Consider the following 130,086-nt stretch of genomic DNA (forward strand, 5'->3'; position numbering starts at 1 on the left):
CAAGGCACGTTCTCTGTCAGACTCTCTCTTCTCCTGTCATCCCAAAAGGAACTGAGAGCAAAGAAGGAACAGTGAAAATATTACTGCTGAAAGAATCTTTCTCAAGGGAAATAAGGAGCACAGAGGGTGGGAACTTGTTTTGTCAAGACCCACACATATTGTTCACCATTTGGGTTCCTTTCAAGCTCTGTTATCAGTCTACCAATTACTAACTTACTCACTCTGTATTAAAACTCTTTCCTGAGACTACATGGAGAGAGTAATCGTGACTTCCTTATGGACGCAGCGTTGGCTGCAGCAGGGCTGTGTGCGCCCAGTCCTTTTGTTTCCATATAGGTAAAGTATAACTAGATTTATCAATGCTCCCCACAGCAGGGTGACGCCTCCTCTGAATCCCACCTTTTGCTTCAAGAGGAAACAGTCAGGGGGAGGGAATCAGCTCCCTTGCGTGAAGCTATTTGGGAAAGAAACAGCCCACATCATCAGCAACTGACCAATAAGAGGAATTGCTGTGCTGGCAGAAGGCTTAAGGCTGATGAATTCCACGGGTCTCAGATAACACATTCTGGAGACAACTCCCATTGTCACAGGCATAAAAGAGGTGGGGTGGGGGAACAGAGCACACACTCCTGCCTCAGGATCACAGACTGTGCGTGCTGCAGCTTGGGTTAGGTCCTTGGTATTTCTTATCATGGCTACTTACAGCTTCAGGCAAGTTACCTCTTCAGTGGCAGGGGGACCTAGTGGCTCCTCCCTCCGTTTCGGTGGAGGTTACTATAGGGCTCCGAGCATCCACGGGGGATCTGGTGGCAGGGGTGTGTCAGTCTCTTCTGCTAGATTTGTCTCTTCTAGCCCAGGAAGTGGCCTGGGTGGTGGATATGGAAGTAGTTTTAGCAGCAGCTTTAGTGGTGGTTATGGTGGTGGTTTGGGTAGCGGTGATGGCCTCCTCTCAGGAAATGAAAAGGCAACTATGCAAAGCCTGAATGAACGCCTCGCATCTTACCTGGAGAAAGTGCGTGCACTGGAAGAGGCAAACTCTGATCTGGAAACTAAAATCCGAGACTGGTACCAAAAACAAGGACCAGGCCCAGCTCGGGACTACAGTTCTTATTACAAAACTATAGAAGACCTTCGAGACCAGGTACGTGTTCATACTTATTTAAAAACGTCTTATATATTTCCACTTAGGAAGGAAGCAGAAAAACCCAAAGAGAAAAACTTCACTAGGAAAACACCCAGAAAGCATTGCAGTTTATGGAACTGAGGATGAAAGGAATATGCAATGATTGGGTGGGGTAGATAAAGAAAGTTATCAGTATGGAATTTTCTATGTTTTTAAATGTTAGCTAAGAGAATGTACAAAACAGTCAGTCTGAGATGCCTCAGTACTTAATTCTCTGATAGCGTTTGCTTTCAATAAAGCATAGATACACACACACACATATACTGGTCATATACACATATATGACCAGTTAATATATGTATGACCATATATATACTGATAAATATAAAGAAAGCCAAACAATGACAGCAACCTGCCTGTTACCTGCCATATAGCTTGACAAACTTCAGAGGCACATACACACAGGTTTAACAGTAAAAATAAAAATTGGTTAAATACAGTTTTGCAAATGTGAAGATAGCAGCTCACGATTTCATCAACATACATTTATTTTTCTTTCACATTTCACTTACTTAAGCTTGGAATTGAAATAAGAGTGCTGAAACATTTGGCTTATGGAAAAAGGAAGTAGCATACATGAAGTAATCAATCCCATACATACATGCAGGATTTGCCCCAATAGCCCATGGGTGCCTGATAACAGATTACTTTGAGATGATACACACCCCGGAAAACATAGGCAGTAGCTGATTAAACTATGTAAACAAATGAAAGAAAACTTGAGGTTTAGTTTTCACAGTTCAGCTTAGAGTTCATGACCGCTCCCACGCAGCTTACTTTCTCCTTGCTTCAACCCGTTCACATTCTCTACTGATTTCAAAAACTGAGCTCAGGTAAAGGCAGAACTGGCAGTTAGATTTTATCATTTTATTATTCTTTTCCCTCCTGTCTTTTACTGCCTTTAGTTAGGGGAGAGAAAATGTTCCAGCTGGTTTTGTGGATGACCTTATGAGTTTTAAAAGTGGTAGGCAAAAAAGACATGCTTTCTAGGTAAGAATTAATAGGGCTTATTTCTAAATAAACAAAATTTCTTTTAGAGGCTTTCATGATGTATTAGAAGAATCAATAAACACTATCCTGGATATTCTAGGAAACAGAAATACGTTCAAGGACTACAAGTGCAATATGAACCCACATTGTTTATGAAACACAAACACATCATTTATTTTAAAACCATACAGACATTCTAATCACTTCCCACTGTTAAGAAAATGTCTAATGAGAACCAATCCTGCCAGGAGGGGTCTGCAGACTTGGCTTCCTCTGCATCTCTCCAGGAAACAGGTTTCCTGCCTCAGTCCTACAGCATCACCTAAACCCTGGCTCACCAAAGCCCTCTAAGACAACATAGTTTTGTCTCCCTGTGCAACTTCTAGCTAAGAGCCATTTCACGTCAGACATGACTAAGAGCACCTATCCATAACTGACAATCACGGCAAAGGTACTGTGATAAACCTGTGCTACTTTTCACTACAGATCATTGATACTTTCCTACTGAGACCAAATAAAATACACTTTTATTTTGTGTAGCTACAGATTAACTAGATTCTTAACTCTTCTATCTTCAGATCAAGAAAGAAGATAACATAGTTGTTGCAGCCTCAGTAACGAACTCTCATTGTTTGTAGATCCTTGATGCCACTATTGACAACTCAAAGATTGTCTTGCAGATTGACAATGCCAGGCTGGCTGCTGACGACTTCAAAACCAAGTGAGTAATTTCTGAAAGGAAAAAGATCTCTTGAGCAGGCAAAAATCTTTGTTGAGCCAAAGGGCAGCGGCTGTGAAATAAGAAAGGAATGCCTATAAAATCTCTGTATAAACACTAGTTTGATCCTGTCGTTGCAGTTCAGCCCTGTACGCAATTTGCTGAAAGCACCATCTGCACCACAGAATATTTTATATCATGTACAATATGTGGAGAAAAGTTTAATGCTGGACAACATTTGCTACATCATAAATCCTACAAACCCAGATACATTTATACTAAATAATGTGTTTCATGGTGGGCTGGCTTAATCAGCTAACCTGAATAGTTTGGTTTGCTTTTTTAAGGTTTGAAACAGAGCAGGCTCTTCGCATGAGCGTGGAGGCTGACATCAATGGCCTGCGCAGGGTCCTGGATGAGCTGACCCTGGCTAGAACAGACCTGGAGCTGCAGATTGAAAACTTAAAGGAGGAGCTGGCCTACCTGAAGAAAAACCATGAGGAGGTAATAAACCCCAAGAAACAGGTTGAAAAGTGAAATTAGAAAAACAGCATGTGGAAATGTGGAGCCCCTCAGGATTGCCCTGGGCTCTCCAACAGTGAAAAGATTTCTGTGTAGACTGGGAAACTAAAGACATCGCTGCAAGTATTTGAGGGGAGTCAGTCAGACCTTAGACCCTGAAGAAAGAACAGAAGGTTCCTAATGTTTTCAGTTTATGATTGTGCTCTCTTTTGTCTTCTGCCATGCCCACATAGGAAATGAGTGTCCTAGCAGGGCAAGTAACTGGCCAAGTCAATGTTGAACTGGACTCTGCTCCAGGTATTGACCTGTCCAAGATCCTGGCTGATATGAGAGACCAGTATGAACACATGGCTGAGAAGAACAGGAAGGATGCTGAGGCCTGGTTCCACAACAAGGTAGAAAAAACTCCATACTATACAATTACTAACCAAAGAAATCCATAAAAGTAACAAAATAACTATAAAAACACACAGAAAACTGCTGTGAAAGCCTTATAACCTCTGCTTAGAAGCCTCATATTTCTCATGTAATCTTTTCCCCGTTTGAGACTGAAGAGCTGAACCGGGAAGTAGCTGTCAATACTGAACAACTGCAGAGCAGCAAGTCCGAAGTCACTGACCTGAGACGCAGCCTCCAAGGGCTGGAAATAGAACTTCAGTCCCAGCTCAGCATGGTATGTTAAAATTTACACTGCATGACCCCCTCACACACACTGAAATGGGTACATGTTCCCCTATATACAAGGAGTTCTGCATGTGGCAGCAACCTTTTTGTGGTTTCCCGTCCAATCTCTCTGCCCTCAGAAAGCCGCGCTGGAAAGCACCTTGGCAGACACGGAGGGGCGTTACAGTGCCCAGCTGGTGCAGATCCAGGGCCTGATTGGCAGCATTGAGGCGCAGCTGGCTGAGCTCCGAGCTGATATGGAGCGGCAGAACAGCGAATACAAGATCCTCATGGATATCAAGACACGACTAGAACAAGAGATCGCTACGTACCGACAACTCCTGGAAGGCCAGGAGTCCCAGTAAGTAACTCTGCTCACTGCAGAAATCCTTTTTCCTTAGCCTCATAACATTTGGCTATGCCATGGTGCTCATTTGCCACGGCACCACAGTAAACACAACTCCAGATGCTCCTGGGGTTCTAAAATTCTTAACTAATTTTTCTGGACCATGGTGGAGCTAGAAAGGTTACACTTCCCATTTACATTAGGTGAATACCTCAAAGTTTCTAAACAAAAAGACAAACTGACAAGCAGTACCGCAGATTAAACGCAACTGACAATTAAAGTGTACCTAATCGTTAGCTGCTTCACATTCAGCAAACATAGTGAAAGTAGTAACGTTTTACAGAATATAAGGATTAACACCAAATTTCCATAAATTGCCTTTTACCAGTTAAATAGCTCTTGAGTCATAGGAATTAGTGTAGCAAAAAATATTCTGGGGAGAAGGCAGACACACTAGCTATTTTCAGACAGCCTTGAGTGGATCTCCCACATGAGAGCACAGCTATCTGTCATTTCACATAGAACCTCAAGGAGGAAAATATCGCATAGCCTGGAACACAAAAAATGAGGTAGGAGTTGAAAAGTTTTGATTTCCTGTGTTCCTTCTTTTCCATAATTGTCTTTTCCCACTGCAGTTGTTTAAAAATATATTACCTACAATTCCCTCTCCTGAGCTGAGAGGGAGAGCAAGGAGATGACCATCTCTTATCTGACTATATACAAAATGTACCTGATTGACTGATTTGCTTTCACACATCCTCATCTCATGCGGCATTTGATGTGTTACCTCCCTTTTCAACTGTTCTCTCTTTGTTTACAGGATGTTTGGCTCCCTTTCTGGAACTGCTGGTAAGAATTCTTTCCCTTTCAGGAACCCTTTAGAAGTTTTATTTTCTAAAAAGACATACACATACATGGTAGTTGTGTCCATTCCAGAGACTGGGCTGCTGCACTGATTTGTGTCACAGAAAAAAAATCTAGTAGGTAACAAATGACGACTCTGGCTAGAATTTAACACAATTCAGTCATTACAAGATGCTAGACATCAGAAAAAAATCGCAGAGTATGCTACAATAAAGGCTAAGTAAAGCACAAAATGCTTAATCATTCCCCCAGATGAAAGGACACAAGACATTTAAGCTTGGCCAGCTCACTGGAATTGTATGAACATGCAAGTAAAACTTGCCTAGAGCTTTTAAAGGTCAGCTGCATTGTAAAAGTGATGTATGATTCAAATCAATGCTAGGAAGGAAACTTCTGAGAAGGGAATGAGCAACGAGACATAAACTAAGCCCAGCACCCATTGCAGAGTGGTCTCATGTGTGTTATGCTAAAGTAATTGCTGTTCTTTCTCTCCACATTATTGTAGACAAAAGAGACAAGCTGGCAGATGGAAAATAGTACTGAAAGTTCTCCAAATGTCATCTTCAAAATGAGAAAAAACAGACAACACAGGAATTGAAACAGAGAGGAGTCATTCTAAACTGCTGGAAATTACTATCTTAAAGCACAGAAAAATCTTGGTCACGCAAAGTTTAGGTAGATTCATCCATTTAGATGATTAATTTGCGAATTGGGTTAGCTTTGCAATTATTTCTAATTCTTTCACAGACTGATTTGCTGTATCTACTCTAATAAAGATCTTCTTGCAATCTAACCTCTTTTGAGTTATTGTGATATTGTTACCGAAGTTTGGCTTTAACCAGGCAGGAAAAAGCTAGCCAGCCTCCCTGACAGGTTAATGCTTAGCGTCTGTGCACGGCTTGAGCTCCATCTCTGATTTCTTCTAGCTCTTCTTGCTGGCATGAGCTCTGAATATGGAGGCAACAGCATCCTCAGCCTCTCAGAGTGGGGAATACAAGTGACTTATGTTTCTTACTACAACAGCTGTGCACTCTGAAGAGCAACAGCAGTGAGATGTTAAGGGATTTTGGTAAGCAAGAGCTGGAAGACATTTTGTTAGGGTAAAATATAAAGCTGTTAAAATGGCTTGAAGATAACTCCTACAGAAACAAATAAGAGTGAGAAAAAGCTGTGAGATCTCTTCATTTACTTTCCCAGTTCATACAGAGGTAACAAACCTTTAGCACCAATTTTAGCTACCTTCAGTCTCATGCTATTGAAAGGATACTATACTAGCTGAAATTCCAAATGTAATCACTTTTAGTTCAGGCCCACAGAAATCAGTAATTTCATTTCCAACCATTCCTCTGCCAGCTTACAGCCAAGGAAACTTTTCAGGGTTTGTGCTAAAAGAAAACCACGGCCTTAGCCTACCACATTCCCACCTCCCACTGTTACAAAAGGCACATAGCATATCAACTAAGGGTGATAGTGAAACAAAAGTACACCCAGACTAAAAGTACCACAATTCTGCACTCTCCCAGAGTGGATCATCTTGCAGCCTGTGTTTCAGGGAGATATCATCAAATCCTTCAGCACTTCTCTCCTTGGACTGGAGAGGGAATAATTATTTCATCCTTTTTCATAACTTTTCATAACAGATTAATGGAGCGTTTGCATAGCAAGGAGCATCCCAAAGCTATGGACCTCCTCTACAAAGGTTGGGCAATCCCCTTCAATAAAGAAGTGCTGGTGCTTGGTTGTGGTTCAGCAGTGACTCAGGGGACCTGTCAACATCAGTTGTCAAGTACTGACACAGAAAATCCCAGCTTAGCCCAGGGAAATTTAGCATGATAGAATCAGGCAGTGGCTTCACTGTCACAGGGAAAAACTGTGACAGGGAAGAAAAACAGCCACAAAAAGTAAGAATCAGCAAAGAGATACAGAGGGGAGGACAAGACGGGAAGAACAGGGGGACTAAGGGGCTACGGTGGAAACAAGCATGGAATCAAAAGGGAGCAGTGGCATGAAAAGCACTGGCATATGAGATGCAAGCGGTTCTTCAGAAGCTCACCCACATCTGCTTTTGGAAGAACAAGGGGAAGAAAGCTCTTGTGCATTAAATGCTTCAGTAGAGCTCTCCTGAGAGCTGACACACTTTCTAATTTCCAAATTTATTGCCTACAATAGTTAGACCTGGAATCCCTCTCAGATAAAAGAACATATAGCTCCAGGTCTGTTTTTTAATCTTAACAAAACCCATTCCCTGACAGGAATTTCTTGTGATGAAACCAGTCACAAGTCTCAGAGTATGAGATTACTGGTGTGGGTTTCTTGTGTTGTATACCTGCAAATGTGAATGTCTGACAAGAAATTCTCAGGCTCCAAGAATGCAAACTATGTTATAAGGACACTTTGCAAATGTATGTTTTGACAAAAACAAGGTTTATTTTCAAAGACTGAATTAAATGCATATTTAGAAAAAAAAGATGTTTACAAGGTTAACAGTTTAGAAGTGTTTAAGAGTTAAAAGTGACAAGAATTGAATGAATTCATAAACCCTGCTAAAGAAAATGGGGGCTTCAGAGACTTAAAAGGATCTTGAAAAAGCTTGAATTCTTTTTTTTTATAGCCTAATTTTAATATCAGTTCATAATTTTATTGGTTTTGTCCCGTATTTGTAGGGTAATGAAGGAATTGTGGTGAAATGTTTAATATAAAATCACTCAGAGACTATAATTTTAGAGTTTGGTTCAGAAAAGATGTGTGTCATGTCTGAGTGGTGGTTTTATCAGAAAAGACTGAGACGATAAACAAGCTGCTTCTTGAATGGAACTCTGTCCTCCTGAAAGGAGAGGCTGAAGTGTGTCAACTTTGTTATATCCTGTAACAGAAGTAATAACAGGGCTTGCACAGCATAGACATGTTAGGGAATGTCCTCCAGGAAAGGTCTGTGGAAGCGTGACAAACCAAGGAGCTTCTGCACCACAGTACAACGCAGAGTACTGTGCAGAGCATAGAACTGTGTCAAGACACTGGATAAGAAATCTTAGAGTGAAGATAGTGAGAACAGAATAAAGGCATAAGCCTGAAATACTTTTTTTTTTTTTTTTTTTTTTTTTTTTACTTCAGTAGGTTATTGGCTTCAATTTCCTTGTATAGACTATAAGGAGAAAAATTTGTAAACTGAAGTTTACGTTCCAGTTGCAGAAAAGAACTAAATAAAGAATGAACAGAGAAACACAGATCTCTACCAGTACAGAGGTAGCACCAATTTGAGATGTTCCTTTAAAGTCCTAAGAGGTTATGAATCTGGAACCTCATGAATTTAGAGAAATGTAACTGACATTTTTTGAAATGGTAGATAGAACATAGTAAAAATGCAGAAATAGTAATTTAAAAGAGAAATATGACTGTATTTTGGAATTCTACCTAGATCTAGAGCTGAGTTAAAGCCAGGTATTTTCACATACTTGATCAAATTCAGATATGAAATTAGATTCATCAAAACGCTTTTGATTTCTAAACTCTTACTTATGCAAATACCAAACTGTACCTAATTTTTCACCAAAGCAAGCTTTGCCTTACATAGACTATCATAAAATTCTATAATGCATGTATGTTTTGATACAGAAGTCTTCAAAACGGAGGCAGTAATAAAACAACAAATTCTATATAAATAAATGCCATGAGGGAGTGAATTCTGAATACGCACACGCATTTGCCAGCAGTCTGCTCTCAGTGTAGGGGTACAGACACATTTACTACTTCTCTTTCACCAGAAGAGCCAATGTTCATAAGTAAGCTCTCAAAAGGGAAGTTTTTTTCTCTTCAGGAGAATACCTGTGAAGCACAGCAACTGAAGCTGCAAATAAATGATCACCTCCGAACTTCACAGTGCTTCATTGACACACCTTTCCTTGGGTTGCCCTTTGGTTGGAAAATACTACTGACAATTTCTAGTAAAATAGTGGGAACTATTTAGGAAGTAGTTGTTTAATATGAAAGAACAAATAGCAAAGATGATGAAGGCAGGGATAAGCCTCAGGTCTGCAAGTGCTGCACTCTGCATCTACAGGCTTTTGGTCATGGGGGACACACCCTAAGGATCTGAGTTCTACGGTTTACAGAAAATTGAAAAAGCCACAGAATCCCCACCACTGTGGTTTACTGAATTGTTACAAGACATAATCTGTATTGCCTGCTTGATTTATTTTTATTTTTCCCAATGGTAAATATTCTACATGAAAGAAAAAGCTTTATATCTGCTACCTGGTTTTGTAAGTGTTCATCTGATAATGATCTAGAACAACCCACAGGGCACTTTAAAAAGCAGCAAAGTGTATTTCACCATCAAGGTTCCAAAGAAGTTATAAGGACTGAAAGAAGACTGAATGAAAAATCCCCAAAGTTTCCTGTTAAAGTTTACAGTGTTTTCTAGAAGTGATTTTGCTAGATTTTTTTTTTAATGGAATTTGATCTTGCTTATTGTGGGATCGCTCAGAGTTCAACAGACCCTAGCAGCGTGCACAGCACAAGATATTTACATAATAGGGGTCTTAAAGAAACTTTTTTATCTTTAGGAGAGTTTGTCTTAACTTGTTTCCTGAGATACTAACTCTTGGAGACACACAGATTTGGCAAGGTACACAGAACCATTAATCTGCCCGACAGCGAAACTGAACTGCTGTGGCAAAGGTCCAGGTTCAGTTTGAAACATGTTTCCACAACTGTGAAACACCCTGTCTTTTCTAATCAGCGGAGGAATGAGGGGACGTTCTCAGCACCAGGCTGCTAAGCTGGGTATCACAGCTAGGTTTCTGGTGTTTCTTTCCTCCCAAGCACACATCTTCTACTAAAAAGGCTGCACATTTCCCTGAGGCTACATTGAAGTCTCAACTGTAAATTTCACAAAACGCCTCAGTTTATTCCAACAACTGGTTTGAGCCTCAGTTCATCTGACATCGCCCATCCTGCATTCTAAGCTCATTTTCTGTTGATATGTACTGTCAAAAACTGTGCTAAAACCAACACCCTCCTTATTATGTTGTTAGCAAACATATAATTTTTTCTTTTATTTCAAAGTTTTATTTTAAAATAATTTTGGTGGTTCCAAACTAAAGACCAGAGAAAGTTCCTCCTGTCTTCACTCTGTCTCTGCTTTTCTCCTTCCTCTCAAGCCCCCGTTTCCTTAAACCATTATGTGCCTCAGTACCAATTTATTATCTTACCATACCCCTAGTTCTTCAGCTGTGACTTGTGGCTTTCTTCTGAGGAGTGTCACTTGTTGTGCAAAGAGAATGGGGCTCTTTTTTTAAACTCCACACTATTGCCACACTCTCCACATGCATTATCCCCAGTGACACACCCCAGCAGGGCAAACAAGCAGTTAATACTTTCTTTAAAATCTCCCAAATCTGTTTTCCCATAACTATGCAGTATTGAACAGAGCTGTATTACTGAATTACTGCATTTTGAATTTCATCAGCAAATTATTAGATCTGAAACATACAGGTGTTTCAGACTCCCACTTCATATGAAGGATTAAGATGACTCTTCTAAGTGCTTCTGAAATCTTATTTTCAAGAATTACTTCATTTCATAATGCATATTGGTATTAAACCCATTTATTGCTATCTGAACAGTTTCATCTTAAACCCAATTCGTTTACGTTTTCCAAAAGTAACAGGAACTTAATCCTCCCACTTTTCTTCTTTTAATCAAATTATTTCGATCACTTATTACCCTTCTTGACTATTTCACAAGCATTAGTAAATTAACTATGCCCACTCTTCCTTGTACATTGATGGATGCTAATTGTTTCTCACACAATGCTACTATTATACACTTTTTTGCACTAAAAATTCAGACTCCAAAATCTAAACATTTGTTCCAAGCAAAGAACAGGAATCAGAACCTATCAAATTCAATTCCAGATTTTTAATGGGAAAAAATAAAGACAGAAAAGAAGAAGTAATGGTGAGATGAACTAGTGATTGCACATCTTTAAAGGAAAGGAGAACTTTAAACTTCATTTTTAGAAAAAGCTGATTTTCTCAAAATAGCCATGGTGGTTGCTGTAAATGGGTAAGTGGGTGTGGTTGAACTAATTTTTTCATTCTTAAATGTCAGAGAAGTAAACTCCAAGTTTCAGAACTATAGCCTGAAGAAAAAACACTCATCTGAATCATCCCTTTTGTTTAATTAAAAAAGAAAACCCAAGCCCTAGCCCCTGAGATGTACAGCCAGCACTGTTTGTGAGGAATGTCATCATAATTGGCCTCACCTCTAGGGAGGAGAAATTTTGGAGGGAGGGCTGCAGGCTGAGTTTGCCTCCCAACACCCTATCTTGAGGGTATAAAAGAAGCACGGGGGCAGTGAAGGCACATACTTTCCTCTTCTGCACCAAGCTGAATAACTGACCTTAGTGTCTTCTTGTGCTGCAGCTATGGCTACTTCCTTCATCCAGAGCTCTTCTTCTACCTATGGTGGTGGCTTTGGGGGTGGTGGAAGCAGGAGCTCTCGCCTTTCTTCAGTCCGAGCAGGAGGAACCTGCCGAGCTCCAAGCATACATGGAGGATCTGGTGGCAGGGGTGTCTCCATCTCCTCAGCTAGGTATGTCTCCTCTGTAGGAGGTGGATATGGTGGTGGCTTGTGTGCTGGTTTTGGTAGTGGTTATGGAGGAAGCTACAGTGGCTTCGGTGGTGGTGCAGCCTGTGGCTTTGGTGGAGGGGCTGGCTTTGGTGGAGGTTTTGACATTGGTGGTGGCTTTGGTGGTGGCGATGGCCTTCTCTCTGGAAATGAAAAGATAACTATGCAGAATCTGAATGACCGTCTGGCCTCGTACCTGGACAAGGTACGAGCACTGGAAGAGGCAAATTCAGATTTAGAAGTTAAAATACGAGACTGGTACCAGAAGCAAGCTCCCACCAGCCCAGCCCGGGACTACAGCAATTATTACAAGATAATTGAAGATCTCCGAGACAAGGTATGACATTAGTATGTAAAGGAGTTATAAGAATGCATTAGAATTGTGGAACTGCATATTCCACTTCTTTAAAATAACCTAAAATAATTACAAAATAAATATTGGATTCCCAAACCCCCAATGTATTGCAGTTATGAGCATTCTAGTGGAAAAGAGACATTTTTTTCTCAATTTAAAAACCAAATATGTTATCCTGAAAATGTGACGTAGGTTGAAATTAAAGCACTTGCTGTAAAAGTTAGCAAAACATGGCAAAATGTGTTTAACATTACCAATGTATTTATTCAGTAATGAAATAGTAAAGAATGTGACAGGTAGGCCTCAAAAGTTGAAAAAATAATCCTCGTAGCTACAGATAAGATCAGCTGTTGTACAAATGTACTTTCTAATTGCGTTTCTAATTTGTGTTACACAAGGTAGCTTAGCTCTCTGATTCATATGGAAAAGAGCTTAGCATTTTTAGGTTTTCCCTATGAAAGCTGTAAGACTTACAGTGTGACCACAGAGTAACATAATAAATTGAAATGGCTACTGCAATCCAAAAAGCATGTCTGACCAGTGACATCACAAGAGAGGTCCATATTTATTAGTTCTTTGATGGCCTACAGCCTCAATAACTACCTACTATGTACTCAGGACTGTGATATTTCATGAGTGTTCACAGGAACCTTTTTCTGTGTTTCTCAATTGCCAGATCCTTGCAGCTACTATTGACAATTCCAGAGTCATTTTGGAGATTGACAATGCCAGGCTGGCTGCAGATGACTTCAGACTGAAGTAAGTTTACCTGAAGCACATTTTCTTTCTCTGTCTTTGTCTCTCCCTCTCAAAACAGTTTTCTGAAGTTTAGTATTACTTTTTATCTAGAAAATAAAAAGTTCTTCAGTCACTGAAGGACACATTTCAAAAGGATGGATAGGTATTTTTCCTTGATAACTTCTGCTGAAAAAAACCCTGGCAAACAGAATCAATGTGATGAAGGATCAAATTGGAATATAAACCTGGTAGGACACAGTATCCAGACTACTGACCTGTTTACATAATAAATTATAGTTTGTGTCTTTTTTTTTTTTTTTTTGTGTGATGCTCTTAACTATTTTTACTAGCCTAAAACACAGAGGGAAAACCCAACAGGAATAGACTAAGATTTTCATTTAAAAGGAACAGATTGGTGTGAAGAGATCACTGTTCGGTTGCAGAACTTCTCTCTCAGAGTCTGAAATTTAGAAAAAAAAAGACAAAGAGTACTTTGGGGCTTGTCCAGCTCACAGACTCAGCAGTACATCAGACACTGCTGAAAGGATAAAGATACTTGCGCAACTGATCTATCTTGCAGTGATGCACCTGCAGGTTTATATTATCTCCTCTAGTGCCCTAGGCAGAACTGGGCAATCTGTGCCTTCCTTCACACCAAATTTGAGAGGACACTGCAAATGGACTGTCCTGTGTGACAGCTGCTCTATTGATGCTGATAACCATGATTAGGTTCTGCAAAGTGAAATTCATGTACCTCTCAAGAATAAAATCAGATGCCAATGCGTGTACTTTCAGATGTCACAGTTGGATGTTGGAAAAAAACATTTTTACTCCCTCTCCCTTTACACTTCCTTTCAATATATATTTTTTCATTTATAACCCACTGTTCCTCCTATATTCAATATAAAATTTCAGACTTGTATAGCTTTATTGAATACAAACTCGTACATATTCCAGTGCTTGTTTCTTTTTTGAACTGCAGATATGAGAATGAGTTGTTCCTGCGCCAAAGCGTAGAGTCCGACATCAACGGCCTGCGCAGAGTCCTGGATGAGCTGACTCTGTCCAGAGCTGACCTGGAGATGCAGATTGAAACACTGAAGGAGGAGCTGGCCTACCTCAAGAAGAACCATGAGGAGGTGAGAGTCCTTAACAGTGCAGAGAGAAAATTACTTCCCTTTGGAATTTATGTCTCTCAGGTGGGGAGGCAGAAATGCAAACACACACAAAAAAAACCTAACCCAGAATGACAACATTACAGCTTAATAAGAAGAGAACTGTAATATTAGAAGAATCCAAAGGGTGTCCTGGGAAGTATTTCTCCAATTCCAAACTGTTCAGACCTATTAGTTTCAGTTTGACATCCGTAAGCACAACAGGTCACTGAGGTAGTTAAGCTGAGTAAAAGAAACATATACATAAGTTACATGTAAATATGTGTGCTGTGTGTAAGTATACAGAGAGTAGAAAAGCATGTGCAATGAAAGATAAAATTTGACAAATGTTTTTATGTGTGTTCCACCTATAATACTTGGTAATAAAAGTCTTGCATACCACTGCATGGATTGCTGATGGCCGGAAATATATCAAGAGGAGAAAGCCTAATCTTTTTTGTGTCCTCTGCACCCTACCCATGCAGGAAATGAAAGAGTATTCCAATCAGCTAAGTGGAACAGTCAATGTGGAAATGGATGCAGCTCCCGGCATTGACCTAACCAGAATTCTTTCTGAGATGAGGGAACAGTATGAAGCTCTGGCTGAGAAGAACCGTAAGGATGCTGAGGCCTGGTTCTTCACTCAGGTATAGTTAGACCAATAAACAGCAAACTGATGCATTGCCTCATTACTACTGCCCCAGCAGATGGGAAGGGCCCTCCCTTTCTCCAAATAATTGAATTTTTTTTATATAATATGTATGTGATTTTACAGGTGCTTTTTTCTTTCAGACTGATGAGCTGAACCGTGAAGTAGCCACCCATACACAACAGATACAGACCAGCAAATCGGAGATCACAGAACTGAGACGCACCGTCCAGGGCCTGGAGATTGAGCTCCAGTCACAGCTCAGCATGGTATGGAGCTGTCCCAAGCACATCACAAGTCACTACTGTTACACTCTCCCCTTCCTCTCTCTCTGTCTTGCCTCTCCTTAGACACTCTGTGGGACAAATCTGCATGCTAACCTATTCTGACGTTACTCTGCTTTAGAAAGCTGGACTGGAAGCCAACTTGCGTGACACAGAAGGGCGATACTGCGCACAACTGGCACAGATTCAAGCCCTCATCACCAGCGTTGAGGAGCAATTGAGTGAACTTCGATGCGACATGGAGCGTCAGAACCAGGAGTACAGAATGCTCATGGACATCAAAAGCCGCCTGGAGCAGGAAATTGCCACATACCGCCAGTTGCTGGAGGGCCAGGACTCTCAGTACGTGACTATATATAAATTCTATGATGATTGGATAATGTTAATAACATGACACATTGTGAAGCAGTAGTTTCTAGTTGCTGAACTGTCTCCAGATAACTAAAATACATTCACTGCATATGTAGCCTTTTCAGTAATGGCAAAACAGATGCTTGGCAAAATATCAAGCATTACTATAACTCAGGCGAAATCTCCAGATCAATTGTGCTGATGATTTGAAAACAAATGCAACATTTTGACTATGACAAATTATAGAAAGCACCAGGCACCATATGTATGCATGTCTTATATAGTCCTCTTGTTGCACTGGAATAATAGCCTTCAGCATGAAATAACCTATAAAAACCTGTTCTTGTTACGTCTTTAGCTCTTGGTTTTCCACACTTGTGCACAGAGGTGAAAATATCATCATCATCATACACCAGTACTCCCAAACAGAAAAGAATTTGGTACAGATCATAGCTTATTTTAGTAAAAATCTACATTTCTGTGCCCATTTCTCATATCTGATCCACACATGGAATTACTTCTGATATCTGACGAGGAATCAGATCCTTACATTGTTTCTAGATCATGGTATTTTGAGAAGTATATAGGGACATATCAGGACCAAGAACTGGTCTGGCTGCTGTTCTGTTTCCTATCTAGTACATAGGAGTGGCCTTCAAAGCAGAAAGCACCTTAACAATAACACCAGTAACAACACACCTGAGAACCAACCCATTGAAAAAAGCAGTGTGAAACCATGGCTATTCACATGTAGTGGTTCCTAAACAGATCAATGGTTTCAGTGGACAGGGTCAGTAATGGCTGTTAATCAAATATTTCTTCTTTTCTACAGGATGTCAGGAGTGAATCCTAAGGATGGTAAGAAAAATTTTGAAGTTTTTTTTAGGGGCTGAAATGAATTGACAAAAGTGGATTAAATAAACCTGTATTTTTGCTTAGGATTTCTTCTTTCTAACAGAAACTACATTCTCTCTGTAATGACTACGTTATCATTTAGAGACAAAAGTATAATACTTTATCCTATATTATGTGCACTTTTGAAACCAGCAGCTTTCCAAAATAATTGCATGAACTCCTCATGGGATTCTAAAATATCAAAATCTCCCAAAGATTCCTAAGTTCCTATTGAGCTGATTCACACAAAATACAAGATATTTTCAAATCTGACATGTGATGTGCACTCCTAAGGTTTACTGGATGAGGACCAGTAGGGAGAGAAGGTAAGGTGTAAAGGCAGTTCTCCCTTTGGTAGGTGAAAAAGATCTTGTGAGGACACAAACAAAAATAACCCCATCACACAGCTCTTCAGGGTATAAGCTGCTAGTTGAATTTCCTTGCTGAGTTGTTTTTTTTCTCCTACATCAGCATTTCTGAGCAGTGGAAGACTTCGCACAAGCGTGGAAGATGATGGAAAACCTGTTTCTACTCGTGAAAGGAGATTCTAATAAAGAAATACTGAATCCTCTCTTGCATACAACACCATAGAAGACCAGTGCAGCCTACAAACTGGCTAATGCCAAGAGAAATATCCTTTCACTTTCGCCAAATCAGAAGAATGTAATCCAAGAATGTGCAACAGCTTGATGTCCTTCCTTAAATTTGCTCTCCCTTTTTGCATAATCATTTGGCTCTCTAAGTCCAAGATTACATGCTTGCTTTCTATCAGTAGCTATATAGTTTCCTTACAAACGAACCTACATAATAAAGTTTCTATTCTGCTTGTGCAAATACATCCAGTCTAATGGTTTCTTTTTGAAGTGAGTATGGCATCGCCATACACGTGATGATACAGCCTCCCTAACACGGTGTTCCCTGTAACCCAAACCAAGAGAAGTTCAGTGGATAACAACAATAACAATAATAACTTTAATAATAATAATAAAGATGATGACAAACGGACAGATATAAAGTGCCATTAAATTCTCCCAGGAATCTGCTAATATCAGTAAAAATCCAAGATCATAACGGAAAAAAATCCCTAAGCTCTCTTTTCTGAATTCAGAGCACAAAACATGACTACAGTCAATGCATGAATAAAACGCACCTCTGGAAAAAATTAATATTTTCCCATATATATATATATATATATATATAGTGTGTGTGTGTGTGTTCCTGTACTTCTTAAGCAAAAAGGCAAATTCCCTCAGCTCTTGAGGAAGCACTAGGCAAGGTCCAGGCAAAACGAGTTCCTCAGGCCGTTTGCTGTGACTACTTTGGTTTTCATACACGAGGAAGAAACCCACCTGCCTGTGTCTTCACTGTAGCTGTTGTATTAGTGACGCTGCCATTTCTTAGCAGGAAGTTAGCCTGCAAGTCTACACCAGTGCAATTGAAATGAGATGATTACAAAGATTTAAGAGGCTAGTAAATCCCAACTTCAGAAGCATAAAAAACATTTACATAAATCCTGTATTTTGCACACATAATCTATTTAGAAGATGGTTGTTAACTTCATTGCAGGGTATTTCAATCAACATAATAGTATCTATAAAAATTGTATAATTCTAGAATTACATGTTTTATTTTCCTTCCAATCTTCTTAGAGCCACTATTTTTATGTCTTCTCTTTTCTGACACTTAAAAAAAAGTATCTACATTGCTAGCATCAGCCCCACAGTTTGGCCATGAGCAACGCTGCAGGATCATTGGTATACCACTGTTAGGAAACACATATACTGCTGATTCCCACTGGAAAGATGCAAACTTCAGCCAAGAAACCTCACGATCTACCAGAAAGGAAAAACTAAACAATGCAAATTATATTTTTTCCTGATCCAGAAATCACGTGACTATCATATGTATCAGAGAGCAAGAGACAGAAATTCTACAGCCAAAGGCAACTATCCATTTGTATTTCAGGTGGAGGAGTTGAATCAACAAGTGACGGTTGCAGGGTATTTACCTGTACAATGTAGGTGTCAAAATGTTCTCCCTATCATGAAATGGCAGCCTATAAATTCAGTTCCGTTTGCTTTTCATCTTTCAATTCAGGAAAACAATTATGATTCCCAAATAAAGCAACTTGGGACTATGCATTCCTCGGCCCCTGCTAGGTGGGGCCTGCCGAGCAGCTCCCCAGCTTGCAGCAGGGGAAGAGAAGTCCCTATCTAATGGTGCCATCTGCTGACCATGTTCTACCTTTGTACCGAGACCTTTGCTTTCATTCTGTGCTCGGTAGACTAAATAGCTGACTAAAACCAAGTCCCACAATGCCAGCCTGACAAAGGAGAGCTGTAGTTTTGAAATAAGTTTTTTTGTCTTTTCCATAGATCCTCAACAGATGTTGATGAAAACTGTGTGGTGCCTTTTCCAGTTTGAGAAGGCTGAGCTTTAGAGGAAACACTTCCTATCTGCCAGATCACCTTCGTTTTGTATTACTTGCTAGAAAAAATAGAATTCTGTTTTTCATGATGGCATGATATCCCATGAAACTCTCAGGGAGTAAGACAGAGGCTATTCTGTCTCACAAACTATCAGTTTTGCTGCCAGGCACGTTATAAAGTTCGCTGAGCAATTTCACATGAAACAAAGGATTCCCTTCATTTTATGTAATGTTATGTACTTATGTATGCATGTATATTTTAATATCTTATAGAAAATTAGCTTGCTGAACTGCCAGGCTAAAAAATTCGGTCTGAAATTAATCTCTGGTGAGATGAACGGAACAGCAGGATACCACTGGTTCTATTGTAACTGGGGTTTTTTTTCAAGTTAGACCTTCACTTTTTGTCTGGTGCTTCAAGCTTTTCTCACTCTCAAGCAGCAGGGCAGACACTAAACTGTAGCTATTAATAGTAGATGTTATCAGAATATTTTGTGATAGGCATAGCTGGTACTTACTGGAAACCCACCTCTTCAATGATTAATTTCTCCAAACAATTCAAAATGTTAGTATTTCTATACAATGAAGTGCATGAGGAATAAGAAGGAATACGCACTCAATGGAAACATAACTGGTAAAAAGAAAATCAAGAGGTAGGGAGTAGAGTCAACACAGACCACAGGGAGGAGCTCAAAACCTGCCCTGACCAGGCAGTGAGACCCAGGAAGCATCCCAGGAAAGGATGACGTGCAGCAATTCTTTATTACTGAAAAATTTTAAACTAAGCAGAGAAAAAGAGATTCCCTCAGGTTCCTTCCAGGATAGTGTAATCCAGTTTTGTACAGTCTCTTTGACCCCACCATTCAGAACGAATAACAGTGCTAAGTAAGATCTTCTTGAATAGTTGAGCCTTCAAAGGCTATAAGGAAAAGCCGTTGCACCATTTCCAAGACAGCCCATGCCCACTCAGCTTTCCAGCTCTTCCCAAATCTTCTTCCCCTACCCCATCCCTCAGCTGCCATCCAGAACTACTCTGAAAGACAAGGCAAATCCAATAACCTCAGCTGTTGCCATAGGAATGTTTCACAATTTACCTCCTACTCATCAGCACGAGGAATAAGAGAATCTCTGCAGAAGCCAGACTTGCCTGTTCTATATTCGATGGATGGAGTTTGACAGAACATTACTGAAACTTTTGAGAAAGACTATGTTCACATGATTGCCAGGTCAATTTTTAGGGCTGGTAGCTTTAAATAATTACTTGAATTTTTCGAGTGTTGTTAGACTCATATTCTAAATATTTTCTCTAGTACACATGTAAATGCCTTAATAGTATTAATACTAGTAACTGCAATAACTGCGATAAATTGCTGCATTAGTATCTGTTTCAACAAGACTATTGAAATATGACTATACCTCAAATTGTGAAAAAAATCAGCAGAAAAGATTGTTAAGTACTTAATTCTCATGTATTTTGCCTGGAAATGCGCAGCTGAAGGCAGTAACTGGGCCTTACTTGGGACTGGAATTTTAGTCAAATGACAGAGGCTGGATAACTTCATTAAAGCCTCATGTCTCATACAGGCTGAAGCTGTTTGGTACGTTAATGACAGCCTGATAGGACATGCTGCGTTTCAGGACTCACAGACTGCTGTAATTCTAAAGCCTGAGAATTACAACAGAAAAAAAGTATCCTGAAAGACCCATCCCTGCTCCAGCTCCCACTTCTTCTATAAAGGACAATACTCTTCCCCTCATAAGCAGGAAAATATGATATTAACTGCAGGGTTAGAAAAATGTCTGAGGCAGAGCTGATCCTGTTCCACACCTACTGATTTTAGCCACACCTCACTATTACAATATGAAAAGAAAAGAGAAAAAAAAAAACCAAAACAACCAAAAGGAAAGCAATCTGGTATGTGGCTGTGCTTCCAAATAACAACAGTGTGTGCAGGCTCATAAATGCTTCAGAATTGACCAAGAGGAAGCACGTTTCATGATGACACAATCTTGTTGCTGTAGTCATTCATCGAAGGGAAACTCCCACAGGAAAAGGCATAAAGCTGCTTGGAGAAGGCTAAGGAGCTGCTCAGTGCTAGTCAGTCAAACATTGGGTTAGATTCACAACAGAGCTAAGTATGAGCACCAGCCAAGGCCCTTTTCAATTTTTTTCTGGGACCCTCGGGGGTAGTTCAGGGTGTGGTTTGGCCCAGCAAGGAACTTCTTACAGACCTTCAAGTGCAGATGGTTGTGCCAGCAGCACACATGCCTCTTTCTCCTCTGCCAGACCCCTCTGGCTGGCTACTGGAGGAGGGGCTCCTTGGGGAGGCTTCGGCGAGCACCATGGGGAAAGCATCTTCCTGGGTGGGAATGAGAAACAGACTATGCAAAACCTGAATGACCGTTTGGCTGCCTATCTGGACAAAGTCCGTTCCTTAGAAGCAGCTAACACTCAGCTGGAAAGCTGCATCCTAGAGTGGCACAGGACAAAGTCTCACGGAAAGAGGCATGACTTCAACCAATACGAGCAAAACGTCACTGACATGCAAAGACAGGTAAGTCAGAGCTATAAGTGACTATGTCATTCTATGCTCTTTTAAGGAATCTGGGTACTCATTTATGTTGATGGCTTTCCTTTAAAGAAAGTTGAATAAACACTTCTAAATGGTAGAAATACTAATGAAAGTGGTTACAGGACCTGGACATAAGCATTCTTCATGTTCAGAAGGAGCAGAATGGGGTACAAGAAAGATAGGCTGTTAGGAGACAAGGGGGATTCTGCAAAGACTGGTGTAATAAAGGGATTTATATGCTGCCAAGTGTTTGTTTCTGTGCATGAAACTGTGGTTTGAGTAACTATGTCTGGCAGAATCTGCTCTTTTTGACTGCACATGTATTCAAGCAAATTACAAAGCAGGCAAACTGAGAAGACTGCCTTCCTTCACACATGCTGTCCTTAGACATACTGTTGCACTTCATTTCTTTGATTCCTGTGGTAGCAGACAATGAAACTACAGGAGTTTTGGGTCCAATGAGCTTATGTAATCAGATGGAAAAATACTTCATTGTAATTAAGAAAATAGCAGTGACAAATTCCTTGTGGATGTTTTCACTATAATTAAAAGAAGAATTTCTGGTTCCTGCCAGTAGTTAATATTAACGTTCAACAGTAACTCTTTCAATCTCCTGAACTCACGTGTCTTTAAATTTAAGCATAATATTAATCTGTATTCATAATGAACATATTAGCACTGTAACCATCTGTGTGACTAATCAGTGTAATTGACTTTATATAGCCATATGGGGCAAAACCCAAAGGTATTCCAAATGCGATGCTGTAGTTTTCCCTCCACTTTTTATAATCTGGTTACCTGGCATTCTCCAGACCCTGTGCATTTTTTTTCAAAAGGGACTGGAAATAGTATTACCCTGCATTTTCGCTGACTGCGGCCAGGGACTTAATCAAACTCCCTGCTCGCTGTTAAATGTGTTGCCTCCAGGCAGAAGATGAGGCACTCCGACCACAGACAATGTGTAAGGAGAACCAGAATTGTCATCACCTATTTCTCTTTTAAGGATAACGAAAGGTCATCCATCTCCAGACCTACCACTTCAGCACTTTTTTTAACTGATCCAGAGATAAAAACTTGTTCATCAAGAATATAAATGTGCTTGCACTGATCTGGAATTAATAAATCAGAACTATTTTGGAAGACAATAAGATAAAAACATAATGCTGATTGGGGTGAAGCTCTCACTTTTGAAGAGGTTGTAACCAAAACACTTTTTTTTGACAGTCCTCACTTAAATAGCTATCCCTGGCTACAGGCACCTCTTAGGCTAATGGTGGTCTCAGCCAGTGCTGAATGCACACTCATAGTGGGGAGGAAAGGCTAGTAAAGGATTATTTACAGGTGACAATTTAGTGATTTAATGCAGAATTTTCACTTTCTCTATAAATTACTGCAATTAGCACCATGACTGTCAGTAAAACAAGTGAAAATATAGCATCTATTTATTAAATATAATTACATTAACTAACCATGAATTGAAAAGGTGAAAATAATTCAGCACCTAAAATGAAATTTAGATATAATTTAGGATCCTAGATCAAATAACACAGAAAGTCTATGATATCCTGGCTGTCTAAACTTGGAGGCTTATAATCATTTGGGTTCTACATTTTGGACCTGAATTCTGGATGAACATGCCAGATGGAGCAACGTTGCTTTGCTCCATCCTGAATCCTTTCTAACACAGCTACAAAGTAAAATAGCACCAGTTCTTCCAGTAAATGTCTCATTCAAACACCTTCTACCGCTAAATAAGCAAACTAGTTTACAGAGAATTCAAGGAGACAGGATCAATGCTGTTAGACAAAGGACACAAGACATGCTGAGGAAGAAGTTAATGCAGGAAGCCTTCTTGAAAAAAATCTAGTTTGAGAAGGAATTTCAGTGTGTTTCATATATAATAATGTGTGAGTTCTTAAGTCTGTAAATTTGCAGATTGGTATTACTGATATACCCATATTCATGATGGATGTAGTGAAGGACTCTGTAACATTGTAAACAGATAAATGTCCACATTTGAAATGCACTGCCAACTGGCACAGCAATCAACATCCTACAGCAGCTGGCAAAACACTGACAATTGTTCAGATTGCACAGAAGGAGTCGTAAAGCATTTACATAAATGTGTTGCTGTGTTGCACGATTATGAAATGGCACTAAGTTGAAGAACTCACACGTTGCTTTCTCATTGCCTTGTTACCTTCCATAGTAGAAGTTACTACTCTCTTAAGTATGTATTCAACAATTGTCTCTTCTCTGACAACAAATTCCAGGCAGCAACACATTCAGGGTACTGTTATACTTCTTCCGCTGGCCTTGATCATGTCCCAGGGCAGTATCCAAGGTGTGCTGCTAATTGCTCAAGGATGTACAGTCTCCTAACAGATTAGTTAAAACATTCCATAGGCACCTTCGTTTTTACCATGAGCAGTAAACTTTTGACACTTCAGGACAATTTTGCCATTTCCTTGTTTCTTTGTGATTCATTTAGGTGTGGGAAGTTTTACTTCAAGGTGCTGAGAGCTCTGTAACTAGCTAATGATTTCTGTACAGCCATAATGCACCTTGTTTTGCTCTGTAAGTGTTGAGTGAAGACAGCTGTTGGAACTGCAACCATGCTTCTCTTTCCTTTTTGTTAAAAAAGGACACAACGTCCCACAGTTATTAGCTCCTGCTAATTATGTATGAGTTCCTGCTAGAATTCTTTCAAAGATTTTGAATGGAATACTGAGCTTTTCATATTCAGACCTATAGTTCAAAGCTACTTCATGTTAACAGGGACTTACAACTCTTTTCAGTGCATGCTGAATACACTGAAGGAAAGATGCAGTGCACTTTCGGGGCAATTTTCAACATCCCAAAGCAAAATCAGAAACAAGAATTAATCACTCCATGCTGCTGGATGATTCAATACAGTTATAGGTTAATAACTGAATGGACAGTGACAGCTAGATGCTAGTGTTACTCTCAAAATGATAATCCATGCAGCTCCAGACTGAAGCACACGGTGGATTTGAGGGGCCCTGCTCACAAGTTGCTGCTACCATCATGGTTACATCTCTGCACCACAACACTGATTCAGCAAGGTGTTTATACACGTGCTTACTTTTTAGCATATGATTAATTTCAGGTTTTTGATTGTACTCAGACACAGCTTAATGGTTCTTACTGAAATTTGCCCTAGAGATGATCAAGGCTGCTTTTCAAGCAATGCTAAACAGAATTAAAATCAGTTTACAAAAAAAAGAAGGAAGACAGTGATTGTTATGCTGTAATACATCATGAAGTTTGTGTAATACTATTCATATCCTCTACCTGGCCATAAATAAGATGAGTCCTCCTGCTTCATATCCAGAAAAGTAAGATAAAGCGAAAAGTAAGATTATGGACAAAAATTGCAGAAGCATGTAAGTGAATCGGGAAACTAAGCTCTTTTTATTCATGTTCTCTCCTTAACATGGGAATTCTACAATTTAGATACTTCCTACAAGCAGCAGGGAGTCTAAAACATCACAGGTTATTCACCACCACCATATGGCAACACTGAGTCTCCTGTTTTCCAGATTGAGGAAGGCAAGATCACCAATGCCAGTATCCTTTTACAAATTGATAACGCTAACATGGCATCTGAAGACTTCAGGCTCAAGTAAGCTCTTCTATGGTTTCCTGATTAAGTTTGAAAGAGAGTTAAGCAAAATACTGCTTTTTCTTGATAATCCAATATGAAACTGATTTTACTGAGGTTTTCTGGTGATACTGGATAAATAAAACCAATGTAGAACAGAAAAAGGAAAAAAAAAAAGATAAAACCCAGAAAGGATAAAAAGGATGTAAAAACCACAAATGATTGCTGAACTATCTTGAGTCACCCTGTTTATGATACTTGGTTCAGGTCCTGAAGAGCAGGTTTTACAGCAGACACTTGATATGTGTGACAAAAGGCATTTAAAACTGCCATCTGGGAATACAAATTAACGCTTCTCTGCCCTATGCTTTCCCAGTCCAGCCCAAATCTATTTCCTGTACTTACCATCTTTTCTGTCCAGCTCCGCAGGAAATACCCATCTTTTGGTATCTTCTGCTTTGGAGCCTCATGAATTTTGCCACAGTGAATTTTTGTTCCAAGGTGACACAGGGACCAGTCCTCCCTCAGCTACCAGTACGGTTTGGTTTTTCAGTACACTGTTGAAAGACAGTTCTCAGATCAACTAGAAAGCCAAAATGTTCGGACAGAAAACTTCCAGGCAGATCTTTGCAAAGGAAATGAATTTACATTTCTGTAAGTTAGACTTCTCAGGAATTAGGAAGATCTGTCTTATTTTCAACAGATGATGATCAGCTATTAAAAAAATATCTCAGCTTTTGGTAAGATCGTAAAAAACTCAAAGACCTTGAACACTGTAGGCCTTATCTAGCCATGCCTTTCTTTCTTTATCATTCAATACTGTCATAAAGAGGAAACAGTAGAACTACTTTGAGAGACTGGAATCGTAGAATGAGTCTAATACATTGAATTTAGAAACATCAATAGAGCCCATAAAAAATTAAGTAAAGGGCAAGATTCTGAGGAGCAAAAGTGCTTCATGTGCCCCAGAGAAGATACAAAAGTGTCCTTCTGTCTTTGGCTCCCTACAAATGGCAAACTGCAAAAGGTTAGAGAGAGATGCTAATAACTGGTTTCCATGACATTTTTCCTATTTCACAAATGACTGAAAAGTTATCATTTTGGAGCATTGCTTGTTGATACTATTTTTACATATTTATTGGCAGTTTTTTGAGAATTATATTGTCAAAGCTTTCACAACCTGGTGAATATATTATTAAAATGCAAAAAAGTAAAATGAAAGCGAATAATGGTTTCATACCACATAGAAGTTTTAAGGAAGAAAGAAAAACAATAATTAAACCCATCTTATTTTTAAGACTGTTCAAGAATATTCAAAGAACAAATGCTAGAAACAGAATTTGTTTTCTTGGTTTTTTGTTCTCTCTAGTTCCCTACATAGAGGACTTAAGCAAGTCTACTTCTCTTTGATCTTATACAAGAGGCTAGAAGCAGTCTGTTCTTAACAAGCATGCTTTATCTTCTTCTTCCTGATAAAGGTATGAAGCAGAGAAGTCTCGCAGGCAGGGAGTGCAGCTCGATGTTGAAAACCTGCGTAAGGAGCTCGATGGCCTGACCATTATTACAACAGATCTGGAAATGGAAATTGAAGGTTTGAGAGAAGAGCACATCCTGAGGAGGAAAGACCATGAGGAGGTAGAAAGAGTTCCACTTGGTAAAATCCTATCACACAAATCTTCGCTACCATGTAATTAACTTTGAGTAAGATCCACAATCTATAAATGGGATTGATGATTCAGAATCTAATCATGTTTCTAAAGAAGCCAAAGAGTCAGATGAGGCACAAAGTTTGTGTACTACTTTACCAATTAAATTGGGATTTCAGAAAGGATAACAAACCGCTGTATTTTCACCCACTCTTTTGTAGCCACCTATCCATCCGTCATACATAGCTAATAATAACTTATGTATTTGACAGAAATATTCTCAGAAATACTTAGATATAAATAGACAGAGATTTCAAGAAAATAGGAAACGTTATTGGTTGCTGTTGAATTTTACCCATCACTCTCTTTTCCCTCAACTCTGGATATCTCATTTCACAGAACCACAGCAGCACAGAGTAGCTGAGGTTGGAAGGGACCTCTTGAGGTCACCTTGTCCACCCCCCTTGCTCAAGCAGGGTAACCTAGAGCACGATGACCTGAACTAAACAGACCTTGAATTCTTGAAGGTCCAACATTAGAAACAATAGTTGGTGAAGTCAAGTAAAATTACTTATTCTTGCAAAATCCTAAGCACGATAGTTAGATAATTGTCAAAAATCATGCTGCTCTGACTTCTTCCAGAGCTATACCACAGTGGTCTCTGCTATTCCCACATAAATATAATACCACTGCCTGACAGCACACTGTTTTCATTTCGCCCCATCTGATGATATTTTCTGTTATTACCTAATGCAGAACTAAACACCCTACTCTGTATCTATGGATTATTAAAATGGAAAATAGAAACACAAGGGTTACACAGCAGTAGATGAAGAGGTCTTTGGCTGAACCCTTATTGCCAAGGATACTACTGAACAGCTATAATAAAACAGTTCTTGGAAGCAGGGCAACCAACAGAGACATCAGTATGTCCAGTTGATCTGCATTTTGGAGGCCATGATGTCATACCCTGAAATGCTGCTTTGCCTAGGTGCTTTTGAAAATGGTACCTAGCACATAAGATTGTGCTACACCAAAAGGAATGTTACCATACCTGCTTGACTTGTCCTGTAATTATGTTGTTTACACGGTAATTATATGCTTTAATCCAATTATTCCTTTAACAATTACATAGAACTTTTACATTTCTCTCCTGTAAACTTAGTTATAGTTCCATAAATATTAACATACAGGGTAAGAAAGACGAAATTACTGTTAGATTTTCATCAGAGCTTTTGGGTTCTGAATAGATAAATAAATAAAAAATGTCAGTGCTTCTTCATTAAGTATATAACTCCCAGAACATTATACAAAAAGATCTTCTCACATGTTTTTTACGGAGTTCTCTAGCACAGTTCTGCCACAGAAGCAGATATGAATCATTGGTTTAAGTCACATCATAGTATTATCAATATATAAATTTGCAAATAGTGTTAACTGAATATAGATAACAATTAACCTACCATAATGAAAAAAATATTTTGGGTATTGTGAAAGGAGGGAACTGAAGAAGCCAAGACAGGAGTGAAAACTTTCCACTTTAATTAACAAGTTTGCTTGTTTCCTCTGCTAATATATGAATAGGATATGGAAGCAAATCGCTCATCACAAGACTTCAAAGTCAATGTAAAAGTAAATGCAGCACCTCCTGAAGACTTAGCCAAGATTCTAGCAGAAATAAGAGAAGATTATGAAGCCATAATTGAAAAGAATCGTCAAAGCCTGGACACTTGGTACAAAGAACAGGTAACAGGTATTTTCTGCTCATTTCAAAGATCTCTGTTCTATACACGACTAACCAGAATCAGAAGGTTTTCTCTTGCTTTTGCTTTATAGAGCACAGCTATGTCTCTGGCAGCAGCCCCTAATCCAGAACAGATACAGCACAATGAGAATGAGATCAAGGATCTAACCCGTACTTTACAGTCCCTGGACATCGAGCTGCAGGCACAGATGAGTAAGGTATCTATTGTAGACATCTCTGGCTGGGCACTGTTACTTCACATATTCTCAGAAACTGTCATGGACCAATTCTTCATTTAAATCCATAGCCTAGCATAACTATTGTAGTTATTAAAGTACCAGTGAAACTGGAATTCGGACTATGCTAACTTTGCCAGAATATGCAAAATAGATTCAGCAACCACCACCAAGAAGTGAAAAATCTCTGTCTGTCCTTGGAACAAAATATGGGGTGTGAAGAAGAGATGGGATAGCTGCCTCCATGATCTAGAAAGAAAAAATGTCCAAGTAGATGGATAGTAATACAAAATTCATATTTACAACCCCTGTTATAATGCATGAAATATATGAACTGAAAAATGTTGGCGGGGAATCTTCAAAAATATTACTCAGCTCTTGCACAGGTTAAAGCTCATATGCCCATGACTTGGAGACTTTGGAGCAATTCTGGACAGTAAATGCAGAACTGACAATAGAGTTAACTGTTACAGGAGCACAGCTTTTGAGCAGAAAGAATATGGCAGGGATAAATTACTCAGGTTTTGCCTCTCATTATGCACACATGACACAGCTTCATGATTCTGCTGTCTTTACATGAACAGTCATGCAAATGCGTAAGTGTTTAAATTACCACAGTCTTAATTTTGCAATCTTCTACCTAGAGACCAAATTTTCTGGCATTTCTGCATTATATTTACCACATAAATAATAAACATAATATTGGTATTATCTGCTGTCTTAGAAACGCATGCTGGAAGACACTTTGGCTGACACTCGGAATTACTATGCTGTTGCACTTCAAAACATGCAGCAGATAATCTCCAAATGTGAGGAAGAGCTAACCCAGGTTCGTTGTGACATTAAGCAGCAAAATAACCAATACAAGGTTCTTCTTGGGATCAAAACCCGCCTGGAGAAGGAAATTTCCACTTACCGCCTGCTGCTGGAAGGGAATGTTGACGGGTAAGGCAAAGCCGCCCTGACTGGAATAGATGACAAGAGAGTTCTCATATTCGTGTTATTTATTTGTTTGTTCGTTTATGCTTAATCAAAGCTTGTGAGTTCCATACTACATCAAGGGTTGGTATTTTAATGTGATGGATCATAATAAAAAGCTGAAGCCACTTAGGATACAGAGAAATGTGTATCCATGTAATTTGGATTACCTAAATTAACATAACTTCTTATTAAAAAAAAATAATAATCTGTATACCCACAGTATACCTGTCTCAGCATGGGAAAAAATGCCAATTTCAGTTAACTTCACAGTTATTTCCTATCTGCAAAACAAGTTCTAGATCAAAAAGAAGCCTGGAGACAAGTTTAGATCTTTTTCTGTCAGCCATCTGCAGTTACAAATACCAGCACACAAAATCTGTACTGTGTGCCCCTCTGCTGATGGGTTGTTTGGTTTCCCTTGTCTGAAATGTCTGTGTTCAGACACCTTTGGGCCTCTATTCTTTATTCTCTCACCTCAGATACAGAGTAAGTCTTACTTAAACAAAATGAGAAAAAGGAAGTTTAGCAGCCTTTATAACTGAAAATCTCGGGGAGGCAGGACAGTATGGCACCAAGTACGGAGTTATCTGTCAGAAGTCAAAACAAGATTGACTTAGGCAACTCAGAATATATGAGAAACAATGCAGCTGTCCACAGTAGAGCAATAATGAATGTACACAGGAACAGTTTCAGCTGAGAGTGTCTGTACCTAAGACTACCGAAGAGGAAAAGTTTTCATGGTATAAAAACAGAATTCTTTTTTCTTTTTTCTTTTTTTTTAATCTCTTTTTATAGTGGTATCAGGTCTCCTTAGAATCAGTGAGAAGAAGAGGATGAATAACTTCTTGAAATTAGCATAATAATTATTTTTTCTGTTTTATTATCTTCACAGGGTAGCAAGAAAATCTGAATCAAAAGCTAAAGGTAAAAGTCCCATATTTTGTTCTCTATAGTGACTCTTAACCGTTGTCATTTCCCATCAATTTTTACTCAGAATAATTTTAAGCTTACTTGAATGAGCTATGAAAGGTTTGCACGGCAATTAATTCTCATGGAGGCCATATTTGAGAATAATTTCAGTGATTCATTGGTCTTGTGAAGAGCTGGACTTCAGAGCACATTCTGCTATGCCTGCCCCCTGGCAGACTGCTTCAGACTGACCTCTGTTAGTCAACTACGTTGTCCAAAGCTCAGACTCGAGACTAAAGCTTTCATGGTATATGAGGAGGCATCGAGACTCCATTTGGTGACTAAAACAGTGTTAGGGCTTGTGAGCAAACAGAAAATCTGCATGTCTGGAAACTCATATTCTGGCATGAGCATGACCTACAGACATTTAGGATAATCTGCTCTGAAGTTAGATTTGCATTGGCTGGGATGTAGCTGTATTATTCATTTGCCCTGACCTGGACAAGACTCAGGGTGACTTTCTGGCAGTACATTTCAAAAAGAGCAATAGTAACTATTGACTTAAAGGGAAACATGTAAAGATAAATCAGCTGAGGAGGTAGCTGGTAAATTACTGTAAATTAAGCTTTCCCTGCATCATCTTGTCTCAGCATTGCTTCTTGTCTAACTTGTCTAATTAAGCTTTCTTTTTCTTTAAGAACACACGGGGCAGACCCATCGGAAGATCAAAGCAATTGTCCATGACAGTGTGAATGGGCAGGTGGTATCCTCCACCATCAACGAGATCCACCAGCAAGCCTGAAGTAAAGAGTTCTGCTAACTACTGGCTTTCCTAGCAGGCTAAGCTCTGACAACCCTTCTGTGCAACTACGTGCTGTATGTTCGTCTCCCTGTGTGTAAAAGAGGGATACTATAGCAAACGTTCTCCTAAAATGATTTGCAGCTTAATAATGAAAAGTGCCATACAGAGCTAGGTATAGCTGATATTACTAGTTTAAAGAGCTTTTAGTCATCAGAACACTGAAGAAAAGCTATTCCATGAAAGTGACTGGCTGAGCTGGTAATACATGTATTATGCACATCTCACTGGGGCATGAATCTCCATCTGTGATTCATTTATTGCTCTACAAATTAACTATAATTTAAAGTGAATAATCTCTCAGCTTTTCTCCTGATTTTATGTCTCTCATCATATACCAATAAATTCTTTTCCATTACTTTTTCTGGTGGTTGTAATTTCTGATTTTGTTTTTTCTTACATATGCACCAGCCCAAAGTGGCAGTGTTACTGACATGGGTACAGACTGCAAAAGCCTTATTGTTTTAGGAGGTGTAAAACCGGAAGGACACAAAAAAGGAAAAAAGAGGTGACACAAGCTACAAGTGACATTTACATAAGCAAAACTACTAGATTTCCCTACATGCAACTTTTCAGTGTCACTGTTTAAAACCGCATTATCAGTAGGAATGTTGTGAAGTACACTTTACTAAAATAGTCACCCTAGAAACATCTCTTTATTCTTCAGCTTTAGAGATATTTTAACTGTCTTTACACACTTTCCTTCAAGGATTCTAAGTACTTTCCCAGATCCTCTCATTCTTTCTCAGTGACCCATTTAATTCAAAAAAACGTTTCAGTTATTTGCTTTCATATAATGTTTATTGGTTTTGCTGACATGTTCTGTAGTCAGGATAGACTGGTGTGTGCAATGCATACTAACATAAGAGGCCCAAGTTCTTTAGGCAAATCCAAGCTCCCCATCTCACTCCAGCCCAATCACCCACTCAGCAGGAGACCCTAACAGCAATAGCAAAATTTCCATTGATACACAAAGCTAAAAGCTGAGCAAGAAAACCTGAAATATTATTAGGACTGTTTAGGCGAGGAAGGCTGTAAAGCAGAATGAAGAGAGACAAAATGGAGCATAATGAGTGCCTGTATGGATTTGCATTCCAAAGTCAATGTCTGCATATAAAACAGTGTGTTCAGGGCAGTCTCATATTCATGAGTGGATTGTCATTGTGCTCTTTCATACCTACTCATAAGGGACTTTCATAAAGGATTCCTGTTACCTGCTTTGCTTTGAAACAAGGCTCACCAAAGAAAGTAAAAATTTCAAAGAAAATGCAGATTTAAAATAAATAAAGTCCATCTCTATGATGCAGTGTTTTTTTACTGGCATGTTAGGACCAGTTCAAGATTCCCCTTCCCCCGCCCCCCCCCTCCACCCTTGTTGCACAAAGAGATCCCAAAAGCATTGAATGGATTACCTAATGGTTTCTTTAAATTGGGTAAAACTTGCAATACAGGATTAGTAACTCTTGGCTAATAAACAATGTCCTTCCTTATGGCTTACCAGACCCAACAAGCCAGACTCAGTGTTTGTAGCATCTGGACAAAATGTGCCTAGGTTTTCTTGAACAATTTTCTGTGTTATTTAGATACTCATTTATCAGATGTACAGAGCATAAGTGCATTGCTGTGATATAAATAATTATAAAACCCCCTAAGTAGCCCCTTATTTCTAAAACAAAGGGAAGTATCTATGCTTTGCGCTAGGTTTTGATTGTGCTAAACTACAAGGAAAGGAGGAAAAATGAATAATTTAAGTGCTTTCTAGAACACACCTGTCCTCGTTTCACATTCTTGAGCAATGCATTGGTTTTACTCGTGTCCTAGTGTCCTCTCACGCAGCAGTGAGAGATGCACACCCCGCATTCCTGTGTTACGCTCAGCTGTGGTCCCAATGGTACTGGCTAAGCCGCAGCAGTTACTGTTGCACTCCACGGCTCTGATGATTCCAACCTTCTCCTACAACTGTGTCATTGCATTCTGTAATGGTCAGACCAGTACAGCTCACAGCACTGACCTCAGAGGTCACTCAGTTTACTCACATCATCACACATCCATGGCTCTAACACATCCATTCAAGTTGCTATCTTTTGTCCTCACACGTATAAATATTAACTACAGTACATGACATTTTCTAAGTGAAAGCAAGTATTCTATGGCAAAAAACTGCTTATTTCTGGAAAATTTTTCATGGCTTTAGAATGCAACAAATAATTGCAGATTTCCTTTCTGTTGAACAGCTTAATGATACTGCGCCACAGGCCATATGTTGCCCTATATCTAGTGGCTATTCATTATTTCTGAATTTGTGTTCTGGTAAAAAGCTATGCATTTCTAAATGTATTTAGGGTAGGTCTGCACCCTAGAAAATAAATAATGATACTAATATTTACTACTTGCATGCACTGTAAACATTATATTCTAACAACATGCTGAGAGATGAAGTTAGGGAGATAATGAATGGGGGTAGTATTATCATTCCCATTTTATTGCTTGAGAAATTGGAAAAAAGAGATGACACAACTTGCTCAAGGCTGCAAAGGAAGTCACTGATAGTGACTAAATTAGAATTCATCACTTCACAGCTTCTACTTACCCCAGCTATTAGATAATACAACTTCTGCGAAGAGCTGTTCTCTAGTTACAGCAATCCTTTCTGTATCTGATCACACTGAAGAGATAATTCAATTGATTCATTTCAAGTGTGTACTGCCGGTCAAGACCCCGCACATACTTTGATGGTGTTCTTCAATTTACATATGCCTATAGCCCTACTAAAATTAGTCCTGTACAGAACACTATGGCTGGGTGTCTTTGGCGATTTTGTAGTATTTGGTAAACTTTGAAAAAAATGATGACACGTGCCTTTTTTGCTCAGAGCAGGAAAGGAAAACTTCAGGAGTGTGAAACTATTGCTTGAAAAATTATTTCATTCATTCATTGTATTAAAACTGATTGAACTCTGCTAGCTGGTATCTATTCTACTTCGGTATTAAATACACACAGAAGTGCTGTTTCATCATCAAGGAAGGCCCAAAGAAACTGCAATGCTAAAAATATGAAGTATCATAAAAAATAACACACTCAAAGTGACTACATTCTATTTCCCATAAATGGAATAGGACAGTAAAAAAATATCAGTAGGACAGAATACCATTTCTAAGTCTAAGTGAATGATGTAACAATACTTTTGCAAACTAACAAGACACAGGAACTCAGTCTATAAAAGGAGGCTGAAACCATCAGCATTCACAAATCACTTCTTGTAGTTTCACCTGCCATTTAAGGAAGTCCCGCACTAAATAATCCTCCAGCGTGATTTGTAACAGACTTGAGCACACTCCAGAATGTCTATGAGTCATAGCTCATTTCACTTGTAGAAATGTTAAAACTTATTAAGGTATATTACAATACGCAGCTTTGGTAAGTGAATTGTTGATCCTCTGGAAGAAGTTTGCAATGAGGTAATGCAGTAATGGTTTGAGCTATTAATCACACATTCTTTCTGGTGCTGCGGCCACACATTGGCAGGTTTCTTGCTTATTTATGAACAAGACATTTCTGTAGAATGCAAAATGTTTGCTTTCTCCCTGCCTTGTTAATACAGGTGCAAAATTAATGAAGCCATTTCAGAAAGAGAAAAGAAAATTTAGCATTTATAACACTGCTAAAAACAGTTTGCATGCTATTATTGAAGTAGAGAGAATAGGTAGTAATGAAGCCATTTCAGAAAGAGAAGAAAAGAAAATCTAGCATTTATATCACTGCTAAAAACAGTTTGCAGGCTATTATTGAAGTAGAGAGAATAGGTAGAAGAGCCGGTAAAACATTTCACAATGTCCACACCCTGACCTATAAAGGTTTCTAAAGTTTTGCTGGGAGATGCCTGTTCCTGTGCATGAATCATTTAGAAAAAGGGAAGGATCTATAAACAGGAAAGCCAGCAAAGAATAATGCTTGAGAGGCTTGCGCCCCCCGTCCTCCCCACGTCCTGAATTATACAGCAAAAGCATCTTAATTATTGACTCTGCTTGCACGTTTGGCTTTGTGAAATCACAAGTAATTTTTTACTATGTATTGCTTTCTCATAATTCCTTCCTCAGTAAAATTTTTCATTTTTTTAGGTTGGATTTTTATTATATTTTTAATTGTATTACTATACCAAAATGATCTACTTAAGTCACACATCTAGAGGTTGGCATGAAAGAATTGTTTGCCAAAATATCACATTAAACAGAAACGTGAACATATTACAGTTTGGACTGCCCTTATGAAAGAAGTGCATAGCACCAGATATGACCTAATGGTGAAACAGGTGCATGGTGCATGGCTGCTTCTTCTGGACATACTCATTTGCCTTTTGAAAGTCTGAATATGCATCAGAAGCTTAAAGGCATAAAATCATAACATCAGCTGTGGCAGAGCCACTTTCAATAATTATCTAGACTTCAGGGGTAAATTCTTTTGCTTTCTAACATCCTAAGGACCAGCCAAAAGGAGTTAATTTGATAGGCTGCTGTTAGGCTCTATAGAAAGCAACAAAAATGAGGAATATAATTTGAGAAAGTATTTCAATTTAGAGCAATAATTATTTGGAGCAGGCAGGGAAAAGAAGGAGAAACAAACAAGCTGAAGTAGTTGACAAACTATATAGTACTTCTTTAGAACAGAAGTTTATAGTCTGCTATTTTTAGCAAGAAAGTACCAGCTTTGGCTTAGATCTACACCCTTGAATCATGCACAGAAGAAATTAAAGCATAAAACACATAAAAAAATACACTGGAAGCAACTCTTGCCTGAGCAGTTTCAAAGAAGGAAATAGATAATGTTGCTGCAAGTAGACAGAAACTGCAATTTTAAAGTTACCAGTGCAGGAAAAAAAACACTTTTTCATTCCTTATCAGCGAGACAAATCAATTTTTGGAAGCCATTTCAGTGCCCAGGCTCTCTTTCTTAGTTAATCTCACCACAGAACAGTCTCAAGCCAGTTACCAAGACATTTTGTGAATGAACGTGTTCCACTGGAAATAACATTGCTACTATGCCTGCTCTCACCCCTACACCCCACCTCAAAAAAACCCACCACATAAAAAACCCAAAGAAACCTTTTCTTTAATGTCTAGAGTTTATTGCTGTCTAAAAATTAAGGTACTCAAGCATCATAAAGAAAAGGGCATAATTTGAAGGGATAATGAACATTCCTGTCCTCAAAAATTCAGCTTTAAAGATTTAAAAAGATGGTTAATACTTGTTGCCATTGCTTACAAACTCATTGCCACACACGCTAAACTCTTGTAATTACAGCTTGTGGATGTGAAGATAAATATTACTTTAAACAGTTGACCACAAGGGTTATGCAAAAAAATTTTCTTCTGGATACAGGACCAGAAAAGTGGGTAATATGTGAAATTTTGTTATGTAATATGTAACTTTCATTAACCATGTTCAGGTTCCAGAATGGATTCTCCCGTTGTAGTAAATAATAGGTAGATTTGGGCACGTAACTCTTTTAAGAAAGCATGTGGTGGCCTCTAGTGACAAACAGGTATCTGCACATCACGCCTGGGCCCCAGCTGGCATGCAAATGGCAGGGCCATGACTAAGCAGTCCTGCGGAACCGCTCCTGACACCCGGGCCTCCTCTGAGACTTAAGGCTACCGCACAATTTTCAACTAGAAATTTCTGTTGGAATATTTGCATAATGAACATTCCTAAAAGCGCACAACTTTCTCAAGGGGAGTACTGAGAGATATTTTTGGTCTGGGTTTTGGGGTGGGTTTTTTTTGGTTTTTGTGGGGTTGGGTTGGGGGTTTTTTTGATACCCAATTGCCTGACCCAGATCCTGACACTGGAGCAGTATTTCAGGTGCTCCTCTTTCCAAAGCAAGCCAGCCATAGCTTGCTTCTGGTTACACAGACACTGGGAGAGGGGATGCCGTAGGGTCACTAGAATGCACTGAAATGATAATTTACCAGAGTGGTCCCCAAACAAAAAGCTGCAGTCATGCAACCACCCTGGCAACTCATGACAGTTATGAGTGCAATTACACCCTTGAAAAACAGTTAAGTTTTTCTCCTGGTTTGGGGATTCCAAGTGTGATATAATTCAGGTCCCTGAAACCACAAAGATGGAAAAAATCTACACAAATGTGAACGCATGCAATACAGTGTGTTTGTACATCTCTTTTATGGCATGCTGTCAGTGTATGCATATATTTGCACAGGGCCATAAAAACTGTATTTTCTTAATTAATTATATCAATATGTAATATTTTGTCACGGATACTGAGCTGTCCCAGCAATATGGAACTGAGAAAACCAGTACGCTGAAATATTGTCCAGCTTACTGGTTTTCTCATTCCACTGTCACCTCAATTGAACGTAATTCTTACAAGGGAAAAAGATCTGCCTGGTAGTCTTTCAGGTTATATTAGAGCTGACATTAATGATACTTTTAGGGAAGAAAAAGAGAAGATTCATTTGTATGGCCTGGAGCTGTTACTGTTGGCACTGAAATTTGACTCTATTCGAGGAGAGCAGCAAAGACAGGAAAGGCAGCTCCTGACTTTCATTTTCAACCTGTGGTTGGGGAAGTATATAACCAACACATTGCCTTATGCACCACTCCGAGATCTGAAACACTTCTCGAAAGCTCAAAGCAGAAAGAAATAAGGTGTAGTGATTCTATGATTAAGATATTTTCATTGGACAAAAGATGAAAATGAGAGGGAAATGAGGAAAATATATGTGAAGAAGACAGTGTAAGATCTTGCGCTGCAAATGTTCAAGGCTTAAGTGAATCCAGTTGAGTTAGTGAGATCATCTGGACCTTTCTCTCTTCTGATCACATTCAGCAAAACCTGAAACATCTTTCATTACCCTTTGGAGACAGCAGTTTTCAAGGGTGCTGCATTTGCATTAACAAATAGTGCAAAGGGTGGAGGATTGTCCTAAGTACTGGTTTTTTACTCATTCAGAAAAATCTTAATTTAAAATCTTAAATTTAAAATATTAGCTCACACCTACATTAAAAATTGACTCAGATTTTCCCCTAAAAGCTCATCTCACAATTGTTTCTTTGGTTGTAAACCTGTTGTATGGCATAAATCAGGAAGTAACTTCTTGCAAGCAGCTTGAGAAGGAGGGGAATTTCTCAGACATAGAAATATTGAATACTAGAATATGGCTGGAATATTGAACAAGGAATTCCTCTTCACTGAATGTACTTTGTGCAGTGGAAGTCCTTTCAGGACTGTATCGTAAGAGATCCTTCAGATTCTAATTCTTACAACACAAAATCCAAACTGAGATCAGCAACATAGTTACAGACACTAATAAACAGGCATTGGATTTCACTTCTAGAACGGAGAATCACTAAAGACTGAACCAAAATACTTTATTTAAATCTTTAAGTCAGCCAAAAGGAAAGCATATGTTCCACTTAAAGGCAGCATAAATGCAGAACCAAAGCTGGGTGTGCCTTTTTTCCTTGAACTCTCTTCACTGGTTACCCATGACTGGTTAGTAAAGGTGAGTAATACTAAATGGAATGCACATGTTATCATAACCCTGCATGACTTATCTTCATTGCTCTCTAATATACATTTAACTTTGGTCACACAGGTGAGATTTCTTCATGAAATCAAAAAATTTATTAGCGTTCCTATGAATGTTTTATTATGACTATACACAAACCACTCCAGCTGAGCACGTCACCGAAAGGAAGTGTTACGCATCAGTCCACAGACTGTCCTCTATAGAGTGTTCACACTGTGTCTTGAGTTGCAAACCACACTGCTGAACTAAAGCATCTAAACATAACTTCTTTAACATTGATCAAAACTGCAGATATTAGAGATTATATTTTTAGGTTGCTCAACATCTATTTAGATAACTTACTGTTAAAACCATAAAATTAAATACATATATATAAAAATTAGGCAGCCCATATTGTTCCAGATAATACCTGGTCATAGTTCAAGAGGTAGTGGAGGCTGATGACCACTCCCACCTGACAGCTGACGTGAGCCAGGACGAGCCGCTCGCCCTCCAGCGAGTTTACGGGCCTTGCAGCCTACGGTTCATTTACAGGCACACATGTAGTCTTTGGTGTTCACTCTTGCAGTTTCCAGTGATTTATACAACCATTCCAGATATATTCCATGAAAAAAACTGTATTGAACCCAAAACCAGAAGCAAACCCCACCTTCGGTATGAATAATACCCATCCTGATCTTAGTAAATACCCTTGAAAATATTCCAGATTATATTTTTGGAATAGGAGCATACATAAAATGATGAAAATCAGAGAAATTGTCAGTAAACAATTTGGAGAAGAGGAGAAAAAGAACACTAAGAAAATTCAGCCCAATATCCTTTCATACTAGGTCTGCATGATGCCATTGCTCTGTGCTTCCAGTTGCATATGCCTTGAACACTTTTGCTTAATAATCAAGAGGACTCTTAATAATCAAGAAGAAAAATAATTGTTCAAGGTTCAATTTGACCTAAAACAGCAGAGCCAGAACACAAAGCAAATGTCTGACCTAATCCCACTGTCCACTTTAATTCAGATTACTGTGTAAAGTGAAGTTACAGAAAAGTTGTGTGTTGGTGAATTTTATTTCTCTATCAAGCTGACATTTATTTTTTATGTTATTCTTACATTCCTAAATAGTATCCACCTTCTGTAAATATCAAAAACCTGACATTAATAACACACACAACTAGCTTTTGGTATTTAAACTATGTAGCTGCTTCTCCATATGGAGGTGGGATAGTTGTGAATACAAAGACTAGGAATTTGACCCACAAAAGCCAATCCAGATCTTCCATGACATTTTTTTGCATTTATAGGCAAACATGAAAGCTAACGAAAGCCTTTGTCATTTGCTCAATAAAAGAAAAAATGGAATCTTCAAGTAATGTTTAGAAAAAATACTATCAAGGTGACATGGAAACTAATTTTAATAAATACTAAGACGACAAAGCAGAATGTTTACTCTCAAATAGACTGTCATAAAATACTGTCAGAGATCTAGGCAGTGAAATATATAGCCAAGAGATGTAACTGTAGCAGGATGTCTTGCTGTATTCCTCTTACAGCTCCAAAGGTGTAAGCTCTGCCCTGCTAACACAATCAATTCTTACTCAGTCTGAATATTTTTAATGAACAAAAGACGACCCACCTTGAGTTTCCACAGTAACAGTCCAAATGATATGGCTAGTGTACTTTGGTTTCAACTGTCATAAATGTTTTTCATTACCAGTTATGCTCAAAGAAGTTCAAGGTCCAAAGACAATTCACAGCATCCTCCTGCAGAAAAGCTCTGCCCTGAATACCATCACTTCAGTTTGGAAGATGTGTATTTTCAGAATAGCTGAGAGTATGACGGCTTCACTCTGCCTCGACCCAATACTATTCAGACTAATCTGTAGCACAGTAACTTAAAAAACTTAGCAGTACCGATTTCCTAATATTCCTGGTTGGATGTTCTCAGAAACCTGAAGATGTTTCCAATATAGAGTTTAATGCCTCCAAAGGTTAGTGTCTCACCAATTTCCTTGCCCCAAGGTTGAAGATCAGTATGTACAGCAGCTGTTTCCACTAACACAAGCAATATGTGTTAATTGTTCTACCTGACTAGCTGTACATTAATAATACACTAGTTAGTGCAATGCCTCAAGGAACTACACCTACGTACCATCCCAATGCACACCTGCTCCCTGCCTTCCTGAAGCACCAATAACCCCCTTAGCGATCAGATTGTTCCCTTGATTTTCACTTTATCTCTGCATTTCCTGTATCAAAAGTATACCCCATAGTCAGTTTAGGAACCTCAGTACAATTAGACATAGGACTGTAGGGTTTCTTCATGCACTGAACAAAGGCATCTGGTTGCCCACTAATGAATGCAACACCTGGGTTTGTGACAGAATGCCCAGCAGTGCCACTCGTTAGTGGGTGGTCTCTTTGTCTAGAATATTGACGAAGCAGGAGGGATACTTGTTTTACATTAACTTCAGCCACAGAGGAGGGCTGGAAGCTAGTTATGCTGGAAGCTTGATCTCAGTGCCTCCTGTCACCCTGTGGACCTCAACACATGGGCAATGAAGATTTCCAATATTCTTGTTCCTACTACTTTATTTATGGACAAAGCAATACTGTTTCTGCTTAACTTCAACTGTATTGAAAGCTACAGTTCAACTTGTAACAGTTTTCTAATACTAAATGCATATCCAAAGCAAGCTAACTACAACATTCACTTTCTAATTACAGTATGAAGATTGTTTTGTGCTTACTATAAAATGAATAACATGGTAGTTACTGACACCTCCTTTCTTAAAATTTATACACAGTTCTAGACTGTCCTGAGACCCAAATTATTGCTTACTCAAGAGAAATACATATTTGATTGCAAATAGAAGTATTTTAAGTTTCTTGTCACATAGAGTCAACTCTCATTTTAATTTCATACACTGCACATGGGGGTAAGAATCTACTCATTTGTTCAAAAGGACTATAGAGAGCATGGCTGCAAGAATACTGTTATAAATGATTCAACAGTTTATTTGTGGTTTATCTTTTATTCAAAATAATAACAAAGCCAGCCAAACAACCTGGGGAGGTTTTCTCAAACACAGATGAGCAGATGAAAACCCCTTTATGCTATAGGGAGTGTGGGGGCAATATCCTGTGTGCTATTTGTGCTGACACCAGTTACATTACGTGTCAACAGAGGTGGGGTTTATTATAACTATCGTGCTTTCTCTTTGAAACACAGTATAAACGTTTACAGAGCACAGACTGCTCTTCACTTCAGCTTTCTTTACCTGTGTAGGTTTGGCCATTTCATTGTAGAAGACGAAGACATAGACAAATGGCATCCTCTAACCAAAGCTTTCACTGGGGTGCAAGCACCTGTTTCCAACCTACTGCACCCAGTGTCCGTGGTTTAACCTCCAGGAGAATGGCCATCCAAAAGGTGCAGGCACCCAGCGTCTATGGGGGAGCTGGTGGCTATGGTACCCGCATATCTACTGGCACCAGCTACAGACAAGGCTTCGGTGGGAACTTCCACCTTAACGTTACTGGTAATGATGTGCTGCTCACTGGCAATGAGAAACCAACTATGCAAAATCTAAATGACCGTTTGGCTTTGTATCTGGAGAAGGTGCGTAATCTGGAAAAGGCAAACTCCCTAATGGAAAAGCAGATCAAGGAATGGTATGAGAAGAATACCACAGACATCAGGCATGACCACAGCTCATACTTTAAAACAATTGAAGATCTCCAAAATAAGGTAAGATATCATATAGTCATCTACAAATATATGAATTGCAATTATCAGAGAGATAGATAATACTCTATTGTAGAAAACTGACTTTTCCAAATTTCAGTTGTCTCAGCTTAGTAAAATAAATGCTTTATTTTGATCAGATACAAATTAGTGACAGATTTTACATAATTTGTAATACTAGATATATGTCTGCAGATATAAGTAATTTCATACATGAAAAATGTTTGAATCCAAATTAATTCTAATATATTTGCCTTAGGTAATTTTGATTAGTGAAAGTACTGATGGCAATTTACATATTTAAGTATAGTTTAGCATGTCAATTTCAATGTGTTTTTTTTTAGAAAAGAATGCCAAATCCGCAGAAAAATAATAGATCACTACTTGAAATAATAAATTACCATTACAAACAGTAAAATTTCCCACAGAACTCAGCTGACAGATTTGTCAGTTTTTGTTTTCAGTGAACTTCCTTAAATCCTTCCCCTCTTAATTTTCACCAGTTCTATTTCTCACCCTTTAAAAGCAGGTCCTTTCCAGAAAGCAGTTCATCCCAACTATTTCATATACCTATTTTATGACAAGGTTATTTGCCTTTTGGAGAACCCTAATTCCTTCTGTGCCCTTCAGAGGGAACTTAACCTGGCTTAAACCTGGATGACTAATAAACAGCTAAAGTTAAGCAAGATGAAGCCCACATACAGTATTAATTTCCAAAAACAGATCAAGCATGTATTTATGTGCAAAGATTCATCGCTTTTCAACCATTCCTTTTTTAGATTGGTGCCATACAGTTGGAAAATGCAAGGCTTGCCCTGCAAATTGACAATGCCAAACTGGCTGCTGATGATTTTAGACTGAAGTAAGTTCCATAATCATTTAATAAAGTCTCTTTCATGCTCCTCTTATTCACGAAAGCTTCTAGTTATTAGTACCAAAGCTGAGAAGTAAACATTTTCTAATGTAAAGTATAACAACAACAAAAATTTTAGAATTAAGTCTGTAGTAGTTACCATTTCTAACATCTAACAATTCTAACCATATTTTTCAGGTATGAGAATGAACACCTGCTCAGGCAAAGTGTTGAGGGTGACATTAAAGAACTGCTCCAAGTTCGTGATGCCTTGACTTTGACAAAATCTGATTTGGAGTCACAGATTGAAACAGTGAATGAAGAACTAGCATTTCTTAAGAAGAACCACGAGGAGGTGAGAGCAGCTGAACACTAAGAGATTTTTTTTAAAGGGCATACATAAACTGAGCCTCACTAGGAATAATGAAATCTTCATGGTTAATCTCAAAGACTATTACTGGGATTCAGCTCCAGATTAGCACATCAAAAGTTAGGTACCTATTAATATATTATCTATGTGAATGCACCTATGGTTCATTCTATTATAATAGTCAGTCAATAAAAACAGATACAGAACAGAGAGCACTTGAGCCCACTGCAGAGCAAACACCTAGCAGCTGGCCAACTGGGACACTCTGGTCTCTGCTGGTTGTAACAGGAGCTCTGGCTCACACAGAGACACCTACAAGTTAAATATGGGTACTCGGTGCCTCCTAGGTATCTAAGCTCAAACTGAACCTCACCCTTAGCATTAGATTTATAGTTTCAAACGCCTACAAAGGAAAGAATGTTATGCAACCATTGTTTATTTCCCCTTTTCAAGTAAAGACACAAACTGAAATCCTAAATTCAAAATGACTGTTAACAAAATCTCAGTTATGGCACATGCCCAAGCTTTCCTCTTAGTGTCATACTATCAACTTCAAAAGTGTAAACCCCTTGTCATATTTAAGCACTGTATGAGAAAGATCCAACCTAGAAAACCAGCCAGCCTAGCCACCCACTTAAAACTATGCTGTGCAGGACTAATTAATTTGTAACATATCTAGCAGCAGTATAACCAACTGTGTGTGGTGGCACTGATGTCCAAGCCATCAGGCATCAAAGTCTGAACAGCGCCAGAAACTAAGGAGTGAGGGTTCTTTAAGAATAATTTGTGGTTTAGCAGTTGTTACCCGACAAAAGTATACAAATGGGAACCACGACTTCTATACTCATTCCATAGACCTGGTCCTGAGGAAATTTTATAATATGCTTATAAAATGTAGCATTTATTGCTACAAAATAAGTAAAATGCTCTAACATGAGGTGCACTAAACAGTATTTAGAAGGTGATTGTTATTTTGCCCTGAGGTGCTATTTAAGAATTACTTCTATGCCTGTAGATCTTTAATTTGCTTCCAATATTCAGGATCAAAAGTTCACTGTAGTTGGTGCTGTACAATCCTTATTGCTGTAGGACATTCACAGACTGCGCAAAGAGGTGGGCTGCTCAGTTAACGTAGAGGTGGATGCTACTCCAAGCATTGATCTTGCAACTATTATGCAAAATATGAGACATCAATATGAAGAAATGGCAGAAAAGAACCATCAAGAAGCCAAAGAACGATTTGAAAAGCAGGTAAGGTAAACTACTTAATCATCAGCAAGAACCTCAGTCATGTCTAGTTGCAGTTTATAATCCGTCCATCTTTGCATTTCAGACAGAAGACCTGAACCAGGAAGTGACAATCAACATTGAACAGCTGCAAGCCCAGAGGAGCCAGATCACTGACCGGAAACAGATCCTTCAGGGTCTGGAGCTAGAATTACAGTCCCAGCTTAACATGGTAAATAATAAAGAGTACTTGAAATAAGGACTATGTTTAGTAGACAGTTACGCAGTTAAATACAGAAACTGAGAGGCTTTTCAATCAAAGTGTTATTTTAACACAAAAATGTATCCTCTCGAATAATACACCTCTGTCCTTTTCATTGGCTGTAGAAAAAGGCTCTAGAAGTCACTCTGGCTGAAACTGAAGCACGTTACAACTATCAGCTAACCCAAATACAGGAAGTAGTTGCCAATTTAGAGGCTCAACTGAGGCAACTCCGAGCTGACATGGAGGCTCAGAGTAACGAGTACACTGTATTGCTGGATATCAAGACTCGCTTGGAAATGGAGATAGCCACGTACCGCCGCCTACTGGAAGGAGAGGACAGCAGGTGAGGGAATACACGCCCTTCACTTGTTGGCTTAGTTTTGTATAACACAACAACATTTCAAATATTGTCTATCTTCACAGAAGGTGAAAGTGTAAAATCTGCCACTTTCCAACTGGTTTGGGGCGGCAGGGAAGTCTGTTGCCCATTTATCAATGTAGATTCAGAGGAGGCTGCAGTTCTTGCTCAGTTTCAAAAGCTGCTGTGGAAGCCAGTTGAGCTTGTCTCTTTCAGCCTCTGCATAGGTACATACTGCTGCTCTTTGTGAGCTGAGTGGCTGGATAGACATCTGCACTCCATCAGCATCAGCACTTCAATTTTGGATTGACTTGTCCATAACTGTAGCTTCTGCAGGCCTGGGCTAACCTAGGCTAGATATTTTTTCACCTTGTTTAGAGACTGCAGCACCCAGTCACACTAGAGCAGGCACTCAGCAAGAGCACGTTGACCTTCTCTTGCAGTCCACTGCAAGTTTTTCAGCCTGCACTGGATTATGTTCTGCTCTATCTGCGTCACTAGTAAGTGACTAGTAAAGAAGCTACATAAAAATTTGAAAACGTGCAAGTGAGCTGACACTAAATGTTCAGCTAGTTCAGTATCCCATATTCTGTAGTGCAAATAGCAGACGTCTGTGAAAGTGGGGCAAGCAGAAAGTAGTATTTCCCCCCCAAGATTCTGCCTGTTCAGCTGTTCTGGCTCAGGAAGTAGACTGGACATATCTGCATGAGCTGAAGTCAAAGTATTGCAGAAATGAGTGTGCAGATTAATTTCACAGATATCTTATGCTTAGCAAGTTTTACTTTAACAGAGAAAATTCATTTAAACACCTGGTTAAACGTCTTGATGAAAGGACATTACCTGTCTCAATCAAATGTTCAGGAAATGTACAAGGATGTTTCTTCAATATGTTAGGCACCATATATTTATATTTTTTAATTTATAATTTGAACAGACCTGTTGAAGTGGATGTATCTAAAGCAGAGCTTGAAAAAGGTATGTCACACCAATTTTTCTTATTTTTTGATGGCTGACTGTTGAAATGTTATGGGGCTAAGTAGCCTGATATAAAACAACAGAGTTTCAGAGCAAAGAATCAACCAGTGGAATCTTACATCAAGAAAGCAATCAACTGTATGGATAGATAACTCGTAGGGATTATACAAAGCCTGGTTTTATGTGCATAATTCAGGTGCCCGAAGTAAAACCACAGACTCCTCAAAGAGCCAAGAGAACAACAGAGAATTCTTGAATTACCCTTTGGAGGACTTACAAGCATCTGCTTCTCTCTGTTGACTATGCAGGGAGATGAGGGTACTAAATAAACTATCTAGTTTAATAGCAAAAATATCCATTTCACTGTAAGACTATTCCTATTTTAGGTCTACAAGTTTGTACTAAACTGAAGCAAAACTACCAGGAGGGATAGAGAGTCATTCAACACAATGTCCACTACAGTATTATAGCTAACATACAGGATGTTCAAAGGAAGAGAAACTATATCCTGTATAGCCCAAAAGTTTACTTCACAGTAACTGTGCATTGAAAAGATGCCTTCCTCTATTTTCTCATGGTGGAATTGCTACTGATACTACAGTAATATTATTGTATCCATGTACATTGATTTTAATTAATTGTCTGTTCAATTTCATTACCAGAATCAAGTAAAGTTAAGAAGATCAAGACAATTGTTGAAGAGGTGATTGATGGCAAGGTCGTCTCCTCTCAGGTCAAAGAGATTGAAGAGAAGCTGTAAATGGCACCAGCAGGGAAGAGACAGCCTCTGAGCTTCTTTGAGATGATGCCAAAACTAAAAGATTAAACTTTATAAAGAATCCAATCTAATTCTTGCTAAAACCCAGAAGGGCTGAAAAATGCCAAACTATCAAATCTCAAACAATCTTTTTTGGTCTGTCTGGGAATGTTAATAAAAATCAGTACGTTACAAAGTTTTGGGTTTACTTACATAGTCACTAAATACCTTGATGAAAAAAAAACCAAATCAGCCTCTTATAGATGTATAACTGTTTCCAAGATGGATAACAATGGAAGTATTAGTTCTTACTTACATCAGAGTCTTAAAATTACATTTATAAACTTGCTCAGTAGAATTTAGAAAGTCAAATGACTTATAGCGTGAATTTACTACAGCTTTTAAAATAATCTAAATTAAATTTAGAAAACCACTGAAGCAATATTTACTGCTAATGTTTCAAAGCACTAGGCTGGTGAAAGTCATTAGATGAAGACATGGGATAAACTTTGCTCATCTGCTTAAAAAGCTCTGGACAGTAACAGACTCTTCTCAAAGCACCATGAGAAATTTTTCTTCATTTTTTCAGACAATTCACTTCAACATCTGCTGTCTTGAGCTTTCTCACACTTTCAATGCATTACTAAATAAAAAGTTTTTAGAAGAGAACTGCTACTTCCAAAACCTTGATGGACATCTCATCAAAACTTCACAAAAAAGAATTTCCCAGATATAGATGATGCAGTCTCTATCAAATATGTTGGTTTAATTGCAATCTGCAGTTTAGCAATCAATTTTTTCTGTTAGGTACTAGAACATGTATTTTTTCTAAAATGCATTAAAATGTTCATTCAGCGCACCTTTTCTGAACTTGAACTACTGTTCAAATGCCGCTTCACTTGAGTAAAAACTGATCTTCAAATAAATGAGGACTGCCAATTTGCACTTCATAATAAATTTAAATGAATAAATAAATTGAAGAAGCCTATTTATTATTTTTCACTTTCTGTGAATGTTTATATTACCAGGGACTACAGCAAGCAAAGATATTTTATCAATAAGAAGATATTTTGCCTTTCAGTTCAGAAATATAAAGACCACCATCTCTATTAAACCTTTCTCTACCATGAGTAGAGTGCATGTACCCTTTCCCATCCACAGTGTCATTCTCCAGCGCCACACCCAGATCTTCAGTCCAAGGAGTCTACGTTTTCCTCTTGGCAATGTAAGCATAAAAAACCTCCTTTTGAAATCTCACATGTCTGGTGTGTTATTTACTGTACATAAACAGCTGTCAAAGAAAATAATCCTTTGCTTTCTCTGGCATGAATCACTGATAGCAGGCTATCAATTCCTTTCTACATCAATACTTTACTCAAACCTTTGATCTACTGCTCATAATAAGTTTCTGCCCCAAAAAAGCACTGATGATCCTGGATGTAGACAAATTAAAAATTAATACATTTCAGTTGACAAATTAAATGATATAATTAAGCCAGGACAAAGATAGAACAATTTTCTGTTTACCAAAATAACATCAAAAGAAAAGTACATTGGTTTTGAAGAGTCTCCATGCCTAAACCTGCAACAAGAAATGCTATATTTGTTCTTTAGATATGTATTATAAAAGGCACAAGATACGGAAATAATTTTCCTTATTTTGAGATAATAGCAAACTATTTAGAAGAAATGGTTACTTTTCAGCTCAGTTTATACTCAGAAGTAGAAACTGTTCGCACAGGTTATGCATATTACACAGAGATATTTCAGTGATGAAAGTTTGCGAGCAGAAAACACAATTGCAAATTTTATTCTGTATAATCAAGTATATTTATGTTTTCATGTTATGAGCAACCTGCAGAACACTGAATGTCCATACACCTCTTCAAACACTTCTGTTGATCACTTTTCTTACTTCTTATTAAACATACAGGGAACACTAATCTGGCAGAGGTCCATGCCAGAAAAGTATTATGAAAAGAAACACCTTTTTGACATGCGCACTTGGGAAGTATGACATGGAAGGGATCACTCCACTGACTTAAGCGTACTCCTATAATAACAGCCCCAAACCAAGAAAGCAATAAATATGTAATGACAAAAAAAATAATTTAGGAAGGATTTATAAATGCAAAAAGAAATTTTTGAGCTCCATTGCACATGGCAAAACATTACCATGATGTCTCAGCTCTACTCCACCCATTTCCCCTCACACAGCAAATACCTGGAGGGCACCAGATTTCCACTCCCATTGGCAAGTCAGATTGGTACATATCACTTATTTGGCAAGGACATACTAAACTGACTTCCCCTCCAAACAAAAGGGAGAAAGAAAAAGAATTAAAGATCTTCCGAGAAGGTGGGGTCTGCTACTGAAACACCCCCTGCCTTCCCTATATAAAGGTTGAACTGTACTCTGATCTGCCTTGCTCTGTGTTGTATGCTTCGCATAACAGATCCAGAGCACCTCGAGCACCATGGCCTTTTCTGTGCGCACAAGCGGTGGATCCCGGCAATTCTCTTCTCGAAGCGGACTTGGCGGGGGATCTCTGAGAATGTCTGGTTCTAGTGGGGGAGCAGGCTTCGGTGGCAGTGGACTTGGGTTTGGTGGTGGATCTGGCGGAGGTTTTGGTGCTGCTTCTATGCTTGGTTCCGGCTCTGGCTTTGGTGGAGGTTTTGGGAGTAGCTCAGGTGGAGGCTTTGGGAGCAGCTTAAGCAGTGGCTTTGGTGGAGGCTACGGTAGTGGTTTAGGTGGTAGCTATGGAGGTGGCTTAGGCAGTGCTTTTGGGGGAGGTTTAGGCAGTGCTTTTGGCAGCAGCTCAGGTGCTGGTTTCGGAGGTGGCTTTGGTAGCGGCTCAGGATCTGGTTTTGGAGGTGGTTTTGGTGGTGCTGGTGCTGGGGATGGCGGACTTATTTCTGGCTCCAAAAAAGAAACGATGCAGAACCTCAATGACCGTCTGGCTGCTTATCTGGACAAAGTACGATCTCTGGAGGATGCCAACACAGAATTGGAGCGCAAAATCCGCGAGTGGTATGAGAAAAATGGCCCTGGTGTTGGCATCCCTGGATCTGGGAATGACTACAGTAAATACTATCCTATAATTGAAGATCTTCGAAGCAAGGTAGCAAAGCAATGTACTTAACATATCTTTACCTTTGTAATTCTCCTAATAATACTTTGGATAAAAATAACAAATTCCTTTCAGAAACCAAGAGCAAATTTATTCTACAGTCCTGACGCTTGTAATAACCTCTGTCACACTGCAACTGGTATCATGTTGAAATGTTCTTGTATGATAAGAGCCGCTCTGTAGCTATATCACACAATGGTCTGTGACTTGGTCTAATTTCAATAAAGGAGAAGACAGTGATGGAATTCAGTTCCACAAAGTCTTGTAGATTACAAAGTTTAGATTTTAATAAGTTTCATATTTCCTAGATCACAAATTAAATTCCTTAAATAGACAGGCTACCTGGCAAGGTCTTCAGAGATTATAAACCATCTAGTCATAGCATGAGAACTGGTATTCTACTATTAAGTGAAGCATGCTGATTTGCAGAAGCTGAAAATCTGTCCTATATATTTTCATAGTAAATCATACAAGAGTCTAAAAAATTACATTTACTATTATAATTGTACTTAGGATTACAGTTAAGTAAACAGCTATATTGAGCTGCAAAGCCACTGGGCTATAAAATCATTCTCTGAACATTGTATTCCAGATCATCAATGCAACTATCGACAATGCAAGAATCATTTTGCAGGTTGATAATGCCAGACTGGCTGCTGATGACTTCAGACTGAAGTAAGTATATCTTAATATTACAAAATTTCTTACTAATATTTTAAGGAAAAAAAATCTTTTGTATTTCTTTCCTTGTAGAATACTTTAACATAATTATTAAACAACATTATAATAAGTATGTGTATCAAGATTTCATATTAAAAGCTATGTAAATACACAGTAATAGTTTGCATTTGACCTCACTAACCATATAAAACTATCATATTTCATTATTTTATTTACAGATATGAGAATGAAGTGGCTCTTCGCCAGAGTGTGGAAGCTGACATCAATGGTCTGCGCAGAGTTCTTGATGAGCTGACTTTGACAAGAGCTGATTTGGAGATGCAGATTGAAAGCCTGAATGAAGAACTGGCTTACCTCAAGAAGAATCACGAAGAGGTACCTTTTTTTTCCTTTGTGAATTCATAACAAGGCAGATGGAATTGTGAAATATCAAATTATTCCCTTATTTATGCCAGTGGGAGCTCCTTGTTTACATTATTCATTTTGTTTGCTGTTCTTTTTTGAATTTGCCAAGTCAAAGAGTGAAAGAAATATACAAGCTATGGATTCTTGTTGAAAGATAATTTACATCACGTCTATTTCTTCACATATATTTTTGGTAGAAGCATTTTGCCTTTTATTAACAGAAACTTTTGTTTATTTTAAATCTCTCCAGGAGCTTCAAGGCATCCAAAGCAGTGCATGTGGTCAAGTCAGCGTTGAAATGGATGCTGCTCCAGGAATTGACCTGACCAAGCTTTTGAATGACATGAGGGGACAGTATGAAGTCATTGCTGAGCAAAATCGTAAAGAGGCTGAAGCATGGTTCAATGAAAAAGTAACAACCACAGATAGCAAATTCAGCAAAATGTATGAAAAAATGAGTTAAGTATTTGGAACAGTAAATTTACACTCTATTCTTCCTTGTCATTTCAGAGCGGGGAGCTGAAAAGGGAAATCTCCACCAATACTGAGCAGCTTCAGTCAGGAAAGAGTGAGATAACAGATTTAAAACGGACCCTCCAGAGCCTGGAAATTGAACTACAATCTCAGCTTGCCATGGTATGTTCTAAGGACACTCCTAACTAGTCAGAGTAAATCTTCCAATTTCAAAAGTGTTGTTAGATCTTATACTATTCCATAGGATTTAAGATTTGCATTTATCTCCTATTAAATCTTGCATTCTTTTAGTTCCTAAATAGCAAGAATATGTATAATTGGATTGCAAGTAGCATGTTGTAAAGCAGATGAACTTTCATGTTCACATTCAGTGAAGCAGCAAAGGCCAGTTTTCAAACCGGTATTTCCAGAAAAAAATAAAAATCTCTAAGTAATGAGGCTATACTTACTCCCATTAAACTATTTCCAATGGTTTTGTATTTTTAAAGAATTATTTTTTCCTCAATCAGAGATTATTTAATATCCTTCTTTCACAGAAAAAATCCCTTGAAGACACTTTAGCAGAAACAGAAGGAGGTTACTGTGCTCAGCTTTCACAAATCCAACTTCAGATTGGGAATCTGGAGTCTCAGCTGTTTCAGGTCAGGGCTGATATGGAGCGCCAGAATGCAGAGTATCAACAACTTCTAGACATTAAGACTCGCCTGGAGATGGAGATTGAAACCTATCGTCGCTTGCTGGATGGCGAGTTTGTGTAAGTACCTAATTTACATAAAATATCTCCTATTTTCTGTAACAATACCCCTTCCAGGAAAAAAGAGGTAAAAACAAGTGGTACATTCCCCAAAAGACAGTAAGGCACATAAAATGATTCTTAAATAATACAGTAAATTCTGAGGAGAATGAACCACTCAGTATTTAAAATAATCAGTGCCAACATGAAAAGGGAATTTCTTCTGATCCTGACAAACATTCTGCACTATACCATATCTCTGATTCACTTTTAGGAGTGCAGGACCGGGAGTTACATTTGAAAGCTCATCCTTGACAGGGTCTAAATCACAAACACAATCACTGGATTCTTCGCAGGGTAGGTAGAACTTGACTGAATAAAATTTTGTTTCTAAAGTCATTCTTGTAAATAAAATAATACATGCTACTCTGTTTAAATGCGTCATAGTTCATTATACCAAGAAACCAATTTGAAAGGAAAAGGATGTAACTGTTCACATACACGTGCTGCTGCTTTATAATTTTTAACACTTTGATAAATATTTCTTGTTTCATTTATGATGTTAGATCCTGCCAAAACTAGAAAGATCAAGACAATTGTTGAAGAAGTGGTAGATGGAAAAGTTGTTGCATCCCATGTTAAGGAAGTTGAAGAGAAGATATAAGGCACAATCTGATATTGCAAAGGATCCATTCACTCCATGTTTTTTCAAAGCCAAAGTGGATAAATAATTTCATGCAGTTGTATAAAATGAAAAAAATAGATTGGCTTTTTACTAAGATTCTTTTACATAAAAGAAAGCCTGCATTTTCATTCTTAGCAGTCATGCAATATATTTTCTGCTTCAGTCTATTGGTATTACCTGTATTATTGTCACAGTGTTCCATTAAATGTATCATCAAATCTTTGTTCAGTAACTAGAAATATGATGCACACATTAAGCATTTAATTAGATACATGCTTTTTATAATTTTTAGTAATTAATAGATAAATAATTTTGCTATTGTAAGCTCATTTTCCAGTTTTCTTGACTAATAAAAAGAACTCAACAAGCTTTAAGATGTTAGTCTCCCTTTACTCTTCATTTAGGACTGCTGCTCCTGATCGGTATTTGCCACTTCATTGGGTATCTTGCTAAAGCTATCCATTTAAGACAGAAGTTTCTGCAAACAGAACAACATATCTGGTCTAGTGGAAGGTGTCTCTGCCCATGGCAGGGGGGGTGGACTAGATGATCTTTAAGGTCCATTCCAACTCAAACCATTCCATGATTCTATACTGCAGAGACCACAACCATAGTGGAAAAGTAAAGTTACCCCAGCTTGGCAGCACATGGCAGCCCCAGCCAGGTGGCGGTGGCTCCATGCTGCCCAGTGCTGTCTCGTGGGGCGCAGGATGATCCCCCAAGTCCCAAATTTGGCTCCTGGATGATCAACTCAAATTAACTATTTAAAGGAATCTCATCCAAAACAAAAAAAAAAAAAAAAAAAAAAAAAAAAAGAAAACAGAAAAATTACAATCCCCTTACAATTTACACACCTAAGCCTTTGTGCTTCCTGCCTTGAACCAATAAAAGCTAGGGTAATTAAAACAATAATCAAAGAACTAAGTCAGCATAGTAGAATTGCAACATCTAAAGTCCAGTCAGTTAAGGAAAAAGTATTGTGATAAAACACCCAAAGAAATTAAACAGAAGAATATTCTATATATGCCAGTACAAAGAGAGAAGAACTTGAAAACCTCTTGAGTAAATGCACAATCTTCAACAGTTTAAGGAAGCAATTTCTTTTCTGAAAGCATGCAACACAAGTGTATCTCTTTTTTGTCACCCTTTAAAAGCAGTCCTGATAAATAAATGAAAAGAATCTTACTACAGGTAAAGTATCTCAATAATATTTTTCACTGTTGCAGACTACATTTTAAAGATTTAAATAATTACAATATAAATTAAAATAATATCAGAAATAGACAAATTGAGGTTGTTTATGTAGCCGGTTATGATTACCAAGAGTACCAGTATAGAGACATCCTAAGGTTAGAGGCTGAAGGAATTTTTTTTCTCTTCCCAAGACAGGACAGCATTCGTCCCCTTTCTTTCCTATCCATAATTTTTTTCTCATAGGTAGAAAACCTGATATCATATTATCTTCCCCATTATAGACAGCATCTCCATTTTGAAAAGAAAAATACATCTCTTTTGCCTTCTTCCAAAGACATATATACTTTCATAATAATTTTATACAAAGAAGTATGAAATAATGTACAGTACCTCAAGGACTGCAACTGTGATTGCTGTGAAATTCCCTAGTTCATTCAGTGTAGATTTCCACTGAATAACCATATAGTTTACCTACATACACATTAATCCTGAATGTAATGTTATGATCTAACAGATGATTTAGAATAGGCTAGGTGCAGTTTAGAAATATGTAAAATCTAGAAACCACTCTAGCTACTGTCTTGTGAGAAAGCAACACTAGCACACGAAAGCAGTTTGCAATCACTACAGCATTATTATACTGTACCACAGAACCCAAATAACTTTTGCAGAGTATGCAAACTATAAGGTTAACTGAAATTCAGCATCCGTAATAAAATATGAACATTGAAAGTAGGTAGAACTAAAAATTACATAAATCCTAGTAAAGATACAATTGCTTACACACACCTACCTTTAGCCTACAGGGATCTCGTACCCAGGTGTTTCCTTTACACCTGAAAACAAGATGGAAAAAGAAAGTATTAGTGCTAATTTCTTTTTCAAAAGCTTTTAAAAATTGTATCAGCTGGCAAATGTTTAGCTGCTGGTAGTGTGAAGATTCATTCATAGATGCTTGTTGATGCATAAAGTTTGGTTTGTGGGACCACATCCAATATCCCTGCAGACCTCCACATTATACTTCAAACTTTTATTTTTTTATTCATTTCTGTATACTAGACAGCCTTGACTTTGCCTGATACAAATAGAAAATGGTCTGAGTCCCAAGGAACTGAAAGCAAACTGTAAACAATCAGTATTGCAATGCAAAGAAAAAAAAAGATTTTAAATTACATTTCAATTTCTTATTTGCTTAAATACATAACTTTTCCTATTAATGTTTATACTGTCCCAAGGTATAATATGTTTGTTTGATGGATTTGTAATGTTTTTATTACATGACTGTTCTCATACCATCAGTGAAAAACTGTCAGTATTTTGGTTTTAGAACTACATAAAAATAAGACTAATGAAGGCACTTGTAGAAAAGATAGCGGACAACAGACCATTCTCATCTCAGTCCAGGACAGCTGAAAAACAGCCAGTAAAGAAAAATAAAATCAGAATACAGGATCCTTTTACATGTGCCAGCAGACAGAGCCAAGAACAAGGAAGCCTTACACATACAAGGAGACTTTTAAGTGGTATAATACCTTCACTTTGAAAAAGATGAGTGTCTTGCAGAGGTTTATTGCCTTTTTTTCTCATTTTACCAATGTATATTCTTATTTGGAGCCTAAAATGCATTCTACCTAGTGAATTTTTTACTCAAATCTGATTTTTTTCACTAAATACCTTGTATGGTGCATTACTGCAAAAACTTTGAAAAATGGGTAAGAGCCATTCTTAGCAGACAAGACCACTGGATCATAAGTAGCTACAGTGAGCCAGGAAATGAAGAATTATTTGATGAAAATACAGCACCACAGAACCTATACTTTCTACCTCCCCAGTAGCTGTCAGGAAAGGTTTAAGAGTCTTACAACAATCTGCACATTCCATGAACTGAACACAACACACTGACACAACAGAGGTCCTGTAAACACCTTCAGAAACAAACCAGATGCTTTTGTGACAGCAGTTAGCTATGTTTGAAGTGTTAATTCACCAGAACTTTGTGCTCTGCAGAAGAGGAGCCAAATCCCTTACCACAAGGTGCACAAGCATTCTTTACCATTAGTAGTGCTCGTTACTCTCCCTCTTTTCGTGTTCCTGTCCATAAAAACACCAAAGCGTTGGGTGGGAGGATATCCAGGAGCCCAGCTCTTTTTCAAAACGGGATAGTCTTCAACACTAGATCAGGTCAGCCACTTGAGACTTCACCTCTCTGAGTTCCAAAACCTTCAAGGATGGAAATTCTGTAACATCCCTAAATAACCTGTTCCAGTGCTGCACGCCAGGTGAAGGCCCATTCCAGCAGCACAGCCATCAGTAACAGGTATACTGCTGGGAAGATGCTCCCTCACCCTCTGCAATTGTACTCTCATGCTGTGCTGCTATAATTTCATCCTTCGTTTTGCTTCCCTTAACCTCACATTTCTGAAGTTATAAAAAAACACAGTCACAGTGTCACAAAAACATAAAGATTTTGTACATACTCGTTTCAGCACATAATTTAGGAATCATTACTTTAATCGCTGCAAAAGTGACAGATCTTTGCTGTACTAAACTTGCTTTTAGAAATGATTGGAAGCCTCTGACCTTCCAGTACTTCCTCAAAAATACAGCTCTGCAGCTTTAAAATCCGCCTGCGCTCGCTCTCCCCTCACTGCAGGCAGTGAAGGCTCTGCAGCAGCCGGCTCACCCTATCAATAGGGTTCGGTTAGCCAAGGGGGAGGATGGGAGGAGAATGGAACTGTCCCGGCTCCTCAATGAGACCAGGGCAAAGTATGAAACGCTCATCACCAGAAATCAGATAAAGACCGTCACCTCAGCAAGGACCCAGGTAATGACTTCATACAGACATACACCTTCCAGAGTAAGGAGACAATCCCTGTCTATACAGTTCCTCCCTCAGCCTCTATGAGGTACAGTATTTCCTTTTCAATGCAGCATATTATTGGGGAGGGATTTTGATTTTACTGCAGTAAGATGTGAACTGAAAGATACGGAAATAGATTTTGTCTAAGGTATGAGATTCACACTAAACGAATGCTGTGTAAGTCATCTGGATGTTTTTCTGTACCTGCAACAGTGATATTGTTGTGATTGAAAAAATGATGACATATGCTGTAACATGGTAACCTCTAGCACCATTTAGTTATCCCAGAGGAAAAGTGAATCTTAAAAATCAAAGGCAGTGTAAATAATCCATATATATATATATATATACAGAAAGCTTTACCATTTTTAGCACCTATATTAAAGAAAACTGTACCTTTTTAGGAACTATTTTATATTGTTCACAGTAAAACTATGTTAAACTCTTCAAATACATTTTTTTCTTTCATACAGATTGATTAAATGTTAACACACAATGCTACTATTATAGACTGACATACAAAACATCTCTAAAACCCAAGTGAACCTTGAAATAAAATGGCAAAACGATTTTCAGCTATCAAATGTCAAGAAATTCAGGGTGAAAATTAGGTATTGTATCACCTTATTGTACTTCTTGGGTATTGCAGAAATGCTGGAGGTTTATTTTAACCACAGGCCAGGCTGCTGCTGCAGTCTGGCTGGTCTACACAGTAATCCAGTGACACACAGCAGCTACAAACTAGATAATTAAGCCAAGTTTATATTTGTGTTTGGCACAAAGCAGCCAATGTATATCTATATATTCCTGTCACATAAATTCTGCAATACCCAGGCAAAAAAAGGGTAGGCAAAGAATATTGACTGTTCACTTGTGCATTAGCCAAATTTAGATTTTTCATCAAAATGATGGCATGGTAAAATTACAATACATCAGTATGTTACAGGGGGGGGAAAGGAATGTATTTTACTCGCTTCATAAGACCTGAATTAAAGAGTTCATTTTCTTAGAGTTGATGGCATCCTAAGAACCTACATAAAGCAGTAAAATATGCAAAAGAGCATGTATTGTTTCAAGGGCTTATGGCATCCTCACCACTTGCAGTAAAACTCAGAAGCAAAAAAGAAAAATAACTTTCAGAAGTAAAACAAACATTCTGGAAGTTAAATGCATGAACATATTATCTAAATAAAAGACGAGCTCAAATCTAAAATGATCCCACACATGCTCAGGACTGGCTTAAATGAACTACTTTTAATTGGATTTTAAAAAAGACAACCCCCCACATTTTCTTGCAAATACAATACAGTGCTTTTTGACTATTTACTTTTTTCCTAAGAATAAGCTTCAGCCTTAAGGATGGCAGATTATCTCAAATAATATTTTAGATCGGGATTAAGCTTAGAACAGGCACCTCATTTCTGACTTTTAACACCCGGGTGACAGCATATACTCAGAAAACAAATCAATATTTTCCTTCCTGTGATAAGTAAATCTTAAAAGTTAAGAGGACAAGGAAAAGTTGTAGATTTGGATCAGGTTGCTGTTCATATTTAAATGAATGAAGGTACTTGCTCTCAAATGACAATCTGAAATCTAATCAATGACTAGATCAGGCAAAAACAATTACAGCAATTGTCAATTGTGATATACTCATGCACCCACTCCAAAGGGCTATCTCTCTATAAAACTGTTCTTAGAAATCAAAAATACATTAAAAACCTTATTCAAACCTGGAAGCTTGAACTAACTGCAGTTCCTCTTATTTCCATGAAGTTAAGCCCATTTACTCTAGCGGTGAATAAGGTCACAACACAACTGGTTAATTTGTATGGGAACTCCTCTACAAGAAATATGTTAGTGATAAAGATGCAGCCAACTACTTCCCATCAAACACAGCAGGATAATCGCTTCCCATCTACACGGTACATAAAATTTAGCAAATTTATATGACTCTCAAAAAATTCCAACTAGATATTTTGTGTATCGATTTCATTTTCACTATTTGAATATTTTTAAGATTGTTATCTTTTTTATATCTCCTGTAGCTAGAAGAAGATACAATTAAAAGAATGGACAAAGATGCAGAAGCATTAAAGGCAGCCAGAGCAGAACTCTGTGAAGCGAGACGGCAGTGGCACCATATGCAGATCGAAATTGAATCTCTCCATGCTGTGGTAAGCATCGTAAAATGAAATTTGAAATATCCTGGAAAAAAAATAATCTTTTTCTTGATGTAAACTATTCCACAATTCAGTTGATATAACAATAACATCCACTATACAGCCGAAATACCACACACAGAGAAATGCATGGACTTTCAGCTCAGTGCACAGAGCACTCACAACAAGCAGTAACCCAGTTGTTTGCTCACATTTAAGAGTATCACACATTCCGATTCAGGATCTGCCATGCAATATACACATCTTTTCGTGTTTTCACACCTGCCAAACATATATTTGCATGATACTCCCTCATCAAGTTCCTGGTCATTCTACCTAACCAATTCACATCAGGTTTAGAACTTTTTTTGAATATGTGGATGAAGCTTATATTTTAATTAATGATAAAATATGTTAGCAATTTACTGAATTCAGTAATATAATAAGCCACAACAGCACACAGACCATTCAGTTTTCATACAGTACTGAGCTGGATATCATTTTAACCATACAGGTAAAATCAGGAATGTGTAAAATGAATGGTAGTGGATTGCTGGTACAACAAAAGGCTACATTTTTTTATCCTATCTTGAATTATTACAGATCTTACCAGAAAATTTCTCAGCAAAATTATTATATTAAAAGCTTTACTCCTGTTCCTAAAGAATATTCTTAAAAGAACTATGTATAAAAATACACAGCTTGTTAATTAAAAGTATGTATGACATCTCAATGCATATACTTTCCAAATCTTAAAATATGAGTTAAATTTAACAGGAAAAGGGTTTGGAACGTTCATTACGTGCCACAGAGCAGCAGTACCACATGCAACTACAAAATTTAGAAGCTGAGATTGAATGCTTAGAGAAAGAGCTACTGGAAGTGAGAAGAGGTATTGAGAAACAGCTTCAAGAGCATGAAATTCTCCTGAACACAAGGATGAAACTGGAAGAGGAGATAGCAACATACCGCAGCCTGCTTGAGCAAGAAGAGAACAGGTATTTGTTTAGAAAAAAAGTACTCAAATTTGTCTTCCATTTCAGAAGTTCTCATTAAAATATTCATCAGAATTGTAAATACATGAACCAATCATTAAAAAATTACAGTATAAAAATCCTTAAAAATGGTTTCATTGTAACTTCACTGATTCCACGCTTCCTCGAGCTCAGAGCATCTGCACAATGCGTTGCAGATGACAGCACGCTTACTGCACCCGCGCTTGAGGCACTGCACATTGGTGTAGACTTTGTACGCCATGAGCTGCCTGTTTGTCTCAGACCGTTGATGAAGCAAGTCCATACGCACAACATGCTGGGAGAGGAGTTCACATCTCGGCACACGACAGATGTCCATTTGCACGTGGAATTCACGCTACTCAGGATCATTCGAAGTGTGTTAAGGCACATAATAGGATGCTATTTAAGAACATACCTTCTACTGACATTGTGCTTTGGTGGTAACTCCTCATGTCTGCCCTCTCCCTGGTACAGAAATGCCAGTATTTTGAAATGTAGACATAAGAGAGGCAGCTATACAAATGTAAACAACAAGGAGGATACAGAAAAGGCAAAATACCACCTCCTGCACTCAGCACTGGCATCTTAACAAAACCAAGCACGTGATTCTGAACTCTTTCAGTGGAACATTGCCTCCCTCAGTCCTTTCTACAAAAAATAGAGAGCTTCAGTCCAGGCACCTCAGATATTTGCATAAGATGATTCCAAACAAGGGAGTCAGTTTCAGATTTAACACTTCTAACTCTGAAAATACACCCAATTCAGTACTAATAAAATTAAGTAACTCTTCCTAGCACACAATAAACTGACTAAAAACTGTCCAAAAATATGGTTCTCATATTTTTAAATTTTTGATAGCTGCTCATAAGACAAGTTTTGGATTAAAGTAATTCAATATTACTTGATGACAGCAAGAATTTTTATTTTTGCAGGTTTCGTTGCTCTATACCTGACCAGGAGGATGACAAAAAGCCTACCACCAGCAAGACTGCCTTTACACTGCCTTCAGGTGAGTTTTTAGACACTTTCCCCTTAGGGGACTATGGCCCTACAGGAGGTTCCTAACTTGATCTTGTTCCAGTGCAGCAGGAGGAAAAATACTTCCAGGTCCCGTGTCCTGACCTTACTCTTCTGAATGCCCATTATACCTGCATTTTCTTTTACAGACAGTGTAAAGCAGCATGAAACTGAGAAGGTGGAACTGATGACAAAGCAAGCAATCCTAGATGGAAATATTATGAAGGAAAGCGCTGAAGCTCATGGCACTGTACAGTAAGATAAACATGAATTTAACAAAATAACAATTGACAGTAAATGGTAGCATTACATTTCAGTAGCTTTGAGCTTTCCTTTATTTAGTATCTGTTATATCATGCCCATACAGCCAAGAAGCTGCAGACTAACAGTGAGCATTCTTGAAGGTATATTGAATAGCATGTTTTAACAATACATTAAATTTTAAAGTTCTTTTTATTAGCATTTGCTTCATAAGCAAACAATATCATGATGATGCTTCTGATTTGTAATTTCTGTTTCTGTTAAGAATGAAACTATGAATAATTCATCTAGTTAAGGCTGAAAGCAAAGGAGCCCATACCATGTTTGCAAAGTTCCTCTGGGGCATATTTATGCACATAAATTCAGGCTTGGCTGCTCTAACTTGCTATTTGGAAACTCCTACGTTTCACCAATTACCAAACAGGGAATGGAGAGCTTGGCTCCTAAGTAGGCATGTGAAAGTCTGTTACTATGTATTATTCACCTTAAATTACTTTAATAGTATTGGATTGCCTCGTTGTTTTTTTTTCTCTCCTGCTGCTCTTTTTAAAACAAACTGTAGTGTACTGTTTTACTAATACTTAACTGTCATCAGTTGTTGAAAACATGTAGAAATTCGGACTAAAAATTAATGCCATCATATAGTCCACCCTATACACTGCATACCTGCATCTTATTTTCATACAGCAGCTCTGTTGCCCTCACACAGTCAGATTTGCAGGGGGTTGCTTGGCTGGGTACAGTTTACCTAAGTAAGTCTCCAGAGTTGGACTTTTAGACCTGGATCCTGACACATGCTCAGAGGATTACATCAACAGGATTTGCGCACCAAAGTAATACTGAATCAGCTGGGGTTTTAATTCCCCATATTTTACTTCTGCCCTTTTTTCCTTTTTTTTTTAAATTTACTGTATATCTACATTCTGATGTCTATAACGAGAATTTTCTCCTCCCTATTCTGAAGGCTTTCAGTTGCTGGAATTCTGCCCTGCCCACTGTAGTAAGGAGGCTTCTTGCAAAGTTTTTGAGCTTGGATTCCAAACTTTCTCCTTGGAAACAAATTGTCTGATGTGTTTGGAGCAGTGGTTTTGTATCCATGTCTCCTTAAAAGTACAAGAACAAGAATATAATGAACCCTCGCCTGTTAGTTAGCTTTTCTGGAGAATGAACCTGTGAAAAAAAATGAAAAATTCTCGTGTCTTGGTACCCATCTAAAATAACTTGACACTTTATTATGCAAGGTCTCTCTACATTTTAAAAGCAGCCCTGAAGATAGATAACTCATATTGCCTAAATGATTATAAATATTGTTGCTTTATTGTTTCAGGACAGAAAAAGTGGATGAAGTCATTAAAGAATGGGAAGGGTCTTTCTTTAAGGACAACCCTCGCTTAAGGAAAAAATCAGTTTCACTGCGCTTTGATCTCCACCTAGCAGCAACAGAGGAAGGATGTTTACACACTAAGAAGAAAACTCTTCCTAACATTGAAGTCAGGCTGGTAATGAGGAGATCTTGCAGTATTCCTTCTATCAAACCTTAACCTACAGCAAATTAACCCAAAGTTCATCTCCAATGGGCTCTGGAAATAAACTGTAGATGGACTTACAAGGCTATCTTGTTACCACAATGAAATCTTACTAAGTACTTTGATTAATACAATAAACACACACAAGTCTTTTAAAAGAAAGGGAGAAGAGCAAGGGAGTTAAAATTCCAAGAAATCTAACTTCTACTAGTTTTATACTCTGGGTGCAGCCCTTTAATTTTCTCATTATTGTTGTTTTGTAGAATTTCACCAAATATTGCAAAAATTAAACTGTAACTTTATACTTTGACATATTCTGCCTTTTAAAAAAGAACTTGTTTTCTCTTTCTGGAAATGACAAATGCATATTTCATGCTATTATTCAGTATTGCATACATATAATGACTGATGAATCCTTCTAATAATTTATATCACAACTGTCATAATTCCCGAAATATAATTTAAAATAACACTTTCTAACAGAAAAATTACAAAGATGCTCTTAAAATACATAAACTATTAGCAAAGAATTTTCTTTTTAAAGTGGCTGTATTTTTAAATTATTTTTTTTTGCAACAACTGAGCAAAAATGTCTTTCCCTCACATAATTATACACACATTTTTAAAACTGTTGTTACAAACCAGTAATATTTTAGCCATACTCTTCCTCTAATTTTGAAGCAGTAATTTCCAATGAAAAAATCATTCATGCTCTTATGTGTCCACACATAACTGTACTACAACTTTCTTAGCCGCAGCAACTAAAATTATACTTCTTACTTGTTCAAACAAAAGGTGTCAACTAACCATTTTAATGCTGTTATTTAATTAATTTTGTTTATTATATCAGTGTGAATTAATTTTTTTCAACAAATTAATCTCCTGACAAATATTATAGGTTATGCTCTCACTATTATGCCAGGGTACAACCATTATTCCTTCAAACTAAATGGACAAATAAGGGCTACATATTCAAAGTAAAATTCTACCATACTCATTAAGCATCCCCCACTACTACTTAAAGTAGCTATGGGCAAATACAAAGTACAGTAGATGATGTTGCATCAGTACACAGAAAAAACTTAAGACATACTGCTTCATAACATTATGAGATAAATTTCAAACAAAAATTCAAACAAGATTGTATGAGGGCAAGGATGATTATGAGGATTTTTAAGAGGCATGGATGTCACAAACTCGCCAAAATCACTGGGATTGCAGGAGCTCAGAATCTAGGAGAACCATGTACTGTACTTGCTGGAGTCACAGCAGCATGTAAAAGATTAAGTGTCAGTATTTGCCTTATTACTTATGGCATGTGTTACAAAAACTGATACTACAAATTCTTTCAGTGTTAATTTATGGTTCTATCTTTTGTTAATGGTAAGAACAATGCATTTATATTGCCCACCGTTCTATATCTACTGTATTAAGCTGACTAATTATCATTAACCTTAATACTGATCTGGTGTTGTTAATACTTGAGTATTTGGCATCCTGAATGTATTAGCCTGCTCTAGTATTTTTACTATGCAGCTTTTTTTTGTGTGCTTATACTCTGTAAATTTACAATACTTGAATTTAAACTAAGTTTTAATTGCTTCAAGGCACTTTAAGCAGGGATACGAATTTACCAAAGTAAATGACATTACTACAATAAAAAAGTATTAAAATTGAGTTTGCCCATGCATATTTTTTTGTTTTAATGTGTATACCTTAAAAGGAAAGACATAACAGAGAAATACAAAATAAAAGTTGTAGATAAAATCTGTAACACTGCAACCAAGTGTTCTTTAAAGGTCTCCTCTACAATTAGAAAGGCACAGATTCCCCAAGAATCTATATCATGACATGTGAGCGTCCTCCTGCTACAAAATTACTCTTTTTCTGGTAAATCCAGTAACCCTGACTAGATCTAAAGTCCTTTGTTCCAAGTACTGTACAAGGAAGAAGACAGCATTTGGCACACATAGTTTACAATCTAAAAGATAAGCTGACAGGCAAAGATAAATAGCAAGGAAATATGTAACAGAAACCTAGCTTATTAACTTCAGAACTGCTTAGACAGACTTCCTCATGCAGGAAGAGCTTGCACAGGCATATAAAAATTAGTATACAAATACATGGAAGGTACCGCCATCTCTACAGTAAACAATAATGGAATCATCTTACTCACAGACACATTTTTTTCTTTAACTGGGGGTGTTTGGCTTATCCTCAGACCTCCTCTAGGTAACTCCAGATTTACTTTTTTTTCCCCCTAATGATAGAAACCTCATGGAGCATAGTAAAGAACACATACCTGACTTCACCTTGCTATACAACCTCCATATTATTTTAGAATAGAAAAATTACTGTGTATCTACAGTAAACATTGTCTGGGATGCTAAGTAAATAGAAAAAAAAAATTACTTTCTGCATATACATTATTTCATCCAACCAGTATCTGACCTCAAGGTTCTTGCAGCCATCTCCTGGCCTCAACGACAGCACAAGCACATCCTGAGCTGTCCTGTGATGAGAAATTTATTCCACACACAAAAGCTGTCATTGTTTAACATTGGACTTGCCTTCTCATGAAATATACAGCTGCTGCTTGAAGTTTGAAACAACTGGTATAAACCCAGTTACACTATTTTAAGACCATGAAACCCGATGGATGCTCTAAGGGAAAAAAATAGACTGCAGTTTAATAGCTGTTTCTGTTAACACAAACATTCTATAAGCAGCCCACTCTTGCCTGCTCAGGGCTATTTTCTTCACGTGGGACCTACTGACACTGACTTCATTAGCTGCATTAAGAACTGCTGCTACTCTAGACCTGGTTCAGGTGTGCATCCTGGTTTTAACTGTTTTCTCCCCTTACAGAACATAGCTATCTTTTGTGTTATTCACAAATTCCACCTCTTCAAATGTAAAGAGCTTACTCTTCTGTTCTTAAACTACTTGCACTTCCAGTAGTGTCAGGCATAGAAAAAAATATTCACAATAAAACCTCACCCTGATTTTACATCATTTTAAAGCTTAATTTAAAAACCATTAACACTGAAGCTTGATAATATGACAAAGAATTCTTCACTTCTGTGCTGCTAATTTGTATCAGCTGAGCTACTGCCTTGTAATACCTGCAAATGTCTGATGTAAAAACAAGTTTCATTGTCTCAACCTACTTTACAGTGAATATATGTCTGCATTACAAAGCTTATGAAATTGCTGCTAATTAAAACAGTTGGATAAGAGCCAACTATTTAGAGCCCCCTGGTTAGCACGATGCAGTATAAACAGCCCTATTAAATCAGTAACACTACTTATGTGATACTGTATATTAAAAGGTGTACACAGGCAAAATCTTTCACTATCACAGCATGGAAATTAGATAGTGAAGTAAAAAAACCTTCATAAACCAAAGTAAGGAAAACATTGCTGGCTTCAAAAATACACAATGATTCAGAACTATTATCATGGAAAGTGAGTATCAGTAAATGTACTTGAACATCATAATAAGTGTTTCAAAGGCTGCACAAATTTAGAATTTATTTTAAAACTAACAACATTAAATGCATTTTAACACTATCAACAAACCCAAGTTATTAATAAACTAGAGATGAATGAATGAAGCGGTCAAAACCAGAGGAAAAAACAGGTTATTTTTCACCTCTTAACAAGTATTTTCTCACCTTCTCTTTACAAATATTCTGCACAGGTGGAACTGGTAGACTAAAGAGACATATTTGGCTGGTTGACTGAGGAATCTTTTCAATTCTTACTTTAATTATCATACGGAAGTCATAGGTTATTCTGCTGCATGTCAACAGGCTTCCATTGTGGCCACAGACAGCACACTATAGGCAGATGAGAGCAGTGTTCTTGTCTCTATACTTGATCCTAAAAATATGGTTGATTTAAGAACGAAAGCAAAAAGGCCCAAAACGTAGGCATCAAGAAGAAATGGGCCTGACTTGCAGCAACCCGGTATCATATTCAGTTTTCCTTTTCACCTTCTGCTGTATTTTTAGGTTTGGTTGGTATCATCTGTTTGGCTTTCCTTCAGCTGCCACATTCACCAGCTCCACCAAAATCCTCCTTTATGGATGTCTAGAAATCAGCCCTATTAGCTGTGTGACAGAATTTCAATGCCAAACTTTAAGTTTTCATATTTAATTCAGTCACATTAACAATTTTCACTGTAAAAAAAACAAAAACAAAAACAAAAAACACTCCTGTGCTGAATGCTGGGATCTGAAATTCTTCATCTTCCTCACACAATCAGAGCCATATGGTGTAATGTAGTTTGTATTTGCAAGCTTTTTACCTCTGTGTATGATACCTTCAGAAATTTCTGCAAGAAATTGTTCTGGGTAATTCCACTGCTTCCAGTCTATTCTGTAATTCACAATCCCCTGTACTCAGCAGCTAGCTGTCCCAAGTCTGACTTAGTTCAAAATTATAAACTACACAGATTTATAAACTAGGATCTCTCCCATAGCCCATATGACCAGCATGCCTTCACACCACTGCACAGGCTTCCCCTAGGCCGCCTTCTGTTCACACCTTTCATCGACGCACTGGCATCCTCCCACCTTTCCTCATGGCACGGCAAGCACGACCAGACGGAGGGCCACATCCTGCTGAACCTTTTCTGAAGGGATGCCATTCCCAAACCACTATTTCAGCACCTCACCTCACCCCTTACACAGACGCAGGGCTCCCCACAGGGCCGTTCACCTGACCTTAGCGCCTGTCTTTATGGGGTTAGTCGCACATTACACCACAGCGTTTCTCCAGCCGCCGCCTGTGCAGCCCGGGCGCCTCAGGGCGCCGCGCGCTCCCTCTGAGGGGAAAAAGGCGCCAAACCTGCGGCCGTGAGGCGCCGCCCTCCCCCCCTCCCCGCTCTGCGCCGCAGATTCGCCAGCGGGACACGGCGCCGCCGCCTCTCCCGGTCCCGCCAACACCGGGGGGATGGGGACTGGGGGGGCTGCCCCGCGGGGAGGTGGCTCGGCTGAGCTGACAAGAACGTGAAGGGGGGCAGCTTCCCGCCCGCGCCTTCCCCTGACTGTCGCGAAGGGGACAAGCGCGGTGCTGGAGACTGCGAGCCTGCGGCAGAGCCCGCGCGGTGCCTCGGGAGCACCTGTAAGACGCCCCGCCCGGGTGAGGCGGTACCGCCTTCCCGGTAATGACGGGGGCCGCACCCCGCGCCCGGATCGCCTTTGCCCCCTGCATCCCGCAGATTCGCCACAAGCCCTTCCAGCCCCACCGGCCCCGGAGGCTACGGGGAAGGCCCCAGCCCAGCGGGGGCCCGAGGGGCAGCGGGGCGGGCGAGCCGCCTCCCCCTGAAAAGAGAAACCAGCTGCCGGCAGGGCGGGGGCGACGTGTCGAAAGTGCGGAACAGGGCGCGCAGGCGCCGTCCTCGCCGCCGCCCCGGCCTGGTGGGGAACAAAGGGAGCGCGGCCGGCGCTGGAGCGGGTGAGTTGGGGCGGCCCATCCGGCCTGGCCCGGCAGCTATGAGGCGGGCAGGCCCGGGGGCACGGTGTGGCCCGGGGAGCAGCCTGGCTGGAGGGGGTGAGGGAGCAGGCCCTGATCTCCTCCCTGTTAGCGGCTGAGCGGGCTGCGTCCTCCGCCGGTTGTCGTGGTGGGTGAGGGGCGGGGGGGGGGGGGGGGGGGGGGGGTGCGGCCGTCCCCCCGGCGTTTCCCGGCGCTGGTCCCCGGGAGTGGGGCCGTGAGGCCCGGGGACCCCTGTGGGGGGCGGCGGGGCCGAGAGCCCTGCACGCTGCTAACCAGGAATTGCAGGAGGGGCGACTTCTGCTGCAGCTTCGGAGGAGGCACCTGAAGAGAAAAGCCGCAAAAAAATACCGCTTTTTCCATGCACATCGATGGGCTTGTTGCTGAAAGGTTAAATCTCATGGCTGTGCTGCTGTGTTCGGTAGTTTTTTAATTATTATTTTTTTTGTGCTGTGTAAAGGGCATGTTCTTTGGTCACTTATACATTAACACTAATTTTCTGAAATGGACAATGGGTATATTCCCTTTATTTCTGAAGGGAAAAAATACATAGAGACACGCTTAAAACCTTTAACATGAAGAGGACGCAAACCTCAAGAGTTATTTCACAGCTATTTAAGGCCAGATTCCTTGGAAAGCACGCTAATTTTTCAAAGATATTACACCTTGAATTTTTAGAAATTCTTTTGTCTTTATTTCAGAATTGGCAACACTTTCATAATCAGTGGTAAAGGTAATAACTGAAGTTTCAAAGACTTGGGGAAGCAAAGGTATAATACTTAATAGCGTGATATTCTTTTGTCTTTCAGAAGTACAAATATAATGTCAGGTGGCTGAAAATTTGCCTATCAAAATGTCAAGTAAGTTTTCAGATTTTTCTTCCTTTAACTTGATGAATTAAAGAGCTGGTTCAGCAAAGCCTGTTGGTGATTATAATCCTGTTATTCCTTGCGTTAAAAGGAATGATGTGAAATGTCGTAATTTCTGACCAAACTCTTGGCCTTAAATCTTGCTGTGGCTCATTTCTGACATATTGTTTTCATAGGAAATCCAAATACCACAGCTTCTCCAAAATCCTGTTCCACTGCATTTTTTGCTTAACTACTTTTTAATTGTTGTACATATAAATGGATTTCATATTCAGTCTTATGCCTAAATAAAAGGCTAGCAATATAGCAATGGTGTGGTCTTAAATATTTTTTTTCTCTTGTGTTCTTTGCTTTATGCTCTTCAGTGGCAAAATGCAAAGTCTTTGAGAGTAGGATTTCTGTCTTGTTTTTGTAAATTGTTTAAATGTTTGCCACAGCAGATGCCTTAAAAAAATCAGTTCAGATTTTCAAGGGGGGGAAAAAAAAATTGCTTACATTTGTATCTTAACAGAAAGGCCATCTTACGCCCCACCTCCTACCCCAGCTCCTGCAACCGTAAGTATAGTGATTTCTCTCATTAATACAGAGATGGTAATACAGTCTTTAATAACTTACCAGAGTAATAATTACGGAGTTGCATTACCTTCCTGTATTGGAAACACAAACTCCTTCTGTTTTGTTATCAATATGGTATACACTCTTTAAATTAATGGGTTTGTTTTGTTGGGGTTTTTTTTTTCCCCCTGAAGCAGTTTGTGAAAGAGAAGCTGAATAAACTTGTTTCACTTTTAAGGATAGATTCTGCAGATCCTTTTTTTTCTGTAAGCAGTCAGTCTAAAATTATTCACAGTGGGTTGCAACATATATTGTAATATTTAAGAACAAACTGGTATGTTCAGTTCTAAAACTTCTTGCTTAACTGATGCCCAAATCATGGGCAAACTGCATTTTTTCATGTACCAAGCTGATTTATGGTGGAATGCATGAGTATGCAAAATTCTGTTAAATAATTATAGAATTGTTTAGGTTGGAAAAGGCCTTTAAGATTGAGTCCAACCTAGCTATTGGGTCAGAATAATGAAATGCTCATGATGCCAGTCTTATTCAGATTTCTCGAAGTGACTGCTATTTTGAGGTCTGTGGCATGAGAAATATTTTAATTTATTAAAATGCTATGAAATGACACTGAGGAAAATATGAACAGTAGCTTTGAATCGCATCTAGTTGTATTCATGCGTGTATAAAAAGGTACTAAAATACCAGTACACTGTGGTCAGGAAAGCATTTGAAAGCAAATGCATCTCTTCGGTAGCGCTCACATTTCTAAATAGCTTGCATTTTAGGAGAAACATATTCACATGAGAAAATAAGAGTCTTTTTGTACAGAGGAATGAGCAAAGATGCTATAGTGGTATTTTTTTTTTTCACCAGAGAAACTTGAAAACTCTGCTAGTAGTGTCCCTGATCCTGCATCTGGGATGAAAACTGCAGGATGGGATTTAGGTGAAATGTGATCCTTCAAATTTATTGTGCCATATTTTAAATGTAAAGAGGCTTGAAAGTTATATAATGTATAAATATAAGTCATGTTCTTAAAAATTTGCATAAATAAAACTTTATTTGCGTATGTTCAGAGTTTTCCTTTTGCATGCAACTTAATAGATTTGTGCCAGTATTAGGAGGAACATGATGGCATCTACCTTACAACTGGATTACTGCATCGAGAGCTGTGCATGTACATGTGTGATTCCTTTGGGATTATGATTATGGAAGTTGTTAAACAGTTTATATGGATGCGGTGCATTCTTTAGTCAAGACAGAAGTCTTCAGAAGGGTACATGAAACAAATTTCAAAACCGCAACTAGTGACATGCATTACCTGACTTTCAAGCATCTGCTGTATTACTTATGTTTTATACAGTCCTTCACATGATAGTCTGTGCTCTGTTAACACAAGTCATAAAAGTAGACAAATAACCTTGCTTGTTCTTCCACAGCCAGTTCCAGTAACTACAGTCAACAAAATACCAGTAGTTCTCCTAACTACAGTATTATAGCTGAAAGTAAAAATTCTCCAGGTAATGCAAGGTAGTTCCCTGGTAACATTTAAATCCTGTCTTGCAGAAATAAAGAATTAAGCAGACTGAGATTACAATTGTCATCTGATTTTATTGAAGAGGTGTAGTTCAACTATTCAAAACCTCTTGTTATGGTAATACAGAAAACTATAGTAAAATGGCGCCTTATTAAATAGTGAATGTGTATGTCATGATCACAGGCATACAGATTGAGTAAATGTCAACTGCTGTGACTGAGGTTTTAAAAGTTTGGCAACAAAACATATATTTGAAGCCTGACTGTTAAGGGATAATTTTACTCTGTATTTGTATGTTTAGAAATAAACTTAACTTCAGCGTGTCTACATATACTTGAAAGCTTCAAAAGTTAATGTAGTTTAGCTTATGGGTTATTTTTGTTCAGTGTTTGTATTTGTCAAACCTTGGTTCTTGGAATCCTGAACCTATTTGCAGAATTTTTGTAACCGTAATCTAGAACGGGCCCATCAGCAGATAACTTTAAAGACTGTTAGAATGTGTTTCTTACTAGAGCCAAAGTGCTGCTAAAGCGTGGGACACTGTGTGGACAACACTTAAATGTCTAGAAACACTACAGGATATCATGAATCCTAATGGAATGACGGGACCACCACAGTCAGGACTCGATCACAATTACTATTAAATGGTTGATCCATTTGTTTCCAACAGAATTTGATTGGGAAGTGGGGGGTAATGGAAGAAGGCAGGAGAGATTTATGTGAGGAGGGGAATACAGGAATACCTTCTGATAACTTGATTGTAGATGATGGGTAAGAAATTAAAAAAATTAGATCTTTCTACGTTACTGAGGTGAGAATGAATCGATCCACTTTCAAGAATGAAGATTTACTGATTATCCTTTTAAATTGTCTTGGATTTGGTGATCTGTTAAGACTAGTTTATAGTTTCTGACCTGTAGATCTTACTGCAGGTCCCTCAACTCTTGTCAGACTGCAGCCTACCTCTTAACAGAAGCATATCTCTGTGAATTGTCTTCTCTCCCAGCTTTCTAATCCCAGTTCCCTGAAATACTTGTTTTGCAAAGCACCAGTAAAGCAGTAAAGTCTTTGGATACTGGTAGTGGTGCACAGATGGTGCTTTGAGAGAGATTTCCAGCTGCTCCCCACCCCTTTTTTTTTTTTTTTTTTTTTATCAACAGTACAATGTTGGTTGGGAAAGCAGATAGGGGTATTCATTGGTATACTAAATGATACTGAGGATTTCTGCCCGATGACTGTGTGCTGTGATGCCTTGTAAGCTTAACCCTTTGGATATAAGAGTCTTTCCAAATCACTTGCTGGCTTATGTTGGAAAATTTTATTAGCCATGAACTGGATTTGTAGGATACTTGTTTAAATGAGTTACACACTTAACAAATAAAATCACCAGCTTCAGACAGAAATTTGTAGTGACACATTTGCTTAAAAATCCTGTTTCCTTAATAGGTTTATACTGGAGTAAGTTTTGTGTCTTGAGAAGATACCAACTGCTACACCTCATTTGCTTGTTTAAATTCTGGTTGCTTTTGCATGCCATATTGCAGTTCATTTTCATTTCTGTGTTCTCGTTTGAGCTCATTTCTCATTCGTGTTTTTGTCTCATTTGTTTCCATCAGCAAATGCCCAGCACACCAGGGTTTGTGGGATACAATCCATACAGCCATCTGGCCTACAACAACTACAGGCTGGGAGGGAACCCGGGCACCAACAGCCGGGTCACGGTAGGAGAATCAACTATTACATCATCCGGCAAACAACAGGAATTGACCAGAAATGGCTTTAGAGTTAGGTTCTTCTGAGTCTTGGCTGCTGCCACTTCTTTATAAAACAAAAAAGTACTTCTGATTCTTATTTCCCACCCCCTACCCCCCTTTCCTTTCACTCTGAAACCTTTTGCAGGAAAATGGACTTCTACTCAGCAGAGAAAAAAAAAATGTGGTAATCATGTATGATGCAGAACTTCAAAAAGACAGTCTGTGGTCTTCAGTGACCACTGCATGCTTAGGGAAAAGTTCTGTAGTGTGGGTGCAAATTCTTGGAGGGAGGGAACTGCTCATTTTATTGAGATTTATTGGCACAAAAATAAGGAGAACATTTTGCAAGCCAGAGTTCGTTGATAGTAGTTGCGTCGTACTGTTGAGCCATGCTGGAAGTGCAAGCCTTTATTTTTCTTTCTAGTCCTAGTCTGGTAATAACTACAAGGTCCCAAGTTCAGAAATCTTTTTTTTCAAGTGTAGAAGAACAGAATTATTTCAGATTTTATGTACTCTTGTCAGCGTGTGGAAAATGGATGTTCCATTCATTTTTCTTGGAGAAAACAAAGTGAGATGGAGTCAAGTGATCCTTTCAAATACAGGTATAGTCCTGAGTGTTGGATGCAGTTAGGAAACAAAAATGGACTGTGGAAGTGTAACATTCTTGTAACTAACACAACAGAAATAGAGTAAATCCCTGTTGTTTTTTTAAAAAAAGTTTCTGTAATTCTCAGAACTTTTAAGGTTTTTCATGTAAAACTTTACATCAAAATATTTGATTAGCTTGCAACGTGATATAAAGGTTTCTCAAATAACAAATATGTGGTGCTTTTATTGAAGTGTTTCAGGTTTTTTTTAAATGTCTCTCATATAAATCTTCTTTCAAACTTCATATATGAAGTTCATCTAGTTTATTAAAAACTTTTACAGAAGAGACCTTCCCCGTACAAGCTGGAACTTGACTGAACGTACTGTCTGAATATATACTTTTTTCCTTATACAAGAATAAGTTAGGTTTTGTCTGAGAACTTTCATTGTTTCTGTATGTCATAAGCATATACAGCTTTCTCTGCCATGCATATATCTATATATGTATGGTGTCTTTAAATTCCTGTTAATTTAAAAGCATTAAACAATTTCCGTTAATGTTTTTCAAATCCATCTGTATGTGTATATATGTATACATTTTGGTAATGCATATACCTCATGTACATTATTTATACACAATCCTGTATGCATTGTTTCATAGAGCTCCATAAGTTCAGCAAAACAAAAAGTATCAAGAGGAAAAACTTGAAAGCTGAATACATGACATGAGCCTTCTTGGCCAAATACAAGTATTTGCTTATCTGTGGCTGTAGTCTTGAAAGATCTTGCAGCTGCTTTATATTTTTATGAAAATGCTCCCACTTAATACAGTAGAACTCCTCGCATGTGCAAGTGCTTGAAGAGTGGAGGTTTTCAGAACCTGCAGCTGGCAGGGGCTGTGATGTTACTGCACTACTTTGGGAGAAAAACCCTGTCAGGTGTTTTGGAGATTGAGTGGACAAGAGGGGATGCAACAACTTTCCATCAGCAAGAGTTAGTGCTTAGTGTCCTTGATTTAGTGCAAGCAGCAGGCTTGACAGTGTACAGACCTGAAGGAAGATAAGGGCACAGAAGGATGTTACAGGCTAATTTGGACAATTCAGTGCAGGTTGGATGCAAATAATACGCACATTTACAGCTCAGTTGCGTAGGGTTTTCCTTTTACAACGAGTAGTTTAATTGGCTCCAAATTGCCACTGACAAATTTTGCTGAAAAATACATTACTAAAATGAATGTCTCAAACTTCATGATCTTAGACTTTATCTCTTTTCACCTGTACGGTAGCCCTGTTAAATTTGTCAAAACAGGTAAAATAAATTGCTCATCAGAAGTGAGAAAAACAACCTGCTGGGATTGGTGTTTCTATGTAAACTCCTAAGCTGTCTATTTCAGTTTTAAGAATATGGAGCCTTTTTGAAGATTTATCTAGTTACTACTCTGTAAACTTACAGATAAAAGGACAAAGATTGGAAAAATATTACTGTGAGGACCCGCTCTAGTTAATACCTGTTCACAGTTTGGGTGATTTTATTTTTTGTGATGTTGCTCGCTTCTCTTGGTGGGTGTGGGTGTGTGGCTGGTTTATGTTAACTGCACAAGAATGAGTGTTTTCCAGAAGTAGTGTGTGTAGAAACTGTCCAGCGATCACATTAACGAATGGATTTATTCGGTTCTTTTATAGGCTTCCTCTGGTATTACCATCCCAAAGCCCCCCAAACCCCCAGACAAGCCCCTGATGCCCTACATGAGGTACAGCCGGAAGGTGGGTATACAGTGTCAAACAAGTAACAATAAAAGTTAGTGTTCGTATGTGCTAACAATTAATTGCTGTTATCTTAGTTTCAGCTTCTAAACTTTTACTTCTAACAGCCTGCACATTCTTTTAAGGGAATTGTAAAGTACAGATGCATTGCCCTTCAGGATAAAGCAGTAGTCTGTTCATACAGTTGCCAATTTCTGGGGGGAAAAGATTTCTCTAAAATGATAATTACTACCACTGTCTCTGCTGACAAGGATCCACCCTGCCACATTCAGAAGTTCCTGTGACTTACTGACAGAACTTTTTTATATAAAGGAAGTATTCCTTGCGGTATACTGGGCTTGGTACAGTGCTGTAGCTGGACTGAAGAGTAGCAATGAGTGGACTTTGCATGTTCTCCTTCACCAACCTAGCCTGTGGCAACGTTTACTTCGCTATTCTATGAACTGTTTGACAGAAAGTAGGAGAGAGACTCTTGTGGAGTCTGAAATCTGATGGGGCATGGGGAGGGCATGTCAGCCTGTCTGAAGCGGGTGAGCCAGAAGGAATTTCTTCCACTTCTGGTAAAGTATCTTTACCAGCATGTCTGTCTTAGGCAAAAAAAACATCAACAAAAAAATAAAAGTCAAGTGGCGCAGCAAGAAATAACACTGGCAGCTCTCCTTTTTTTTTCCCTATAAAGTTAGAAACTTTTTTGGTGGAGTCAGAACTTGTTGGAACTCAAATTGATCAGCAAGACTGAAAAAATTTTGAAATGTTACATACTGATCTGAAAAGCTCAGTGCTCTTTATCATAATCTACTGCTGGATGTGTTTACTCAGTAGCATTTTTTTTTCCCAGAGATGCAGCGATGTGCATTTAAGAAGAGAATTAAGAGGGTTAAAGGCAATATTCTCATGAAACCAAAGCCATTTCAGCAATTGCCTGTTTCAGTAGATGGCTTCCTACTGACTTCCTGCCCCAGAAAATAATCGAAATAGTTTAGCCAGACTCATACCTAACTTAATCCTGTTTTTCATGGTGATTCCAGAAAGAACACTGAGATGACAATATAAAATGTTTAATTTGGAAGTATTTAGATATCATTAGTAAAGCTCCAGCTGTTTCTGTTAAGGTCTGGGACCAAGTGAAGGCGTCCAATCCTGATTTGAAGTTATGGGAAATTGGCAAGATTATTGGAGGAATGTGGCGAGATCTCACTGATGAAGAGAAGCAAGAGTATTTGAATGAATATGAAGCTGAAAAGGTAAATGGAAGAAATCTGGGATGTTTATTACAGCTGATTCTTCTAGGAACTGGTCTGAGAAGAAAAATTCATCTTACCCATGCAGTGGTGTATGAGGCATTCACGAGACCCCTGTATGTAACTTAAATGGAAGTATGTCCTGACACGTCTTTTAGATTTTTTTTTTTTAAAAAAATAACTGTACATCAACTGTGACTGGTCAGTTTTTAGACCTAATTCAAAATGAAGTATTTATAATTGAGTGTCGATTTTAACTGTTTAATGAACGGATTTGATTGTACAACATCAGTATTGAAAAGATTGTCTCAACACCAAAATCCTCTTTCAAAACTGGTGCTCTGCAACTTCTGCTATTGTCATGAATGTGTTCGTAAAAGACTTCCAGTCACATAGGGTTTGGTTTTCATGGTGTGATCTGGTATAACTCCACGCTATGGCATAGTGTTTTGTTTCTTAATAGAAAAATGCTACATGCTACCACTTTTAGGCTTTTCTTGTGGTTTTGTTTGGGTTTTATTGGTCTTAATGACAAAAGATGACAGCTACCTCATGTCTAGGTTGGTAAGTGTTGAGGACCTTTACAAGACTGTTACTGTGATCCTAAAGTACAAAGGGAAAATTGTCCAGCTGCTGTGTTGTGCTTAAACCTAGTAAGCATCTGAGGCTGTGTATAACCTGGTCAAATCTAAGCTGGTTTTATTCCAAGTCAGTAGAGAAGTACTTCCAAGCCAGATGCTCTTAGTTGAAAAAAAAAAATATCCTATTTTTTAACTTGGTAATGATGTTTAGATTGTAAGCTCCTTGGGGCAGGGGCCGTCTTGTTTATATTTTTACAGTGCCTAGGTAGAAGGATTCCAGGCCTAATCATAAAAAGAACAAGACATTTAGGTACTTCTAACAATATCGTAGGTTATATCTCTTTTTTTCATTGGCAATATTTCCAATCACTGTACAAAATCTAGACTTGGCAGATTTTGAAAGTGAGATTAAAGAAAGCAATTCAAAGGGAAAAATACTTCAAAGAAGGTGCAAATAGTGATGCAGTCCTGCTACCAGGAGGCGACAGTAGTCTGGCTGCAGCACTCTGTATCGTCCCAGTGTGGGGATGGATCAAAGAACGGAAAAATCATAAGTTATTCTGAAAACTGGTTCATGACATACTGCAGTAAGGAAAGAGAAGAAATCAGAATCAGAGATCTAGTTAGAATTCCAGAGAATTATTGAGAGTATTTAAAGTTAATTCATTTTTTTTTACTTTAACAGAGTTCATCTGATCATAAATACCTTGTTCTGAGATGTTTGATTTTTTTAAATCTCAAAAACCAAAGCTATCCTAAGACTTCTCAGATACTAAAACTGGGAAAAAAAAAACTACTAAAAGCCCAGCTAGTATTTTTAAAACATGAATGACTGTGCAAGAAGTTCTAATCTGTAAAAAGAACGACTTGAGAGACTGAGTATGGTCGTCTGTGTATCAGCCAGATGATTCAAAATCGCTTTGGCTGTATAACTACAATGTGGGTTATACAGACTGCAGTTATGTCAAGTCTGAAACCGTCCAATGGTGCAATCAAACAATATTGGTCACATTTCAGATAGAGTACAATGAGTCCATGAAGGCCTACCATAACTCTCCTGCATACCTTGCCTACATCAACGCAAAAAGTCGTGCTGAGGCTGCGTTGGAAGAAGAAAGCCGGCAAAGGCAGTCACGCATGGAGAAAGGTGAACCTTACATGAGTATACAGCCAGCAGAAGACCCCGATGGTAAGCAGAAGGGAATTTGTATGCACATCCAGTGAGGCAGTCTCATTACAGGACCGACAGGATAGAGAAATGGATGCCAGATACGCAAAACTACCAGTGTACAGCTTTCACAACATTTAATGTGACTTCGTTTCTGTTTTGATACCTTTAATACTGATTTTTCATAATCATTTTTTATTTCATACAGCTAACAGCTGACTTTATCTGTTTCCAAAAACTAAGGTGGCAAGCCAGCGATAAAAGTTATTCCAACCCTTAATTATGTGTGAAATAATGCTTACAATTCAAAACAAATAAGTCTGCTTAAATTCTGTAATGGCTTTAACATATGCACTGTAAAAGGCTTAGCTGCCTGATTTAATCCAGCTTGAATGGAGTTTTGTGCTTTTATTACCAGAAGCACATAATTCTGATAGGCAGAGTTTTGGTATGATTAAGAGCACCTGAACTTTGAATGTGTTCAACAACTGTCATTTGAGATTGTTTAGAAAATAAGTTACCCTTGCTGTTGACAAGTTGATGAGGAAAAATCTGAAAGTTTATTTGACTGCAAGGAAGTGCACCCCACCCAGTGGGAAAACTCGCTCACATACCTAATGTCTGCTTTCTACATTCATGGTCAAATACTTGTTGAAACCTGAGGGTGTGAGGGTGAAAAATGTACTCAGTCAGTTACACCCTTTTTTTTTTTTTTTTTTTTCCTTCTTCCTTGTAAAAGCACACCCTTGAGATAAAGCTCATGACAAGCAGCACTTTCCCCACTGTGAAGTAACTCCAAAATCTATATAGATAATATTTAGTGTTCAGGTAGCTGGCATTTTGGGACTTCAAACTCTGTTTGGTGCTACCTGAGCCAGATGAACTCGGCCAGAACCAGCTGTACCAGGTCCCAAGTTGCATCTGTTTACATCTGGGACAAAACAGCAAGTTGGGTTTTGTGATGGAAATTTGCTTCTGACAGATCCTGCCCGGCACTGGGATCAAGAGCCTTTAGCATAAAAGGGATCTTGCTAAGAGGACAAAGGCCCAATTCTAAGGAGACCAATGTGCTTAATACTTGTCTCTTGCAAATCTGTTGTCATCCACTGTCTTTCTCTTTTTGCTTTATTTAGTCAGATACCTCAACGAGCACTTGAACATAACACTTAGAAATAAAGGAGACAGACTTCCATTAAAGTAGCTATCTTCTTTCATAATACTTTCTGGCATGATACATTAGAATTCTCCTTATGATATCTGTGAATAGTTGGGAGAGGGATCTCCATTAGGAAGACTTCTTTTTCTTCTTCTCCTGGACTTTTCTACAGGACATCATTCTGGATGATAATTCATACCTGTTGCCTACCTGATTGTAATACTCGGCTAAATATGAATTGTACTTCATAAGTTTCTTCTGAGTTTGTTTCCTCCCCAGTACTTAATGCTATTTAATTACCATGCTTCAGGTTCTAATTAGTTTGACTTGAATATTTTGGAGTCTGTTTTGTAGATAGGCTCTTGATACCAAAGCTGCAGGCTGTGTTTTGATTTTTATTATGTTGAAAGGCTTTGCATCATTTCCTTGAAAAAGTGTAGAAGAAATAATAGAAAGATTTCTGTCTTCTATGGGCTGGAAGCTTTTGAGTGCTGCTAGATACAGAAAAACATTCAGTTTGATGCTGCAAAGCAGAAGAAAAGAATCTTACTTTTAAAATGAGTCCTTGTAAAATCCATAATGCTGTAGTTTTGTTACATTCTGTGACTACGTTAAAAATTGTCAGAAGTCCAGTATCTTGCCATAAGTTGGAAATTCCTTTAATTTGATCACAGAGAAGAAAAAAAATCCTTGACCTGTAATTTTTTTAGCTCTTTGTAGTGAATCCTGTAGATGCTTGTCAGAGAAGAGAATTTAGTTCCTGTTGGGTTTCCTTTAATTTCTTTTCTCTGCAAGAAGCTTATAAGGAGACCAGACATGACACGTGTGCTTGTGTACTTCTCCTGAAGTGTATTTTTCTTTTCAGTAACTTGTTCTTTAGAGAACTATGTTTACTTAAAAATAACTGAATGCTTTTAATACACTACTGTGAATTTTCAGTGGCAAGTAAACATGTATCACTACTTCATGTTTTCATTCCTCAGTGTTTCAAAAACACAAGTCTCTTTTGATCTGTGCTACAAAGGTTATTTGTGAAGGAGTCACTCTTCTGTTGATATTTTGCACTGCATAATGTGCTGGTAACATGATTAATCAGGAATATTTTTTTTTTAAATTCAGTGTATTAATAGTCCCTCTTACTCTGGAAATGTGGAAAGCAACACAGTAAATAACTAGGTCAATCCAAGATTTCAGACATGTGGGAAATGCTTGTAAAGTCATAGCTGTTACAACTGTGCCAGTGTAAATGGTGTGCTATCCTCATGTTGTCTTTTCCTGATAACCTGATCTATATTCATTAGTATGAACCTTGTGACACGACAGCAACCGGTGTTAAGGGGCTCATTTTGTTTTAAATTAGTGGTAATGTGGGTATGGTGTCATTAGACTTGGTACGCATTTTGTGGAATTAAAGCAGTTACACTTAAAACTCTTTGTTTCAGATTACGACGATGGATTTTCTATGAAGCACACAGCCACAGCTCGTTTCCAAAGAAACCATCGTCTCATCAGTGAGATACTGAGTGAAAGTGTGGTGCCCGATGTCCGGTCTGTTGTCACAACAGCCAGAATGCAAGTTCTTAAACGCCAGGTTCAATCTTTAATGGTTCATCAGGTAAAAATAAATTATGTGAAGGCAGCTAAAACGTAATGGTGTTGGGCGGAACTCCAAGTCTCGGATCGTTTGATCATCTACATGACTATTCTTGTTGGATGTCAGTGTTCTGTACACTCAAATAGCTAATCTCTGGATTTTCTTGGGAGTTGTAAGATGGGAGGCTTCACCTTCTGTGCTGTTTTGTTACTGAGAATCCTGGTAAAAACAGTATTTTGGTTTTTAGGATATCATAACTATTCCATAGTTCTTTGTTATGCATAACCCTCTGTATGTAGAGTAAGTGTCCTGTGTAATAGGCACTGGTAGAGTTGTGACTTACGGGTGACTTACATGACTCAGAATCTTGTTTGTAAAGATTCTTTATTACAGTAAATCATACCTATTGTAACGTCTTTTAATGAAAGTGAAATGCATACAAAGAAATCTAGTGAGGTTACTCTTGCACGTTTCATGTAGCATTGACTGGGCACATGCCTACATTTTCCAAACACGCATGTTAACAAAAGAACCCTGTCAGTATAGTCAGTCTACATGTAGGTGAAGAAAACTAAGACACTGGAATTAGTTAGAGATTTGTTGCATTTTTTTTAATTAACAAAAGATACTGAGGGTGGAGGAGGGTGGTATCCCTTCTTTCCTTTGAATTGTGGTCTTTCTGCTTTCGAGAATGTAATTGGTGTGGCAAAGGTGTGTTTATATACCTATGGGGTATGTAATATGAAAGAAAATTCGTAATTATGTGCTGGAAGATTGTCCTCAAGTACGTAGTATTTTTAATTTATATTATGCCTAGCCAATCCTGAATTACTCATGCGCTTCTTAGCTATTGGGTATTAGATCAAAGAAGGCATAAGGATGTTTATGTATTATATGAGTGTGTTTTAAAATATTGGTCTAAGTATTTTTATACATAGCTGTGAACTTTGTCCAGTTCTTCAGATGACTGAATACTAAAGTTCTTACCATTTATTTCATTTCTAGCGTAAACTAGAAGCAGAGCTTCTGCAAATTGAAGAGCGTCACCAGGAAAAGAAGAGGAAGTTTTTGGAAAGCACAGAATCATTTAACAACGAGCTTAAAAGGGTACAGCTTTTGCTTTTTTCCACTTGCTCAGAGGAATCTGCTAGTTACCCATCTGTCCAAGTGCTGTACCCACTTCTGTTTAGTTCTGTGTTCAATTATGTATAATTACACAACTGATGACTGCAGTGTCCTAGTGTGTGGGTGTTGGAAAGCACACAGTGTTTGCATTATTTCGTGCTCCTTCAGTGACCTGTAGTGGTGACATTCAGCCAGTACAGTTTAGAAGTGCCTTCAGGCTTCGCTGCTTGAGTTTGCTAGAGATCAGCTCGAGGAATGTGGCCTAGAGCCGCTGTGGAGAACATGCTGCTCTGTCCTTGGCTGCATTCAAACAAAGTTTACCTTGTTTATTTATCCCCCTTCCCCCACCCCCTTCTTTTTTTTTTTATTTTTGTTAACATGCATGTGTCTCCTTCCCTAGTTACTGAAGCTTTTAATATGAACTTTGTCAAATGAAAAGTAGTATGCTGCGTGTAGAAATATTGAACTCATAATTGGGTTTCACTGATGTTTTTCAATGTAACTGAGGTAGTAAAGGCGCTCTCCTTTTTTAATTTCTAGTTATGCAGTTTGAAGGTGGAAGTGGATATGGAAAAAATTGCAGCTGAAATTGCTCAAGCCGAGGAACAAGCTCGCAAGAGGCAGGAGGAAAGGGAAAAAGAAGCAGCTGAACAAGCCGAACGCAGTCAAAATAACATAGCAGCTGAGGAAGAACAGGCAGCTAACAAGATAGAGGAGAAGAAAGAAGAGGAGAGTGCTCCAATGGAGACAGGTAACTGCATTTGAAGACCAGCTTCAGAATCCTCGAAGGATCAGCATTAAAATATCTCTGTAGAGGCTCAGCTTAGCCAACAGTAGTGCCCTGTATTTTTGCTGTTAATAGGAAGAAAAGCTTCAGAAGAACCACATTCAGAATAGTTAACTTCAACTTGGTGAAATCCAGTGTTCGCTTGCTTCTCATTAAATTGCTCCTTTTAAAAAGTGGAGAGGATAAGATGCCACAAAGTCCTGTGTAATGCTTTGTGTATAATGTACCCAAGGCGAGGGGAAGCTTTCTAAGCCTAACTCGTCTTCCGGAGGTTGCTTAGCTAGGAGCAGCTGCAAGAGTTTACTTGTCCCAGTGTCAACATCTAGCAAAGATGATGATAAACAGCACTTCTGTCCATGCTGCTCTTATGAGCTGATTTGCAGGCTTTTTTGTGTTGTGTACTGTGACACTAGAAAATATGATTGTATTTAAGCATATCAGCAGCCAGTATCTCAGTGAGTCATTGCTGTAACAGCATGAGTGAAAGGGAGAGGGGACCAAAGGCGTTGAATTCTAGTGCTGCTGGTTTAACAAGGCCCCTTGCTTTCTTGTGGCTGGACTTGGGCTGTCAGGCAGCTGCAGGTGACTTTCAGGATGCCGTGCAGCAGGACCATGCATATCCTGAGCTCCGAAAGGTCTTTCAGAGCTGTGCCTGTCGCTGCATGTTCTAGGTGACAGAAATAACTGCTGTGGAGTACTCATATGTATGACAGTTTCAGTTTCTTCCTAAATTCTAATTGCACAAGCAAAATGTAGTGGCATGTAGATGACACTGAGAAATATCTTGTTACAGAAGAGCCTCACCCAGAAGAGAGCACAGAAAATCAGCAGAATGGTGAAGAAGGAACATCTACCCCAGACGATAAGGAGAGTGGCCAAGAAGGGGTCGATAGCACTGCAGAGGAGGGAACCAGTGACAGCAACACTGGTTCGGAAAGCAACAGTGCAACAGTTGAAGAGCCTCCTGCAGACCCTATCACTGAGGATAGTGAGAAGAAAGAATAAATACTGACTCGTTTCATGTGTCTTTTTTAATGAAGTACTGGTTTGATTTCAAAATGTGATAATGCGCCTTTTGTATCTTCCTTGCCTGTATCACTTGTCTCCAAAGGATACTGGGTTTTAATAATGTGTCAGATTATCAGCATTGCAACTTAAAGGGGCCTTTAGAGGCAAAGGAACTCTTTACAACAGACAGAAGAGAAAACCTCGTGTGTCTGTAAACGCAGCTGTTACCATGTGGAGAGATATTTACTATTGCTTGGGATTTCTCCCTTAGAAAGATAGCGTTGGGTTTTGTATTAGAAATCAGGCCTTCCCCCTTTCTTCTAGTTACATTACCACAGTGAAAATGTGATTTCTCAAAGACCCTTGTGTTCATTTGTGGCTGGAACACGATGCAGATGTGTGTCACCTCGGCCCCCTGACCTGGCTTCACAGAGGGGCTGGCTGCCCCTGCCGCAGCACACCTAGTTAGCCCAGCACTGCTCTGCAGCCAGGATGCTGGTGCTGTGGTCATGGGGGCTGATGAAGTGGCACAGATCACAAAGATGGTTACTACCACTCGCTTTCTAGAGAGTTCTAGAGTACTGCTGAGACATCTTAAAGTCAGCCTTTGCATTAAACAGACATGATGCCTATAAAACCCAGAGCATTTCCTGGCCCTAACCAAACCAAACCGCCCCGCAGCAGGCCTAGCCTGCGATACCGCTGCTGCTTCAGCTCTGGCCAGTGAGAACATCTGCTGCAGCTGCCCAGATCTTTGCTTTGAAAGAAAGCTTTTGGTCCTCACGAGTAGTGCTCCTGAGTAAGCCTGAAAGACTTGGTCTAAGGTGGGGTTTTTTGGTGTAATCTTTGTTGTCTTTTTCTAGAGTAGCTGTTCTACAGTGATGGAGGCTCATGTTCTGCAGGCAGCGTTTCAGGACATCCATTTCCGAAGGGCTGAGTGGAGTCTTCTTGAAGTAAATGACTTATTTCTGTCATGCAGGATTCTTTTCAACAAGTCTTTTGCTTTTCTTTACCAATTAACTCCTTATTTGCCACTAAGATACCCTGGTATGACCCCAGCCAGAGATACAGCAGAGTACAAAGGACAGCTACACGTTCTCTGGGAACAGTCACCAATAAGGCACAAATGGTAAAAAATGGTAGTTTTGCTTGCCATGAGCACAAATGGTAAAAAATGGTAGTTTTGCTTGCCATGAGCTTCCAAAACCTTTGGGAACTCAACAAATGTACTGAAAATGCCACATTTTGCCCTATATAGGTAAGCAAAAACCCTAATGAAGAAAACCACTTAATTGCAACAACAGATACAAGCAGTTTTGTGACTTTACAACTCCAAGAGAACACATGATGCATATGCTTCAAGAAACTGGTATGTTTTTATGGAATAGTGGGTATATCAGATGGTAATGCTTTTTAAATGCTTTTGGTCTTTTTTTTAAATGGTCTAAAAATAATAAAATCTGACACGTTTGGGTTTTTTAAACATGCAGTGGTCTGCTTCTTGTCTTTTAAGGTAATGTCTGTATTTGATTTAGGGCTCTCGGCAACCATTCTCCATCTTAGGGCCAGAGGAGAATAAAACCATGGAATTAATTATTGAAATATACTACATACGAAAGGTTATGCTACAAAAGCACTTTGAAAACCAGAATAAAAACTCGCGACTTGGTCTAGACTTGGGTTTAAGTGCTGGCTCTGCCTAGCAGGATCCCTGATGATGGCAGTTGACTTTAAAAGCCAATGCATGGGAGAATTTGTGGAGGAAATAATACAAAGTATTGGTGAAATTTTAATCTCTTTGCCTCCAAGCTTTTAACTACCTCACCTCAGATTATGAGAAATATTTTTTGTGTTTCTTTAAACCAAGTACCATTTCCTACCTAAAGGGCTGAGAGGGAGGAATTGGCAGAACATATCATACTTGCAGAGAGGAACATGCAATTATGGACCAAATACTTTGTATCTGAAGCCAAGTTTTCCTGCTAATTAACTGCTGTGCATTCTCTCCAGGTCCACGAGACTTTATGAGCTGACTTGGGCCTTGATTTCTGCTTGAAAGCGATCGTTAGATCAGGTACTGTCTGGTGTACACACATAAATCGGAGCCGTCTCATGTATGTATTAAACAGCTGCTCCGGTCTCTGCCTTGCAGTTTACAACTTAATTTTGTACTCCCAGCAACGCCAACCTTTTGGCAGCTGGTGCTGAGTGTGCTGGTCCTTCCACGAAATAGGATAATCCAGTGTAATTCTAGAGAACCAATATAAATGCTTACTGTACCGCTAAGGCTCACTCTCCCCCAGCAGCTGCCTGCTGGGCTCTGCGCTGCACCTGCTCTTCCCCAGTGTGCAAATCTGAACGTGACCGTTCAGGTGCCGAAGCAGAACGTGGCCGTGATCGCTCCCATCATTCCTACGGACAGTGTTGCAGCTGACGCACCTGCCGCCACGCGCTCGCTTGTACCCGCCAGTGACGGCGGCTGGAGGGGTTGTTGCAGAACACAATAGAAAGGAGGAAAAGCGAGAGATCACCGATGGCAGCCTTCCTCGAACGGGCACACCGCAGCCTGCGTGTGTGAGAAGGCTTCCATCTTCCTCATCTTTTAAGGAAAAGCAGTTCTGATACTAATGCATTTGGGAAAAGGTGTTACCTTGGACACAAAAAGAACTCTTCAGAGGAAACGGAAACTGTGGCTGCTCCTTCACTGGGGTTTGAAAAATTCGAAGCAGTGAAACCTGCCTAAAAATTCAACTTAAATTCAAAATTTCAGTTTCTTGGCAGAGTGGGCAAGTTATTCTTGCCATTGTGCTTAAGCAGTTGTGGTTAAATTGCATTTCGGGATTTTTTGTTTCCAGGAGTGAAATGGATTGCTTTTAGAGAAATACAATCTGGAAGCACTTGAAGGGGGGAGTTTACCTAGTGACCCATTTTGGTTTTACATTTCATCATTAGCTGTGCCAAAAAGGCAGTAATTGAGAGAGGAGGCTTACTTGTTCCACTAACTCATTCATCTGAGGAAGCTCCCGTCACAAAAAATAACAGCTGAAATACAATGTGAAAATTCAGATATGCATGTACCTACAGCTCGATAGTCTCTTGGTTTGGGTAAAAAACAAGCAAATTGAGCAGACACAAGCTACGTACTTGTTTCATGGAGTAAGGCAGTTATATAATATTAACACTTTCAGATTTACAAAACTGAAGGCAAAACTTTTAGGAAAGCTTGCAAGCCTGCCTTTCACAGGAAGAGCCAGGTTAGCACTCGTCCTAAAACCTCTCCCCAGGCTACACGGGAATTTTTTGGACGGCAGGTTAACCCGCCAGGCATGTGGTCCGCTCTTTTCTTCTACTAGAGTACTAGAGTACTTTGTACTTAAAAAGCTCTGAGCGTTCATCATCTATAACATCGTCTGGCCTCTTCACACTCGTGCAACAACCCCGGTCAAGCCAAAATGGATTTATTTTCCTTTAATTTCAGCCTGTTTGGTTGTTGGCAGAGACCATGGTGTGACTTTAACTGGGAAACCAGTCCCCTGGAGTTGAACTTGTGAGGAGTTCTTTGTTAAAATGATGTTATTCGAACTGTGGAAGTCCAAAAGAGACGAGGCTGTTGCCCTTAGGTTTGAAGTTGAAGTTCAATATATCACGTTGCATTTTCAGAAAGGTAATTCAGATTTAAAAGAAAAAATAAAAAGGATCATTCATCCCTGATGGTTCTATTCCCTTAATTCCATCCTGGGATCTGTTAGTGCTCCAGATCACGCAGAAATTAATGGAAGCATCGCTCCCATCAGCTGAGCTCCCTCCAACAAAGCTTTTTGATTATATACAAGTTGCTTCACATCTTAAGCTGCACATCTGAGGATTTCTTTACTGTACATTGGTCTTCTAAAAAAAAAAAAAAAATCATTCTCTGGAATGATTGTTGCTGCCAACGCAAAGCTTTGATTTCTGAAGTGATACCAGCTGGTGCCTGGACAGGGGGCCCAACCGCAAAGGGGCTCGGGAGGAACGGGCTGGTGCAGGAGCAGGAGGAGCCTCCACGGAGCCTCCACTCCTCGGGTGCTGCGAACGCTTGTTGTGCAACAGCTTTTATCTGTGCAACAGCCTTGGGTTTTGAAGGCCGTTTGTGCTTTTCATCTGCTACCTATTCTCAAGGTATATGTAAATAACCGTAATTATTGGCGAGGATGGGGTGTGTTGCAGTGAAGGGTGTGTACCCCAGTGAGTAGGTGTCATCTTCAAGGGTAAAATAACTTTTCTGAGCTCATTAAAACCTCCTGAACCAACGCCCCGTGGGCAGCATCCAAACACTGACCAGCACCCCGGCGCCTGGCAGAGGTGCCCACCAGGAAAACGAGCATCAGGGACCAGGCGCAGGGGAGGGACCAGCCTGTGGGAAACCCACTCCCTCGCCATGCCGCAGCAGCCCTTCCCAGCACCCCGAGCCTGGTCCCAGCTCAGCACCCCCAGCTGCTGGGCTACTGGCCACTTCTGATGGCAAACAGCTCACTGGAGCTCCTGAGGAGCCAGTGTGCCCGCCCATCAGCAGGGCCTGAAACCCTCCCACGAGGCACCAGAGCAGAATGGAGCCCACCAGCTTGGTGTGGCTCTTGCTTCCACCGCTCCGTGCTCAGCCCGTGGACATGAGCCCCTGGGGCTCCCTCCTCCCCTGCCGCGGGTGCAGGATGCTGGGGGGGCTGCCGGGGGGCCAGCACCACCGTGGTCCCTTCTGGGGGGCTGAGCTACCTCCCCAGGGACCTGGCGAGTCTTTCCCACCCGCTGAGGAGGAAGAGAAGAGGCAAATCCAAACCACCGCCCCGTGGCCAGGGAGGAGTTGTCTTTGGTTTGTTTTTCTCTTTGAGGGAAAGAAAAAAGAGGCTTTTTTGAGAGTCTGGCTCACACTTGGTGACCTCTGACATTGCCAGGGCGCTGGTACTTCCTTTGTTCTGCAAGTAAAATCAAGTAGGCAAAGGTTCTCCCGTATTGGGTAGTTCTCAAAAATATGCTTTTATCTCACCACAAAAATACACTTAATAAAAGTTATTAAGAAGCCTGGGTTTAAAAAAAAAATTGCTCTTAAAGTTCTTTTGGATTTTTTTTTTTTTTGCATTAATGCAATTATTAGATTTTATCACCCCAAAAACCTTTTGACCTACAAAACTGAAATCGAGTAACAGTTACGGAGCATGGAGCAGGCCCCAAAGGGTAAATATTGGAGGATATTTAGATGTTATATTTTTATATATATATATATATAGATGAACTGGGCACCTTGTGAGGTTGTTCCAAAGCAATTCAACAGGCAAAGTGCTTCACTCCTGGTGAAACCCGGAGGACTTCACCTTTTAAAAGCTTTATGCACCTAAACACCCTCTGAAAGCACCAACCCATGTCAGGGGGTCAGCCCCCTGTGAAGGGCAAAGGTCTGGTGTTTGTGCAGCAGCCAAACTTTAGGGGGAGGGAAAATAAAAAAGCTTCTGGAGAAACTAAAAAAGGGTTTAAAAATAAAATCACCTGTGCATTGCATGGGATGGGCTTGCAAAGTGGATCTGCTGCCAGCGCAATGAGGACTTCAGCTGTAGGAGCTGGGGTTACATCAAGGGTTATTCCTAGGACAGAAAGAAATCAAACAGAGGAACAGAGGGATAAAATACCCGAGTAAAACCAAGGCCCGGCACTGATGGGAGGGCAGGGCAGCGGTGCGGAAGGGAATGGGGCGGCCGTGCAACGGGGTGTAGGGCAGAAATGGGGAGACCTCGTTTCACCCTTCAGCTCGGGGGCCGGGGAGCAGGTCCGGAGCCTGGCGAGGGGTGTGGGGTGGCGATAGAGCTGGGAGCGAGGGAGCTCCTGCAGGGAGGGGAGGGTGCTGAGGAGCAGCGCGCTTTCCTGGGCTGCGGGGAGCAGGGGCAGCCCCTCTCTTTGCTCGTTCAAAGCAGGTGCTTGAGGGGGTCCCCTCTGTCCCACCACGTGCTTGCTCACATCCCCCAACGGTACCCACCCCACTCACAGCCCACCTTCTGTGCCCACCCTGCCTCAAGGAGTCCGTGAGGGTTTATTTCTCCTTTTCTTCTGCCCATGTTTTGTACTCCTAGGCTTTGCTGTTTATTTAAAAAAAAAAAATTTAAAAGCTATTTTGGATTTTTTTCTTAATTTATCAACATTTACTTAAAGAAAATGCCTTCAGATTGGCCATCGATCTAAAAACCCTGTGCCGACACAGCGCCATTACAACTGCGCTGCCCTCGCTCTGCTCCTTTGCTCACCTCTCCTTCGTTCTTTCCACTGACAAGCAGTAATCCTGACTGCTGGAATATTGAGAAAAATACTCCTCGTCACCAACTCAAAGTGTAAATTGGCGCTGGTGGAGGTGCACGAGCTACAACCAGCGTTGCCAGCAGGCGTCCCTCTTAACCTGCCCGGAGATGGACTGCGGCGAAAATGGTCTTACCCTCAGTTCCAGATCCCCAGTACTTTTCACTCTTCTGGGGTTTTTTTGTTGTTTTTTTTTTTTGTGTGTGTGTGTAATACCTAGGAAGTGCCAGCCAGCAGCAATATTTGTTGCAGCACACTGCTTTGATGACTGATGATGAGGGCTCCAAACGACACACGCTCACTTGCACACCCCTGTTTACAACCCCGAGTGGCAGTTACGGGTTTCTAGCTTCACTTCTAGAAGTAGACATTAGAAGCATTCAAAAGAACTAGGATTCTATCCTCTTTTCTTTTTTTCCAGCTCTCTAACAAGAAAAGAGTTGTTGGGGAAAAAAGCTTCATACGTTACAAAGGGATCCCTCGGAGGAATCCTGTGCGCACGGGCGTTGGCAAAGGCTGTTTGCAGAGAAGATGCCGTGTAAGAAGGTGGAGAGAAGTGCTTTACTGGAGCGTAGGTGAAGCTGTAGGTGGTATGTGCCAAGGGGAAGGCTCAGGCTGCCAGAGCTGTCCTCACGAAAGTGCCGCTGGCCGGTGATTTGAGCCTCTCCACATCTTGTACCAGAAGATGGAACCAATCTGAAGCCATGTCCCTGCACAAACAGCAGAAATTCAAATACGAGCCTGAGCTTTCACGTTTGAGTTGCTCTGGGATAAACGTGCCCAAAGAGAAGAGTGTAAAGCTACTTTTCCACCAGCCCAGGTTTGTGGGGGCTGATCAGAAGAACAGCTCCATCGAGAACCCGGCAGCCCAGGGCGTGTTTTGCCTCTGGGAAGGCGAGGAATCCCTCCCAGCATGCACGGCCAGGCTTTCCCCATCGCCACCTCACTCCTGGATAACTTGACGTGACCCTGCTCAGTAATCCCACCACAGCTGATGCAGCTGGTCAGTAAGGGTAACTTATAGTTACGCTAATTTAACTTCATTGAATTAAGATCAAGTTAATTCTAAGGGAGCCTTTGTGTGAGCTGAATGCGGTTCAACTATCCACATCAGTCCGTGCATATTCACTTATTGGTATACCCTCGTGCACTTAAGGAAAAAAAGTTAATCCAGCGTTACTTTGTTAGTAACTTCTGGGATTTTGGAGTACAAATATTAAATAACTTTCATTTATTATCATTTATTATCAATGTTTTGTACCACGGCCAAGGAAGGACAGGATTGCACAGCAAAGCAACGTGGATGCCGGAGTGCTTCGGCTGGAGCAGCGCTGGGGGGGTGAGACATGTGGCTGCTCTTTTTGTTCTCTCTTAACTGCATCACGTTAAAAACTACGGAGCTGGCCCTGGCCGGGGTTTTGCTGCAAAGCAGCTGTGGTGGGGGGTGCCCTGCAGCACCCCCTCGGGAGCCGGTGGAGCACGCTGAGCCGTTCAGCTTCCCTGTCCCTCTTGGACCTGCTGCGCTTGGAAGCAGGAGACTGGGAGCTGCTCCCTTCGGACCGGTACAGATCCTGTGCTCACGTGCAAGCTTGCTGTGAGCCAGAACGGGTTTCTGTTACTGGTTTGGATCCCAGCTTGAGCAGGAACCATCCTCAGCCGGTTCACATCACCTTGCGAGAGCTTTCCCGCGGGACTGGGTCTAATGCTCCACACCTCGAATTCAGTGTGTGCTTCACACACGTGCGATTCAGTGCTTGCTTAACACACGGGGCACCGCCTCTGCTGGACTGCTTCCTCTCTGCAAGGGGGACAGGCGAGGCCGGTGTTCCGTAAGCCCACTGCTCTCCGGCACGGTCCTTCTCGTGGTTAGAGATGGAGAGCCGGGAATTCCAGATGCAAACCTTGGGCTGTGCTGCCTGTTCCCCATGACTCCCGCTGCCTGCCTAGGCAGAGAAATGCAGGTGTGAGCGCTGCCAGAGATGCTGGTACAACCCCAGCAGGGGCTAGAAATCAGCTTTAAGCTCTGTAGGCACCTCGGATACAAACACGATCGCTGCGCCGCAGCAGCGTGGTGTTTAACCACGCCAGGTGGAGGAAGGAGCTGTAATTGCACTTTGCTCTCAGAGCATCCCGGTTTTGTCTCAGACCCATTGCAGCCATAACCGCCCCTTGAAGGAGCCTTGATCAAGGTTTTGAACACCTCACAGGGTGCTTTGATTCCTGGATTTGCAGTCCCCCCCTATGTATGCAGAGCATTACTGACAGTGATCCCTGCAAATCTCTCCGCGGTGGGATTTGTACCGGTAACCAGGTGGAGATCAGCTCGTAGACTCTGGGTTGGAAAGCATGGATCCTGCTCTACTTTAGGTCTGTCTCACTGTTTTTGTTCTCAGTTCCCTTCTTTCACTTTGATGCTTTTTTTTTTTTTTTTCCACGGCCTTCAAGGGGTTTTTTTGAAGTGGTTTTGCATTTATCAGGCTGGTGCCTTATTTTGCTGTAAATTATCATGTATGGCTTCACTTGTGACTTATCAAAGCCTGTAATTTCTGTAAACAGTTTCAATTTGCCTTTTTTTTTTTCTTGATTCTATTAAAAAGGCAAGAAAAAGACATTTTAACCCACCAATGCCAGAGGCAGGGCGAGAGCCAAACTAGAAAGAGCAACAGTAACAACAGAAACAGTGAAAAATCACATCGTTGGTTTTTTATTATTATTATAATTTCTTTAAGCCCAGGGATGAAGAACACCAGATCTGTGACAGAAGGGATGGGATGAGCTCTTCTTGCAGAAACCGCTGACGGGCTCATTCCCTGTTTCTATACCCAGTGTTGTTTCAAGAGCCCAGGGCACTGGTGTTCGATGTTACCCCTTGTGAACAAACAGTGGCCTGAGGATGCCGGCTGTACAGCCAGCAGAGGCTTTAACGCTCAGTTCTGTTTAGGAGACATACCGCTGCCCCTTTATCTCCCTAAACAACCCGTGCCTCGCTAGTGCTTGATATCCTGGAGGAACTTCCCAACAATTTGCCCACCTGTGTGGGGAACAAAGTACAGGGAAGGCTTCAAGACCCTCTCTAGCCCGACCCAGTGGCCGTGCACCCTCCCCAGCATGGTTCCTATGATGTCCCAAGGGATTTTCTTCCTATTTTCTCTCTCCTCTCCTTTCCCCACCTGCCACACTGGGGTGACCACTCTCTCACGCTAGTTGAGGCCAGAAAGGATCCGTTTGTTCCTCACAGGTCCCTCCCTATACAAATGGACCTGGGAGTGTGGGCAGATGAAACGGAGCCACCCGACCTGACCAAAGGGCTGGGGGGCCGGGGACACCAGCAGCACTTGCCGCCAGCTCGTCCCCTGTCCCTCAGTGGTGGCAGGGTGCCCGTGGTTCCACCAGCCTGACCTCTCCCCAGTTGCGTCACTGGGTACATTTCCCTCGTCACAGCTCGATTCCTGGGCTCCAGGCGGAGGAAGTGGCTTTAGTGCGGAGCAGGTGCCAATCTGTAAAATTGCTTCTTGGTTTGGGGCTTTTTTTTCCACCAGAAAAGAACTGGAGAGAAAGGCCGTCAGCCGCGACATGACGCAAGCATGAAGAAGGTGACGCAGGCATGAAGAAGGTGAATTTCCAGTGACAGCGAGCGTGTGCCCTTCCCTCCTGTGCCTGACCAACGTCCCTGGTGGGACCTGCCTGCCGCACAGATTGCTTCCTCTGCTGGCAGGATAAGGATCTTTTAATAACCTCGAGGTGAGATCACAATCATGAGACTTTTTTCAGGGCATCCCCTACAACTGCTCTAAGAACTCTTCTTGGTGAGGAATCCCAGCTCGGTACCACTCTTAATGTCAGGAATTTACTGGCCATTTCACTTCTGCTATTCTGTTTGCTGGAGGAATGGCTGTGCCGAAGCCCCCGCCTGGGGCAGACCCTCCCTGCACGGCTCCCAGGCCTGGAGCTGGGTGGGCTGTCCGGGCAGGGGGCAAAACTGGAGGTGGGAGATGCCGAGGATCTCGGTTTGGCATTGCCCGGCAAAGCGAAGCAGCGCCGATGTCAGAGCCCCCCCTCGCCGCACGCAGAGGCGTGTTAGTGGGAAGTGGGCACTTGGGGAGGGTTCGCCCTTCGCTCCCCAGAGCTTCTGCCTGGGCGACTCCGGCGTCGTGCGGCGAAGGGCAGAAACCTCCCGGGGCACTGAGGGCAGCGAGAGCAGCACAGAGCTGAGAGCAGGGGGTGCAGCTGGCGTTTCCTTCGGTGCTGCACGCTGCCCTGCCCCGGCTCAGCACATTGCAGGGGACCCACAAGCCCTGGATGTGAACTGCGATGCTTTCACTTGTAGCAAAACCTTCCTACTTGTAGCAAAACACGGCTTTGCCTACCTGATAGGGCTGGTGCTGCTCGCTCAGCACCCCGTGAGCTGAGCTCTGAAGCAGAGCGGGGGTCTGGTGCAGCCGGCGGCAGAGCCGGCTCCAGCTGCACGGGCTCTCCACCCGCTGGGCCAGCAGTACTTCAGTCTGATCTCATGTCAATTCACCCAAAGCTAAATTAGTGGAAAATACAGGCAGGCTTTGAGTTCAGGATGTAAAAACATCTTGTGTCGTGCTTTTCTCAGAATGGATTGCACCTCGCTAAAGTGCAGCAGAGCCATGCGAGTCCTGCTTGCTGAAAGCACACAGCCCGTGGCGCTGGGGTCCCTTCCACCCTGGGGTGTCTGCGTGACTTAGTCGAAGGAGAGCCTGCAAGCAGTCCAATCTTACACACAGGACACGGACGTGAAATACAGGAACGAAATTCCGACGAGATACTCCGCTGCTGAACGAGCATTCAATGTCAGATCCATTCGAGTCTACATGTTTCAATGCAGTTCAGCAGATTCAATCTTTCCGTTCGAGTGGAACCAACCTGAACTGAAATCTTTCTTTCTGAGCTAATTTCCTGTGGAATTTATTAGGAACGGTGTTTGCTTTTGAGAAGTCATATTGACGAACAGCTGCCATCTAGCCCTGCTACTTCGACCTGGGCAACAGATTTTAACCACTTGTTTCCACTCTTCTTGCAGCAGAGTCACCTAGGGTCTAACAGGAGAGTGAAAATACTGGGCCACTTTTTTTTTAATGCACCAGGTTTTTTTAATGCACCAGTTTTTTAATAGTTAATTTAACTTGAGGGTGACAAATGTGCTGTAGCAAGCAGGCAGCACAGTGTGGCTTTACCTGGGCGGTGTGTTTGTTCGTGCGGGATCGCAGTTTTGACAAAGCCTGCTCGTGGGGCACACGTGTCAGCAGGAGCACGTCAAAGAGACGGATCACTAAGGCATGAAATAGACTGCAAATATACACAAGCAAATTAAGCAAAGCTTTAATAAACGTTTGGAGAACTCCCAAGGTATAAAACATGACTGTACAAGAAGATGGGGTGTCATAAAGACACGGTACATTATTTTAAAATATTCCCATTCTTTTTTTAAGGAAAACAATTTGCTTGAATTGGCTCTGACAACCCAGAACTTGGCATGTACCGAAATGTTGAAGTTAAAGCGCGGGTGTATGCGCAAAAAACAAACTGCAAAGCATTTGCCTGCTGCCTTCCTCTCGTCAGCTTCGGCTTCTGCCGCCAGGGATGTGGGGATGGACTCCTGGGAATGTTGCCTTCCACCCCCTCCCTCTGGCACAGCATGAGCACAGAGCAGATGGAGGCAATCGTGCCACCTCTACACACCCCCCACTCCCACAGGCAGCACCATGACTACGCTTCAAGGCTCTACACCCACCATTTCTGAGTATTCTGCCTGTATCCGAGGGAAGTCTTTCATCTCTGGTCCTTCTTGGAGGAAGTGGTTACAAGATAAAGCTCTCAAAGGCTGCTTACCTGCTTGGATATCGATGAACAAAAGGAAAATGGAGCAATAAATAGAGTTGCAAAGATGCAAGCTGCACCTGCCTGCTGAGAGAATTCGAAAGCAAGCGTGATGAAAAGCCCGTGGTGGTGCTTAGAGAGCTAAGGGAAGTGCAGGTCACCTTCTGGGAAGCCAGATAAAAATGCTGATGGTCTTCAAGCCCTGGAATTGTGCCCATTACAGACCCCAGAAGGGGATCAGAACCACAGTGGCAACTGGCCTGCCATGAAAAACCAAGAAGGTTTTTAAGTGACGGCTGGGCTGGCACAACGTCTAAGGAAGGTCTGAAACTGTGGACGGGTGTTTACATCGGATCTGAGACCATCCTCAGGACCCTCAACTTCAGATACGTTTAATTAGGGCTTGCGAGAGCCAGGGAGCAAAATGTTTGGCCTCATGTCGAAGGAGCTGGTGTTACAGGCAAGGCAACAAGTGATCAGTAGTTTTAGTTTCGGATGCTCACATGTGCTCAAATTCTACTAAAGTCCTGTTTTGGCTGTGGTTAGCTGTTACGTTACCTTACGATAATTTAAATAGAAACATGCCATGGTAATGTTGGGGTGGAGTTTTTTTGAACAGCACAAAATCTTCAGATCTTCGAGTGCTGTACGCTAAAGGGAACCAAATCAGCTCTTCCCAGCAGTGAAAAGTCCTTACATGAGCCACAGATTACAGAACATTCACTGCTCTTAGTGTTCTAACGTTTAGGGAAGGCATCATTCCCAAAACAATTCTGCCTGGATGCTGGCTGGAGGCACTGGCAGGGAGCTCGATTCTGCCTCTGAAGGTTGTAGGAGCAGCAGGGCTGAGATGCTGGTGTTGATGTAACGGATCAACTCACTGAACACAGCTTATCTGCTCCTTGTAATATATATCCCAGTAACGGTCGGGTAATTAAGACACTGATCAGATTACCCTGAACAGGACAGTGATGCATGAGAGCCAGACAACGGCTGCCTGGCGCAGAGATCTGTTATAACAGCAGTTTAACTAACTACACCGTTACTTGTCTGATGCAGAGCAAATGTTGCATTTAGGCTAATGGAGAGATAACACAGGTACCACAGGTTTTCCTTTATGTCCATTTGCTGAAGCAGAATAATGCCTTTTGAGGTGTCTCCCATCCCAGCCACACAAACACTGAAACATTGCCTGAGCTGTGTTCTCTCTCTCTCATAACACTGGTCTTTCTGGCTGGTTTTGGAAGTTCCCTGGGAACTTTCCCAGTTCCTCAGCGAACTGGCTTGTTTGGGTCCATCCTGAGCTGTTCCATCTTCCCCCAGCTCCGCACAGGTGATGGGACAGTAATTCAGGGTAAGCCCCGAAGCACCAGGTGCTTTGGAACCTGTTGGGGACTGCAAGCTCCGTCCAGGACCCATCCTAGTGACCTGTCATTTTCCCATCTGTCCTGGCTGCCGTAACAGCATTGCCATCTCGTAAGAAGAGGACGCAGAGGACAAGATGCCAAAGTGAATACTTTTGAGTCGCCTTGGAAGGAAGGTGAGTTCCTGAGGAGCTGGGGATGTTGCTGCCTTGTTCGAGGAGTCTGTTCCAAGAGCAAGGGTCCACCTTGGGCAACCACGGAGCAAAAGCCCCTGATTTGTATTGATGATCCACTTAGGACCAGGATGGGATGGCTGACAGCACTGCAGGTCCTGAACTTCTGCATTAACGTGATGGTGGGGAAGGCATGGGACCGCAAAAGCGCAAAACCTTTTGAGGAAGATGATGCATGCTGATACTCAGCAGATGGTAACACAAAACCACCCAGAAGCAGAAAGGAGGGGGGAAGTCCACTTACTTGTTTGAGCTGCTGAGAATCTAGAGAGGATGCTGTAAGCATGTGGGAGAAGGGCAAAGGGATGCTGGCTGCCAGCAGTCCTGCATGCGGAGATTTTTTTCATGTGCTAGTTGAACATGTTCCCCAGAAAAAAAGGGTCTGGCAGAGATGGGGATCCTCCCTGTTTCCTACAGCACTCGTTTCTGGTGGATGCTCTGGCAGATGAAGCAGGATCTGCTCTGGAGAGAAGAGATAAGGAGAAAGGAGATATTTTTTTGCCCCTTCACCACAGACAATTTCTCATGTGTCAGTGCAAAAGCAGAACCCACTTTTACCGAGTCTCGGTAGTGCGTGCGTGCCGCCCCTCGCTGCACGTGCTGAGGAAGCACCTGAGCACCCGGAGCGCCTGAAGGTAGCGTGGCATGCAGCACAACCGTCCTGTATCAGTGAAAGACGAGGAGGAGCATCGACTAAATGTCAGCCACGCAAGGGTGTGTCACGAGCCTCTTGCAGAGGTGCAGGAAGTATAAAAGGCAGAGGTTCCCAAAGAGGGTCCCTGGAAGGAGCTGCGGCGTGCTGAGCTGTGCTGGAACCTACGATGCTCTTGCGAACCTGGTGACTTCATCTCCCTTCACAACGAGACCATGGAGAGTGGTGAGTACCTGCTCTGCAGCCTCCGCCTTTGTCTTCTGCTTTATCAATCATGCCCAAATCCATGCCTCGTGACACAGGGATGGAGCACTTTTAACAGAGTAGAACAGTATAAAAGACTTTCATCTTCCTTATATCGACTATTAAAAAAGAAATGCACAGTTCTCTTCTACATGCTCAAAACCCCTCCAATCAATTAACTTCAGAAACACACACATAAAAAATAGGCTTGTAGCCAATTTCAAGGGGCTATTTTGTCCCAAAGCAAATAAGCTCTTCTCACATAGCATGTACCTTTTCTTCTCTGTTCTTATTAAAAAAAAGAGAATGCACCTCCTTGGCAACGTTTTAATTCAGGGAATGAATCAAAGGAAGCAGGAGCAAGCATATCTGTGGTTACTGCTAGCTAAGTCTGTCCAGACTTTTACAGATTGTTTCTATTAACAAATATTTTCACTGCAGCAACAAAACTTTGCAGTTCTGTGCTTGCTCGGAGCTGGAGCAGCCCTGAGCCGGTGCACCTGTAGGGGTCTGTGTTCCCATGGATTCCTCCATCATGAAGCAGGCAGAGAGAAGCAAGCAAGCGAGAGAATCCCCTTCTCTTTGGTCCGTATCCTGTTAGCCCAGGAAGCACAAGACTCTTTCTGTTTCATCTTGAAAGTTTCAAACTTTCCTTTGCCATTTCTTATTGTACTTTCACACCCAGAGCTCTGTGGGCACCCACTGCCCGGAGCTTGAGGAGATGAGGAGCTGTAGGAGGGGAGATGGCACCATGGGTCAGGGACACGGCACATAAGATGCACGCTCTTTCTCCTCGAAGACTGTCAGATTTATTCCCTTTTTATTATGGTTTTTTATGCTCAAATATGTGCAAACACTAATCTGAGGGAGTGCGGGGAAGAGGGACAAATGCAAGAGCTCAGATGGGTAAGTTAGTTTAAAAGCAGATTAACCAATCCGGGTTTAAAACCCAACTTCTACCTCTCCGTGCCGGTGAGCACGGGCAGAGCTGCAGTGAGGATGGCGAGAGGATGGGACAGAGCCACCAAGTTCAGCCCAGTAAAGCCCTGCTCCGGGTGTAATGAATTACAGGGTGAAACGGGAGGCGTCACTGCCTTTTCTCTATGACATTTGCAAATTGGAGCCTTAAATTAACCGCAGCGTGCAGGGGGGCGCGGGGGTCCCATGGGAAGCACTGCAGGCAGAGCTGCAGCCTGTGACCACACTGAGATTTGAGCACCCAGTTCCATACTGGTGCCTCCGACTGTGCCACATGAAGGGGGACGATTGCCCTCACCTGTTTTTGAAGAAATTCAGATGCAAAACACTAGTGACGCGCGCAACAGCAGAGTCAGGCTGGTGCAGCTGGGAAAATTTGGCACTTCTTCCTTTTTGTATCTTTGTCCACTGTTTCAGCCCACAAACTAGTCCCTTTCCCAGGCAGGGATTTCTCCTCTGGAAAGGTCTCCGGTGATTTCTGAATGAAGCAGAGGGGGGTTCCGTGCGCAGTGTCTGGATGCAAAGCCCTGTACAGCAGCTGGGAAGGGGGAGCCCAGGGTCTCCCAGGCTCCAACGTGACACTGGGGGATGCGGGATGCTCCCACGGTGCTCGCTGGAGCTCCTGGCTCCCATAGGACCCACCAGGCAGGAGCAGGGAAAGGGCAGAGGGAGCCTTCTCATGGATGTCTCCCGGCAGCTTCTGGGAATCGTTGGCTTGGGAAGCCCTGCATCCCAACCAGCACCATCTGGGGAGCCCTGCATCCCAACCAGCACCACTTGGGGAGTCCTGCATCCCAACCAGCACCATTTGGGAAGCCCTGCATCCCAACCAGCATCATTTGGGAAGCCCTGCATCCCAACCAGCACCATCTGGGGAGCCCTGCATCCCTAGCACCATTTGGGGAGCCCTGCATCCCAACCAGCACCATTTAGGAAGCCCTGCATCCCAACCAGCACCACTTGGGAAGCCCTGCATCCCAACCAGCACCATCTGGGGAGCCCTGCATCCCTAGCACCATCTGGGGAGCCCTGCATCCCAACCAGCACCATCTGAGGAGCCCTGCATCCCAACCAGCACCACTTGGGAAGCCCTGCATCCCAACCAGCACCATCTGGGGAGCCCTGCATCCCTAGCACCATCTGGGGAGCCCTGCATCCCAACTAGCACCATTTGGGGAGCCCTGCATCCCAACCAGCACCACTTGGGAAGCCCTGCATCCCAACCAGCACCATCTGGGGAGCCCTGCATCCCTAGCACCATTTGGGGAGCCCTGCATCCCAACCAGCACCACTTGGGGAGCCCTGCATCCCAACCAGCACCACTTGGGAAGCCCTGCATCCCAACCAGCACCATCTGGGGAGCCCTGCATCCCTAGCACCATCTGGGGAGCCCTGCATCCCAACCAGCACCACTTGGGAAGCCCTGCATCCCAACCAGCACCACTTGGGGAGCCCTGCATCCCAACCAGCACCACTTGGGAAGCCCTGCATCCCAACTAGCACCACTTGGGGAACCCTGCATCCCAACCAGCACCACTTGGGAAGCCCTGCATCCCAACCAGCACCATCTGGGGAGCCCTGCATCCCTAGCACCATCTGGGGAGCCCTGCATCCCAACCAGCACCATCTGGGGAGCCCTGCATCCCAACCAGCACCACTTGGGAAGCCCTGCATCCCAACCAGCACCATCTGGGGAGCCCTGCATCCCTAGCACCATCTGGGGAGCCCTGCATCCCAACCAGCACCACTTGGGGAGCCCTGCATCCCAACCAGCACCACTTGGGAAGCCCTGCACCCCAACCAGCACCATCTGGGGAGCCCTGCATCCCTAGCACCATCTGGGGAGCCCTGCATCCCAACCAGCACCATATGGGAAGCCCTGCATCCCAATCAGCACCGCAGCCCAGCTGGACCTCTCCACCCCTCAGCACCCTGCTCTCCTTTACATCCCTGGCCTCTGCAGCATTATGTGGGTGCCCTGTAGGTTTCTTAAGTTTTTCAGTATTTGGGAGGGCAGCTGTTACTCTGACTTCAACTAACTGGTAACGGTTAATTATGACAGGAAGAAGAAAAAATTAGTGAGAACCTGACAAGAATAGTACAACAATTTTCATCCTTTGGGATTTTATCCTAGTACTGTATTTCAAAGGAATATTCCAAAATAAATATTTTGCACTGGAAGATGCACAGCATTAGTGCTGCTGCTGGGGTTTTTGGGTTTTGGGTTTTTGGGGTTTTTTGGGGTTTTTTACACACACATAGGAAACACGGGTAGCTCACTTAAATTCATTCTGAACTTGCTTATCTCTGCTTATCTTGTCTTTTGATTCACAGTTTCCTAAAAAGGGGTGGAGGCAGGTAATTATTAAATTTCTTCTCTAACAGATATATGAAGCCGTGAGATAGAAGCATGACTTAAGTTTCATTGGGACTGTTCATTCCTGAAACGATGGTATCGCTCCTGTGCCAGTTGTGAGAAGCAGAGGGGAAAGGTGGCAGAGAACGAGCACTGAGCTGTAACTGCCAACAGTCATTATATATTTAAGTATGATTAATTTTTCTCAGAAATACCTGGTTCTTCCCCCAAAAGCCTACTCTAGCGATGGTGAAGAGGCAGCAGAAACCGGTACATGTTTAAAGATATAAACAGTACGTTACTCGCTGCCTCCACATGCTGAGGTGCTCGAGAACGAAACTTTTGCTTTGCGGTTTCTGGCCAACAGAAAAATAATTCTTTCACCACGAGGGTTTAGCCCAAGCCAGTTTGCCAGGCTTTGCCAATACTCTTGCCGGACTCTCGTTTCCACTTGGTGCCTTCCCCAGCACCAGCACGCTGCTGCTGCTGCTCCCCACTGCTCCAGTTAGAGCCGGAGCTGCCAGGCAGGAGCCGACCCAGTGCTCCATCCTGCAGGATTTGGTTTCTCCAACCTGTTTTAACCATCCCACACGGTTCTGTTTCTACTCCTCTGGGTAGACTTTCTGCTACCAAGTATTTCTTACTATCAGCAGCTTTTCTGGGCATGCCCGGGGGGTTCACAGCTACTACAGCTTCTTTTATCTTGATTGAGATCAGTTGTGATGGCAGGGAGCTTCAGATGAGCTGGATGGGATACAGCTGTCCGAACCCACCCACCCTTCTGCTGTGGGGTGGCAGGAGCTGCACCCCAGGTGCCCACCCTATGGCCTTGACCCTGGACTCAAACCCACCCGTTTCTTTCCCTTTGCTATCGAGGGAGCCGAAACGCCCATCCAGGTGCCAAGGGCTAGAGCTCAGCGGGATGGATCCCAATTGCGCTCGCTCTGTGGAGGAAGATTTTCAGGATGGATGGGTTGTTGTCCCCTCTCCGACCTGCCCTGCCATTAACAGCAGACCCTTCCCTCTTCCATTCACACGGAACAATTCTCCTTTCCACCTTTTCCCAGGGCCCGCAGGACAGGAGCATGCTTTGAGAACTGCAGCAAACCAGCACGTCACCAGCTGAGGGACAAGGGGGCTGACGTGGGGCTTGATAACGTGTCTGACTCATTCGCTTTTTATAAATGTTGTCTTTTTATAAATGAGGTTTCTAGTTCAACTGTTCATGGGGATTTTTGAGAGGTTTTTTTGTTGGTTTTTTCTTAATATTTTGAGGAACAAAACTTTAGGAAAATACCCACAGCAGAGAACTACCAGATAGGGAAAAAAAAAAAAAGGAAAATAAAAAGTAAAGAAAGCTACCCAAAAATGCCTGTTAAGCTCCAGGGCATGTCTCATTTCCTCTATGCAATTAATTTGCTTGTGGTCCCTCTCCCCTGCTGCCTTGGACCCTCAGAGCATTGCAGGGAGACATCAGCCTCGTCCAGTCTGCCTGAAACTGGTGACGCAGGGACCCGCTCAACAAACTCCTGCGTGGGGACCACGAGGCTGCATCGCCTCTCTCATTATGCCTTTGCAAATGACTCTCTCATTATGCCTTTGCAAATGAGTAAGTTGAAAGGGGGGGGGTGTACAGAAAGAGGGGAAGAAACTGTGCAAGCTTTTTTTTTCATATTGAAAAAAATCATTTGACATTTAAGACACTTGAAACGGTAACCGAAGGGGGGGTTGTAAACCAGTGTGAAGATCTTTAAAGGAATGATACTTCACTGAACTGTTTCAGGATCGTTAGTTGAGTCACTTCATCAGTCCTATTTTGTTAGATGCCTCAGAGCATGTTAAGGAGGAAAAAAAAAAGTACAGAACAGCAACTCACCAGGGCTGCACACTGATGACTTTTCAGATTAAGGGCTGGGCTGGTCCGGTCCTTCGACTTGAGGGGGTGATGCAGAAAGTGGTGGAGGAAAAGGATGCTGCACCTGGGGGGCAATGCCCTAGACTGGCCCCACCGGCACATCAGCCTGGCACCGGGCAGTTCTTTGCATGAAATGAGTGAAAAATGCCGACAGCAATGCACTGATGGAGCCGGATTCAGGTCGGTGCCTTTCCTCTGTAGCCTGAGAGTGGTTCCTCTCCTCTGCCTCCTTTTTATACAGCTGCTAGGAAGTGAATTGCCTTTGAGGCCTCAACCCCTGCCCAGCGTGGCCAAGTAATTATTATCCATCAGCGGGCAGACATAAGCACCAACTCCAGGACTCCCCCAGAAACCAAGCCATGAAGACGCCTGGCCAACAGAAGACTGGAGACTCTGATGGTTGGGGGGGATCAGGGACCCCACACCTGTGTCCCAGGCAGGGAGGGCAATGACAGTCAAGGCTTGTGGATTTTGAGTGGTTTGGGCTTTCAGAGTATTTCCTGTGTTAATATGTGAAAGTCAGATCAGCATCTCGAAGGGAGAGATGGCTACCCCAGATGCTCACCAAACCTCTTCCTGCAAGTCTGGGACTGGTCAGAGTGAAAGCCATCAGACAGACAGAAAGCGCAGACAGAGTGTTTCGCCAAGCCCCTGCCTCCCCCCTCAAGCCCAGCCTTGCCACCCTCCATTCCTGATGCAAACGGCACTGACGAGGCACTATTACCCTCCCCAGATTCCCCCAGGAGGGTTCAGAGAAGGTGAGGGGGTGTGAACAGAACTGAGCACCCAGCTGCATGAGTGTAAAAGACGAAAACAAGGGGGAAAGGCAAGGCACAAACTTCTACAAGACAGTGGGAAGCTCACACGCAGGCTCTGGGGGTGAGAAGCGTGAATATTTCCACTCGTGGCCAAAGATCTCTCAGCTGACACATCACTGCTCACATCCAAACAAGCATCTCCAATCGCAGGTGCCCAAGTAACGATTTCTGTCATTAACAATGCTACTGCACGCGACTTGAAGTGGGGATACTGGTGCAATGGCTGCAGTTACCATGAGCAGTGGAAGTTCATCATCCTGGTCCACTGCAACACCTGAAGAGGAGACGGGCAGAACAGGGAAGGGGGCAAAGGAGCTCGGCAAAGGAACAGAGCGGAGCTGCATACATCAGGCTGCCCAGCGTGAGAGGTGCAAACTGATCAGTCAAATTTATGAAAAGGCCATGAAGAGAAAGCCGTGCTCCCTAGGAGAAACAGGCAGCTGAAAGCCAAAGGCATCTCCCGCCTCTGCCCCAGCCTTGCTTAGTGACCCTGGAGCAGCTAATCAGGAGGGAAATGAGAGGCTGCGGCACAGGGAACAAGCCAGTGCCTAGAGAAGCATCCTGGGATGAGCAGCATGATGCTCAGAACAGCTGGTGCCAACTCTCCTTCAAGGAAGGACACGTCTTCTGTTCGTGCCAGAGCAGCGGCCAGGGCTTTCTCCCAGCTGCCAAATCACTTCTACATTGAGCAACTTTCAGTCGCAAATGCCCAAGGTAGATGGTGGTACATGCTTTAAATAGAGCAAAGAAAAAGCTTTCACTGGCCTCCCTGCCTCTGCTAACCACAGCAGGAAGAACTGTTTGCCCGAGATTGCTCTCACCATTATCACATCTGGCTCTGAATTGAAATTTTTCCTCCCAGCTGTCAACATCCTGTATCTTCACATCCAAAGGCAGCAGCAGCCAATTTTAAGACATTTAAGAGACAAGCAATAAATTTCAGCCAGCTTCAGTTCTGCACATCCTGCCAGGAGCTGAGCTTTCCTGTTCCGCAGATCGGTCACCGCACCGGCGGGGAACAGCTGGGCCCGATTTATATATATCTATAGCTGGGCGCTCACAGCTGTACGTTTTTACATGGGTTGAGTATGCTACACCCCCACAGCTCAGAACAAGGCACAGGGGGCAGGCTGCTGTCCATCTGTAGGGAAAAAACAATAATTAAAACCCCATATAAAATAAAAATTAGTACACTGTGCACAGGGTAACTGTCCTTAGCTATGAGCCTTTACAGATGAAACTGGAGGGGCCAGACTCCTGAGACTTTGTGCTCTGACAGTAACTTGTGTGGCCCTGGGTTATCCTGTTAGCATCTTCACCAGGTTTTAGTTTACCCAGCCGTGGGGAGCTTTGCAGGGTTGAGAATGCCGTGGTCAAGTGTGCTACTGCTGCTTTTTCAGAGTGAGCATCATGTGGAAAACCCCCACTCAACTAACGCCAACTAACGCCTGTCTCCTTCTTCTACAGGCAAGCAGCTAAAGGTCACCCTTGTTTTCAGCCTTCCTCTAATTTTTCAGGTAAGATGTTAAAAGCAACGTTGTTGAAATCCAGCTGCCTTTGTGTTGTGGGTAAAGAGAGATGACGAAAACTTTCGACAGGCAAAAAAGCAGCCACCCACAGCCCTGCAGAGATGCGTGGGGGGGAACGGCCGCTGGCACGCAGGATCCAGCCCCAAGGAGGTGGGTGGGGAGACAGCAGAGCAGTGCTAGAGAAAAACAAAGGAGAGAAAACAAAGAGAGAACAGAAACAATGACATATCCTGTGACTTTAGGAAGGCCTAGACTGTTAGCACCAAGTCCCTCGCTAGCAGCAAAATGAGCATTTTCAGGAAAGACGAGAGCATCCTCCAGCGAGCGCTGGGGCAGAGCCAGCTCGCTGCTCCCTGCAGGTACTCGGCCAGCGCTGGGCTTCAACACAGGTCAGTGCTGAATTGCTGCCATGCCCAGGGAGGAAGAGTTCAGCTTCTTCCTCCGCTTGTCCTTGCTCAGAGTCAATCTTAAGCAGGAAGAACCCAAAGCACCACGCCGTGCCGTGACCTGCTCTCGGACCGCAGGGTGCAGCGCCAGCGCTCACACCCCCACAGCTCAGCCACGCTGCAGCCCCCAGCCCCAGCTCTCCACCGGGCTCAGCAGAGCAGGGAGAGTCTTGCAGCCTCTTTCTTTTCCCTTTCACTTCTGGTGGCATGCCTCCAGGTAGCAGGCAGGATGTGGTGAAAGCCAAGCCTGCCTGAGATGGAGAGCACGCTGAGATACTCACCGATAACAGGCGGGGGGTATCCAGGGGAAACCTTTCATCTCGGTGCGATGGAGTGAAGGTACCAGAGATTAATAAGTCACAAAAAAGCAGGGCACAGATACCACAGGCTCACTCTGCCCCGTAGGTTACGGCAGTGTAGGAAGACGAAACCATAATCAGGACTTAGATCAGGGGCCTGAATGAGACACCGGCAACACGTCCATGCCAGCGCGGTAACAGCTTCCTGCTTCGCTGCATTTCCCCAGGTCTCATTGACATCTCTCTCCATCACTTTAGCAGAGGAAAGAGCCCTGGGAGGCTCTGGCTTTGCCCTCCCTTTGCTCCCAGCACTCGGCGGGCTTGGCCCTCGCTGCGGGGGGGATGGGGTGGCAGCAGGACCAGGAAGGCCGGGATGCCAGGCTGGATGGGGCTCAGAGCAACCTGGGCTAGTGGCAGGTGTCCCTGCCCATGGTCCTTTCTGACTCAAACCATCCTGTGGTTCGGTGACGCTGGCACTTGCCATGCCAGGTCGCTGCCAGTTACAACCACGGCAGCCCCTTCTCGCACGGTCACAGGGAGGAGGGGATGGGAGCAATGGGAATAGCTGAGATGGGGGAGGGAATACTGAAGTCATTTTATGCCTCACAAGTAGAGTTAGTCGAGAGGAAACATTGCCCCTGCTGAGAGGAGGATGCTGAAGGATGTATTATTTTTCACATTGCATCCGACAGCTGGCTATGTGCATGCAGCTGTATGCGGGTCCTGGAACGTTCTGGAAAGCAGCCGCACACCAAGCGCTTCCAGGCTGAGCACTAAACTTTTCTGGTAGAATTCCCACTCTGAGCCCCTCCAAAAAGCCCAGACCCCACGTACTTATGGGGAATGTTTTCAGCCACCAGATCCTGCCAGCTGGGTCCATGACGTTGGCATAAGCCCATGCTCGGGAAGTCCCTGGGGTTTCTCCGTGGGCTGCAGCTGGATGCTGCTGCCTGCCCCACAGATCGACACCCTTGGAACACAGCACAGTACCTGTCCCAACACACTCTTCTTGTCTTCCCTGTTCCAGTTCTGTGCCGGCAACAATGTCACCGATGACTATGACTCCAACATCACCATCGACTACACCATGTTCGAGACCCTGTGTGAGAAGGAAGAAGTCCGTAACTTCCGCGCTGCCTTCCTCCCAGCCATGTACACCCTCATCTGCTTCACGGGGCTGCTGGGGAACGGGCTGGTGATGCTCACCTACATCTACTTCAAGAGGCTCAAGACCATGACGGACATCTATCTCCTGAACCTGGCCCTGGCAGACATCCTCTTCCTGCTGACCCTCCCCTTCTGGGCCACAAGCGCAGCCATGCACTGGCTTTTTGGGGAGTTTGCCTGCAAAGCCGTCTACTGCATCTGCAAAATGAGTTTCTTCAGCGGGATGCTGCTCCTCCTGTCCATCAGCATCGACAGGTACTTTGCCATCGTTCAGGCTGCCTCAGCCCACCGCTTTCGTCCCCGGATGATATTCATTAGCAAGGTTACATGCATCCTCATTTGGCTCCTGGCCTTCATCCTCTCGATCCCTGAGCTGGTTCACAGTGGTGTAAATGACCGTGACAACCATCCCCGTTGTTCTATCATCGCTAATGACCTGCAGACCTTCAACACTGGCATCAAAGTGTCCCAAATGGTTTTTGGCTTCTTATTTCCCCTGCTGGTCATGTCTGTCTGCTACCTCATCATCATCAAAACATTACTCCAGGCCCGCAACTTTGAGAAGAATAAAGCCATCAAGGTCATCATCGCCGTGGTAATCGTCTTTGTTGTCTTCCAGCTGCCCTACAACGGCGTCATGCTGGCCAAGACCATCTCAGCCTTCAACCACACCAGCTCATGCGAGGAGAGCAAGAAGCTTGACGTGGCGGATGACGTGACCTACACCCTCGCCTGCTTCCGATGCTGCCTCAACCCTTTCCTCTACGCCTTCATCGGTGTCAAATTCCGCAATGACCTCTTCAAGCTCCTGAAGGAGCTGGGCTGCCTGAGCCAGGAGCGCCTCTGGCAGCTGTCCACCTGCCGCGAGAGCAAGAGGTTTTCCTTCGCTATGGAGACAGAGACGACCACCACCTTCTCCCCATGAGCCAAGCTCCCAGCAGGCTTTGGCCAAGCTGGAACAGTTTTGTACACGTCCTCTGTTCTGAGATACTGGTAGAGCAAGACCTGCCGCTGCTGTAGGAAAGGCAGCTGCAGGAGGAAAACCCAGGAGCATCCCCCTATTCCAGGCAACAAGCACTGCTAGGCAATACTCCTGTGGATGGAGAGACTTGAATAAAACTGTGACCGTTAGCAAAGCAAGGGAGAGGGAGGCCAGTCAGTTTAGAGTTGTTATGTCATTTCACCTTTCTTTTAGTCTTTAGTCAAAATGAGAAATGCTCGAAATGGAACATTCTCCCTAAAAGCAACAAATACCAAGAGAAACGGATATTTGCGCAACAGAATTGCTTGCTTTAGAGCTGAATGTCCAAGAGCATCATCCTGGCTTGGAATGGTGCTTTTAACAAGTCTACATATTGCTCTTCCATGCCTACAAAAATTATGCCCGTTGCACTGGCTCAGTCTTCAAGACAGGACAGCACCAGCCTCAGGCGCCAAGCTTAATCCAATATGCAATATAAGCTGCGGAGTATCCTAGCACACCGTTCTCTGCTCTGCCTTCCCCCATGAAAAGCCAGAAATTTCCATAACTAATACTAAATCCACACATATGGTATAAACAATTCCAAGAACGTTGTCTATTATTGTAGCAACTCCTATGTTTGTCAGGAAAATACCAGTTCTGCTTCATTTCTACCTGCATCTGGTGTTTCACCTACAAAGAAGGTGCATCCTGAGAAGCACAAGGTATTATTATTCCATCCCAACGTGGGCTTGAATCCATTAGAAATGCTGCTCCGCTCTGGAAATAGTCTCCTTGAGCTTCTGGAAGGGCACCTGTCTGCACCAGGTGGAGGTAGGGGCAGCTGGCACAGGTTAGATTCAACCTGCTTGCGCAAAGAAAAATGGGTTACAAGCTCCAAATGACCCGTGTCTTTCCAATCCCCAAGCACACAAATCTGAGCTGAGAAACAGGTACTTCTGCACCGATCCAGCCAGCTGCTTAAAAGACATCTTTATCGCTCGGCCATCCAGCCTGTACCAGTGTCACCCTCACTCTCGATGGGCTGAGGGATGGTTTGCTCACTCACTTGGTATAAAGATTTTAGCAGACTGGCGCCAGAATCCTCAGAAGGTTAAAGGCTGAAGCCCAGGGCAAATGCATGTGCATTTCTTAAGGCAAAAACACTCAAATTCAGGATACAGTTGTGCCCATGGTTCAACCCCTTCAGCGTGCCAGTGGCCAAAGCTCGCTTGTACCCAGCTGTATCGGCTGCCTTCTGTGCTATTGCTTCTGACCTCGAGACATAGAGAAGAATGTGGGGTTTCTTCTCCCTTCCCCATCAGCGTGCCTTTCTAGAAGGACATTAGCAGCTGGCTTTTAACTCAGACGTGTATTTCACATATAAGCTATTGAGAACGTGTTTTGCATCCAGACTGTCAGGGCTAATAAAGATGCCATTCACTGCGGCTGGATTTAAACGCCGGGACAGTCACGTGTGGAAGATTACTGCCAGGGTCACCTACTTGAAAGGAACGTGGCAGCTGAACAACAGATTATTGTCATGTAAAATAAGACCTTGAAAAGAAGCCCAGAATATAATGCCAGTTGGCGCTTCTACTGGAAGAGGGAAGATTCCTACGACAGATGAATACCCTGGGAACTGCTTGTCGTGTGACATCTGAATGTCACCCGGGGAGGAGCTGCTGCAATTGTTTGGGCATCTGTCATGGAGGTGCAAGTGGTAAAAGCCCCGCAGAGCACAGCTCCCGGGAGCCAGACGTCAATGGGAAAAGGTTTGGCCAGGAGCTGCGGGGCAGCAGTAGCCCGGCTGAGCCGAGGCACGGAGCCTCACCCTCCGGAGCAGCACCTCAACCCGCTTGTAGAAGCTGTTAAGGCACATTCCAGTGGACACACGGAGCAAAACACACTTTACTAAAAAGATGTTTATACTTTATTCAATACCACGCATGGATCCATCAGGAGCGATACAGGGAACTCCCTGGATCATCAGTTGAACACCATTGCTTTAGAGACGTGAGAATGAAAATCAACCTTCCAAGGAAAGACTTCGGTGAGCTGGTTTTGAGACAGTGTCGCCAGTTATATAGCTGGCTGCCATCATAATGAAATAAATTCTTCATAAACCATTTGGCTTTGGGGTATGGGATTTTGCCAAGAGCTGGGATTCAGGAGGAAAGCACCTTCTGCTCCACGTGACCGGAGCTACAATCCCCCCCAATCCTTCAACGCATTTTCTCTCGTAATGCCCATGCAACGTACAGAAGCGCTGCTTCTCCATGGTGCAAACTGGGGGGTTATGACTGACACCCAATAGTCATCTGTTCTGGGTTTGTTCCTACAGCCCTGACTCAGGCGAGATGCTCAGACAACAAGAACTTCACCAGAGCAAGGACTACCCATAATACAGGGTCTTTTTAGTTTTCCTCATCAGTAACAATATATTCTTAATGTGTATTCATATATGTAAAGCTGCTTTACACAGGGAAAAAGTATGTACGTGAATGTACCCTGAAAATGCACTGCTTTCACTAAAATTTTATACAAAATAGATTCACCTAACTTATTCTAGCAAGGAGCATTGCTTCACCAAAACATGCAACTGTACTTGACTCCTGTTTGATAAAAGCCATCCCCCCTTCTACAGACTGGGGGGGTCTTCGGGTCTTCACCAGCTCAATGTATTCTAAATGGGAAAACACGCAGCTGCTGCCCTACAAATGAGGTACTAAAAGCATCATCTGGTGCCACCTCAGCAAGACAGCAGTGACTTCAGAGTGCAGGGCTGTTCTTTTTTTTTTTTTTTAATTTTATTTAATGGTCAGGACAAATTTGCCACTCATTTAGATGAATCACATTAACATTGGCCTTAGATCCTAACCTGAGATTCCCCACTGAAGTCTGAAAACTGACTGTATTTTGCTATTTGTGGAAAATAAATTATAACAATTTAAAAAAAAAAGAAAAAGGTACCGTTGTTTTTCCATTGTATTTCCTCCATAGGACATATTTTGTATGTATCATAACAGCTTGTATCACATCCTTCTGGTCCTGTCAAGAGCTGTTTGTCAATTAACCTACCTTTGTACCAGTACTGCCCTGCAGAAAAAAACCAAACTAAATAGAAAAAAAGCTGGTTTACTTCAATTGTTGATGAATTACACAGTAAACAAGTCACCAACACATTAAGTAGTAGCTTTTATTTTAACTATTTACCCCACCGCCTTAACGCTGCTCCACTACTGGATATACCTGATGGCTCCTTATCACTGAAAAGCCTATATAGGAAATAAAATGTTGTACCGTTTTCTTGTTCACTTTCAAATGTAAGAAGTCCATCATGAAATACCGTATTACTGGGAAAATTGCTCAAGGTAGAGGCAGGGACCACAAGGGCACAGACCGTTTCTCCCTGACCTCCCCAGTGAATTTATGCAAAGAGGGATGTTCAATAGCCTTTACCAAAAAGTGGTTTAGAATTGCAGCCATGGAATCAAAGAGGAAGGAACCTCCAAGAAAACCAGGAGACATGAAGCTGGATGGTTAAGTGCCAAAACTAAGGACCATTTCTGCTTTCGCTAGACAGCGCGCCTCTCTCATGGTTTCTCCCTAGAGAGAAAGCATTAAGACCAGTTTCAGCACCCAGCCCAGAGGTTCCAGCAGCGATAAGGAACATCTCAAGACCACAGCACCGCAACGCAACTCTAGAGAATAACAGTCTAAACACAAGGGTCTTTAAATAAACATTAGGTCTCGCTTGCCACGGCTAGGTCAGAAGTCACGACTGCCCCGAGTCCGTGTCGCTCAGCCGTGAGAGATGCAGGCGGCTGCAACAGCAGCAGGAACTGCAGCACGCGCGGTACAGAAGCAGAACCAGGGAGCTGCAGAGAACCACCACGCTGAACAGGTCCCTGTGCTTCTCCGAGTTGACCCTGAGCCAAGCTTTTCAACAGGAAAGATCCCAAATTTTAAGAAAACGGGAGACTCCAACTTGCAACCCTAATTTAAACAAGTAAAAACTCAGCCCACCAAGCAATCCTCCGAGGTCACACCTTACATCACAAATACCCCGGCCAAAGCACACAGAACCTGCTACAGGAAGAGAGGTGCATTTCTAGGATGGATTTAACCCATTTTAGTACCTTTCACCACCAAGACAGAGAAAGAAGCCTCCTTTTACATTTCACTAAGGGACTGGAACCAATCACTAGGGGACTGGGACCAATCTCAGGTTTCAATCTTCTTTCAAAAGTCAGTTAAAAAAACCCAGCCCTCGCTACAGAAAGGAGCTGCTGGTCTGCAATAAACTACACGCAAAGCAGAAGAGACATCTACCACCTCGTCCCAGCCATGGGGACTCCAGGTGGGTCCTGCCATCCCTTCTCCAAGTCACCGTGGGAAACCTCTTCATTGCTTAGAAGCCCTGGACTCCTCATTGCTCCAAATAAAGTATCGCTGCTAATTGCTTCCCCTTCCCTGCCAGTTCTTTATCAATGCACGTGTGCTAATGTGTCTTTTGGCTTAAAAGCCCACAGTACCAAAGGGATCTGGGCTGGAGGTAAACTGGAAGTAGGGGGAAGGAAAAATGGAATGAGGCCTCACTAAGTGCAGCTGCATCCATCCACCCATCCACCCATCCATCCATCCATCCATCCACCCACCCCCTCAGAGCAGGCTCTGGTTTGTCCTCTCCCTTCTCATGCTGTCCCAGGTGCCGCCTCCCATCACCGGCTGGTGAACGAATGGATGAATACGATGGTGGAGGTGAAGCTGCTCCTGGCACAGCTGTGGTTTTTGATGTGCCACCTGGGTAGCTACGGGAGGGAAGCCCTTGTCACTCTAAGAAAGAATGAGCTGGAGTTAAATGAGGCGAACCCTAAAAATACCACACATGGGTGATGAGGAAGGGTGGTGGCACAGTGTAGCTGTCAGAATAGCTGAGAGTGGGCTATGGTTTCCTCTCCCCACATCTTCTTTTATATGGAAAAATAACGCCAATTCCTGTTGTGGGGGTGGAGGTGTCAGACCTCGGGGGAGAAGTTCTTGCATGGTCCTCCTCCCTGGCTCCTCAGCGGAGCTGCCTTGCCCGGGGCCACTTCCCCCAACGGGCTGGCGCTGGGGTTTCTCTCCACACCAGGAGATTTCTCCCCCCCTACCTGAGCCACCCTAAGATGGATCTGGGGAAACTTAAGTCAGCTGAGACCTCAGCTGCGCCTTGTTGGCATCATCACAAGCAGCTTTGTGACCTCAAAGCAAGGAGATCAAAGGGCCGGGCCAGATTGAAAAGCAAAGACTTTTTATAGATTAGAAGGCAGCTGGACCGGCTCAGAGCCTCCTGGTGGCACATAAGATGGGACAAAAACATGCAGTTGGACTTTAAAGAAAATGAACCAGATAAACAGCATCATGCTGTGTTTAACGACAGCAGCACGAGCCGCTGCTGGACCACCTCACCCTCCTTCCAGCCCCCCCTGCGGTGGCAGTACACTTTGGGGGGGTGGGAAAGAGAAGAGCATTTGTCACATAACAAATAACCCTCTAGCTTCAGATGTGGCTGACCATAAAACCAGAAAAGATCCAAAGGGATGGAGTCTTCACGGGGTTTTGCTGAGTTCTTTGTAGACATGCTTCCCAAAACGGGCAGTTTCTTCCTTGTGGTGATCTGTATCAACAGGCGAATGCGCAGTACACAAGGGTCAGAATAAGAAGGATGGAAGAAGATGGGGGGAAAAAAAAAAAAAGGTGGCTGACTAGAAGGAAGAAAAAGATTAGCTAGAAATATTTGGTCTTTACCAGGTCTTTTCCTGCTTGGCTGCCCCTTTGTGCTGGCACAAGCCTCCGGACCAGCACTGCACAATTACACCCAAAGGCTACGTGGCCACGGCAGCTTCGCTGTCTGCGTGTTCCCAGTAGTGACACTGTGGGGAAAAGGGAACCCAGTCAGATCCAGTGGTGAAAAGCCTGGACAAGACTTAAAAAATACAGGTTGTATCCCCAGCTCTGCTCCGCAGTGCCCCGAGTCAATCCTGCGCTTCCTCCCCAAGGACTAAACCAGAGCTAAAATATCACTTTCCAAAAGCAGGAACAGGAGTTCCTCGCACTGTTACTAGTCCCATGCATGGCAGCCTTCCCACCCTCTCGCCAAAAACGAAGAGAAGCCCTCAGGTGTTTAGATTTTGCAGAAATTGCAGGTATTTAAGCACCCACAGGCTCAGCTCCAGGTGGCAGGATAACCCATCCTCAAACTGCAAAAAAAAAAGAAAAAAGTTATTTTTCCCTTTTGCCTTTCCGTAAGACCCCAGTTCTTCCCAGAGCCAAGAGTATTACCCAAGCAGGAGTCCAACCTCCTCGATATTAAACCAACACCTGTCACTGCCACAGCTCGTTACAAAAATCTTCTTCAGGTCTTAACAAGTACCGGAGACTTTCGGTTCACCTTCACCGCACGCACCGCAGATGCTGAGCCCAACTAGGCATGATCTCATGTATTTGTCATTGCTGAACCCATGCAAACCTTCAGCTTGCAGGAACTGAAACTCTGAACTTCCCTTCCTGATGCTTTGGGGGTTTTAATTCAATTGTCTAAAATAAGAGAGCAAGCAGATATTTACTTTCCTTTCCTTGCTGATGAGCACTGTTGCACAAAACCCTAACTCTTGAGTAATTATGTGCTTTATTGGGAAATTTCTGTGACTTGAAGGTCAATTCTAATGACTAGAATCACCCTGCAGGAAAGGACCAAATAATTCCCAGCCCGAAAGGCCTTCCAGGATTCGGAGCCTGTGCACATCGCCCTGTACCAAACCCAGAACTTCTCCCACGGACTCTAATTCCTTCTTCTTTATGTAGGAGCGCCGTCTAAATTCCACTTAGAACAACAGGACCTTTCATGAGGTTCATGACACTTCATTTCTGCCTTACCCTGCGAGCTGGTATGAAATGTTCATGCTATACAACGTGAGGTGAGGAGGTAAGATCCCAGCGGCTGTAGATGTGGAGCAAACGCCCTCCTGGCAGAACACAGGGAAGAGGAACTACTTCGTCTGCTGTCCCCTGGGTGCGGAGACTTCTACCGGATTTGCAACAAGGTGGATTTCATGTAGGTGTCTGTTAAGGCTTGAAGAATCCCAGAACTGCTGTGCAAGCCCAGGGCAGCAAGAGGACAGTGACAAATGCAGCTACTTTTCAGTCCCCACCTGTCCCGAAGGTTACGCTGCAGTGTAAAACTGAAAAGCTGAGCTCCTCTGGGACCATGTCCTGGTTTATACGCACAAAACGACCAAACCCCAAGTGGCTGAATGCTCCAGAGAAGGAAAAGGTTCTTGTAAAATACTCTTAGCTAACCAGGGAGTAAAAAATAAAATCTTCACAAGCAGAAGTGACTCACGAGCCTTTCCCAAAGACTCCTTCAAGCCTTCCTTTCCAAGAGACACTTCCAGCTTTTACACTCGCACACCCAACACAGGCAACCTGTTTCCCACCCAACTGTCTGAAAATGAAGGTGCTGAGCTGGACATCCAAAAAACCTTTGTCTGGTACCACTGGTGACTTCCTCCCATCCCCATCCCGCACGCCTTCTTGTGGTCTAGAAATATAGGCATTCCGGTTTACCAATTTTAATTACAAGAAAAGCAAAGGAAATCTTGCCCCCTGCTGCAGGAGCACGCTGCCCCACCACGGATCCTGACTCTAAAGACCTCGGCTCTCTCTGCTTGATCCGTGTAACTCGGACAGGTAGCGCAACCCCGCAGGTTTCTTTAGTACACCCACAGCTTTGCACATTATTATCAGGGAATCACTCCGTGTGGAAGGAGATGTGAACACACACACACACACACGTTCATATTTGCATCTGTCTCCCAGCAGAACTGGTTGCAGACTCGGGGGGGCTATCACAGCAAAAATCAATACCCGCTGGAGCAAAATCTCACCACCTGAGGTGCACAAATAGAAGCTCACATTTTTAGGGGAGAGTTGACCGATTCCCTCAGAGATAACACATTTCTTCTTCTAAGTTTTGGCCACACCAAGTAGTGAGCAAGAACCTCTACCCCTGCACCAGGGCGGGGAGGGGGAGAAGGAAAAACAACTCTCTCTCTGGATGACTAACACACCCAGCAGCAATTGCCACTCTGCAGCTCAGCCCTGCTCTTCAACGGGGAGTTGCGCAAGACGCCTTTGAAGAGGTTAACACGTTTGCAGTCGGTTCTCATCTGCCTTGCCAGGGGGCCGCAGGTAGCTGCAACGCTCCTGCTCAAACTCCCTGACCCGACTGCACGGGAGAGGCGCTGAGCATCCCAGAGCTGCGCCCCAACAGATGCAGCTTCCTCCAGGCTTGGGGGGGGGGGACTGCAGCAGAACTGGCAGGTACCCAGATCCTGACAAGACTCATCAAAATGTCTTTATTGCTAGCGGCTTCTGGTGGGCCTCCACCCCCACCTACAAATGAGCAACCCCTCACGTGCCAGTGCTGCCTGCACAACCTAACAAACAGCCACCAGGCGTGCAGCCAGAGACGTGGGGACTGTTTTGAAGCAGATGGCAAACAACAGAAAAGGTCTCCATGCCATCACGAGCCCTGCGATGCTGCCTCCTCAGCTGGGCATCCTGTTTCGGGCATTACGTGGGCTGCAGCTGCTGGATGTGCGCCCTCCACGCCGGCTCACCCTGCAACTGAGAAGATGGTGGAGCATCATCCCGTAGCACCACAGCTCTCCTGCCACTCGCCGCAGCTGCCCCAGCCCCAGTGCCGCTGCCGCACAAGGGGGCACGATGGTGATGCACTAGTGGGACAGCAGTTCTGCAGAGGAGCTGCCCCTCTTTGGGGACTTCAGGCTCCTGGTATGTGCCCACACCAGAGACCTGCTCCTGAGCAGGGAGCACATCACGACGCCATGTGAGCCAGCGCACCCCCGGCAGACAGCTCCCCAGTCCACAGCCCGCTGGCTGCCACCGCGGTGGCAATGTCCCATGGGGAGGGTCAGTCTCTCTCCCTCGGGATCACGGTCCCGTTAGGAGCAGCCGAACCCCAGCGTGTCCCAGACGTGTTGCCCATGAGTGACAGCGAAGCACGCGTAGGGGGAGAGGGGCAGCAGCAGCAGCAGAGGGTCCGAGGCACCTCCTGGCTGACCCTGGCCAGCGGCGATCCTTACAGATCCTTACAGCACTCTGGGAAGGAGGGAGGTATCTCCTTGCTGAGCAGTTAACGGTGATCCTCAGCTTGGAAATTCATGCCCTTTATAATCGGCAGTACAAAAAAAAGTCTTTCCCCACCAGGCAGACACGCATCGAGTTTGTCGGTCAGGGCACATGGCCTGAAACACGCTCTGAAATGATGCTTCAGTGAGTAGTAACCAAGATGCAAACACTTCCTTCTCCTTCCTGCAAGGGGAAGCTGCCTGAAAACAACAAATACCGACGATATGCAAAGGCAGGTCACAGAAGGCATGCTCACAACGGCCCCAAGCCCTGCAAAGCCACCACACCCCAGCCAGGCTCCCAGTGACCTACGGTACATCCACGGTCACGGTCCCTTCTGGCTGTGGCCATCAGCACCAGCAACCGGCAGCCAGCGGGACACAAAGCTGTGAGTTCTGAGGAGCAGGGACACCATCTCCTCTGCATCCTTCCCTCCGAGCTGCTCTCCTCCTCTCACCTTCGGTCACCCAGGAGGTGAAAATCCAGGCTTTTCCTTGGAGAAGGCTCCCAGCCAAACCTCTGCTCTCTGGTTAGAGCCTGGTAAATCCCCAAACCAAGGGGCCTTACTAATCTCTTAGCCCTCTGGCTGAGAGATGCTGACACCATGTGGGAAAGGCTCAGCAACGCTCCACCGCAGGCACCACGCTGCACCCACCAAGCCGGGACTTCGGGAAAAACTCGGGAAAACTTCCCCCTGCAATAAAGGTGTGGGTTCCAGCACTATGAACCCAACCATATTCAAGCCCTCTGCGGGCAAGCAGGCTAAAAGGTAGTCATTTTAGTTTGGCTTAATGTAAATATACTGGAAACAATTTTTAAAAGGCTTTGAGTCACTCTCTTTTTAGCTCTGAATCAGATTGCCAGTGCCTTTTCCATGGGATTTCAATAATCCGTTTGGAATGCTGAACTTCATGTTTCTCACCTCTTCCCGTAAAAATGACATCTCCCATGTATCGCCTTCCACTAGCTTCGTACCCAGATCTCCTAGATAATTTTGAAACACATAAATGGCCTTTTTCAGTCACCTCCCACCACTCGGGATCCCTTGGGACACTGCACCGCAGCTGCTGCAGCTCAGCACAATGAGCAGGGTGCGAGCAGAGGGCAGCCCCTTCCCAAGCCCAGGAGCTGTGATTTTTTCAGGCAGCTGAAGAAAGCAGCTTTTTTTTTAAAAAAAAGTGAACTTTACAAATATGCATTTTGCCCCACAAGGCCTCATTCGGATTTTTAATCACTCCACAATCTAACCCACGGGGAGCTCAATTGCTGCTGTCACGTGCAGCGCCGGAACCTGCACGTATGCAGCAGCCCCGTGAAAACAGGTTGCTTGAGCGTAACCACAAATTTCTACCCAAAACCCCACAAAAAGCCAAATTCCTTAAGCCCCACGCTGCTGCCGGGTCCCTACAAAACAGTGGACAGCCTTAGCTTCCAAGCTTTTGTAGATGAACCAAGAAAAAAAAACAACCATCATTTCAGCCAAGGCCACACTCGATGACTCAAAGACTTAGTCATTGCGATGCAGGTGAGAACAAACCTTGCAGAGGTGTAAATCTTGCACCGTAGGAAAGCCACAGCTGGCAAGAAGTTAGAACAGAAATTTCCACAGCAGACGGTACCCCTGCTAACTGCTAGAGTCTTTCTGTTTCCCTAAAACCCTATTAACAAGTCACCGGCATTATGTTACACAGCGATTCCTGTATTTGCCAGCAAAAATGCACATGAAAAACCCAGAATTAGGTTCTTTCTCAACATCATGGAGAAACATGCTTATTTCAGCCGCTTATTTCAGGGCGAAGAGGCCAAACTTCTTAGATGCTCTTCCTGTGAAGGCTTCTACGCTCCTCCAGCATGTGTGAGGCATAATTTAACTTTGCTTTTTTTGATTTTAATGGAGGCTAACGCCAGGGCAATTACTGCTTTCAACGCATACTTCAAACCCCTCCACCTGACACGTCTGCAGCGCTCAGCCCCAGAAGACCCCCCGTGCTATGCCCACTCTTCTCATCTGCCGCGGGGCTCCGCCGGCTAAACACGCGGGAGGATGCACGGCAGGGCTCTGCAACACAACCAGCAGCAGAAGCTGCCACCTCCATTTCACCTCCAAACGCACTTATTGCAAACTGAAACCTCCCTGGCTCCATGGGGGTTCACTCCGGTAATGCCTCTTCCCCTTGTTTGCATAGAAAAGTCTTTTCTTTGTGGCTTTCTGCAGAAGTTAAATGAACAAAAACAACAAAGGTTGCTCCACCTAGGCAGATGGCTTTTACCTGAAAGGGATACAGCCCACAGCCCACACTCCACCTACCCAAGCTTTAAAGAAATAAACATACAGTGACATGAAATCTGTTATCAAGGAAAGTTTCCCCACACTTAGAAAAACACTTCAATATTTTGTTCTCCGAGATGCTGCCAACTCACTTCTCCCCCGCAAACCAGAATGTGAGCAAACAGATAAGGCATCAGACACCTGTTTTTGGCCTTAAAGATGTTTCACTAGGCATTTTCCAAAGACCATTAAAAACCAGGCTACATGCAAGAGGTGAGAAAGAAAAGCTATTTACTAAAAAATGCCCAAGCAGACCCCCCAAAATGAGTGATGCAATGATAAATGGAATGACAGCTTGTTTGTGCCCCAGGCCGGGCTATGGCAGGACAGAGCAGCGTTGTCCTTCGAGGTTCCGCTAGCTCTGCCCGTAGCGCAGCCCAAGTCACGTCTGGAGCATGAGTCCCACCGCCGCTCAGGAAATGGGGATTTTATCACTGGCATCAGTCAAGCAGCCAGGAGCGGGCGCAGGCACTGCAAGGTAAGCTGGTGAGACAACGGGACGTCGGTGGGATGGCGGCCGGGATAGCGTGACCCCATTTGTCCCCACTCTGCTCTTCTTCCAGCTGCAGAGAGACGCCAGCCTGCTCCCACAGCTTTCATTCCATCAATCCCTACACGATCCCTGACGCTGCCAGCAATGCAGTGATGGTGAAGGGCTTCAGTAGGAGGTCATCCCATCTCCCCCCTGCCACATACCCATTTTCTGGAGTCTCCTCTCCTGGGTGAAGCACTCTCCACTGCTGTGGTGCTTCTGGGCAACGCGCATCCATCAGCTTTCCCTGCAAAATAAACATTGAAAAGCATTGGTTCCAGGTTTGCCAGGCTCTAGAGGGACAGCAGCACCAAGCCAAGCTGCACAGGGAATAAGAAAACTCCTCCGCACCAACGCAGCGTAAGAAGAGGGATGCGCTATCGCAGCACTGGGTGCATGGGGTGCATCCTTCCACCCAACATGCTGCCGGCTTCTGCCACCCAGCCCTCCCTGGCACCAGCTTTCCAGGCACTTTGGGGCTTTCCTGAGCTTTCCTGCTCCATGCTCTGCTCCCACCCTCGGGGCTCGCCCTCCCGAGTGCGGTGTTGGCTCAGCACGGCTTTGTGAACCAATTCATCCCCGTTTCAGCAAGTCCTGATCCATCCTGCATCGCAGGCTCTGAAGAAGCAGCAGCCCGAATGCCTCAGCATGGAGAAGCTCAGGGTCTGGTTCCCTTCCCAGCTTCCCTACACATTCCCTGCGTGATCCCAGACCAGACACTGAGGAACAGCAGGTCTCAATTCCCAAGCTATAAAATGAGACCATTAACACTTAATTCCTCTCATCCATTGTCTGCCCAGATTGTAAACTCAGTAGGAAAAACTGTGTTTGTAAAGCCTCTAGCATGACAGAGCCTCCAGGCGTAAATGAAATATAAAATAATAAAAATAATTGAAAATCCCCAGCAGGCAGTTGTAGAAGGAGCGGAATAGAAGAGAAACATATGCCTGCCTTTTAATGACAAAAATAAACACCCTCCAGGCAGCGGGGAGACCGCCGAGCTCCGCGGTGCAAGGGTGCTCATTGCTGTTCTGGGAAGGACTTGCAACACCGCCGCGCGGGATACCATGGCGAGCAGCGCCAGGCGGGTGGGCATCCTGTCACCACCAGCAGCAGCATCCTCCCACCGCAGCCTCAGCGCCCGATGCTTACCGGGCCTGGCACAGCCCGTGCGAGGGACGCCAGCACTGCCAGCCCCACGTGCTTCACCCCTGGCTCCGTGCCCGACACCGGCCCCGCCAGCCTGTACCGCTCCTTCCACGAGAAGCTGTTGATGGATTCCACTTCATCCAAGCCACCAACCCATGCCCAACCCTTCCCATTTCCAAGGCTGGAAATCCCGCCGGAGGCAGCGAAGCCAGCCAGGAGCGCTCTGCAGGCAGCGTGAGCACGGGGGAGAGCGTGCAAGGAGGGACCGCGTGGCTGGGCAAGCAGGGATGTGAACCAGCCATGCAGCAGCGTGCCAGGGGGCTGCAGAACTGCCACCCCAGGAGGGAGCGCCCACCCCAGCCCGCCCTGCACAGCCAGTGCTGGGAAGCGCTACCAGGGCTGCGTTTCAGGGAGGACCATGCGTGGAGTGCTGCTGCTGCTGCTGCTGCTGCTGCTGCTGCTGCTGCTGCTGCTGCCGCTGCTGCTGCTGCGGCTCATACCCCAGCCCTGGTCCCTGCACACCAGTGGATGGCAAAGGCTGGTGCAGCCAACACAGGGCGTGGGTTGGGGAAGGGGACACTCCCCTGCGCTCGCCACAGCCACAGACATGCCCCTCACACGCCACAAGTGTGCTGCACACGCAGGCCCACGTGCAGCGTCCGCTCACGCAATCACATGCTTGCACACACCTTCCCCTGTGCACACCACAGGAGGCACACACGGTCCTGTGCACCACTCCTTGCACACGCAGACACGTGCAATCACATACACACATGAGCAATCACACATGGGCTCGCATGCACAGATGTGTGATCACGTACTCACATGTGCAATCAAGCATGGGCACACGTGCAATCACGTGCCCCCCCATGTGCATGCACTTGTGCATTCCCATGGACCACATTTAACACTCACACACAATGCTTGTGTGCACACACGCCCTCACACATGGGCACAATCACGCGTGCACACCCAGGTGCGATATCACCTGCATGCACCTACACACCCTGGGCACACCCAGGCACACCCAATGCACACCCTGGGCACACTCGATGTACACCCTATGCACACCCAATGCACACCCGATGCACACCCTATGGACACTCGGTGCACACCCTGAGCACACCCGATACACACCCGATGCACACCCTGGGCACACTCGATGCACACCCTGGGCACACCCGATGCACACCCGATGCACACCCTATGCACACCCTGGGCACACCTGATGTACACACAATGCACATCCTATGGACACTCAATGCACACCCTGGGCACACCCAATGCACGCCCTGGGCACACCTGATGCACACCCTGGGCACACCCTGGGCACACTCGATGCACACCCTGGGCACACCCGATGCACACCTGATGCACACCCTGTGCACACCCAAAGCACACCCGATGCACACCCTGTGCACACCCGATGCACACCCTGGGCACACTCGATGCACACCCTATGGACACCCGGTGCACACCTGATGCACACCCTGGGCACACCCGATGCACACCCTGCACACTCCCCGGCACGCACAATCACCCACACGTACAACCCCGCGCGCGCCCCGCGCCCCGCGCAGGCGCCCTCGCGCCCCCCGCACCTGCCTCGTGGCGCCCCCTGGCGGCCCCGGGTGGGACGCGACTCCCGCCGCGCGGCCCCCCGCGCGCCCGCCGCAATGGGGCGGGCAGGCTCCACGTGACTGGGCCTGACCACTCCGGCTCCGCGGGGGGGGGCGGACAGCGGGAGCGCCGCGCCATCTGTGCACCATCGGAGCGGGGCGGGGGGCCCCGCCACCCCGGCGGCTTGGAGCGGCCCGGAGGGAGGGGGGGGGAGCGGCCGGGCTGCGGGGGCTGGGCGCGGCTGAGGAGAAATGGCGGGAACGGGGCGGCGGGTGTGCGGGGCCTGGTGGGGCGGCTGTCCCTGGCGCTGCGGGCAGGGCCCGGTCACCCCTTGCCATGGCGGCCTCGGGGGCAGCGCAGCAGCCGGTGGGCACCAGGGCCGCGGGGGGGTTATGGAGACCCCTCACTGCCCGGGGTCTCGGGGCTGCCCTTCCCCAGCGGGGCGGTGGGCCTTGGGCCGGGCCCCAGAGGCACAAACAGCGCTGCCCTCGCAGCCTGGGTTGTGAAATGGCACAGCAAACAGCACAGTCGCAAGGGGAGGGAACTACAAAAATGCTTCAAAAGGAGCATTTTAAAGGAAAATGGGAGTGGCGGGGCACACGGGGCACCTGCCCATCCAGGCTGAAGTGGTGAGGGCTGTGCTCCTCCGAGCCTATCTCCTGTGTGGGCTGGATAACACCGTATTGGATTTGTTGTAATGTAATTATTTGTGTATCGGGTCACAGGGATCAATGCTTAGTGAGCAGTGCTGCCAAGTCAGATCTCATCTAGGAGGTCCTTATCCCTGAGGAAACACGGGGGAGCATGTGTCAGACAAACACGGTGAACCGGTGTGTTGGGCGGCGCTGAGCTGGGTGCCGAGGGGGGCATCAGCCTGGGGGCTCACACCAGCCAGGGGGCTCACACCTGGTTACTTGTTACACCGAGGTTACTCATGCTGCCATTGCCCCCGTGGTGCGATAGGTGCTGTGCATTCGGAGCAGGGCACGGCACAGAGCAAAGCTCTAAAAAAATGGGGAAAAACGTTGCCATCCTACAATACTGCGTGCTGCTCTCCTGGCTCAACCTAGAAAGAATCTGAAAGAGAAGAAAATGCTTTAAAAATCAGGCTATTCCCATTCCTAAATGGGTACTGGCAAAGGGCGCTTCCCAGAGCAGTTTATGCCGCGGAGCAGAGCTGGCTGGCAGCCTGCTCCTGTGCTGGGCAACACGGGGGGAGCGCTGTGAGAAAGCACCAGCATCTCCACCTGGCTGGGGTGGGCTAGCTGCCTGTTCATTAACCACGTTGTTCATTATCCGTGTATTAAACACCAGGGGGGAATTACCTTGCGATTCCCGATGGCCGTGCCCCGCGCTGGGGCTGCTGTGAGCCGCTGCCACTGGAGGGCAACAGGAGACCACCGGATTTCTCGCACCCCCGAACGTGCGGTAGACCTAAAATGAGCACAAAGGGTAAATGAAATCAATCCGCTGTTGCAGAATCGGTCTGCTGGGAAGCAGAGCCCCGCAGAAAGATGAGGGAGCTGCAGCATGCCGGGGAGATCAAGCCCTAATTAGCTTTTTATGTGTTTTCTCCCCTGTATTATTTCCCAAAAAAGTTTCTAAATCTTTCTCCGAGCTTTGTGTCGTGTTATTCTGGGTTAAGTGGAACAGCATGGTGCTCTTCATTATTTTTTTAAAGGGTCTAAAAGCTCAGTTTGATGCTTGAATGTCCTCATGCCTCCCAAACGGACGCTGTTACAACCTCCCCTCTTGCTGCTGCTGTAGGGTGTCAGATAATGCCCAAGAAATCCAGAAACAACACATTCTTGGCAACGCTCGGCGTCTTCTCTTATAAACACAGACTTGCGCCATATAAATCTGGCTCCCTGCGTCCTGTCAGTGGCCAATGAGGCATGATTTCCATTTCTGCAAACTGTGAACAACGCGGTGGGAAAGCCCAGCTAGGAAACAAGGTGGGAGAGCCGTGCTTTACATTTCTCGGGGACCTTTTGAGGATCTCGAGGCCCTTTGGAAATGAGAGCCAAGCTCTAAGTGTGTGTTACAGAGGGAGAGAAATAAGTCTGAGGTGATGCTTGGGAGCATGAGCAGAACCTGGAGCTGGGCATGTATTTCCAACGTCATGAGCTCATCCTCATGTCTGCTTTGCTGGCACAGGACTGCAGCATGGAACTGTGGCACTTGAATTAACAGAGAAGGACGCAGTAATGCAGTACTTCTGGTATTAAAATGAATCAATAAATAGACCATGACCTGCATGGAGTGCACTAGGGCTCTGTAGTCTGGAGCCGTTCGTTTCTTGGCCGAGATCTAGGAGCTGATCCTTTCCTCGTGCTGCGGCTGGTGAGCTGTAGCACCATGGCTTACCCACAGTTAGGGGCAGGAGGGAGAGGGAGAACACAGGCAAGCAAGTGCTAATTCACAAACGTGCAGGGAAACAAACAAAACCATCTTGTTCTTGTAAACGCAGAGCATTTGGGGGTTTGTTCTGTTTTCCCATGACACGTTTTTGTCAGTGTCGTGAGACAAGCGCTGAAAATTCCTTGGGGCAAAATAAAAAGTAAAGAGGCCTGCATGTCATGCCTGACGCATAGGTCAGCCCTGTCCCTGCTGCCAGGAGCCATCTCCAGCAGGGCGTCTCACCAAAGAGCTCCGAGTGGAAGGTGCCAGTGTTATCTGGCAGAATCGGGACTGGCGAGGCAGAACACGAGCTACCCAAAGTCCTCCAGAGCGGTGCCACTGACACATGCTGACATTTCCCATCCCGCCTGCCTCGGTGGTCATGCCTGGAGTTGCAAATCTTCCTCCGTTACAATTTGCTGAAGCTGTGACCCCAAGGGATGTCTCAGAGTGACAGCCAGAACAACCGTGGAAGTGTTAGTGATCCGTTCGCTGCGTTTTCTCTCTTCAGGACAGCTTGTCTGCTTCCCAGGAGAATCGCCACAGCTCCATTAGAGTCCATTAGCAGCTTCCTTTAGCCTTGAAGTGAATTTAGCACTGGTGAAAGGTGTTGGCGTGGCAATCCCGCAGGCTGGAGCCTGCTCCCAGCACAGCTCCGGTGTGGAGAGGAGCCAGGCGCACACGGAGCAGCCGAACCTGCCCTGTCTGCCGACAGCCATGTCTCACTGCAGGAAGGAACCACGGGGGCCTCTTCTTCCTTTTCCTGCAGACTTGGACAATAGCAGAGGCAAGAACTTGAAAGGGAAGGCGCCCCACATCAAAACGAAGAGTTGTTTAATAAAGTGGTGTCTGATGGGCATTTGCTTCCCCTGCAGAGGGGACTTCAGGGGCACTAGTGCTTTGCTGTGAGCTGTCTATGCCATCAGGTTATTACTGCCATGGCCTGGCCATCCCCGCTGGAGAGCCCTTTGCATCCCTGAGCCAAGGGCAAAGCCTGAAAAAAAAACCCCTATTGCAGGACCACATGGGACAGGAATGGACAGGACTCGTATTGAGGGTTTTGCCTAGGACAAAGAGATGTCTCTTTCGCTGAGAAATGGCCCGGCCTGGAGCCCGCAGAGGGACCACGCACGGGCAGAGAGCGGCATGTGCCTTTCCAGTCCAGGAGCTCGGCAGCCTCGGCAGCAGTTGGACAAGGGCACTGCAGGCCGGGGCTGAGGCATGGAGAAAGCACGCAGAGCATTTGGCCCTGCTATACCCTGCACTGCAGATGTGAACAGCCTTCCATAAATATCAAAATGCTTGACAAGTGTCAGCAGCTGTGAGTCAGCCCTTTGCAATGCTCCCAATCAAACCATGGTTTCATTGTCTTTGGGTCCCCTGGAATGTGAGCCACACAGAAACCCACCCTGGCAGTCCGGATGCTTCCCTGGTCTGCAAACAAAGGCAAAGCAAGCACTTTGTGAAGTCCCAGTGCAATGATGCATGCCCCAGACTACACAGCATCCGAGGGAAGATGCCACTTTCCAGGTAGCACTTTGCGCATGGCCCGTGAGTGGCTCAATGTGGAAAACAGATCCCGAGAGCTCATCCCAACTCTTTTACCATGGGAGATCTGGGAACAGCTGCTGAGAAAGTGCTTGATCCTCAGTCCCTCAAAGGCTGCTACAGATTTCAGTGGATTTTAGCCATTGTAAGATGGAAATATGCATGTGCCTATCCACACATAGCTGCAGAGAGGTAGCTGCATGCCCTCAGCACTGCCCTATCCCACTCACAGCTCCTGGCAGCCCTCCAGCACCGAATGATTCTCACCTTTCTCACCATCCTTGCCCACTTTATGCCAGTAAACTCACAATAATCAGCCTATTCTTCCCTAGCCCGCTGCTGCTGCTGCACCCATCTGGAGGCCCTCAAATACACCTTGGCTCAACCTTTCCTCTTCCTGTGCCGTCCCTTCTTTCATTCCTACTCACTCCTGCTATTATCAATAAGAGCTGTAATTAACACTGCTGGCTGTGCCCAGAATCCTCTCCCTCCCCTCATTGCAGTAGGGTTTACGGGTTTTTCCGTTGAATAAATATGGGTGCAACTCACCTGAATTGCCAATCCCTATCAGTTGGTGGCTTGGGGCATTGCAGCATGAGCAAACAATGATGATTATGGAGAGGAAAAGCAAGTGTGGAAAGCAATTGTTCTCATTGACTTCACCTTGATAAGAAAGACGCCAACTCCAAGACAAAAACCGTTTCTTGCCTTAGGGTTGCAGGAATCTAATTCCTGGAAAAGGAAAAATTGGTGGTGGTAAAGTGTAGCTGTGAGGTGGGAAGGATAGTCCACTGGTCAGGCTGAGTGTGAAGAGCTGGATTCCATTCTCTTTTCTTCTTCCACCCGCCATGAAACCTCAGACAAATCTCCTATCCTGGAGAAGAAAACTTTTCCATGATCAGTTGAAAGCTGTCAACAGCTGTGGCTCAGAGGTTAATGTCTCTCCTCTTGTAGTGCTGTCAGTGTGTGCAGAAATGCTTCTGCTGAGAGGTCACTGGAGCGCAAACAAGCGTGCGCATAGACAGGTGTGATGCCTTCATCTCAGCTCCACGGACCATCTGCAGGCTTTGCGCACAGCACACCCGTGCCACGGGCCTGGCTGCCACCTGGATTTAAGGGCCATCACACTGGATTTCTTTACAGCGTCAACCGCCCAACTAATCATCTTTCAAAAATCTTGCATATGACTATAACCCATGGCGCGTGAGCTGCTGACTCTGAGCCCAACCAAACTGACCGCAGGACTTCACCCTGTGCGCGTGCAAGGGATCCTTCACGGCTGGCCACGTTGGGGGTTCTCCAGTGGCTTGTGCTCACAGCTTCTGCGCCACCCAGCTCGGTGGCTCACAGGTGGGTTATCTGCAGGTCTGGCAGAGG

General features: G+C 42.9%; 8 protein-coding genes and 2 long non-coding RNA genes across 17 annotated transcripts; 9 read left to right on the forward strand and 1 right to left on the reverse strand.

Annotated features, from left to right (window-relative positions):
* Positions 1–554: 554 nt before the first annotated feature.
* Positions 555–6,079, forward strand: LOC130160289 (keratin, type I cytoskeletal 19). The gene is made up of 8 exons (XM_056362665.1): positions 555–1,141; positions 2,812–2,894; positions 3,239–3,395; positions 3,647–3,808; positions 3,961–4,086; positions 4,217–4,437; positions 5,243–5,271; positions 5,792–6,079. The coding sequence occupies exons 1-8, from the start codon at positions 692–694 to the stop codon at positions 5,821–5,823; spliced, it is 1,260 nt and encodes a 419-aa protein (XP_056218640.1). The 5' UTR covers positions 555–691; the 3' UTR covers positions 5,824–6,079.
* Positions 6,080–11,469: 5,390 nt separating this feature from the next.
* Positions 11,470–17,101, forward strand: LOC130160290 (keratin, type I cytoskeletal 15-like). Of its 2 annotated transcripts, XM_056362666.1 has the most exons (8): positions 11,470–12,253; positions 12,948–13,030; positions 13,992–14,148; positions 14,649–14,810; positions 14,956–15,081; positions 15,218–15,438; positions 16,280–16,305; positions 16,813–17,101. In XM_056362666.1, exons 1-8 carry the CDS (start codon positions 11,714–11,716, stop codon positions 16,890–16,892), a joined length of 1,395 nt encoding a protein of 464 aa, XP_056218641.1. In that variant the 5' UTR covers positions 11,470–11,713; the 3' UTR covers positions 16,893–17,101. The 2 variants fall into 2 exon arrangements, with proteins under 2 accessions (XP_056218641.1, XP_056218642.1); XM_056362667.1 differs by lacking the exon at positions 16,280–16,305 and having other exon boundaries at positions 15,218–15,477; positions 16,823–17,101.
* A 3,775-nt stretch (positions 17,102–20,876) lies between these two features.
* Positions 20,877–31,707, forward strand: KRT23 (keratin 23). The gene is made up of 8 exons (XM_056362668.1): positions 20,877–21,324; positions 24,906–24,988; positions 26,446–26,602; positions 28,198–28,359; positions 28,450–28,575; positions 29,318–29,538; positions 30,467–30,498; positions 31,182–31,707. Exons 1-8 carry the CDS (start codon positions 20,908–20,910, stop codon positions 31,283–31,285), a joined length of 1,302 nt encoding a protein of 433 aa, XP_056218643.1. The 5' UTR covers positions 20,877–20,907; the 3' UTR covers positions 31,286–31,707.
* A 10,508-nt stretch (positions 31,708–42,215) lies between these two features.
* On the forward strand, positions 42,216–47,486 carry KRT20 (keratin 20). The gene is made up of 8 exons (XM_056362278.1): positions 42,216–42,638; positions 43,415–43,497; positions 43,687–43,843; positions 44,948–45,109; positions 45,192–45,317; positions 45,473–45,693; positions 46,643–46,683; positions 47,346–47,486. The coding sequence occupies exons 1-8, from the start codon at positions 42,216–42,218 to the stop codon at positions 47,441–47,443; spliced, it is 1,311 nt and encodes a 436-aa protein (XP_056218253.1). The 3' UTR covers positions 47,444–47,486.
* A 2,282-nt stretch (positions 47,487–49,768) lies between these two features.
* Positions 49,769–53,634, forward strand: LOC130160059 (keratin, type I cytoskeletal 12-like). Of its 2 annotated transcripts, none has more exons than XM_056362272.1 (8): positions 49,769–50,562; positions 51,164–51,246; positions 51,471–51,627; positions 51,908–52,069; positions 52,168–52,293; positions 52,668–52,885; positions 53,139–53,221; positions 53,431–53,634. In XM_056362272.1, the coding sequence occupies exons 1-8, from the start codon at positions 49,918–49,920 to the stop codon at positions 53,526–53,528; spliced, it is 1,572 nt and encodes a 523-aa protein (XP_056218247.1). In that variant the 5' UTR covers positions 49,769–49,917; the 3' UTR covers positions 53,529–53,634. The 2 variants fall into 2 exon arrangements, with proteins under 2 accessions (XP_056218247.1, XP_056218248.1); XM_056362273.1 differs by having other exon boundaries at positions 52,668–52,879.
* Positions 53,635–57,444: 3,810 nt separating this feature from the next.
* Positions 57,445–64,033, forward strand: KRT222 (keratin 222). 2 transcript variants are annotated; one of them, XM_056362279.1, is made up of 6 exons: positions 57,445–57,567; positions 59,652–59,780; positions 60,543–60,763; positions 61,714–61,790; positions 61,948–62,053; positions 63,387–64,028. In XM_056362279.1, the coding sequence occupies exons 1-6, from the start codon at positions 57,472–57,474 to the stop codon at positions 63,598–63,600; spliced, it is 843 nt and encodes a 280-aa protein (XP_056218254.1). In that variant the 5' UTR covers positions 57,445–57,471; the 3' UTR covers positions 63,601–64,028. The 2 variants fall into 2 exon arrangements, with proteins under 2 accessions (XP_056218254.1, XP_056218255.1); XM_056362280.1 differs by having other exon boundaries at positions 57,453–57,649; positions 63,387–64,033.
* Positions 64,034–68,908: 4,875 nt separating this feature from the next.
* Positions 68,909–85,157, forward strand: SMARCE1 (SWI/SNF related, matrix associated, actin dependent regulator of chromatin, subfamily e, member 1). Of its 3 annotated transcripts, none has more exons than XM_056362274.1 (11): positions 68,909–69,048; positions 69,894–69,944; positions 70,465–70,508; positions 73,665–73,832; positions 76,073–76,153; positions 77,266–77,397; positions 78,993–79,164; positions 81,742–81,914; positions 82,899–83,000; positions 83,559–83,769; positions 84,599–85,157. In XM_056362274.1, exons 2-11 carry the CDS (start codon positions 69,938–69,940, stop codon positions 84,808–84,810), a joined length of 1,302 nt encoding a protein of 433 aa, XP_056218249.1. In that variant the 5' UTR covers positions 68,909–69,048; positions 69,894–69,937; the 3' UTR covers positions 84,811–85,157. The 3 variants fall into 3 exon arrangements, with proteins under 3 accessions (XP_056218249.1, XP_056218250.1, XP_056218251.1); XM_056362275.1 differs by having other exon boundaries at positions 73,665–73,769; XM_056362276.1 differs by lacking the exon at positions 73,665–73,832.
* A 13,967-nt stretch (positions 85,158–99,124) lies between these two features.
* On the forward strand, positions 99,125–114,400 carry CCR7 (C-C motif chemokine receptor 7). Its single transcript, XM_056362440.1, has 3 exons — positions 99,125–99,446; positions 106,999–107,048; positions 108,833–114,400. Exons 1-3 carry the CDS (start codon positions 99,437–99,439, stop codon positions 109,895–109,897), a joined length of 1,125 nt encoding a protein of 374 aa, XP_056218415.1. The 5' UTR covers positions 99,125–99,436; the 3' UTR covers positions 109,898–114,400.
* On the reverse strand, positions 112,725–121,316 carry LOC130160154 (uncharacterized). 3 transcript variants are annotated; one of them, XR_008825947.1, is made up of 4 exons: positions 116,261–121,313; positions 116,141–116,178; positions 115,727–115,851; positions 112,725–115,595 (listed from the first exon to the last, which is right to left on the reverse strand). It is a non-coding gene; the product is annotated as an uncharacterized LOC130160154 (long non-coding RNA). The 3 variants fall into 3 exon arrangements; XR_008825946.1 differs by having other exon boundaries at positions 115,727–116,178; positions 116,261–121,316; XR_008825945.1 differs by having other exon boundaries at positions 115,727–121,316.
* Positions 121,317–124,972: 3,656 nt separating this feature from the next.
* LOC130160112 (uncharacterized) lies at positions 124,973–126,372 on the forward strand. Its single transcript, XR_008825934.1, has 2 exons — positions 124,973–125,583; positions 126,076–126,372. It is a non-coding gene; the product is annotated as an uncharacterized LOC130160112 (long non-coding RNA).
* The last annotated feature ends 3,714 nt before the right edge of the window (positions 126,373–130,086 follow it).

Source organism: Falco biarmicus, chromosome 17 (genome assembly GCF_023638135.1).
Source record: "Falco biarmicus isolate bFalBia1 chromosome 17, bFalBia1.pri, whole genome shotgun sequence".
Taxonomy (NCBI): Eukaryota; Metazoa; Chordata; class Aves; order Falconiformes; family Falconidae; genus Falco; species Falco biarmicus.

Coding starts and splice junctions, on each gene's coding strand:
- LOC130160289 (XM_056362665.1), top strand. CDS start 692: ATGGCTACTTACAGCTTCAGGCAAGTTACCTCTTCAGTGGCAGGGGGA. Junction 4,438..5,242: donor CTGGAAGGCCAGGAGTCCCA/GTAAGTAACTCT, acceptor CTTTGTTTACAG/GATGTTTGGCTCCCTTTCTG. Junction 5,272..5,791: donor CTCCCTTTCTGGAACTGCTG/GTAAGAATTCTT, acceptor ACATTATTGTAG/ACAAAAGAGACAAGCTGGCA.
- LOC130160290 (XM_056362667.1), top strand. CDS start 11,714: ATGGCTACTTCCTTCATCCAGAGCTCTTCTTCTACCTATGGTGGTGGC. Junction 13,031..13,991: donor GCAGATGACTTCAGACTGAA/GTAAGTTTACCT, acceptor TTTGAACTGCAG/ATATGAGAATGAGTTGTTCC. Junction 14,811..14,955: donor AGGCCTGGTTCTTCACTCAG/GTATAGTTAGAC, acceptor TTTTTCTTTCAG/ACTGATGAGCTGAACCGTGA.
- KRT23 (XM_056362668.1), top strand. CDS start 20,908: ATGAGCACCAGCCAAGGCCCTTTTCAATTTTTTTCTGGGACCCTCGGG. Junction 28,360..28,449: donor ACACTTGGTACAAAGAACAG/GTAACAGGTATT, acceptor TTTGCTTTATAG/AGCACAGCTATGTCTCTGGC. Junction 30,499..31,181: donor ATCTGAATCAAAAGCTAAAG/GTAAAAGTCCCA, acceptor TTTTTCTTTAAG/AACACACGGGGCAGACCCAT.
- KRT20 (XM_056362278.1), top strand. CDS start 42,216: ATGGCATCCTCTAACCAAAGCTTTCACTGGGGTGCAAGCACCTGTTTC. Junction 43,498..43,686: donor GCTGATGATTTTAGACTGAA/GTAAGTTCCATA, acceptor CATATTTTTCAG/GTATGAGAATGAACACCTGC. Junction 46,684..47,345: donor TAAAGCAGAGCTTGAAAAAG/GTATGTCACACC, acceptor TTTCATTACCAG/AATCAAGTAAAGTTAAGAAG.
- LOC130160059 (XM_056362272.1), top strand. CDS start 49,918: ATGGCCTTTTCTGTGCGCACAAGCGGTGGATCCCGGCAATTCTCTTCT. Junction 51,628..51,907: donor TCAAGAAGAATCACGAAGAG/GTACCTTTTTTT, acceptor AAATCTCTCCAG/GAGCTTCAAGGCATCCAAAG. Junction 52,886..53,138: donor TTGCTGGATGGCGAGTTTGT/GTAAGTACCTAA, acceptor ATTCACTTTTAG/GAGTGCAGGACCGGGAGTTA.
- KRT222 (XM_056362279.1), top strand. CDS start 57,472: ATGGAACTGTCCCGGCTCCTCAATGAGACCAGGGCAAAGTATGAAACG. Junction 57,568..59,651: donor TCACCTCAGCAAGGACCCAG/GTAATGACTTCA, acceptor TATCTCCTGTAG/CTAGAAGAAGATACAATTAA. Junction 61,791..61,947: donor TGCCTTTACACTGCCTTCAG/GTGAGTTTTTAG, acceptor TTTCTTTTACAG/ACAGTGTAAAGCAGCATGAA.
- SMARCE1 (XM_056362274.1), top strand. Junction 83,001..83,558: donor TTAACAACGAGCTTAAAAGG/GTACAGCTTTTG, acceptor TTTAATTTCTAG/TTATGCAGTTTGAAGGTGGA. Junction 83,770..84,598: donor GAGTGCTCCAATGGAGACAG/GTAACTGCATTT, acceptor ATCTTGTTACAG/AAGAGCCTCACCCAGAAGAG.
- CCR7 (XM_056362440.1), top strand. Junction 107,049..108,832: donor GCCTTCCTCTAATTTTTCAG/GTAAGATGTTAA, acceptor TCCCTGTTCCAG/TTCTGTGCCGGCAACAATGT.